Source organism: Cupressus sempervirens, chromosome 1 (genome assembly GCF_028749045.1).
Source record: "Cupressus sempervirens isolate cs-2001-9-10 chromosome 1, ASM2874904v1, whole genome shotgun sequence".
Classification (NCBI taxonomy): Eukaryota; Viridiplantae; Streptophyta; class Pinopsida; order Cupressales; family Cupressaceae; genus Cupressus; species Cupressus sempervirens.
The window spans coordinates 542384897-542529075 of NC_143118.1; the positions used below are offsets into that span (position 1 = coordinate 542384897).

At 34.4% G+C, this 144179-nt stretch overlaps 1 protein-coding gene across 2 annotated transcripts; it reads left to right on the top strand.

Annotated features, from left to right (window-relative positions):
* Positions 1-37563: 37563 nt before the first annotated feature.
* Positions 37564-90177, top strand: LOC149578606 (UDP-Glycosyltransferase superfamily protein). Of its 2 annotated transcripts, XM_089830138.1 has the most exons (4): positions 37564-39095; positions 52765-52873; positions 71287-71422; positions 89696-90177. In XM_089830138.1, exons 1-4 carry the CDS (start codon positions 38221-38223, stop codon positions 89815-89817), a joined length of 1242 nt encoding a protein of 413 aa, XP_089686264.1. In that variant the 5' UTR covers positions 37564-38220; the 3' UTR covers positions 89818-90177. The 2 variants fall into 2 exon arrangements, with proteins under 2 accessions (XP_089686264.1, XP_089686267.1); XM_089830141.1 differs by lacking the exons at positions 71287-71422; positions 89696-90177 and adding an exon at positions 63115-63193 and having other exon boundaries at positions 37618-39095.
* Positions 90178-144179: the final 54002 nt, after the last annotated feature.

Sequence of the window (144179 nt, forward strand, 5' to 3'; positions counted from 1 at the left end):
TTAGTAAGTTTGTCATATGAGCTTAGAATAATCTCATTTTCTACATGAATGTTCATTTTAGAGTTATAAGCCTACAATAGAAATCTCATTGCTCCACCTTAAGTATCAGAGAAGTTATTGTGGATTTTTGATGGAAAAATTTGCAAAAAAATCTTTAGGCTCACCGTTGGAGGACTTAGAGTGCCCAAATGAGATCCAAAAACTTGATGGAAGGGCACTTTCACCATTCTAAGCATGTAGATCAGGGGTTGCATTTTTTTAAAGTGCTTATAATAGCCAATCGAAGCAACGATTCAAGAGTTATGGCCTTTCAAAGTTGGGCTACCTGAAATTTCTAAAATAATTGTCAAAGATGTATTTGGCCGACTCTATATGTATTTTTAGGGTCTATTGGCCCTAGGTATTAAGTTTTAATGTCTAGAACCTTCCCAAGTGACATAAAATTTCTTCTTTAAGAAAGGCTCAAACATTGTCTAGGACAACTCTGGGTGGTAGTTCACAACTTAGTCTTGAAAATTATTGTAATGAAGGCACCCATGTGGGTTAGCATATTGTACTTGTGATTCTATAATTCTGCATTTGTGACACAAATAAGAACTCTACATTTTGTTCTCACATTTGTTGTTGTTTCTTTGTTTTTGTTATGGTTTATGGTATTAAGGGGAGCACCCTTCATCAAGTGGTATCAGAGCTAGAGTTCTTTAGTGTGTGGATAGATCATCGACTATGAGGCAATTCACACCAAGATCATGGTTTGGGCTAAGTGTGTAGATAGATCACTAATTGTGAGGTAGTTTACACTAGGGTCTCAATGAAAGCACAAAAAAATGCCTCCACGAAGAGAATGTGGCAGAAGAGTTGTAGGTGTTAAACCTGAGGGTTTTAGAGCCCTCCAAAGACAAATGCAAGCATTGGAAGAACAAATGCACAAAGGAATAAATCTTTTTGTAAGAGATGAAAGCAAGGATGAGGATGAAGAAGAAGAAAATGCCAAACCAGAGGCAGTTCTAAACCCAAAGGAAGAGAGGCTTTTTAAGGCCATCTCCAAAATTGGAAAAAGATCTAAGTTTGAGGTTCCCATATTTTTGAGAAATCTTAACCCAAAGGAGCTGATCAATTGGATCAATGAACTAGAGGAGTACTTTGATTATGAGGATATTGAGGATCCTAATAGGGTCAAGTTTCTGAAGGTGAAACTGAAGGGACATGTAAAGATCTAGTGGCAGGAGGTTCAATTAGAGTGAAATAGAAAGGGAAAGAAAAAAATTACCACATGGGATCATGTGATAGCTAAACTAAAGTAAAAATTCATTCTTGTGGATTATGAGCTTGATCTATTGAAGAAACTTCAAGGGTTGAATCAAGCAAAAAAATTAGTTCAAGAGTATACTGAAGAGTTCTATTGAGTTCTCATTAGAACCAGCCATGTAGAAGATGATAACGAGAAACTGGACCATTATCTTAATGGGTTAAGGCCAAGTATCCAAGATGAGCTAAGTCTAGTTTGAATGAACAATATTGAGGAGGCATGCTAGTTTTCCCTAAGAGTTGAGAAGAAATTGAGCAAGAAGTTTGACAACAAGAATAGTGGAAGAGGTCTCGGTAGAAGATCTGGCAGACGATCTTATGGAAGTCATAATGATGATCAAAAGAATAAGGATGAGGCTAGAAGTAGTAGTCAAAACTAGAGGAGAAATAATTTGAATCATTTCCATGATCATAACAATAGAGATCAAAGAGGAAGAGGAAGAGGACAAGGATGTGGAAGAGGAGGCTTTTGTGGGAAATGTTTTCACTGCGGAGAAGAAGGGCATAGAGAATTTGAATGTACCAAGTGACAAGGAAGGAAAGATGGAAGAATAGAAGGTGAAGCCATAGTTTCACATGTTGATGAAGATGCCAGATCATCACATTCTAAAGATGCTAAAAGAGGAGAAGTTCTAGTTAACAAGAGTCATGTTGAGTGGTGAGAATGAACTTGATCAAAGAAAGAGTTTGTTTCACACAAGGTAAATATGTGAAGATAAGTGTTGTGATGTAATCATTGATGGTGGAAGTACTGACAATCTGGTGTCAAAAATGATAGTTACAAAGTTGAAGCTAAAGAGACAGAAACACCTGCATCCATACCATATTTCTTGGGTGCAACATGAACACAAGATCATGGTCAATGAGTAGTGCTCAGTGAAGTTCAAGATTGGAAGTTGTCGGGATGAGGTACTTTTTGATATCATACCTATGGACATATGTCATATGTTGTTGGGTAGGCCACGACAATTTGACAGGCATGTTGTACACAATGGGTGAGAAAATACCTACACTCTGACCAAGGATGGAGTGAAGCATAAGTTGAAGTCATTGAAGGAGAAAGAAGAAAATGTATGTAGTGCTACCATAATATGTTTTGTTGATGGAAAAGAGTTTCTCAAAGGTATGAAGTGTGAGCATATGTGTTTCACTATAATTCCAAAAGATAGTAAAGAAGTAGTAGAGGAGGTACCTACAGAAGTTGCAAATATGTTGAGAGAGTTTTTTTATATTGTATCAAATAATTTATCTAATGGATTGCCCCCAATGAGGAAGATCAGTCACCAAATGGATTTGGTTCTAGGAGCCAGTTTGCAAAACAAGGTGGTGCATAGAATGACACCAATAGAAAGTAAAGAGTTGAATAAACAAGTTCATGAGTTGTTACAGAAGGAGTTGATTAGACAGAGTCTAAGTCCATGTGTTGTCCCAAACATATTAGCACCAAATAAGAATGGAGAATGGAGGATGTGCACAAATTCTCATGCTATCAACAAGATCACAATCAAGTATAGATTTCCATTGCTAAGGATGGATGATATTATGGACTGTTTGGGTGGGACTAAGTATTTCACAAAGATAGATTTTAAGAGTGGATACCATCATATTCGTATTAGAGAAGGTGATGAGTGGAAAACTACATTCAAGACAAAAGGACTGTATGAGTGGTTAGTCATGCCTTTTGGGCTAACCAATGCACTGAGCACTTTCATGAGGCTCATGAATGAGGTACTAAAGGAGTTTTTGGGTAAGTTTTTCATTGTTTACCTAGATGATATTTTTCTCTTTATTAAGACATTGGAGGAGAATTTGATTCATATTCGCAAGGTGTTTGATAAGTTGAGGGAAGACAAGTTACTGATAAACCTGAAGAAGTGCAGTTTTGTAAAGAAGGACTTGGTGTACCTAGGATTTGTAGTCTTAGTAGAAGGTCTGAAGATGGACCCAGAGAAAGTGAAGGTTATCCTTGAATGGCCTACTCCACGGAGTGTGATAGAGGTAAGATCTTTTCATGGACTGGCTAGTTTTTACAAAAAGTTCATAGAAGGTTTTAGCAGTATTTGTGGACCCTTGATTGAAATAATGAGAGGGGATAGGAAATAATTTAAGTGGATTGTAGGAGTAGATAAGAGTTTTATTCTGTTAAAACAAAAAGTTACTTAGTAGCCTATTTTAGCACTTCCTAATTTTAACAAGGTGTTTCAAGTAGACTGTGATGCTAGTGGTGCTGTAATAGGAGTTATTTTGAGCCAAGAAGGTAGACCTATTACTTATTTTAGTGAGAAGTTGAATGATGCCAAAAGAAAATATTTTGTTTATGATTAGGAATTTTATGCTATAGTTCAAGCATTGAAGAAGTGGAGACACTATCTTCTTCTTAAGGAATTTGTTTTGTATACTAATCATCGAGCTTTGCAATATTTGAATAGTTAAGAAAAATTGAACCAAAGGCATTTGTAGTGGGTTGAGTTTTTGTAGAGTTATACATTTGTTTTGAAACACAGGAATGGGAAGTCTAACAAAGTTGCATATGCTCTTAGTAAAAGACAAATTTTGTTGATCAATAGATATATAGACATAGGTTGTTGGGTTCAAGGAACTCAATACTTTGTATCTAGATGATCCTAATTTTGGTGAAGTATGAAATCTGTTATACTTGATAGGATGAAGTGGTTGGATTTCATGATCCAAGATAGTATGTTGTTCAAAGGGAGCCAGTTGTGCATTCCTAGAAGTTCAATAAGGGAGAATCTCATCAAGAAGAAGCATAGTGGAGGATTGGCTAGATATTTTGATAGAGATAAAATCATAGCTTTGGTTGCTGAGAATTATTACTGGCCACAATTGCAGCAAGATGTGAAGAAGTTTGTGTAGAGTTGCAAAGTATGTTAGATGGCAAAAGGAGTAAAGCAAAATATAAGGTTGTATTAGCCATTACCTGTATCAAAGAAGTCATGGGAGGATGTCAGCATGGATTTTGTTCTTGGATTACCGAGGACACGGCGTGGGCATGATTTTATTTTTGTGGTGGTTGACATGTTTTCAAAGATGGCACATTTTATTCCTTGCAAAAAGACTAGTGATGTTGCTCATGTAGCAGAGTTATTTTTCAGAGAAGTAGTGAGACTACATGGTTTGCCAAAGAGTATAGTTTCTGATTAAGATACCAAATTTGTTGGGTATTTATGGCATACATTGTGGAAGAAGTTGAAGACATATTTGAAGTTCAATTCATCACATCATCCATAGACTGATGGACAGATAGAAGTTGTGAATCATAGTTTGGGAAATTTAAAGAGATGTTTGGTTGGAGACAAGCCAAAAGGATGGGATATGATTTTACCACAAGAAAAATTTTCATATAATAATTATGTCAACAAGAGTACTAGTAAATCACCATTCCAAATTGTATATGGGAGTAGTCCCAGAAATGCTTCTAAATTGAGGCAGTTGGATAAAGGAGAGATAAGTAGTGATAAAGCAAAAGAATTTGTTGAACATTTGAAGAACATACATGAGGAGGTGAGGAGCACATTATAAAGATGAATACATAGTACAAGGCTAAGGAAGATGTAAAAAGGAGGTATAAGGTATTTCAAATTGGAGATGAAGTCATGGTTCATTTGAGAAAGGAGCATTTTCTAGTGGATACATATAATAAGCTAAAGATGAAGAAGTTTGGACCATGCAAAATAGTGAAAAGACATGATTCTAGAAATGCTTATAAAGTGGAGTTGCCTATTGAATTGAATATTTCACCAGTATTTAATATTTTAGATTTGACAGAGTATTATGAAGGAGGTGATAGAGATGAAGTTGTAGAAGTGCAATGGAGTATTCCAGTAGCTAGTTTGACTACAAAAGAGATTGAGGAGATACTGGACAGTCATGTTGGAAAAAATACAAGGAATAGAACTTATGAGGAATACCTAGTCAAATGGAAAGGGAGGCTAGTAGAGGATTCAACATGGCTAGCAAGGGAGGAGGTTAATCGTCTTAATTTTCCTCTAAACACTTGAGACGTGATGGAGTCACTTCTCAAATTACTCCGGGTGTTTGATGCAAGAGCGTCCTGGGTGTAAGAGCAATCTTGCATCACCCAAAAATATTTTTATTTTTAGTCTTTTTCTATTTTAATAAGGACTAGTAGATAGGGTGGTTACTATTTATGGGAACTTGCTATTTTTAGTAAGTTTTTCATATGAGCTTGGAATGTTCTCATTTTCTACATGAAGGTTCATTTTAGAGTTATAAGCCTACCATAAAAGTCTTATTGCTCCACCTTAAGTATCAAAGAAGTTATTGCAGATTTTCAGTGGAAAATTTTGAAGAAAAATCTTTAGGCTCACTATTGGAGACCTTAGAGTGCCTGGATGAGGTCCAAAAACTCGATGGAAGGGCACTTGCCCCATTCTAAGCTTCTAGATGAGGAGCTGGCATTTCCAGAAAGTGGTTATAATAGCCAATTAGAGCAATGGTTCAAGAGTTATGATCTTTCAAAGTTGGGCTACCCGAAATTTCTAAAATAATTGTCAAAGATGTATTTGGCTGAGTCTATATGTATTGTTAGGGTCTACCAATCCTAGGTATTAAGTTTCAATGTCTAGAACCTTCCTGAGCGACATAAAATTGCCTATTTAAGAAAGGCCTAAACATTGTCTAGGACAGCTCTGGGTGGTAGTTCGTAGCTTAGTCTTGCAGATTACTATATTGAAGGCATACATGTGGGTTAGCATATTGTACTTGTGAATTTTGTAATTCTGCATTTGCGGCACAAATAAGAAATCTATATTTTATTCTTGCATTTGTTGTTGTTTCTTTTTTTTTTTGTTATGGTTTATGGTATTAAGGGGAGCACCCTTCATAAAAAAAAAAAAAAGAGAAACATTCAAGATAAAACTTGATTCATCAAAATAAGTGCTAGATAGATTGTGCATATTTACTTGAATGAGGTATCTAGGATTAAGATCTATTATGGAGATAGATACTTAATGTTGTTTGTAGATGACTACTCAAGGTTGATTTGGGTTACCTTCCTAAAGGAGAAATTTGAGACCTTTTAGAAGTTCAAGGTCTTCAATGAAATGGTTGAGACATTAATAAAACAAAATCTCAAATTAGATAGAGGTAGTGAATTCACATCTAGTGAGTTCTATGCATATTGAAAAGAATGTGGAATAAAGAGATAAAATTCAACTCCAAGGACTTCATGATAGAATGACATTGTAGAAAGAAGGAATAGATTGATCCTAGCAACAAATAGGACCATGTTGATTGAATGAAATATGTCATAGATATATTGGAGAGAGGCAGTATTAATATCAATATATATACATTGAATGAAGTATAGATAACACTAGTACATTTGGGTTGCATTTTCGACCTAAATTTTTGATGGGAGACTAATTTGGCTTGTCAAATTCATTTAAAGAAAATATATAATCCCAATAACGGTCAAAATTTTGATGACAGTTAAGTTTATCATCAAATTTTTGATGGAAGTTAAGTTTATCGTCAAAATTTTGACATTTTCGAGGATATAAAAAAAGAAAAGAAAAGTGAAACTTCATTTATTCATGCGGCAAAGTGCAGGCTGGAGGCTTTAGAGGCATGATAAAGATCCAAATAGTGTCATTCAAGGTAAGGGTTCATGGATTAACTTTCATTCTCATCCTCTTCTATTTGGAACCCTTCCTTCAAACTTTCCTTTGACGCTAACAAGATGGGGATATGATGAATAACCCTTTTTACATAATTTGTTGCTTGCAATGATTCAAAGCAAGAATAAGAACACTATAAAAACATAGAGTTGCTTACAAATGTTAACTGCAACTAGTAAACACAAGTTCAAAGCCCAATGGAAGAAGAATCCAAGCATTACATAGAAAAAGTGGCTAAAATTTCCACCAAATACATTACCATAATCATTGTTTTGGCACTTACTTTTAGTCCAACAGGAGGAAATGGCACTTGCCCAGCTAAAAATGGCCCAACGGAAAATTCCTCTACTTTATTGTCCTTTTTAGAACAATTGCACCAATCTACATTGCAAACATTAGGCTCCTCTAGTTTTGACCCAAAGCTCTATGTCAATTTGCCTCTCCACTATAATTTGTACGTCGCTACATAGGATTTCTTAGCCTTGTCTTAGCCCATACTGAAAAAAAACCCTCTTTGATTTTCTCGGCAAGTATTTTGGATAGGCAAGAGATGATGTGGGTGTTCATTCTCTGCCAAATTTTGTCACAAACCCAGATAGATTTTTAACAGGCGTTAAAAAATAGGAGGTAAGAAAATGGGCTTTGCCGGTGCATTCTATTTGGAATGTACTGAGCAAGAAAGTTAGTAAAAGTGTGGGCAAAGAACTTGATGTCCATACCCTTCTAACATTACTGGAGGCTCTCATTATCCTCGGCTCACACTTTGGAGAAGTTTATTACTAGGACACTTACTAGGAAGTTTATTTCATCTTTTCTTATGTAATTCCCTTATATTTTCAAGGTCGATTCCTAAGTAAGGGTTTAACAAAGAAAAATCCCTTTATTAACCTTCTTCCCCTTTTTTTGTGTATAAAAATAGGTTACAAATCCATTAGATCAAGATTGGAAATATTACACATAGTTAGAAAGACCCAAAATATTTTAGCCAAAGTTGTTAGGTAAAACATTTTTTTATTTGTACAATACACTTTGAACTCAAATTTTGTAGAGAGTTAGGTTATAGCCTCTAGATCTCAAGTATGTAGTTATAAATTATTCTAAGATTCTAGTAATGAGGAATTCAAATCCAAAAATCCACTTCTCCTATTTCATTTCTAGATGCATTAAAATTATTTTCCATTCCCATTTGCATTAGTTTGGATTAGATTAAATAGGTTCTTATTTATTATCTCACATATCAATATCATTTATCTCCTTAATTCTAATAAATGAAGGAATTAAAACCCTTTAAGCATAGATATTGCATTAGCATCTAACCAAGTGGTGTTAATAAAGTTTTTTCTCAGGTGGTTTTGTATTCTAATGTACCATACAAATTGGGGGAAAATATCTCTTTTACATGATCCTCATTTTATATTATAAAGAGTCTAATTACTCAATTTCTCTTTATTGTTGAAAACTTGATAGTAAATTCCTACACTTGATAATGATACATCCTTATTATTAAAGAGGAGATATAGATTTTTTTTATTCAATCCATCATTTTGAGATTCAAAATTATCTAGGCCAATGATAAGATTTACCACAAATACACCAACATAGGGCCCCAAACTAAATTTGGCCCACATCCTCATGGAAAGAATGTCATTGGAATTTTGTACAGAGAATGAGTTTAAATTTGGGTAGGGTCTATCAATTATAATGATAATTCAAACCTTGAAATCTTTAAAATGGGGTCTAATAGGTCCCAACAAAGCATTTGGTTATGGTTGCTAACTTTCTAGGATGATACCAATATAAATGAAAAAGTAAATTTTAGGTACCAAGATAAAGCATGATTTATTTTAAGAAGAGCCTATTTTTGTGCCACATCTTGCAAATCCAAAATTTGTAACAAAAAAAATTAGATCTAAAAATTAGATAACATCTAGGTAAAGATTACTAGGATTGGTTACCAAATTATATTTTTCTCAATAATCCAACACATGATTATAATACCTATTGATGGATGACATCTTTGATATTTCTTTGTGATCTTCTTCTACTTTAATTGTATGGTTGACATCTTGATTGGTCTAGTTCTATTATTTTCTTCTTTTTTATTTGTTTTGACAATTCAACTCGACTTTTATTATCTTTTTTTTGTATTGGTGTGTATTACGAAATTGTTTCACTTAATTGATATATATGACTATATATCAAGTGAATGTTCTTCTTTTATAGAAATTATGTTTATTTTTTATGTGAATGTGATACTTAATTATCAGTTGTGTCAAATAGGTCTTATACACACAAAAAATATTATAGATATAATCAAATGATTACATCTTATAAAATTATAAGTTATAGATTTTAAACATTTAAATGTGGTGATTGAGACACAACCATGATGAATGATCATATTTTTATACATAATTTTAAAAAATTGGCTCCAAAATCACTAAATAGACTAGTTCATTTTGGGTTCTCCAATTATAAAATGTATAAAAAAATTAATATTTTTGTAAACCTACAATAGCAATGATAAGATCTAACCACAAAATATATAAATTATTGCAAATCTCACTCCCTAATCAAGAAAAAAAATGGAAATGAATGCAAAACAATAAAAATAATATCAATTCAAAATTGAGGATCACCTTGTGGTGTACTAGTGTTGTGGATACACTCTTAATGGTGCAACCAAGGTTCAAATCCTCACTTGGCCCAAAAATAATATTAATGTTGGCTAGGCCCACCTAGGTTTTCATGCTTGTGGAGATAAGGATAGTATTAATGTTGATGGATTGGTGCACATGAAAGGAGATGGAGATGTCCCTACTGGACTTATGTGCTCATAGATCTTGGGCGTTAGATTTAGTGATGAGCTCCCCTAGATTTGTGTCCTAACTAGTTCATAGCTTCTATGAAAAGAGGAATATTACCAATAAAAAATAAATCAATTCAAAACCAAATACAATATGTCAAAATAAAATTATCTCCATGTCTCCTACTCCTTTTCCTACAATGTTGGCTCTCATATTTTTTCTCATATTATGATAGCATACAAAATTAAAATTATGGTTGTTGAATTATGAGAATTATACCTCATTATATAGAATTCTCGACTATAAGCTGTGTATCTAGAAATGAGCTCTAATTTCCTTAATAAAGAGTTTTTCCCCCAAATCAAGGCTTTGATCATGCAATCATGCGAAGACCCTTTGTCTTTAATTACTATATTTTAATTTTCATGCACACACTTTATGCAATTTAATTAAAATAAACTTTATTAAATTAAAGTTTTCTCTCCCTTATTAAATAATGCAACGTTTTTAATATAATATTTATTAATTTAACTAATAATATTATTTAAAGTTTATAAAAAATAAAACTCTTAAATAAATTATTATTAAATTAAATAAATATAAATATAAAATTGGCTCCTCCAAACTTGTGTATCTAGAAATGAGCTCTAATTTCCTTAATAAAGAGTTTTTCCCCCAAATCAAGGCTTTGATCATGCAATCATGCGAAGACCCTTTGTCTTTAATTACTATATTTTAATTTTCATGCACACACTTTATGCAATTTAATTAAAATAAAATTTATTAAATTAAAGTTTTCTCTCCCTTATTAAATAATGCAACGTTTTTAATATAACATTTATTAATTTAACTAATAATATTATTTAAAGTTTATAAAAAATAAAACTCCTAAATAAACTATTATTAAATTAAATAAATATAAATACACATAAATTATAACTTTAATCAAATCTTTTAAATTTAATTCTTTCATACACATTTAAAGAACTTTTTAATTAAAATATTCTTTTATATTTTATTTTCCTCCACTTATTAATTAGTGTAAGCACTATTTAAAGCCTAGTTTATTATTTAAATTAATAAGAATAATTAAAGTTCATTATTTAAATGCAAATCTAATTTAATAATTATTAATTAAATAATTATAATAAAATAATATTAAATCTTTAAGCTTTTAATATTTTTAATTCTATTTTTATCCAGTTTATTAAATTAGATTTTTTAAATAAATATTTTAAACCGAAGTACATATTTAATTAATTTTTGATTAATTAAATAACATCATATTCTAATATTTCTTTAACCAATTTTCTAAATTTAGACCTCTAATTTAGACTTTTTAATAAAAGCATAAATTTAATTAATTTTTATTTAATCAAATATTCACATATTTTAATATTTTATTTTTAATCAAATAATATTTATTACTCAACTAATAATATTATTTAGAGTTTATTATTAAAACAAAACTCTTAAATCATTATTATTAAATTAAATAAATATAAATATGCTAAAATTAGAACTTTAATTTAATCTTTTAAATATAATTAAATATTGAATTTTTTATATACAATTTTCATGCAACAACTTTAAGCAATTTAAATTTAAATATCTTTATTAAATTAATTTGCTTTCTCTTTTAATTAATTTATTATATTATAATTTCATGCATAAGCTTTATGCAATTTAATTAAAATAAACTTTATTAATAATTACTTACTCTCTCTTATTAATTTATTATATTTTAATTTCATGCATAAGCTTCATACAATTTAATTAAAATAAACTTTATTAAATAATTGCTTACTCTCTCTTATTAATTTATTATATTTTAATTTCATGCATAAGCTTTATGCAACTTAATTAAAATAAACTTTATTAAATAATTGTTTACTCTCTTATTAATATATTATATTTTAATTTCATGCATGCACTTTATGCAATTTAATTAAAATAACTTTATTAATGTTTTCTCTCTCTAGTTAATTACAAGATGTTTTAATAATATATTTATTAATTCAACTAATAATATTATTTAGAGTTTATTATTCAAAATAAAACTCTTAAATAATTATTATTAATTTAAATAAACATAATTATGCCTAAATTAGAACTAAAATTTTATCTTTAAGTTGAATTCTTTTATTAAATTAATTCACGAGATTGTTTTTAATAATATATTTATTAACTTAATTAATAACATTATTTAGAGTTTATTATTAAAATAAAACTCCTAAATAATTATCATTAAATAAATATAACTATGCCACAATTAGAACTATAACTTTATCTTTGAATTTCTTGCGTACACTTTATGCAATTTAATAAAAATAAACTTTATAAATTTTGTATTTTCTCTTTCAAGTTAATTACGAGATGTTTAATGATTTATTTATTAATTCAACTAATAATATTATTAAAATAAAACTCCTAAATAAATATTATTAAATTAAATAAATATAAATACGTCAAAAATAGAACTTAAATATAATCTTTTAAATCTAATTGTTTTATTTAATCAATTCACGAGACATTTTAATAATATATTTATTAATACAACTAGTAATATTATTTAGAGTTTATTATTAAAATAAAACTCCTAAATAATTATTATTAAATTAAATAAATATAAATACATCAAAAATAAAAGTTTAATATAATCTTTTAAATCTAATTATTTTATTTAATTAATTTCTCAATTAATTAAATATAATTAAATATCAAATTTATTTATAAAATTTTCATTAAATTATCTTTTAATTTAATTTAATTATAACAGAAAATCACCACATACTCACAAAATAAAAAATGACAACTCAACTAAAGGCAAAGAACATAATCAAACTCGAGGGTCAAAATCATGAATTCACGTAACTTGATGAATTTGGATGGGTAAACTAACTCAGATACTTGTCCTATATTTCTAGGACAAATGGGTTTAAAGGTTAGCATTTGGACTTAAGAATTTATCTCCCCTCTCTTACCATTGAGATAATGTGATAGGGTATGCTCATCCTAGCAATTCAGGGAAGTCGATACCTAATACCTACAATCTGCATAAAATCTACTCATGTACAAACACATATATGCTAAACTAAATAGGCAATGGTAGGAAGTGGTGCATCATGTAGATCCCGACTAGCAGGTGACTATGACTCCCTTCCTTAACCACATCAAAAACGTCATACATAAAGAAAATATACATGCACACCATACACATGCAGTATGGGGTAAGTATCCATAAGAAAAACACATATGATAATCCATCTAACTAATCATCATCAATAATTAAAATTACTATAATAATCATCATAAAATCAACTAAATATGAAACAATATTTGAAAATCTAAAAGATAGTGCTACTAATCAACAAGCATAAACTGGCCTAAAAGAGTTCGGCAATACTAATAAAATGCAAACTAGGGGCAGGGACTACAAATTGAGAGTATAATTAAACAAGGGCTCTATTGATCTTGATTTCCTACCGTATGCAAGGGAAGTAAAGAAGTATTAAAAGAGCATATGCAATAATATTAATTTTTAAGGGAACAAAATTTATTAAAAATAATTATCCAAATAGTATATACATAGAAGCAATAATTACAAAATAGAATAAATCTACATAGCAAATTAACATTTGGATATTACCTAAGCATTGTGTAGATCTGAGTATTTTTTATTGTTGGTTGGAGAAAGTGGGGAATGTCATCTGCATATATAAAATAATTTAAATATATTAGTCTTGTCAATGAAACAAAGATATAAGAAATAAATCAAAATACTTTAATTCATAACATTGCTTGTAGTGTGGTATAGATCTGGGTGTTTTCTGTTGTTGGTTTGAAAATATGGAGAAACTCTGAATATGTAAAATAATTTAAATAAATTAGTCTTCTCAAAAAAATAAAGATATATAAAAAAAAAAACCAGAATACTATAATTCAATCCAAGGAAATAAAATAACTAGAAACCGAAAGAATAAATCGTCCATGCTCATTAATAGTGATGAAATTATGAAATTCCTTTTTAATGTATGGATAAATGAAAGAAAGATTTAATGACATGACACACAAGAATCCATGGGATGATTTTATATGCAAATCTATGCACATAATATTAAGCATTGCAAAAACCTCACAATATAAGTAATTACAGTGTTTGGTAGATGGATATAAGATATGGATTTTGCATAAATAGATATTGTCCTTTTTGGCTTTTGTTGAGATTCATCACACTTTTTATTAGAACCTTAGAAATAATTGTTTTTGTTGGTGGATAATTTTTTATTATGGTAATTTTTCTGTGTGTCTCATCATATGATGTATGAAGACTATATGTAATTGAGGCACCTTTCCTAGAAAAGTGACAACATATATAGCATTGGAAATCATTTTTCATAGTGTAAATGTGAAGTTGTTAGGTCAACGTGAAGCTTTTTTATGTAGAATAAAAATAATGGTGGTTGGTGTTTGAGAAAATTAATAGTAGGAATGCAAAATTTAGATTATTAGTCTAATTTTTTTTTTTTTAAATTACTTCTCTACCATAAGATATCATCCAATATCCAATAAAACAAAATATTAGTGCTCTACAAGAAGGGTTCTCTCGATACTCAAAGAAAACATTAAAAAGAAAGGAACACCCAAATAAACAAGTTTTTACTCATAGCAAGGGTTCATCTAATTCTCAAACAAGAAATAAGACAAGTGAGATTTTGAAATAAGAAATTAATGCTCCCCATATATTTTGTACAAAATAATATTTAATACCAATTCAAAAGTACAATTTTTCTTTAGTTTATAATATGATCTTTCCAAATTTCTTAGATTTAATTATATAACTTTTTTTTATCAAAATATTTTTCCTCTTTCTAGCTATTAAATCCAAAAGAACCTTCCCTCAAACCTTAAATTTTATTTCGGTCTAAAATAATTTTATATTAGTTGATTGTCCTTGAAGCAATCATTTAGATAAAATTAGAAGAAAACCAAAAAAAATGTAGAATACATGATGTAAGGGCAGAGCCCTTGTACACTTTTAAATAATTAAAAAAATTGTCTTACAATAAAAAATTACTTACAATCTAAAAATTAGAATTAGATTATGAACAATCAATCTGAAGGAAATCATTGAGATAATGGTTTCTAGACTGCACCAATATATAAGTTACATTTATAAACATAATTTATGTATTACTAAATTTTTTTAAAATTGGATTGCTATTTTCCACAATATTCAAATAAATCACTTGAAGAAATTAAAACTTAGCCAAACTCTTCTAAATAGAAACTATCAATCATAATAAAATAAATAAATAAAACTACACAACTTTTAACCTAAAATAGTCTATTCTAACATATACCACCAATTTTTGAATCGAAACAAAAAATACCTGATATGAGGTAGCTATTTTTGGAGAAGTGCATGATTATAATTAATTGTCATAACTTTAAATTCATCAATGATTGTAATCTTTTCATAATTTCAAATTCATAATCATTTTGAGATTAAAATTATCCACTATAAACTAAAATTATATAAATCCTAATAAAAGAAGACTAAAATATTTAAAAATACAGATTTAGTCCAAAAGTTTAGATTAACTCTATTATCTTTGATATGTTTCATATGTCAGCTCAGAGATATTGAATTTGTATAATCCTTGTTGAATTTGTGTGTTGTTGCTAGATTTAACTTGGTAATTAAATTTATATATGAATATTTAGAATTGCATCCTATAATCCATATCAAAAATATGAGATGAAAGATGAAGGGAAAAAATAATGAATTGTATAATTTCAAAATATCATATTGACCCATTTTCTCTTTAGTTCTCATCTCGTATATCGACTATAGACTATAAAATATGCAAACAGATTCTCTCAAAATCAAATTTAAAAGTAGTACACAAATTTATCAAATGCTTTCGTGATGGTTTGCTTTGAAACAACAAGTGTGTAGGCAAATCCCATAAATTTTGAGCCTTGGAATAGTGTGTTGATCTCTAATAACACGTAATAAAAAGCAGTGTTTGATTAATAAATTATATTTACAGAATTTGAGGTAGAAATTTATGTCGAGCATGGAAACATAGACAATGTTTAATAAATTAGGTTAGTTTAGAATTTTCAAAGTTGCTACAATAATGAAATCTCCTTCATGGGCTAGTAAGTGTTGTCTTAAAAGCTATAAATAATTTTACTGAATGCCCATTGTTTAAAAAGCTCATTAATTTTGTACAACACCAAAAAAAATTAAATATAGAATTGACATTTGTGTGGATTAAGCTCAAGGCCATAATTAGAGGGGGCATTCCATCCAATAGTCGCATTTATAATAAACTGTATGTAAAGATAATTTCAAACCTCATAACAGAAGAGAAGAACAATCTCAAAAATAAATATATTTAGATAATCTCCTTTCAAATGTGTATAATCTAGAACAACATATCATTTTCTGTAATCTCTTGACAATGATTATGCTCTAGCTTTAAACATATTTTTTCCTAGTTTCTTCGTAAATCACTTATAACATACAATTTGAAATAAAAAATTTCTCAATTTTATTGATTGATTCATCAATTCTTAATATGCAAACCAATTGATTGTTTCATGTTATCATTTTATTCTCTCTGACTCTTCAGGAACAATGAAAGAGAATAAAATAAATTGCAAAGGATTTTAACATCTCTGAAATTTTTGGTTACAAAGATAAACAAAAGTTATTTTGATCACTACGCATAGAAAACTCAATTGATTTTTGCATAAATCCATTTTATTAGCCTTGAACAATTAAGCTTTAAAACAACTTAAATTTTCCCAAAAATAAAAATGACTCATGAATTATCATCATTGCATGCAATTCAAAATGTCCATATAGATTTTTAATACTCGTCTTGTCTACCCTTTCAGCTCTGGTCATCCCTTCTATAGCTATTATCCCATAGATGAGCTTCATATATCCCTGGTCATCTATGTATTTCATGATTGCATTTTAAAAATTAGATTGATCTCTTTGTTTATTTTGTATTTAAGGTGTACTTTACAACACCATCTAAAGGCCAAGGATTAAGTATGTCATAAATAACTTATAACAGAGGAATATAAACAAAATCCCAAAAATAAAAATTATCAAGAAGTTTATTGAATCTAATGGGAAGCGATCATCTATTATATTAGACAATAATAACAAAAGTATTCAGATAGATTTAGTTACCTGGTAACTCCACAACTAGAGAGAGGTTCTTTGGCCAAAAATATCATGGGATTTCTCTATTGTGGATTGATCCACAAGTACAACTACTTGCTCCAGACTTCTTTTCTTGCTCTCATTAGAAATTTCTTTCTGAGAACTATTAGTTATAAGAGGAACTATAGGAGACATGGATTGTGTAATTGCAGGCACAACCAAAGTAAAACTGGCTTTCCTTACAATGACTTCTGCATCAATAGGGGTATTACTAGTGCAAAAACCAATGCTATTATTGTACAACATGGGTTAAAATTTATACATTTTTATTCATAAATTTAAATTTTGGCACAAAATTATATTTTGAAGAAAATTAAATGATAGAGAAGATAACGAAAAGAATACTTTTTAAGATTGTACTATTTAACAACCCTTCACCTTCTGCAAATTAATCTTTAGAAATTCTGTATAAATAATAGACAAAAACCTACATAGTGAGGTTGTTGATTGCAATCAAATTTTGGGAAAAGATTAACCCATAAAAAAGAACAATACACTGATAATTTATTCATAAGGAAAATCTTCAATGTCGATAATGGAACCCTAAAACCAATTTCTTTGTAGATACAATTAAGACAAATTCTTGGCATTTATGATGTCGGTGCCAATTGTGCCTTCAAAATTATAAGATTCTGATGAAATTACAAGTGGGTTGGTGTAACCAACTAATATTATTCAACATCATGGGCTCTTTAAGTATTATCCTTAGATTTAAAGGATGGGCATCAACAGTAAAATACATAATGTTCATCAAATGATCCACAAAGACTAAATAATCACCAAAAACTAATTGTCTTGCTTCTTTGATGATTTCATAGGATGACACATTTAGTACCATTCAAAATGCCACAAGAAACTCTTGGCAACTAACATTTATTTAAAGAATTCCACATCTCCAAGTAACCTTATCTTTTGTGTAATTTATTTACAAAGAAAATAGAAAGAGCCAATAGAAAAATAACAATTAAAATTTTAGAATTTCATTTTAATATAAAATATTACTTAACCATTGTATAAGTAAGATTATTTTTAGTTTGTTGATTTCTTGAAACAACACTAATGCATAAAGCCAAATTGGAAACTATAGTCTCATGCTTGAATGGCAGGGACTAATAATTGATTAAGAGAAGATCAAAATGATTGATTAGGAGACTCAATTGATTAATTAGTCGGACAAAATTGAATACAAGAATCATTAATTACTAATAGTTAAAAGAGATGAAGTTGTTGATCTCTAAGCCTAATTGCCTATTAGTACCCAACACTTAGTCATTCTCTAGGAAACGTTGGTTAGTCATTACTGTGGCCAAGCCATTCAGAGAAGGCCAAATTACAAAGGACTTATTTATATTTTAGTACATGCTTAGCAAGTCAAAGGTTGTTTAGCACCCAAGTAGAGACCGAGTCAGCATACATGCCAAGTAAACCAATGATGACTAAGCGATGTAAAGTTTACTTATGCCAAGTGAGTTAGTACATGACGAGCCTATAGAAGTCGAGTGCTAGTATGATTGTTAGTTATGGGCGAGCATCAGAACATTAAATTGCCAAGTAAACTAGTTTTGGTATATGTGTTTCTAATGGCACAAAGACTTATGAAAATCATTTTAGGTGACTTCTACGTGACATTCAAAGATTGTAGAGACAATTAAGGAACATATTACACATTTTGTCAAAAGGTATTAATCCCAAGAAAAACATATTAACCAATCAAAAAATCAGAAGGGTAAAACAGAAAAAGGATGGAATATGAATCATTAATTAAGATCTAGAACTTTCTAGGATTATCTATTTAATAAGGGATCTAACTCTAATATCATGATGGGTTATGGAATGATTTGAATGGAAGCAATATGAAAGTGTGATGGATCAAATAAGCTTAGAATAGAGAAAGGAAAGCTAAGTCAGATAAGAAGATAAGATAGAGCAACCTAGTAGTGAAGGACATAACATAACATATCAGATAAGGAGATCATTTTGAGACATTGAAGAGAGGATATCGATAAACAATTTTTAGAGCAGACTGAAGGATCAAGTACAAAGACATTCTAACATGTGAATCCGAGGAAATCCCTTAATAGAGTAGTTTTAACAGACCTTATTTAAATCTCCTAACAAATTCCTTACTTCATTTTAAGTGTAAAGTTCTTTAATCAAGGTGAGACCTAATAGTCTTGTAAAGATTTTAACCGAGCAAACCCCTAACAGGGTAGATCAACAGAAATGATCAAATTGTATCCCTAATAGGAAAACTTTTTTGTTGTAGCAATAAAGATTTGTGGGTTGCATCCCCACCCCAGTTTTGCCTTCAACTTGGTGTGTTTATGGGTTACCAAAATCTTTGTGTTATGTATTTATGTTTTCATGGATGTCATGCTTAGATAGATTTCATTTCAACATTATAGTTTATGATTATATGGTATGAGATCTAAGATATGAGATGGATTAGGAGTGAATATAGTTAATCTGATATATTGTTTAGACAATGAAATTTTTTGTAGGTTTTGATTCACCCCCTCCTCTCCAGTATCTTGTTTCCCAATAAGACTTCCAATAATTGGTATCAAAGCTTAGTTCTCTTGAAAGAAGTCTAACAACTTGAGAGTACAAATCTTGGAAATGGAGGAATACAAATTGGAAAAGATCATTAAGAATCAAATGATTGAAATCCAAATCTTACTAAAGCAACTTGAAGAAGAAAAAGAAGAGTTAAGAAAATCCTTAAAGAAACAGAAAGATGTAGCCATTGAGTAGAATGACACGCTATATAAGGAAGTTGATGTCAAATAATTGCTTAACAGTGGAAATACTAGTGATAGTGATGCAACAATACTAGATCTATTGGAGAACAACAACATTCTAAGTAAAGAAGTCAGAGAACTCAAAATAGAATAAGAAATTCAATCAGTAAGACTATGTGAAGTGACTAAACAAAAGAAGAAAGTTGAAGAAGACAAAATCATGGCTAAAGAAGACAAAAGAAAAATAGCTACTAGATTTGAAGAAAGGTCATTTGATGTGAAAAATATTACAAACAATCAATTGGATATGATGAATCAATTGTTACTTACAAATCAAGAGTTGAATAGAAAGGACATGGAGATCACAAATCTAAGATCATAGAGTGACCAACTAAGAAATGAGTTGACATTTGAGAAAGAACTTATGGAAGGAATGAACAAACCAAGTGAAGCTATCAAATACTTTGAAGAACTGATGAGATCACCAAGGTCATCCAATGTTACTTCTAGTCTAGGACATAGGGTCTCCTAGTGTATTAAGTTACAAATATAACTATAGGATATCACAAGATAAGGTATTGGAGAGGAAAGATGAGATTAATAATTCACCATCTACAATGCCAATATTTGTCATTGAAATGAAAGAGAAAGAGGCAGATACACCAACTATATCACTGTCTAATCTACAAAGCTCACGTATACCAACACTTTTGGTAATTGACAAGGAAGGAAGTGAAGAGAATAAGGGTAATAAAGCCAATCATGTACCCACCTCACCAAATAATATTGAAAATAAAAAATAGGATGATCAAGTAGAAGAGGATAATATGTCTTATGAGACTAAGGAACAAGCAACAATTTAGACACTAGTCACTTTGGCAGTCATTTCAACTCCTCCCAGTAGCTAGACTCTTCAAACACATAGTACTCATGTCACACCATTGTAGATATCAATGTTGAGTGCAAGCACACCAAAGAGTGTTGAAACTACATCACTGGAGGATGCGAGTTTAGATGAGATGATTGTTCTACCACAATTTAATCCAACAACAATCACATTGGAAGAGATGGAGATACTACAAGAGGCCATACAAAGGAAATCAAAGCAAGAGAAGCCTATAAGAGAGCACAAGCAAAAACAATTTTTGCATGAAATAAAAGATATTTTCATTGATGCTTTTGATATTTCAAACTCATTCTCCAATAAGCCTATCTTAGAGAAACTTGTACATATAGTTGATAAGATTAAAGATGAAGATATAGAGACCAATGTAAAGTTATTGGAATGGTTTGAGAAGAAATTTTACACTAAAGTCATGGATAAAATATCCAGTGTTGTAGAACTAAGACAAGTTGATTTATAAACTAAAATGGACAGTGTGAAGAAAGTTTTGGAGAATATTTACTCTTTGTATAGTAGACTATGCAATCTTGATATCTTTACCCAAGAGACTCAACAAGCAATTCATAGGTTGCAAGGAGATCTTAAGTCTACTGGATCTTCATTGGTGACATCTCCTAACACTAGCCAATTACATTTTCAAAGATTAATGTTGACATAAGAAAGGCTTGCTGAGTTGCAAGCAAAAGATGCAAATATAAGATCGACTCTTATCAGCATACAATCCATGTTGACTCTGCACATGGAAGTTTTATAGAAGGAACTAACCTTTGCAAAGACATTGATGAAGAAAGATTTTCATCTTTCTACACAAGAATGTCTAGTGGATATGTTAGTAAATCTATTAATACAAATTCAATCACTTAATGTAGCTAGAGAGAATTGGGATTCCACATTGGGAATCATAATGGAAGTACACAAGCCATTCCTAGATAAATTTACAGTAAGTGTACAACCCTCATAGACATAAGTGTCAAAAAAGGGGGATTTTGAAGATTTTGTAAATTTGGAGATATTGCCAAGGTAGATATCTACTCAGAGGGAGTAACATAACAAGGTAACAACAATTTTTTGCAAATTTTGAAGGTTTTGAAATTTTTTATAGAGACCTAGAAAAATGTATACATTGTCTAACTTATGCATGAAGAAAGAATATGTAGTGTCTGCTCCTAGTTCACATTTTTGTTATCATTGTCGAACTCTTTTAGGGCTAGTTTTATGTTGATGATTATTAGTAACATTATTTTGAGATTATCTGATGTTGTTACAGATTCAGTTGATATGTGATGAGATTACTTAGACTCTACATTTCATGGATGCATGATGATTGTTACATTACTTTTAGTTATTGATGATGATTAGTTAGATGGTTTATTATCACATGTGTTTTATTATGGATACTTACCCCATACTTGCATGTGTATGGTGTGTGTGTTTGTTCTTATGTATGGCATCTCTGACGTGGTTAAGGAAGGGAGTCGTAGTCACCTGCTAGTCGGGATCTACACGATGCACCACTTCCTACCATTGCTTGTCTAGCTTAGCATATATATATTGTATGTACATGCACGGTTTTTATGCAGGTTGCAAGTACCAGGTATCGACTTCTCTGAATTGCCAGGATGAGCGTACCCAATCGAACTATCTCAATGGTAAGAGAGGGGAGATCAATTCTTAAGTCCAAATCCTAAACCCTTAAACCATTTGTCCTAGAAAGGTAGGACAAGTATCCAAGATATTTTACCTTCCAAATGTGTCGGATGACATAATTTATGATTTTTAACCTTTTAGACTGATTTTGTATGGATTGTTCTATGATGGGTTTTCATATTTTGTCTTGGAGGTCTATGGTGAATTTTCTATTAATTAAGTCTTAAATTAAAAGATTTAATTAATAATTTAAGTATTTGGGGAAAATTAATATAATGTCATAATCTTTAGATATTTTGATTTTAATTAATTAAATGGGAATTAATTGAGAAAAAGAATTAAATAAAATAAATTAAAATTATTAATAATAATAAATAATAGTAAAATAATAAATAAATGATAATAATAGAAATAATTAAAGAATTAAAATAAAAGTTATAAGCTTGCCTAGGAGTAAATGCATGCACCTCTTGATTGCACATATGTCAACAACATAGGAGTTAGTGTACAAATTAAGCACATGGTGTCTACAACCTTGTGACTCATCTAGAAGGTTGGAAAAGACTCATGCTTAGTTGTCAACACCTTATGGTTGTTTCTAGAGACATTCTAGGTGCTTCCTAAGAATTCTTTATATTCAAGCACTCCTAGAAGCTTAGTGAGCATGTTTGGAGGACCCGAAACCGTTCGAGAAGGAAGGAGCTTGCTCTGTGGAATTCTGAGGAGAAGTGAATTAGCATCAGTGTCCAGGTAGACACTTGTGATTCTGCCTATGTTATTTCTGCTTCTTGCACTTCTTGTCTTCTTCGTGTCTTCTGAATGCTTTCTGAAGATTTTCGTATCTTGGTTGCATGCATTTTGTCATGGGTAGTTAAATTCTATATAAGAAAATCTTCATATGCGTAGATCTGATGGAATTATGGGACTACGATTTTTAGATGTGTATGGACAAACCTATTTTAAAGAAATTAATGGGTGAATTTAGAGAACAATTATTTTAAGATATACAAATCTGCGTACATATATATATATATATATATTATAAAAATATTCTAGTAGTATTAATCTACATGTATATATATATACATATACATATATATATACATATGTATATACATGTATATATATATATACATGTGTATATACATGTATATACATGTATATAGATGTATACATGTATATATACGCATGTATATACATGTATATATACACATGTATATACATGTATACATCTATATACATGTATATACATGTATATACATGTATACATGTATATACATGTATATATATATATACATATGTATATGTATATATATATATATGTATATATGTATATACATGTATATACATACATATGTATATACATGTATATACATATATATATATGTATATACATATATATATGTATATATATATATGTATATATATATATATGTATATACATGTATATACATACATATGTATATACATGTATATACATGTATATATATATGTATATATATATGTATATATATCTATGTATGTATATATATGTATATATATCTATGTATGTATATATATGTATATATATCTATGTATGTATATATATGTATATATATCTATGTATGTATATATATGTATATATATATATATATATATAATTAAATGCTATGTATTAAAATCGCAATGGAAGAAACTTTATAAAAATTCGAATTGCTTTGTTTGGAAAAAACATTTTTTTTTTAAAACGTTTATAAAAAAAATTATATATAGGAGGGGTGGGATGTACCCCCCCGTACCCCATGGTCACGTTTTGCAGGCTACGACACCGTACCAACAGTCGTCGCAGGCCCTGCGATGGCAGGCAGGGTCGCATGGTCCGCTGCCTAAAGGCGGAAGGGTTTTTTTTAAAACAAATGCCGATGTCATCATTCAATTTGTTTTTTATATATATAAATTTTTATGTTATGTTATATAAGATATGAAATCGACTTTTGTTTAATTCGATTTTCATAATTAACTTTATTAAATTTTATTAAATTTTAAATATTAATTATTATAAATTTTATTAAATTTATTAAAAGTTTTAATAACATTATTAAGATTGATAATATTATTGTTTAAGTTGTGTGACATTATTATTTAAGGTTTTATTATTATTATAGTTACTATTCAATGAAAATATATTGTTAAATATATTAAGGTTAATGCATTATAAAAGTCATTGTTATATTATAACATTGCTATGATTTGAATTATTATGTTATTATTAATACGTTATGTATTATTAAATAAATTATTGATATACCTTAATGGTGTTAAGAGTTAGTTAAATATTAACTAATGAAGTTTATGGAAGATTTCTCTATATCGATTAATAATAATTTTCATGGGTTATTATTTATTAATGTTTGTTGGGTCTAACAAATTATTAATAAATAATAGTATAAATGGTTTAAATAGTTATCAATTAATCTTATTAAAGTTAATCTAGTAGAGATTAATTAATGATTGAAGTTTTGTAAAAGATATTAATCAATTTGAATTGGTTAATAATTGGAGGGGAATAATTAATTAATTTATCAATCAACGTACATAGGAGGAATTTATTTGAGATATTAATATTTGGTACTGGAGATTTATTATAACTTGTTATTATTAAATTATTAATTTGAACATTGATGGAATGAAACATAGTTGACTCTTAATGTGCGAAATTATCATCAGCTGATAATCATGTAGTTATTGACATAGCTACTAGTTAATTTAATCATAGAATTAATTAAATTTAATTGATAATGGAGTTTTAATTGTTTAATCATTAATAACGAATTCAGGGAATTTGTGGGTCACTTAATTGAAAGGTGATAAGTCTTAATCTTAAAATTTAAATATTGGGAGATGCTTTTGGGGAGATTGATTGATGACATTAGTTTTGAGGAAGAATGCAAATGTTATAGACAAGTAATTATCTTTGAATTATTTTAGGAAATTGTTTTAAAATAATGAAAGGATAATTTTATGTTTTAAAGAGATAAATGGATTGACTTGGAGATTAAACGTAGAATCTTAAATACATTTGAAAATGAAATCTGGGACCTCCAAACTTAATTCAATTATGTAATTTTAGTAAACCAAAACATGTGCTTGCATTGTGTTTTCTCTATGCTTCTTGTTTTGGGTTTGGGATTGACTAGATTGTTGACCAGTCTTAGGTTGTTACCAAAGGCTCGGGGGTTATGATTGTGATGTCATGATGATGTCTTTTGATCTCGATAAACCCAACCATGGTAATGTGATGGTATGTTCTATGAGATGTTTGTATTTACTGATTGTTATTGCTCATCAGTCTTCTTCAGTGAAGCTGAGTTATATGTATCTGAGACACTTGACTTAACCATTTTTGAGTCATCAATTAGTTATCCTTGAATTACTTTCCAGTCGCCACGATGGGACTGACATTTTGATTTATTTCTTGATGATGTCATGTTGTGACATGTTTTGTCTCAACCATTTTAGAGTCTTTGATCAGTATTACTTTGAGATACTTTTTGGTTGCTTGTTAAGAACCAATGATTATTGTGATTATCAGGGATACCTTCAGTTTCCAATAGAGAACTGTTGTGGTCATGATTATCTATGGATGCTTTTCTTTTGCTCATGGAGATTTGATGCTCTTTTGTGGATTATCTTTGGTATTTTTCCAGTCGCTTGTATAGGACTATGGTGATTTTGTGATTTATGATTCCATGAGCTTAGGGTAGGTTATCTACTTGTAGTGTCGAGAAGTGGCTTGCAATGGGGGTCATGGCCCTAAAAGGCTGCCAAGGTAACTCATTGTAAGTTGTTTTAATAAGTGAAAACACTCACACCTAATACTGACTTAAATGAATATTAAAGATAATTGTTTGTTCTTGCTCGTGCCTTGAGTGCTAGTACAAACTAGGATGGGAGTAGAGAGAATGCTTGGTTGCAACCTTGCATTCCATAGTATGCCTCGTCAGTATGAGAGGATACTAGTGGCCGCATAAGGATCACTAGGGGGCCGGAGTTTATTGGGAGACTATCAAGGTAACTCTAGCATCATTCGTGCGATGACACTTTCCCACTTGCATAGTAGGTTTCCTACATGTCTTTGTGTGCCTCTGGGATTAGATGTCGATTTGTGATTGGAACCTTTGAGTTAGTATACTTTTAGGATTCCTGGACTTAGAGAGTATTTGTGCTATGTGGTTTGATAACCTGTTTGGGACTTAAGATTATCTCCTCAGCGCGGTGGGAGTGGTCCATTTAGGTACCACGCAGTCAGGTGGTAGTGCTTTTTCACTCTTATAATTTGAGATCCGTTTAAGACACCATGGCTTATGCTTTCCTTGTTGGCATCTATCTTCATTCTATTCATGGATTATGATGGTGGACATGTATCCTTACATTAATGATTTGCATATGTTAGATGATGTTATCTTATGCTTTACTTTGCATGTTAGATTTCTTTTTTGCATATGATGTAGTATGGTTTAGGAGTGACATTCCTACTATGTTAATACTGATGATCTCTTCGATAATTTGGGATGTTACGCACGGAGGGATGGCTAGGGGCCACGATGGTCTAATGATGCTATTTACGATTGGGAGGAACCGTGCACCTAATTAGTTATGTTGTGATTTATGGTTATCTGTTACGATGAATGTTTATATCGTTTATGATGATGATGTATCATGTATGGTATTTGGTTTCATTTACTTGCTACATTTGCACTATGGATTAGAATAGGATGATGTACTTTATTTCACATATGTATATTCTTTTAAGCCTTTCATACCTTGTAGCATGTACAGTGGATGATTGAGCAATCGAAAATGTAATTTAAGAACGTTGGACTTTTTATTATTATTTCATGTGGATGTAGTATTAGATGGATTCATTAATAGTTAATTTAGATGTGATTCAACGTTAAGGGATCCTTAAAGAATGTAACTAGTTATGTATGTATGTTCATGTCTACTTTTAGTTGGATATTGTTATTGTTTTTGCTACTATGTTATGGATGGTTTTACTTTCATGATTTAAAAATAAAAATAAAAATGCTACCAAACTTAGTGAAACTTTAGGTTAATTCTTTGGATCCCTTGGCGGGGCGTTACATAATATATATGCCATGACAAAATGTTTTTGCCACTCATGTCAAAGGGGGAGATTGTTTTTGAAATAAAAAGCGAGCAAAAACAAGGGGGTCGACCCTTACAACCAAAATGTTGGTGACTAGCACATTACCAACAAAGACCCACAAAGAACAATACTGGAGTAAAAACATACAAAAGTCCCACATAACTAGAATAAAACTATGCATGTAACTTAACCAGAATACTACTATGAACCAAACCAACTAAACTATAATAGAAGTCTATTATGTTTGCTATACTACTAAAGATCATCATAAAAATTGTTGGCACAACCAGGCCAACCCGAGTTTGAGCAACAGCTGGATACCAACAAAACCATTAATAGCAAATTAACATAAAAAAACTTGGATCTGAGGATCCCTTAAAACTAAGAAACATAATTCTTATTTTTTTCCTTTCCCTTCGCAACCAACAGAACCTAAGCTCAATCATCCACAAAGAATTTAAAGAGGAGCTTATGATCCTCGATATCCATTCCAACTTCCTCTTTCTCCTATGCCAGCAATTGGAGGGTGGTGGCAGTGGCGTGGGTGACCTTTAAGACAAATTTAGAGAAGGTGAAGAACCCTTGTTCTAAAGTTTTAACCCTCTTGTCCAATTTTGCATACACCTCCAATTTCTCCTTAGTCTCCTCCTTATTTTTCATTCCCACCTTTTTAGCTTCCTCTTTAGCTTTTTCAACCTAGTTATCATCCTGCAAAACCCTTAGGTTATTAAAAACCTTAGATTTATCCTTGACCGGGGAGGAAATAGTAATGAGGGAGATGTCCACTTTGTTATTATCTTCACAGAAGGCAATGGGTTGTACGATGAAGTTGGCCGAAACATGGGTAGTCTTTGTGGTAACAACATTACCAGTCAAAACCTGGGTATTATCAGTAGACAAGTAGGCATTGTCAACAAAATTGTCAGCCGAGTTAATATTTTTTTCAACCTCCTCCTTCCCTTTTTCTCTCTTGGAATCAGATTTATCCTCCTCCTCCCTCTCCTCTTCATTATTATCTGAGCTCTCCTCTTCTACTTCCTCCACCTTGATTCTGTTAGATTTTTGCTTGTACCTTGCCTGGGATTGGGCAATTCTTCCAAATCTTCTCCTAGCCTTTCCCCCCTCTTCCTCCTCTAAGTCCTCCTCTTCCACCTCCATAGGTTTTTCCATTTAAATCTTTTTACTGCCCTTTTGTTCCGTAGTCGTATTAGGTTTCTTCTTTTTCTTATTTTCATGGCTAGGGAAGGTCAAGGGGAGATTGTTAATCTCATTACATGGTTTTGACATTGTAGTGACAAAACACTTAGTCATCATCTAGCATAATTAGTTGGTCATCACTATGACCAACCAACTACTTAGGTCGAGTGCATAGTGTGTGCCAAGTGAATACAGTGAGCTAAGTGATTAGTGCAAGCCAAGTGATCAAAGCATGTCGAGCATAAGTCTCTAGACAATACATGTCGAGTGATATGATACTTAGTGTCAGGCACTAGTAGGTCTCAAGCAGTCAGTATATGCCGAGTCACTCAAATACCAAGAATTTTTTTTCGAATAGTTAGTGCATGTCAAGTGATTCAAGAGTAGAGTAAACAACACAAGAGAACAATTAAGGCCAAGCATCAGAAGCCTATTGATGCTCAGTAACTAATCAATGACATAAATGTTTGTAATTACTATAGGAGTAGACCAAACATATTATGCTATAGGAACTAACATGGTTAAATATGCTACATGAACAAACAAGGATGAAACAACACTTTAGAATTGTGGGACATGAAGACATAACAAAGATGATGCTACAGGAAGTGTAGAAACTATGAAGGAAGTTGATATCATGTTTTAAGTGGGTTTCAAATTTTGATGTTTGTAATAAAGTCCCATGATGTGGTGGCATAAATGGAATAGCGATTTGATAAACTATCCAATTATAGCCACTTAGGAAAAAATTAGTTTTCACTTTAAGTTGAGTCAGTTTTATTTTAGTGTGTTTGAGTGTGTTTTAAATAATTAAGCCAACTAGGAAATCGATGGCTACATGAAACTTCAAACAATTAGAAAAATTGGTAGTAAATTCTAATGCCTGACCGATCCCTTCATGATTTGAAAATGGTTTTCATTTTCTTATTTTTACCAACATTTCATCTTCCCAAAAGAAGAGATGGGAAAGTATTGAAAAGTTAGATTTATGTAACTGAACATGATTAGATACAACAAAGAAGAATAGAAAGAGTTTTGAGTTCTTTTGATTTTGTGAGTCTATGATTTGAATGTATATTTTTTCCTTATTTTCTTTCCTAAATTGAAACATTGAATTTTGAGAGTACGTCAATGACATATTCATAGGTTAATGAAGTACTTGTTTGGTTTCAAATCCAAATTAAAGCTTTTTGGTTTAGAATTTGTCAAAGGAAAACTATTTTTTTGAGTCATTGAATGTAAATATTTGTTGTTTTGAGGGTCGCAACAATAGATGGGAGTCTTTTAGACTCTACAATCTATTTTAAGGGACCACAGTGAGCTTTATACATATGTTTTTATTTCCTTTCATTTTATTGTTTCATTTATTTTTGTCTGTGCCCGCGCAAAAGGAAGCTCTTGAATTTGGTGAATATCTTCATGTATTCACCAATATGTTGAAATCACATAACTAATATGTGATGGTGGTAAAGATTGGGTCGAAGCACAATGTTGTAGATTTTATTGTTAACAGAGAATGTGATGATTGACGGTCAGTTTGTGACCGTGTTCGAAAACCATGCATGTAGAAAGGTGGTGTAGACCCAAAAATGGATTAATGTTGCTAGGTAATCAGTTGTATTTGGTTGATATTGAGTTTTACTTTCAAAGGTGACCAAGTTGTCTATATTTTTCAATTTCAATGAAGAAGTTGGTCAGTTTAGGTTAGAAGTAATGTTGCTACATGGAATTGAAGGGGTTCCTATCACATACCTAAACCTTAGTTGATATTAAGGGAGTAAAGTAGAGATCAATCTAAGTTGAGCAGTATTATTGATCCTGAAGGTGCACGAACCCCTTGATACGAACTTAGTTGAGTGATTTATTTCCTCCTAAGTTTTCCAAGGTGAGGCTCTACATTAGTAATGTCACAAACTTCTATGTAACCCATTTTTAGCCAACATAATCTTGAATTTTTGATATGAAGAGATAAGGATCAAATCATGTCATGCATCCCTATGTAATACATGCACCAAATTAAAAAAGGGAAGCATTAGGCGACAATAGAAATCAACTAGAGTCATTGATTATTACCTAAGACTGTCTCCAGATGCCTACTTAAAGAGGTAAACCCTAAGGGGGAGTAGGTGTGTGAATCAAGAGATTAAGGAGAGTATCGTGTGCAAAAGAGGCATGGAGAAGATGAATAATTGAATGAGTAGCAGAGCAAAATCAGTTAAGGAGAACAGATCAGTTGTGAAGTCAAGCAGTGAAAGGTCAGAGAAGATATATTAGATCATGAGGATCAAGATATAGACTGTAAAGAGGAGATCTAACATCTAGCAGAAAGGTGCTAACTGAAGGATCATGTACTAAATCATTTTAATAGGTAATACAATGTAAATCTCTTTAAAAAGTATTCCTAACAGACTTTTGTAAATATCCTAACAGAGTGCTTACTTAATTATAAGTTTAAATCCTTTAGTCAAGGTGAGACCTAGCAGTCTTTGTAAGTCTTTAATAGGGAAGACCTCTCATAGGGTAGATCATAGATTATGATCAGAACTTTGTAGCCATAATTGGCCACACTTTATTGCTGCAGTAGTGAAGAGTTGTGGGTGTAATCCCCACCCCATTTTTACCTTCTCCTTGGAGGGTTTCTAGATAATCAAATATTTTGTGTTATGTGTTGATTTACTTTATGCTATGGATGTGATGCATGCTTACATATTTTAGTTTACATGTTAAGTTATGAGATGGATGATGGTGAAATGTTCTAGTAATAGAAGTTTTAAGTGTTGATTTGCCCCACCTCTTAGAACTTACTTTCCCATTTCTATTTCCAAAAGGAGTATATTAGCATTGATCAAGACACAATTCAGAGCTTATGTGTTGAATTCATGACTATGTTTGTTATCAACGTCAACATACTTGTTATCTTGTGAAGCCTGATAGAGTTACAAAGGAAGAAGTGTTTGGTGTGGTTCCTAGATTAAAGATAAGATTATGCACACTTGAGGATATGTTCTATAGTATGTCTAAATGCTATAGCTAAGATTACGTACGAAAATACAAAGACTAGACAAAGTTAAGAGGATTTTAGTGAAGACATCTTTTACACAACATTTTTGGAAAGCAAGTCTCGTTGTTTTGATTATATATCCTCATAGGGATGGAATTGGCTTAAGTAGACTGAGACAAATGTTGAAGATATGTTAGAGATGCCTTGATTTAGAGGGCCTAATCAAAAGATCATCAAGTGAAAATTTATGAAGATTGCTAGCCGAGAATTTGCCTATAACCTTGGATATAGTGTTAAATTGTAATGTAGCATGTATTGAAATATCTTAAGATGGTCCTATATTATTATTGTAAATTGGGAAAGCCTAAAGGATGACTCAAAACATATTCTTTAGGACTTGGTATAAAGGAAAGATTATTTTCTTGAGCAAAAGTGTGGTGGTTTTCTTATTTGTTGGTTATACAAACTTGTAATTAAGATCTAGTGCAGATAGTTATTGTATGAGTGAACCTGAATGCAAATATCTTTTGATCAAAGTAGAGATTGGTGTAGTTGGTGCATGATGACCATAGAAGGAATTGATTTGACAAGATAAGTTGTTGGTTGGACAATTGTTATTTCATACTTATATTATTCAAGAAGAATAATATTGAGGCTATTTGGACAATGGGTTCAATTGTCCTCCTTTCAACTCTTGATAGGGTTGGCACAACTCCTAATAGGGATTCAAAGTCTCCTAATAGGGATTCATATGTATCAGTTGTATTTCATTGACTCCTAATAGGGTCTATCCTTTCACAAGGAACTTTTATATTAGTACATCATCTTGTGGGCATCATTCCCACTGGGATTTTCCCTCTAATCAAGGGTTTCACTAGTTAACATATTTGATGCTATTGTGTATGGTTATATTTCTATGGTTGTTGCATCTACTATTTACATGTTTTAGAATTAATAAAGATATTGAGTTTTTTTTAAATGCATAACTGATTCAGGGCTGCCCCTCCCCCCCAACCTCCCTTTCTCTCAGTTATCTTGGTGGACTTTACTTTCTAACAATATATGTACATATGCATACATACATACATACATACATACATATACACATATGTATATATACATATGTATGTATACATACATATGTATATATACATATGTATGCATACATACATATGTATATATACATACACATACATACATATGTATATATACATGTATAAATATGTATATGTATACACACATATGTGTCTGTATACACACACACACACAAATAATTATATATTTATTTGATTTGCAGTTGACCAAGTTTAACTTACCATTGTTCATTTTATACACATCGAGTGACAAATATAATAATTATCATTCTTACTATACTGTCGTGAGATCATTAATAGCTACCATGCATGAGTTATAATATCCACTGATTTAATTATGAAATTGTGTTTATGTATCAAGGGGTCACACCCACGTAGGGTTATAAGCCTATGTGGCTCAAGCCATGTAGATTCGTACCCCTATGTGGGGTGTGGCTTTTTAAATTATATTTATTTGTAATAAGATCAATGCATGAAACATATCAATAAGATGATAATATTAATACTTGCCTATATATAATAACCAATGAACTTAGTCTGGAAATTGGAAGAAGAAATAAAATAAAATAAAAAATTCTTCTAATTCATATTCCTTAACAAAAGGAACCTACTTAATGTATTGATAATTCAATGTGTTGAAAATATGAGTCTTATTCTAGAAAGGTAAGCTAAGGACTTAATTAATCGCTATCTCCACTTTTCATTTGAGGGAATAATCAATAAGATCCAACTTTAGTCCTAAAGGATTGCTCAAAGTTGTATGCTTTTTTTCCCTCTTTTTGTTTGATATGTTTTTATTACAAAGATGCAAGAACTTAGATTAAACATTATAAAATCGATAAGATTAAACATAAATAGATAAATGTATAATTAGAAATTAAATTGTAAGCTCATATGTGGAAAAAAGAGTATTGAGAGGAGCTTGTGTTTGAAATCTAGGCCTGCAATAGTTGGAATATGAAGCTAGAGCCTTAAGTCTGATAGGTTCCCTACAAGTTGAGGCTTCAAATTTAGAGGCTCTTTAGTTGCCATCTCCAAAATTTAGCCGAAAATCATTGAACAATAAAAAAATGTAAGGATCATCTCCATCAAGTGTCTAGTCAACTTTTTGTTGTGAACCTCTCCTTCAATCATCAATAGAAAGATACTTGGATGAAATAAACTTCCCTATCTAAGAATTAATCTTTCAAGTTTTGACTTGAGTCAACTTAACACCATGCCCAATTGACATAACTCTTATCGCGAATATATGACTAAGATAAGGGATACCTTCTTATTTATACACAAGAGAAAAAATGAACTTCATGCTACATACTATTCACATGGATCATATAAATAGTTTCTCATACATGGGTATTATTCTTGTTTTACATTTCCAAAATATATAGTCTCTTGTTCAAAAGCCCCCAAACATATCCTCATACCATCTTGAGATTGGGTAAATGATTGACTTTTGTCCAATTTTTTTAAGGAATTTAGGTTTACATCCTACCTTGGAAGATGTCAAACACATCTCATATTTGTTTCTAGATATGTCTATGTGGGCTTCTTGTTAAATCATGTTGATAACATGAACATTATAAGCAACCATTACGATCAAATAAATTTATATACCCTCTCCTCTTGCACTCTTCATCCCTTATTCGTGGTCCCATGCTACTTACTCATTATCTTGGGGTTGGGATAGGGGGCTTGAGTGCCATTATTTGCTTGGTCTTGAATTAGAATTGTACAAATGATCATGACCTCACTAGAGAGTCAGATTTGTGTCTCGAGAAAACATTAACTTAGGTTTAAGATAAATGTTTATCGTACACAAACATAAGTAATTTGAATATTTGACTAATATATTAGAGATAAATGGTCAAAATGAATAGATAAAAGTTTCATTGATACACTTTAAAAATTGAAAAATATTTATCATAACAAATAAAAATAATATTTGATGAACTAATAAATAGATTTTTAATTTAAAAATGTTTAAATAATTAAGCTGAGAGGCTTTCTATAGTGAAATCATTCTTCAATGTAAACTTTTGTCACTTTTGAAAAAAAATGACGGTTATTTCAAAGTGGTACAAACCATTGCACCAAAACCCTAAGGTGCTAGTGAAGGCCGCCCACCAGGATTATAACATCCCACCACTCTTTGCAGTCTAGACTCTAGGCTGGATGTGCACCCATACAATAGGCCCTCCTTTGGCCGTATGAGCCCCGAACGAACACTGCAATGCCAACGTTGCCACCCGCTCTAAGACTTGAACCTGGGTGAAGGCTCTGATACCACATGGTACGAACCATTGCACCAAAATCCTGAGGTGCTAGTGAAGGCCTCCCACCAGGATCATAACACAAAGTTTTAAAATGACTTTAACTTAAGAAATGTTTGTAACTTAAGAAAGGTTTATAACTTTTTGAAAAAAAGTTAGATATACTTGTAATGTTTTATTACAACATAATTATTAAAATGGAGCACGATATTTACCAACAATTACTCAATTTATTCACCTCCATCCCCACATATTTAGGAGGAAACATCTTCACACTCCTCATATCCCACAACAAATTAAGTGAAAAATAGTAATAACAAAAGACTTTAGTGCATAATTGTTATATGGTTTTTAATGAAGTTGTCATGAATAGACAACTCTAAGGTAATGAAATGTTTGTAACTGAATCAATTTGGACGTATAAAAGTGTGTGGATTGATTGAAAATAAGAGATATATTTTTCAACTTTTTCCATTGTTCTTCCATTATAGTTTTAATAGAGGTTTGAATTTCATTTATGCTCTGAGCATTTTTTTCTCTAGAAATACTCTATAGTTTTAATGGAGGTTTAATTTTCTTGTCTCTTATTGTTGTGTAGATTTTGTTCTCAACTGAAACATTAGCACCACCTATCTCCAACTTGAATTTACAATCACACACTTATGAGCACACTGTATGAAATTGGTAAGATATTTGTTGGAGATCTAATACCTGCTTGTAGTTGTAGAGTTCATATGTTTTGGCATTTTCTATTTTTGAATTTTTTTCATGTGTATTTTTCATTTATCCTTAGCACTGAAAATCCAAATCACTCCTTAGTTTGAATGGGGTATTTGTAGCCAATATGTCTATGTTTTGTTGGTTGTGCATTGGCAATGAAAGATCAAGCTGTATAATATTTTTCTTTTTTGCCTTGTGCATGTAATTAAGTTGGGTTTGATTCAATAGATAGAAATCCCCAATACCCTTATCTTATGTATATCGCCACTTATGCTTAAAAGCCAAGCCAACCAACATAATGGCCTCTCAAGATCCAATTGTACTAACACCAACTGCTTCCTATCCATCTCCCAATGGAGCATTAAACAAATTTGCTCTTATATTCACACTATTATGCATCCCATTTTTTTTTTGAATATAGGTTTGAGTTGAAGTTTTCAAAACTTTTGCAATACATAAGAGCTTCCTATTCTTTTCCATGGTCAAATCCACGGTTGCACGTACATCTTCCTCCTTGCTTAAGTCATAATGTACATATGTCACCTACATAGAGAGGGAATCACCAATTTGATATCGATGTCCTCTGTAATGTCTGCAATTATGACTTGGGCTCCATGATTGGCAAACAACCTAATGATAGCTTCATCCATTCCTCCTGATCCTCCTTTGATTATTGTGATCTTTCCCTACAACCTTCATCTAACACAACGATTTTAGTCTTCCCCTTTGAAGAAAAAAAGAGAAACAAAATTTTAAGAGAGTTCCAAAGATTTCTATCTGCTTATGATGTAAATACCTACTTAATTTTACAAATTAAGTGTTAAGATAGTTCCAAAGAACTCAAATTTTAGTGCATTCATTGCAATATGGGAGTACTTTTGTTTTGTTTGGTTGGGTGAGATTTATTTGATTTTCATTTGTAATACGTGAATACTTTTGTGCTATTTGAGTGGGTGAGATTTATTTGATTTTTAACAGCAATATGCAAATACTTCAATGTTGTTAATGAATCACTTTTTTTTAATAAGAAATGAGTTAATTTATACTTTTTATTACTGTCAAATTACAATTTCAAGATGTTAATTACTATTTATAAACATTAATAAATTTGATTAAAAATTATATGAATGATAAAAATATCATAATTTGTTATTTTTTTAATTTATTATTTGTTTTAAAAATTTCTATTCAATATTTCTATATAATTACTTTTCTAAAAATAATTTCAGAAATTGGTGTAAGTATTATATGCACTCTATAACAGTTAACAATAATGAACAAAGGGTTAAGTGTAATGTATAAAAGTAGAAAAATTTGACTTTATTAGATTTAATTGTTGAGTTGTAGGTTCTACTATGTTTATTTATTTCTATGTATTTGTTTCTAACTTAAAATATTTTCAAATGTTTCAAATAAAATATTTGGATACGTCCAATTTAGCACCTCCAAATTTTGAACAATGAACCTTCATATCTAAAAAAATGCCTCTCTTAATACACAATTTAATGAATTATTTATATTTATGAATTTTAGAAATCTTCAAATTGAATACTGTCACTTAATTTAAAAAAATAAAATTACATTTTTAGATATGCTAGTCTACACTCAAATTTATACATGTTTATTATTTGAAATTATATTTTAAATATATAAGTTATTACTTAAATTTACGCATAGTTATAGATATTCAACCACTAAACCATCAACTACTTCAAAAATATATGTTCTTAAAAAATATCTGTTCTAACACAATTCTTCTTTTAAAAACGTTAACGTCTTCGTACTTTAAAAAGTTTAATTTATAAAAGCTTTTAGTAAATCATCACTGTTTCTGGTATTTACAGTACGTGATCATAGAAGGAAAACATTTTATTTTTTCCTTTTAAATCTGTCCTGCCCGGATTCGTCGTCAGCGGGAAACAAATATATTTTAAGAGATTCGACTGATTAGTGTACAGCAACATAAACATAGAAACATCATCGCTGCTAGCGTGGTTGATGCGGCCAGTTTTCTCCTCTGCCCACTCGAGACACCCAGAAACCGTCGAAATCGAATCGAAAGCCACCCACCTTTCAAAGTTAAAAAATGGTCCTCGCTCCCACATCAAGTTTCAGAAGGGTGGGCGAGTGAAGAATGCTCGAATTTGATGACCGTATTCAAGTTTCTTAGTTACAAAATAGAATCTAAATCTGAAGATTTATATGAAGGGCAGATACATCTGATATGTACCATATTTGTTTAAAGTAAAATGTCCTGGGCAACTTTAAATTTATAGCAATTTCCCGGAATTTGCTTTTACAGGCAAGGTTGACCGTCACATTTATGCGAGGAGCTGTAGGCCCACACAGCCGTGGGACAGCACTTTTAAACAATATTCCACAGACGCTACCTAAAGTCCTACTGATCATCTTTTTAGTAGGAGTTGTTGAGAATAAGAGAGATTCTTGGAAAAGGAGAATGGCAAGCTGAAATATGGTGAGTTTATTAGTGAATCCATTGTGTTGCAATAAGCAGAGGGGCGCAGTGAGAGTGAGAGCAGTAGCAGAAGCAGCAAAATCAGTGAAAAATGAGGCAAAGGGAAAAACGGGTATCAGAGTGGTATTTGGGGCAGGGGGAACCGGGGGTCACGTTTATCCTGCCATTGCCATTGCTGATGAGATGAAGGCCATCCAACCAAACGTGGAAATAGAGTTTGTAGGCACTTCCAATAGGCTGGAGTGGAAGGCAGTCCCTGCTGCCGGCTACCCAATTCGGCCCATCCCTGCAGTTGCTCTGAAGCGCCCCATCTTCCACCTAAGTAACATTTTATTGCCTTTCAAGTTCTTGAATTGCTTGTGGGAATGCTGGAAGCTATTGGGGCAGCTGAGACCTGAGCTTGTGGTGGGAACCGGGGGCTATGTGGCGGCTCCAATATGCCTCATGGCTGCCCTCAGAGGCATCCGCATTGCAATCCAAGAGCAGAATGTGAGCCCTGGAATAGCCAATAAGCTCTTGGGGGTCTTCGCCTCGGTTATATTTGTGGCCTTTCCTTCCTCCGTGGATTTATTTCCAAAGAGAAAGTGTGTTATCAGTGGTAATCCTATTAGGCCTTCCCTCAGAAAGTATGTGTCCAGATCAGTTGCAAGGTCTCATTTCTTTCCCGCAAGCACGGGCAATAGCCAAGCTGAGGTGCTGCTCATTTTGGGGGGCTCTCTTGGGGCATATGCAATCAACATCGCAGTGTTGGAAATGTATTGTCAAATGCTTTCTCAGCATCCAAACAGGTATATCATTTGGCAAACTGGCAGTGACAATTTTGATGAGATGGACAGTCTTGTCAAGGACCATCCTCGTTTAGTATTGACTGCGTGAGTAACTAAACTTCTTGATAGAATTCAGAATTATGTATGTTATGCAATTAGAGCTTCTGTGGTATAACATTAATTAGATATTTTATAATACTAATGCTAATTAGTCTGATGACTGTTTTCCAAGTTTATTATATGTATGTGTACTGTATGGTTTTCTTTTCTGAGTCTAAAACCACCAGAACTACTGTCACATTTTTTTTGTTTATTGTATGGCTTTCATTTCTGAATCTGAACACACCAGAGTTACCCCACAATTTTAATCTTCCGGCAAGGGAAAGTTTTTATTTATTTAAAGAAAATTTAAAAAAAAAAAAAAAACTCAAGTCACTGAACTTATATTATTAATAGCCTTCCCTGAAAGAAATTAAAAAATTCAGTGAAGGAATGAAGTATCAAACCTAACTATGTAAGAACACCCACCCACAGAGATTTAGTGGCAACATAGCCAACCTAATACGACCTTTTCCATAAGCCCGCATTACATAAGCCAACTCAGAATAGAATTTCTGACTTAAGAACAAAAATGATTACATTGACAAAAAGAAAGGTACATGATACAAACCCATAAAACAGCTTAATCCCGAAGAGATTCCATCCAATTGTAGGTCCAACTTTGAGAGGTACCTTGGGAATGGAAGAGTTGATAGAATCATCAAGCATTTCAGGAGGCATAACCAAATTAAGAGTTCTTATCTGCAGGAGGAATGAACTGAATAGGCTCAATAGAAAATTGCGCCTCTCTATCATATTCAGGGTGCCCGAAAAAATGCATTGAGACCCAAGAAGCAATCAACAGCAGCCGAAATGATAGAAGAATCATTTTGCTCCAAGAACACCTCAAATCCTTCTACTGTGTCCTCATATGGGATGCTAACTCCAACCCTAATAGCATAGGGTATATATATATATATATATAGACACACACATGTTAATTTCTCATAACCAGCTACCGATTAATTGCACTATAAATTCACAGAAAGAAACTCAATCTGATTTATAACAATTAATACTTTGGGTTAATTAACAGAAGCAAATAGCGGAAGCAAAATAACAGAAGCCAAACACACAATAACAATAACATAGATATATACACAATAACAATAACACAAATATACCCAGGAAACCCCAGTTTGGGGAAAAATCTGCAACTGTTGGATCTTCTGTTCAACCTAACAACCAACTTTCTCTTATAGAAATACAATGTAGTCTGCTACAACATAGAGCCCAGCTACTTTACTTAGCAAGCAAGGAAATAAACTTTCCTTGCTTTCTTTGGCTTTAAAATCACATCAAATTGCTCTTGCTTTATGCAACCTCACAAACTCATAATTATTCTATAAAAGAATAAAATCTAAAGTTGTTGCTAAACATCCAACTCGAGTTGCTTTAAAGCAATTCCACCTTCCAAGCTATACAAAGAAAACAAAAATCAACACTCCCTCTTAGTGAAAAAGGTGTTTTGCACAACACCCAACCTATCCCTGAAAAATACAAACTTTAACTTCACCAAAGCCTTTGTCAGGATGTTTGCTATCTGTTCTTCTGTACTAATGTACCGAAGCTTCACTATTGCCTTCTCAATTGTCATGAAACATTGGACTTGTCATCTCAATGTGCTTAGACTTGTCATGAAACACTGAATTCTCAGAGAGTTTGATGCAACTCTGATTATCACAGTAAATGACTGCAGGATATAGTTCCTGATCAAGGAGGCCAACTAGAAGTTTATGAAACCAGATAGCCTCACATGTAGCCATGCTGGCAGCCATATACTCAGCCTCTGCAGAACTTTGTGCAACTACCTACCGTTTCCTGCTGCACCAAGAGAAGACTCCTGTTCCCAAGCTGAAACTACACCCTGACGTGCTCTTCTTGTCAATTGTACTGCCTGCCCAATCTGCATCAGTAAACCCCTCAAGCTTTACTCCATCCCTCTGAACATATTTCAGCCCGTAATCAACCGCGCCTTGGAGATATCTCAAAACATGCTTTGCAGCTATCCAGTGCACACGTTTAGGTTCCACCATAAATTGACTGAGAGAGTTCACTGCCAAACTAATGTCTGGCCTAGTGTTGACCAGATACATAAGAGAGCCTATCAACAATCTGTATAAAGTAGGATTCACTGCTTCTGATCTAGAAGTATCAATCTTCCTCCAATTGGTCACAAGTGGTGTTGACATGGGTTTACGATTCTCTATCCTGAATCGCTTCAAGATATCAATTAAGTATTTCCCCCATCCAAGGAAAATCTCTCCCTCTTTCTACCACAACTCTAAGCCCAGAAAGTAGTGCATCAACCCCAAATCCTTCATCTCCAACTCTCTTGCAAGATCTCGCTTGCAATGTGATATGAGCTCCTCTGCTCCTATGAGAAATAAGTCATCAACGTACAATAATAGTATGAGAAGTTCACCCTTCACCTAAACATAGTACAGGTTTGAATCTGCCTCACTCTTAATGAAGCCCACACCGTGCATGTAACTGTCAATACGTGAATACCATGCCCTAGGAGCCTGCTTGAGTCCATATAGTGCTCTTTTTAACTGCAAACATGAGAATCCATCCCATGTGCTTCAAATCCTTTAGGCTGCTCAATGTAAAGTTCTTCCTCACTTACTCCATTGAGAAATGCTGTTTTAACATCCATCGGGCGAATCTTCCACCCCATCTGTGCAGCCACAAAAATTATAGCTCTTATGGAAGAGTACCTGGCTATTGAAGCAAATGTCTCGTCATAGTCAATTCCTTCCTTTTGAGAAAACCCGTTAGCCACGAAACAAGCTTTGAACTTTTCCACACTACCATCTGCAACATGCTTAGTCTTATATAGCCATCTTGAGCCCACCGCAAACTTATCTTTTGGTCGTGGTACTACCTACCACATGCTATTCTTCATGATGGAAAAATACTCTTCCACCATAGCATCCTTCCAAACTTGGTGCTTGGATGCCCCTTGAAAGATGGAAGGCTCTACTTCAATTAATTCACTCATAATAGCTACATAATCAGAATAACGTTTGGGAGCCTTTCTTTGTCTGATTGAACCTTGTGGATTACCAACATATTCCTGAGCCTCTCTCAAAGTTTGTTCAACTGCCCTATTTTTCCTCTTCTCTGTAATAGGGATACGCGGCTGAGGATTCCTTTGTTCCTCCTAATCATTCTGTTTGGTTTGCTTGTCTTGCTCTCCAACTTGAGTGACTAAAGTTTGAGGAATTTGTGCTACCTCAATTGTGGATGCTTGCTCCTCATTCATCAAGCTGCTAGACTTTTGAAGAGCCCACTCCTCCTCAAATCTTACATCTTTGCGAGGAACTCTTTTCCTTAGGGAAGGAATCTAAACCCGATAAGCCTTATAAGTTTCACTGTACCCAACAAGGATACCCTTTTTAGTAGTTGGTTCTAACTTTGTTCTTTTCTCCATAGGAATGTGACAGTACAAGGCATTGAAAAATGCGAATGTGGCCCAAAGCTGGTTTCATACCACTAAACGCCTCTTTTGGAGTCAATTTTCGCAACACTTTTTGAGCACTCCTATTTTGCAAATACACAATTGTATTGCAAGCTTTTGCCCATAGGAACCAGGGCAAGTCCTGATCATGAAGCATGGCCTTGGCTGCTCCAACTATTGCCTTGTTCTTCTACTCAACAAGCCCATTTTGTTGAGGATTGTACGGAATTGTCAACTCTTTCTTGATACCTGCCTGAGTAGAAAAATCTTTGAAGGCATTCAACGTATACTCACCTCCATTATCAGACCTTAATATCTTGATCTTTCTCCCTCTCTGGTTTTCCACGAGAGCCTTAAACTCTTTGAATTTACCAAAGATCTCATCCTTGTTCTTCATGAAATATATCCATGTCTTCCTGGAGAAATCATCAATTAAAGTAACATAATACTCATACCCATTTAAGGATCCTGTTGACATAGGCCCACACACATTTGAGTGTACGAGATCCAAAATCCCTCCAGATCATCCGAAATTGGTCTTGGCATATTTCCCAAGAGCACAACCCTTACACACCCCATGCTTATTTGACTTCATCTCAAGCAGTCCCGTCACTATTTCCTTGAGCATATTAAGTGCTCCATGGTGAAGATGAGCCATCCTCCTACGCCACAATTCTCCTTGCCCTTTACAACTGCTTACCAATGCTTGTGCAGGCTCAAATTGTAACTGAAACAAGCTGCCGTGCCTAACTCCAATCACTTTTGCAACTTTGGAATCTGTGGGACGAATATAAACTTTTCCCCTTTCAAAGGTTACAATGTAACCCTTGTCTTTTGAAGTAGAAATTGAAATTAAATTATTTGGCATGCCAGGAACATACAACACATCCTTGCCAAACTCCCTTTGGAACTTGACAATACCAACACCAATTGCATAGTACTTGGCATTGTCACCGAGCTCAATAAAGAAATCCAACATCTTTTCCTCCAGTTTGGTGAAACAATCTCTAACTCCCGTCACGTGGCAAGAAGCCCCACTGTCAACATACCAATCCCTGTTGGCAACTGAGCTTGAGAGATAAGCGATGGGTGAAAACTCATTCTCACATCGTGATGCAAACTCCTCCACCTCGACTATAGTAGCAACTTGCTTCTTTTGATTGTCCTTATTTTTCTTAGTCCTATTTGGACATTGACTGGCGTAGTGTCCCATTTGATGGCAGCAAAAACATTTTCTCTTGCTTAGATCTTTCTTCTACCCACTCTTAGACGAAGAACCTCCAATTTGCCCTTTATTAGACTTTTTCTTACCCTTGTTGGCAAGAGCAAAGTTTTTTTCATCTTGAGCCTTCTTTGTTTGCTCTCCTCAATGAGCACCTTCATAGATTTCTTCTTGAACACAATCATCCCAAAGTCTTTCCCAATCAAGTAGCCAATCTTTGCCGACCACGCACTTCACAAATACTTCCTAGTGCTTTGAAAAACAATTTAAGGCTTTACGCACCAACTCATCTTCAACAATCGTCTCTCCAATAACAACCAACTCATCTTTGACTTGTGTCAGCTTGGACAAATAAGAGGTCACACTCTCGCCTTTGGACATCTTGGTATTATGCAATTTGTCCTTGAGCATCATCTTACGACTTTGGTAGTCGTTTTGATAGTCTTGTGAGCGTATCCCACATCTCCTTGGTAGCGTCTTTCCCTGATAGATGAGGAATTAAATTTTCTCTTACTCCATCAAGAATGATTCTTTGAGCTTTGGCCTCTTTGACTCATGCGGATCCAAAGCAATAGGATCATTCATAGGTGGTATCACTGCTGCAGTAGCATAGATCCACAATCCGTTCTCCTTGAGAACATATGTAATTTAAACTTTCCATTGGTTGCCATAGCCACAATAAAACCTGGAGACAGAAATCTGATATATCTTTTTCCTGCTGAAATCTGCGTCACAAATCTTGGCTTTGTATTTAGAGTTTAAAGCTCTGATGCCATGTTAATTTCTCATAACCCAGCTATAGATTAATTGCACAATAAATTCACAGAAAGAAACTCAATCTGATTTCTAACAATTAATACTTTGGGTTAATTAACAGAAACAAATAGCGGAAGCAAAATAATAGAAGCCAAATACATAATAACAATAACACAGATCTACCCAGGAAACCCCAGTTTGGGGAAAAACTTGCATTTGTTGGATCTTCTATTCAGCCTAACAGCCAACTTTCTCTTGTAGAAATAGAATGGAGTTTGCTACAACAACTTTACATATATAGAACCCATCTGCTTTACTTAGGAAGCAAGGAAAGAAACTTTCCTTGTTTTCTTTGGCTTTAAAATCACATAAAACCACTCTTGCTTTATGCAACTTCACAAACTCATAATTATTCTATAAAAGAATAAAAACTAAAGCTGTTGCTAAACTTCCAACTTGAGTTGCTTTAGAGCAACTCCACCTTCCAAGCTATACAAAGAAAACAAAAATCAACAACACACACACTTAGAGTCGAGGATGCTTCGAGAGGGAAATAGGCAATCCAGGTTATTACCCAATAAGAGGACAATTACTTTTTTGGTCAGATGGCATTTACAATTTCTGGTAGCGGGGCGGACTCAATAATTGAACATGTTCCAATAGTTGTGATAGCATTTGTTGATTTAATATTCAATATTTTTGAGATAGCCAGGGTTAATATCAAACTAATTGATGTTAATGGTCAAGAATGAAGGGTCCTTTCCATTCTTTAAGCAAAGATTGGCACTTGAAAGAATTTTAGGTATAGGTTGGGACCTAGGATGGAGAGGAGGGATGTGAGATCTATATTTCTTGTCCCCCAAAGCAGTTGAGTGCATTACTTGTGTGAAATTGAGTTATTGTAGAGGACTGTGCTCCCGTTGGTGCTTGAGAATGTGTGGAAGAAAACTGGTGGCATTTGAAGAAGGGATGCCTTCACAATTTGCAATATCTATAGGCTGCTGCAAGTCGGCTTCATTTCCCAAATCATTTTCATGGCTGCAGGCCATTGAAAGTCAGCCATCTTCCTCTATGTTTTTTCTGTGATAACTTTATATATTATAATTGCCATTGACCATGTGTATAGTGAAAAATATTGCATCATCCTTGCCATGGAAGACATATTTGAATTTGCAATAAATAGCCATTGCTTGAACATTAATAATTGCCATGGTGAGTTCCTTGAGCTGGAGAGAAAGAACCACTTTTCTCATTGATTTTGCTTGAAATCAAGCCTGAAAAGTGGTGGCAGCTTAGGGCTTGAACATGGTCCTTTGTCACATTGCTCTGCAGGTGTTCAAAGTCAATGGATCCTTCAGCATTGGTAGCTCAACTCAATGCAGGGACAATTATCTGCATGCTTTTGAATGATTTTATGAATTTGTTGTCTTCAAATTTTCAGACAGGAAGATATTGCTGACAGCAGTAAAAAGTTCTTTCATGTTTTCCACAATGCTGTTTAGCCTTTCCGTGCATTGCTTGGGCTGCCCATTCTTTCATGTTTCTATATAATTCTATGCACTAGTCTAAGCAAACCACTGTCAGTGTATGGTTTACGAATCTCTTTCTCATCAATTATCCTGTTCAGATTTTTCAAGACTAAAAATCTTCAGAACTGAAGCCAAGGTAGGAGAATTAATTGTAGTGCTCCCAGGAGCTTGAGTATGGGTTGGGTTTTTCAAATAGGCCAATGCAGGGCTGTTGGAGATGAACCTTTTGAAAGGAAGAGGGTTCCAATGTGAGCATTGAGGAGGTTGAGAATGAGCTGTTGGTGAGAGAACATGAGTGGGAGAAACAAAATAAGCATGCATAATGATCTTGAGTTGGCCAGGTATAATAGTATACCTGTTTAGATTAGGGGCCAAGGAGGAGGGGATTTTAAGATGGCCAGGGTTAATATCAAACTAATTGATATTAATGGCCAAAAATGAAGGGTCCTTCGATCTTTAAGCAAAGATTGGCGCTTGTAAGAATTTTAGGTATGGGTTGGGACCTAGGTTAGAGAGGAGGGATGTGGGATCTATATTTCTTGTCCTCCAAAGAAGTTGACCTGAGCGAAATTGAGTTCTTGTAGAGCCATAGCGCTTGAGAATGTGAGGAAGAAAACTAGTGGCATTGGAGGAGGGGATGCCTTCACCATTTGCAATATATATAGGCTGCTGCAAGTCAGCTTCATTTTCCAAATCATTTACATGGCTGCAGGCCATTGGGACTCAGCAATCTTCCTCTATTTTCTTCTTCTGGCCCTTCCATATACTTGTGCAATGATATATTTACTCTTTAGCTCAATCCTTGGCCTGTGCTTACTCAAATAAGATAAGTTCCGTGTTAAGTCTGTAACTCTGATCACCATACTGATCTGACTGTGCAGATCACACAGACCTTATCATTCACAAAATGCCTTATGAAGGCCTAAGATTTATATTGCTCCTTCTAGGCATGATCGGCATCCCTTCTTGAAATGATGGTGTTAACCTTAACTAATCTTAGTTAAGTCTACCTACATATTCAATACCTTGTTTGGGTGCCGATTATGAGAAAGCATTATAGGCCAACCTAGATAGGGTCATGTCCCTTCAAGGGACATGCCCTTTGGGTATGGTATTTATGTAGGGTGTGGTTGTAGTTAAAGGACACACAAAGAACATCAAGTCTGCTCCTTTAAGCAAGTCTGCTCTATTCGAACACTTCCAGAAATAAAAAATTTCAGAATAATAACTTCATTATTGACATCTCTTATACAAGTCTGAATAAAGATAATCTTCAGCAAGCATTGGAGAAGGTATTATTTCAGTTTTATCACACAGAATTTGCAGAAACTTTACATTGCGCCCTTGGTTTTTTCTTGCTAAGCTCATCAAAATGTGAAAACTAAGAAGCATTTGAGTGGATTTCCCATGATTAGGCGGATGAGATCATGGATTCTTCTACAAATTTCAGCAAGAGATCTCTGACAGTCGATGGCTGATTACAAATGACTCTATGGAGTGGGAGTCAAGCAATATATATATATATATTTATTGAAGGCTGTGGGTTTATGGTCAGTGGCTTGGCATTGATCACTTCTCCTTTGGTGTGTGTTGGTTCCCAAAACTGCAGATTGGAATCCTACGAGCCCTGCCTGCTCGATGCTGGGATATCCAACTGGTTAAGGCCAACTTGACAGAACTGAACAACACGGTCCGAGTTCCCTGCACTTCCGGCTCTGCAAGACCGAGGTGGGTGTACCTAATCCTGGACGAAACACTTAAAGTCCAAGATGCTTAAAGCAGATCGATTAGAACACAAAGATAATAAAAGTTTTCCAAATGGAAAACTTTAAACTTGCAATTTATGAATTGAGAACAAAAATAAATGATTGAAGTAATGTTTAAAATAAAGAATAAATATAGATTAAAGCAACAGATGAATATATTATTTCTTCAACGGAAAGAAATGAAACATTTTCCAGCATATGGATTATGAATCAAGAATAAAAGACCAGTGCCTAATTAAATGGGCAATAGAGTCAATATTATTAGTTGAAAAGTACAACTTTATAAAGTCTAATATATTCAAACTATAAACAAATTTAATCATCAGACGTGACGGATCAATGATTTAAATGCAATTTTAAATTAGTCTAATATGCACTTTAATCCTTACGGAAACAAATTAGACATAAATACGAAAACAATAAAATATTTCACAATATTTACATTTATCAAATTTAAAATGCAATAATGATCCAGTCCACTTATCCGAATATTAAAATATTTATAGAAAATAATAAAAAACACTTATAAAGGACACAACTTAATAAAAATTTAAAACTCTAATGCAAATAAATTAAATAAATACTTCTTACTGATCCGGAAATAAAATCATACTGGAGACATTCCCTATAGGTGATCCATCCAATATAATTCAACTCCAGAATTGCACAATAATTTATTCCATAATTCACCATCCACGGACTTAGTTCAAAAGGTCATTTTCTTTTCAAATGAAAATTATAATATAACATAAAATATAGCATAGTTAAAAAATTGAAAATATGAATATGAATATTGTCTTGTCTCTTTTACATCTTATATTTATAGAAGACCAAGAGGCATCGGTTGCCTTATTGAATCGTTCACACCTTTTCATAACATATAACCGATCATGTATTAAGTATTAAATACTTAATATAATCCTGACCTAATATGATCGATAGTTTGGTGTATTATATCTTAAGATGCTTGAAGTTCCAACTCTTTCGCTCCATATCTACAAGCGCCTTTAAATCCTTATGCTTGTATAAAAACTGGGGGTTTGAGTATGGCCTTTAGTTCGAAAGGAAACAAAAGACATCACTGTGAGACATTCAAACTCCTGATCTGGAGAAAGGCGTTTATCTTCTGCACTCAGTGTATTTGCTCCTCATCCGCTAGATCTCATCCTTTTCTATTCTTCTCCTCGAAGATATTTGATCAAAACTCTCCACTGTCGAGCATACTCCTTCCAGACAGGCATCCGAGATTTGTTCTTCTTGCATCCGCTGGTCTTTGCTTTTTATAGATTGAGCATCACCCGTGTGAATATCCTCGCTGCATATAATGAAGTATTTAATAAAGTTTTCATCCTCCTGCAAAACACATGAAGCCCAGTTAGATATACGTTATCAAACAACCTCTAATGGGATGGGCGCTAAAATTTCCATAGTCGTGGATGAAAGGCACGACTCTGTATAATAAGCGATGCTAACTGTAATATCTCTATTGGTTGGGCGTTTTCAAAATCCCAAGCTATAGTATCAAGTATCAGCGATAGTAATCACATCTCCTCTCCTTTCAAATCCATCCAGGTATGTAAGAAGCTGATTGACTGTGGCATCACGTTCTTATCCGTTAACAATACCATGAGTTTTTCCAACAGCATCTAATTCATCAATAAAGACAACAGAAGCCGCATTTTCCTATTACCACTGAGCTATGCTGCGGTTTTACTGTAAAAGCATTGTTTCTTTACATTCTTTGAAACCTCTAAACTGGTGCAGGTACTGTCTTGAGATTCACTGGATAACCAAGTGCAGAATGCTTCTTGCCTATTTTAGCATGTGATTTGTTCAAGCTTTCAGCAATTTGAGGAAGAAATTCTGCAACCCATCTCCTTTCTCCTCTTAACTTTTGCCCACAGAAGGTTTTACTATGTTCTGGCAATCAGTTATGAACATACAAGCTTGAGAGTTCCCAACCAAGGAAGTAGGCATATCTCTATCCCTTGATTTCGTAGCAGAATCAGAAACTTCGCCTCTAGATACTGTATTTACTTGGTTGGTTACCTTACAAAGTGGCATAGTTGTGGGTCTCAGACTAGAGTCTTCAACCAACACTTGTTTTGAATCATTCATGGGTGGAAATATTGTGAAACCTTTATGGCCTTCAGCATTGAGTATATTCTTTGGGAATGGTAAATGTTGTTCTCTTCCTATTAAGTTCATGTTCACTTCAGCACATAATGGCACGAAGACCTCATTAGTAACCTCTACTTCTTCCATAAGTGCAACATCTTCAGAATTTTACCAAGTATCCAATTCTGAGCCATCCTTTACACCTTCAAGCATTGAAATAACAACAACTGTCTCCTCTGCATCTGCAACATGAACTGACATTTTACTATTCAATAGTGTATCACCACAGAACTTATGATTCTGATCTTTCCTCGGTGAAAGTTGACGGAAAGTGGAGCTCAAATTTTCAAGCACACCACTCTTTTTGAGTTTTCAATATCACAAATGGAGACCGAAAATTTGGGGTCCATCAGTGTGAGTGCTAATAGAGCCACCTACCATTGAATATATGTAGAGGTATTCACTATAGGCATGCATCTTCATCTACTCCATAAATTTCCCTGTGTTATCATGGTCGTCCTCACTTCTCTATTCTTATGATAATAGATAAACGTCTATTATTAGTTAATGGTAATCTATTTGTAATTTATTGTAAATATTGGAATGTTTCTAATGTTTAGTTAGCTGTAGTTATCTGTTAGCTTCTTTATCTCTCTTTTAACTAGAATAGAATTTCTATTCTTTATGATCTTTTCCTAAGGAAACATTGTTTTATTCTTTTGTATAAATAGACCTCTCGGTCTTTGTTAATAACAAGCAGATATTTTTCAATTACTTTGTAATATGGTATCAGAGCCTAGTTGAATTTTTTTTGAAAATAATAATTTCTTGTCGAAACTATTTGAATAGTATTTTCGAAAATATTTTCTTCTATATATTTTTCTGCTTCAAATCGCATCTGGCTAGGGTTTCAACAACGATCGCAACTGGTTTTTGTAAAAATCTTGGGCAAATTTGCGATCGTGATCTCTGTATCTGCAAATTGCGACTGCAACACAAAGTTCTGTTCTCCAAATCGCGATTTCCAACTCTGAAAAATCATTTTTTTTTCTTGCCTGCAATTTCGTCCCATACACTGGCTTCAGGCTCTATTTCTCCTGAGAAATCATGTCATCGATTAAACCCAACATCAACATGCGATTTTAACGGAATGCATTCGATCATTTCTTGATCAATATTATTCAAGATATTGTTACTCGATCATCAAGAGAAAATTTAATCTGGAATTACAGATTTCTGCAAACTTAGTTTGATATGAATAGTTTTGATAATTGCCTATGTGAATTCAAGACAAAGAGTTCTTGTATCTGACAATAGCTATAATATATCAACATAGTTAAATATCTCATTGAATGCTCAGCATTTCACTACGCCATTGAGAACTGGTGTCAACAATGCAAACCTCTATGCATCCAGGTGCCCTGCCAAAAATAGTAACTCTGTAAATATGATTACTATAAATAATAATTCCTTGAGTATCTGATCAACCCAATGGTACAAGGGATTGAAACTGCAATCATAGCCCATTCAGGTGCCCAGCTATAATAAGCAATCCTGACTTTCCTGAAATAGTCACCTTAAATAGTAAGTGTACCAAACTCAACCAAATGAAGCAATCCTAAACACTTTTTCACCTTGAATGGGGAAAAAAAGCCTCCTGTTCTGTCACCTGGGACCCTCTAACCATCAGCCTTACCCTACGAGGGCCAATAATAGGCTAATTAATCCAAACATAAACCATGGAGAGCTAAAATGGGGACACTACAGACAAGAGGATTACATCAGCTTAAAGAGATGGTAAAGAGAATTCCATCCTAAGAAGTTGTGAACAGAGCATCTGTCTGGGTTAGTGCTCTAAGTGATGACGATTTGACATACTTGTAGGAACTAGCTACCCTGGCTTTGACACGAAGAGCTACATCTTGACTGAATAAGCTCCCAAATGAACGTCATTCTGCAGTAAACTTCCCTTTCACCGTGTCCTCGAGAAGAAACCAATGGCAGCTAGCCTAGTTGTATATTGTCCTTGATCATCCAATTGTCCACAAACATGTCTTTGTCAAGAAAAAGAGGCAACACAGGAAATTGAATTCATGAATTTATACACCTTCAAAGAGACTTGGCAGCAGTATACCTTTCAAAACTTAAAAGCATGTCTGATTGTTCCCTCTCTACCATAATAGCTGCATAGAGAATTTTCTATACCGGCCTTGCGAAGTCTTAAAACTGAGGAATGTTGGTGAAGCACTGGTCATGTTAACACCTTAAGTTTAAATTATGTTCTTGACTTCCAAATAGATTGACTGGTATCCCACATTGCTTGTTCATCTATGAACTAATACTGGAAGTGTGCCAAACATGGTCATGTAAGTCCTTGGTCTAATTGCTGAAAAAGGTCTCATAGGCATGATCTTTTTGATATTTTATGGTGCTTAATTGCTTACTATACATGCCAACTAAATTAAATATTGGGACTCTTAATGTATAGTTTTTTCAATTTGTGAGGTTCACTGTTGTAAATACTAAAAGGCATTGCTTAAGGGCCATTTTATTTACATTTCCTTGAATTTGTGGTTTCTCACAAGTAAATACTATCATGGTTTATTGCATTATCTTTTGTTTATCAATAAACCAGTCACACCAGCTTTTTTATCTTAATAAACAATGAGCATTAGACAGCTTCAGATTGAAAAGTTACTGTTTACTTTTGTTTTGGTTTTTGAGTAAGATACACTTTATTTGTAACACAATATAGATTTATGTGCAAATTTGCTTGTTATTATGTATTGGGTTGTCACTGAGATCCTGCTCATAAACTCAGGTACCTGAATAAAATGGATTTCGCTTATGCTGCAGCAGACCTTGTTGTTGCACGAGCTGGTGCAATGACCTGTAGTGAGCTTCTAGCCACAGGGAAACCTTGTATATTGGTAATATGATTCATCAGCTCTAAGCAGCTTTTTCATTAGGTCTTTGTGCTGGTTCATAGAGGAGCTGTACCTGTGCTGATTTATTCATTGTTGCAATAATTTACTAAGATAAGTTGGAACAATTTACTACGTTTAATTGAGTTTTGCTTGTTATCTTTTCTTGCAAATATTATTGAAAAATCAGCAACTCACAAATTGAATTGTTCCTTAAGCGAAATTATCAGATTGTACATTGAACCCTATTTAACAGTCACTTGTCCTGCAAACTCATTTTTTGGAACAGATGTGTAATAAGCCAAAAGTAGTAACAATAAATTCTACAGCTTATTGTACTTAATACTAATTTTTTTAAACATACAAAGGAAAACAATTTGCTGGAATGAAATATAAACTACAACAAGAACGTTGTCGTCTAATTTATTGAACAGAATAGAACAAAGAGGAAATTATTCTACATACCCACACTTTATAGCTTGAAATTTAACTAGAATTACATCATCGTCATATATATATACATACACATTTTTATATACATACATACATATACATACATAAATGCATGCACACACACACACACACACACATATATATATATGAAGTTTGGCTGACTCATATACATACATACATATGTACATATATACATACATCCATAAATACTATTACATCCCAAATTTTGACCTAATTTTAAATTTATTTATACCCATTAGACTAAGCAGATTTTCTTTCATAATCATGTGAAAAAGGTAGTTAAATATTGTTAAGTATTTAACCTGATAATATACAGGTCTGAAAGTGCAGACCGCACTAGACCTTCTTACCCTAATATATCATTAGGCTGGCATTAGATTATATATTTTCCTTAGGAGTCGGCGACTTCTCAAGAAGTAACATTATAATCCTAACTAATCTAACACATTGTTAGTTAGATGTTATTGTGTTTATATTTCAGATCGCCAACTTATAGGAAAATTAGTTTATGCTAGTTTAGGAAGGGATATGTTGACGGACATACCCTTTAGGAGGGATATATAGGGAGGTTATCGGTGCAGTTAGAGGACACACAGTAAAGTCTGCTCCTCTAAGTATCAATATCCTGTAATTAATATCAGAAATACTCCCATTCAATCAAGGTTGATTGTTCCTTATTGTATCGGCATTACAGAAGTTCAGTGTTCTTCACATATTACACAATTAAGGCTATATCCTCAAGCAATATCATCATACTGATATATTGCAGAAGTAGATAATTTCGGATCAGATATATAAGTGTCAACTTCCTCAATATTCAAATTATTAGAAGACCATTCTTATCTATCAAGGACTGAAGTAAAAGTCTGACTCAAAGGATACAAAATTTGCAAAATCTTTACAAATATATCCGTTGTATTCATTATGTTAATTTTTTAATGAAGATGGTCATTATCCATTATTTGTCATGTGATGTTTAACAGTTGCTTGATTTTGGAATTATGGTTAATAATTAAATTCTTTATCTATATTAAATGTTATTATGAAATTATTATGGAACTTGTTATTATCGTGGAAATATTGCATGGGTGATTGCAGGAGAAGATGAAAGGGGGAAGCATTGCTAAATGGGATCAACGGAATGGGATACTAGCTTAGTCCAATTATCAGGTTGATAGGTATGACTGTAAATTGTCTTGGTAAGGACCTAGTGACTTGAACTTCAGGTTACAATTGATGGACCTACATGGGCTATTAAATAAACATTTTAAAACATAAATTAATTTAATTAAAAATAATACGTACTTCAAAAAGGTTTTTGATTGATCTTTTCACCACATCATTATAATGTACACTTATGTACGTACACATAGATATAAGAATAAAGTGACACTATAATATCATTTTTATAATAATATGATGCCACCTCATAAGTATATCTACATGCAAGTAGATAGATATAAACTGTAATTGTTCTTGATTTATAACTTTCAAATCTTTTTCCATATTTATTCATTTTTCTTGCTAGAAACCAAATGAACACTTGGGCATATTTATTTAGCGTCCAAGAGCCAAGTCTCTTCTTTTTATGTTACGGCTTCTTGGAAGCCAAAGAGACATATAACCTCCTTATATTATGAAGTCGAGACAGGTGGAAGACATGATTTTCATCACCTGACTTCCTTGTTCATCACCCCGATTTCTTTCATAATACTCGACCACAGTTTTCATAACACTCAATATCTCTGCAGTATACCACTTAGTAACCATTGCATTGTTTCCCTTCCACGATTTCCCTATTATGTTGATGTTTTGCTGAAATCGTGAACAATAATCATGCTAGGAATTAGCGTTCAAGATCTCTTCTGTAAAGAGTGAGGTGGATTGTTAGTGTGCAACAAGACTCCATTCTTTTTCCAGATTATACTAGGTTATGTGATTATCCAAAATCCAAGCATTGCAATATGTTATCTTTATCAATTGTTACAGCATTCTGATTTATATAGCAGTAAGCTACAATCTATATCATGATGCAAATCATCTTGCTTAATATCATAGGTTAGACCTTCTCTAAGTTAGAGTTGTTTATGGCAAATAAAAGCCAAGTAACCATGTTATGAAATCATAATTTATTTATGCCATTGAAAGTCAGAATCAAATGATATTTTTCTACAAGTCTTTAAGAACACATTCTTCAAATCACAGACTGTGATAAGCTAAAAACATATAATATTCATGAATCAGTTGAGGATCAACGGACAGAGCTGATTGCTCTGAGATTCAAGCACCTAGGACTCATCGACTGTATAGCCATGGAAAAGGTGAAGAGGTGAGATGGAATCTGCAATGACATAGAAATAAAAGTCAAACATGATACAATAAATCTAAATTAATTTCATTTAATAGCTCATGCTCGTCTATATTATTGTTCCCCTGTTGTTGAGTCAAGCAGTGGTGAAGGTCATTGAACCCATCATAAAACCTTGGTCAAGGTCGTTTTAAGGCATGTTTGCCATCTATGACAACTTGATGTTAGTAGAGCCAGTTATTTAGACATGTCTGTCGATAACTGTGCGGACATTTTAAACACCAGAATGCTCAGGTGGCTGGACTAAAAGTGTCCCAAGCCTGATCCCGGGGTAGGGAGGGCCTTTTTATTCAATAGATTGTCTGCGGTAAAATATGGTCCTTGGTTGGGAGGTTAAGCCTAAGTCAATGCTTCTCCTCTTATCAAAAGCCGAGGCTTGCACAACCAACTAAAGATTCACTGGATACTTCTTGTATGTTCTTCTTTCTTTTTCATGTCAAGCATTTACTTTACTTATATGTATGGAAAGATAGTAAATCGTTATTTCAGTTATTACAGTTGATTCTTGTTACAGTTATTTCAGTTAATCATTATTTTAGTTATTACAGTTGATCATTGTTACAATTAATTCATTTAATTGTTATTATAGTTATTACAGTTGATTGTTGTTTTAGTTGATCATTTATATAGTTATTTCAGTTGAGCTTTGTTATTTCAGTTATTCGTTGGTAGTTAAAAGTAGTTAATGTCTCATGAAAAGGAATTTAATATATTTGTTCAATAATTTGTTGAGGAAAACTCTTTCTAGTTCGCCTTAATTTTGTTATGAAAATCCGTTTGTTACATATGGTATCATAGCACTGGGTTCGACATTGAACCTAGGGCACACTACTTCTAGTAAACCTGAAAATTCTTATAATAATTGTACAGGATGCAAGTATGTAAAACACCTCGCAAAAAGCGACGACATCCCACCTTCTTGTACTTAATTAAGAACATGCCAAACTTCGACTACACTTGTTGATCCATGCCTCAAGACAATGAAACTCTGAAACAAGCTTTGCAATGAATGAAGAAGGAAAGAGTCAGGTGGACTCTTGCTAGTAAAGCAACATATAGAAACAAACTAATTCAAAATTGGAACGCTTGTTAGGGCAACTCTCTTACACACTTCTATAGATCTTTGATGGGGCGGGATATGTACAAATCTGAATCTAAACTGAATGCTGAGAAGCAAAATTTAGATTCCATAATGTAAACATCCTCAGAAGAGGAAATTTTTGTAAATAAAGGCTGCTATAAATGCAACAACAAAAGTATTAAAAGTTGATTAAATAAATTGGTTTATTCATGTGTTATATCCACTTGCAAAACTCTTTTAATTTGTTATAGGCATATTAATTTTTTTGTTTTTATGTATACAACAAATTGACACAATTTTTTTGTAATTTCTAGGTTAAACCAGTAAACAAACAAAATGCAGCAATGAGAATGTTGCAGGTCATGACATTGTCCATGAAAATAACACACAATCGTCCACTGATTTATTACTTCAGATTTTGCAAGAAATGCAATTGAAGTTGGATAAAATGGAAAAAAGAATGAATGAGATGGCAGCCAAGATGGGGCAGAACCAAGAGGAAATGCAATCCTCGCCTCCTCCCAGAACGGAGACAAAACTCTCTGAACACAAGAAGAAAACCTCACAAGCTTCACCCACTCAAACTGAAAAACAAAAGAAACAAGAGATAGTGAGTGATCTGTCCGCAGATATTAAGAAGATCAAACCACCCAAATTTGCTGGTTTTGAATTCGGAGAGGATGCAGAGGCCTGGTTAACCGAAATGGAACAATACTTTGAAATTAGGAACTTTTCAGAAACCTCAAAAACAGTTTGGGGAATATACCACTTTACTGGAGAAGCTGCTACATGGTGGAGAAACACCAAGGTTGAGCTAAACATTAAAACCACTGAGATTACCTGGGAAAAATTGTAATTATTTTTAGGAACCGTTGGTTACCTCAAACCTTTTATGACCAAAAGTTGCTAGATTTCCAAAACCTGAAGCAAGGAGATACGATTGTACACAAGTATTGAGAGAAATTTACCCTATTATTGAAATATGTACCACCATATCAACAAGATAGGAATCTGAAAGTGAGGAAATTCATCATGGGTTTGAATAATAGAATAGGAGGAGCAGTTGATGTTCTCACACCTTGAACCATGGAAGAAGCTTTAGAGAAGGCTGCCTGACAGGAATATAAAATCAAGAGAGATGACTCCATACGGGATAAAAAAAGAAAAACAATTTGGAATACAAAAAGTACAGATATTGGATCTCAGAAAAAGTAGTTTAAGGTTTATAAATTTAGCAAACTAGAATCGAAAGGGAATGGAATCAAGGATTTTAAAATTAATTTCAATACAAGTAATAATAATAAGAGCAATGAAAAGAAGGGACCACCTTTAGGGTGTTTCAATTGTGGAGGAGATCATTATGCTAATAAATGCCCCATCAAGACCAACACTAATCAGCTGCACTGACCACTCCTTCCACAACAGCAACATGTTTATTTGCAAAAGATCCACGCAGCCCTTGACAATAGACAAGTAGAACAACAGATAGGCCCGATCGAAACTTTGGGTAAGATCTACAGGAACCTTGTTTCTATTTTAATTGATACTGGAGCTTCTGAATGTTTTATATTGCCTAAACTATTAAGTAGATTTCCAAAGAGATCTAGTTTTATGGCAAAACCATAGACAGTCGAGTATGCAAACCAATCAAGGGCTAAGGTAGAGCAGTGTTTGTTTGAGGCTCGGGTTGATTTTCCAACTTTCTCCACTGAATTGAATTTATATGTAGCACCTCTTGGGTCTTACGATATTATTATAAGTATTAATTGGCTTAGTGAGCATAAAGCCAAGGTTGATTGTCTTGCTAAAACTGTAGATTGTTTGGATGACCAAGAAAAATCTGCAAGCAATATAGGGATTAAACATGAAATTAAATCAAAACAAATATCTGCCATGCAACTTAAGAAATGTGGAAGAAAAGGCTACGAGATTTTTGCAATAAGAGTTGAAGACATGAGAGATCCTATAAACACCACATATGGAGATGACTACATTCTTGAAGATGGGAAATCAGAGAAAAATTAAAAGAATCCTTCGAAGAAAAGTATCCCTACCTAAAGAATTATCAGGATGTGTTTCTCGAAGAACTCCTCGGTTTACCTCCATCTTGAGTCTTTGATTTTACTATAGATTTGTTACCAGGAGTAGAACTCATCTCTCAAGCACCTTATCAAATGACCACCATAGAATTAATAGAGTTTGTTGTCTGTAAATATTGTGTAGCCGACAGGATGTATGTCGTCGGTAAATATTGTGTAGCCAACGGATTGATGCCGTTAGTAAGTGTTATGTAACCGACGGGCCCCTTCGGGAAGGTTCTTGTTATGTAGCCGACGGACCCCTTCGGGAAGGTTCTTCGAAAAGTATATATACACCCTCCGAGATCATTGTAATCATAATCATAAGCATAATGTAATGTCTTTGGCATATGCGAATAATAGAAGGAGTACTGCTATTACATGTTTCTGTTCATTGTCTGTATGCATTAATTTATTTACCCCATATGGTAAACATTTGGGACCGTTGCTGGGGAAGGGAAGTGTGACCAGTTGATGAGACTTGGAGTTGTTGCAGGCATAGAGTGTTTGTGTACCAGAGGTAGAGAGAGCATAGAGCAAGCCCTTCGAGAGGGGTGATACATTTTGAGACACTTGGAGTAGGTGTTGGATGTGAAGCTGTCTTGGTGGATGCATAGAGAGCTCGGGAGGAGCTGATCATCCAGTTGAAGGCAGTACAACGACACTTGCTCAGGGTACCCAGGAGTTGGAAGCAGAGAAAGCAACACGGGTGGCTCTCAAGGTTAGCTTGATTAAGGAGACAATATTGTGTTAGTAGAGGCTACAGATGCAACGTGGGTTGGAGACCAGTTTGGTGCAGGCACGGGACGAATGTGAAAGTGATGTGACAGAAACAGATCTATCTTGTTGTAGTTAGTTAATGTATTTTGTTTGTTAATTTGTTTCGGATATTTTGTAATTGTCGTTCGGAGACGACTTCTTTTGGGAGGGATGATGTCGTCCGTAAATATTGTGTAGTTGACAGGATGTATATCATCGGTAAATATTGTGTAGCCGACGGGTTGATGCCGTTGGTAAGTGTTATGTAGCCGACGGGCCCCTTCGGGAAGATTCTTGTTATGTAGCCGATAGACCCCTTCGGCAAGTTCTTCGGAAAGTATATATACACCCTCCAAGATCATTATAATCATCATCATAAGCATAATGTAATGTCTTTGGCATATGTGAATAATAAGAGGAGTACTGTTGTTACATGTTTCTATTCATTGTCTATATGCACTAATCTATTTACCCCATACGGTAAACAGAGTTGCAAATACAATTATAGGATGTGTTAAACAAGAAACTGATTTGGCCCAATGTTTCACCATGAGGAGCCCCAGTATTGTTTGTTAGGAAGGATGAAACTATGAGATTATTCATAGATTACAAAATGCTCAATAAGGTTACTATCAAGAACTGGTACCCACTCCCTAGGATTGACGATCTTTTTGATTAAATGAAAGGCGCTACAGTATTTTCAAAGATTGATTTGAGGTCAAGATATCACCAACTTCCTAGTAAGGACAAAATTGCATTCAGAACTAGGTATGGGCATTATGAATTTACAGTGTTACCTTTCGGGTTAACCAATGCTTCAATAGCTTTTATGAACTTAATGAATAACATATTATAAGATTGTCTAGATAAGTTTGTACTAGTCTTTATAGATGATATCCTAATTTATTCAAAGAACGAGAAAGAACATCAAGAACATCTAAAAAAAGTCTTACAAAAGCTGAGAGAACATAAATTATATGGAAAATTGTCTAACTGCGCTTTTTATCAACAGAAATTTAGTATTTAGGACACATTATATCAGCTCAGGGATAGCTGTAGATTCATCAAAAATCAAGGCAATTAAGAAATGGCCTATACCTAATAATGTGACGGAAGTCAGAAGTTTCATGGGATTGGTAGGGTTCTATAGGAAGTTTATCATAAATTTCTCCAAGATAGCTTACCTAATTACATCACTTTAGAGAAAGGGAAGGAAGTTTGTATGGATTGAAAAATGTCAATCAGCTTTTGAATGTTTGAAGGAAAAGTTAACTACAACACCCATACTAAGGGTACTTGACCCACAAAAGAAATTCGTCATTATAACTGATGCATCAGGAGAAGTAGTAAGAGGTGTGCTAATGCAGGATGAGCAGGTAATTGCATACAAGTCTAGGAAATTGAAGAATTATGAGCATAATTATGCCCCTCATGATCTTGAATTAGCAGCTATTGTACACGCCCTCTAAATGTGGAGACATTATTTGATTGGAAAACATTTTGATCTTCAATCCGACCACCACGGCCTAAAATACATTTTTACTCAACCTAATCTTAATGCTAGACAAAGGAGATGGCTGAAATTTCTAACAGACTATGAATTTGACATAAATTACATCAAGGGCAAGGAAAACAAAGTGGCAGATGCCTTAAGTAGGAGGAGACACATTTCCGCAATGGCTACTATAAATTTCCGATTTAAGGATCAGAGTTTACAACTAGAGCATGATGGATTTATGCAGAGATCAACCTAGTTCTCATCAGAGACCCACAAGATCCCAAGTATTCAGAATTTAGGATAGAAGAGGATGGATTGTTAAGATATCATGATAGGATTTATATACCCAACAAAACTGAGCTTCGGAGAATGATTTTGGAAGAATCTCATTCAGCTCCATATTCAAGACACCTTGGAGTAATTAAAATGTTGTTAGATATAAAACCCCTATATTTTTGGAAAGGAACGAAAAGGGAATTAACAGAATTTGTGACAGGATGTCTAGAATGCCAAAGAATAAAAACAAAACATTGTTACTTGGCTGGTCTTTTGCACCCAAATGAGGTACTAGAATGGAAATGGCAGATAATTTCTATGGATTTTGTACAAGGATAACTTATGACATGCAATAGACACAACACCATTCTGGTAGTAGTAGATAGGTTGACAAAAGTTGGTCACTCTATACCAGGAAATCTAACTGATGGAGCACCAGAAATTGCTCATAAATTCATAAAGGAGATTTTTAGATTACATGGAGTTCTAGAGAAAATTATCTCAGATAGGGATGCTAGGATAACTTCCAGATTTTGCCAAACATTATTTTCAGCATTAGGAACTAAACTAAACATCAGTTTAGCTTATCATCCTGAGACTGATGGTCAAATAGAAAGAGTAAACCCAGTATTAGAAGATCTTTTAAGAGTTTACTGTATGGATCGATGCTTATAACAATTCCTATCAATCCACCATTAAAATGATCCCCTTTGAGGCTCTATATGGCCGCAAATGTAGAACTCCTGTGAGCTGGAATCGATTGGAGGATAGATTATTGTTGGACTTGAAATGCTTAAGGAAATGAAAGAGCAGATAATCTAAATTCATCAGAGATTGAAAGAAGCCAATGACAGACAGAAAAGTTATGCAGATGCAAAAAGAACACCTAAAGAATTTTCAGTGGGAGAAAAGGTGCTATTAAGAGTAAAACCTCAGAAGAGTACTATCAAGTTTGTTAAGAATGCCAAGTTAGTACCAAGGTATGTGAGACCCTTTGAAATATTGGAAATTATGAACCCAATAGCCTATAGAATTGCCCTCTCACCAGCTCTTGCAAGGATGCATGATGTCTTCCATGTGTCATACCTTAAGAAATACATCACTCATCATGATCATATAATTGATTGGAACCTATTACGGGTGCAAGAACTAGGGGTGGTGGAAATAGAACCACTTAGAATACTTGATGTGCATAAGCTATGCTTACGAAATCGAGAGGTGACTCAATGCAAAGTCCAATGGGATCAATATGCAGAAGATAATGCTACTTGGGAAGATTATAGTGAAATTTTTCAAAAAATACCCTCATCCTTTCTCCAAGGTTAGAGCCTAAACTTTTACTTTCTTCAAATGATCTAAATAGATATTGTTTAAGTTTTGTTGTGATATTTATTGGGGATGATGAAAAACTTAAGAGGGAGGGTATGTTACATCCCAAATTTTGACCTAATTTTAAATTAATTTAGAGCCGTTAGATTAAACAAATTTTCTTTCATAATCATGTGAAGAAGGTAGTTAAATATATCCGTTGTATTCATTATGTTCATTGTTTAATGAAGATGGTCGTTATCCATTATTTGTCATGTGATGTTTAGCAGTTGCTTGATTTTGAAATTATGGTTAATAATTAAATTCTTTATCTATATTAAATGTTATTATGAAATTATTATGGAACTTGTTATTATCGTAGAATTATTGCACGGGTGATTGTAGGAGAAGATGAAGGGGGGAAGCATTGCTAAATGGGATCACTGGAATGAGATGCTAGCTTAGTCCAATTATCGGGTTTACAGGTATAACTTTAAATTGCCTTGGTAAAGACTTAGCGACTTGAACTTCAGGATACAATTGATGGACCTGCATGAGCTATTAAATAAACATTTTAAAACATAAATTAATTTAATTAAAAATAATAAGTACCTCAAAAGGTTTTTGATTGATCTTTCCACCACATCATTATAATGTATACCTATGTACGTACACATAGATATAAGAATAAAGTGACACCATAATATTATTTTTATAATAATATGATGCCACCTCATAAGTATATCTACGTGCAAGTAGATAGATATAAACTATAATTATTCTCGATTTATAACCTTCAATTTTTTTTTCATATTTATTCATTTTTCTTGCTAGAAACTAAATGAACACTTGGCATATTTATTTGGCGTCCAAGAGCCAAGTCTCTTCTTTTTATGTTATGGCTTCTTGGAAGCCAAAGAGACATGTAACCTCCTTATATTATGAAGTCGAGAGAGGCGGAAGACATGATTTTCATCACCTGACTTCCTTGTTCATCACCCCAACTTCTTTCATAATACCCGACCACAGTTTTCATAACACCCAATATCTCTGCAGTATACCACTTAGTAACCATTGCATTGCTTTCAAATTTTTGGATTTGATTGTGTATAGTTTTTTTACATCAATGTTTCGGATCATACTACATGATCCATCATTAGGATGCTAGAGAGAAAAGAACATGTGGATTGTGGAAATCAAATCCAGAAATTTGAAAGCATTAGTATGTATTGTAGAAATCTAATAGATCTAACCATTGCATTGTTTCCCTTCCACGATTTCCTTGTTATGCTGATGTTCTGCTGAAATCGTGAACAATAATCATATTGGGAATTAGCATTCAAGATCTCTTTTTTAAAGAGCGAGGCAGATTGTTAGCGTGCCGCAAGACTCCATTCTTTTTCTAGATTATATCAGGTTATGTGGTTATCCAAAATCCAAGCATTGCAAATATGTTTTGTTTATCAGTTGTTACATCATTCGGATTTATATAGCAATAAACTACAGTTTATATCATGATGCAAATCATCTTGCTTAATATCATAGGTTAGACCTCTAAGTTAGAGTTGTTTATGGCAAATAAAAGCCAAGTAATCATGTTATAAAATCATAATTTATTTATGCCATTGAAAGTCAGAATCAAATGATATTTTTTTGCAAGTCTTTAAGAACACATTCTTCAAATCACAGATTGTGATAAGCTGGAAACATAAAATATTCATGAATCAGTTGAGGATCAATGGACAAAGCCGATTGCTTTGAGATTCAAGCACCTAGGACTCACTGGTTATATAGCCACGGAAAAGGTGAAGAGGTGAGATAGAATCTGCAATGACATGGAAATAAAAGTTAGACATGATACAATAAATCTAAATTAATTTCATTTAATAGCTCATGCTCGTCCATATTATTGTTCCCCTGTTGTCAAGTCGAGTGGTGGTGATTGGGTCATTGAACCCATCAGAAAACCTTGGCCAAAGTCATTTTAAGGCATGTTTGCCATCCGTGATCACTTGATGTCAATAGAGCCAGTTATTCAGATATGTCCGTCCATAACTGTGCGGACATTCTAAACACTGGAATGCTTAGGTGGCTGGACTAAAAGTATTCCAAGCCTGATCCCGGGGTAGGGAAGGCCTTTCTATTCAATAGATTCTATGGGGATAAATATGGTCCAAGGTTGGGAGGTTAAGCCTAAGTCAATGCTTCTCCTCTTACCAAAAGCCGAGGCTTGCACAACCAACTAAAGATTCACTAGATATTTCTTGTATGTTCTTTCTTTTTCATGTTAAGCATTTACTTATATGTATGGAGAGATAGTAAATTGTTATTTCAGTTATTACAATTGATTATTGTTACATTTATTTCAGTTAATTGTTATTTTAGTTATTACAGTTGATCATTGTGACAGTTAATTCAGTTAATCGTTATTATAGTTATTACAGTTGATCATTGATATAGTTATTTCAGTTAATCATTGGTAGTTAAAAGCAGTTAATGTCCCATGAAAAGTAATTCAGTATATTTGTTCAATAATTTGTTGAGGAAAACTCTTTCTAGTTCACCTTTATTTTGTTATGAAAATCCGTTTGTTACACATACATACATACATATATACATACATATATATGAAGTTTGGCTGACTCATATACTTAGTACTTAAGATCAACGAAACACCCATGGCTTAGTGTCGACGTAGTACAAGTCAGTCTTGCTCTTGGAAAGAAAAATTATTACTGTTCATCCGGATTGGTATCAATTGATAGGACGTAGTTATCTACTAATTGATAATAGTGAACAGTTCTCTGAACCTTTTGTTACATTTCTTTTAAATGAGATAAAAATATGGAAACAAGACGGTAGAAACTGACAGAAGAATCAAGATCAGTCTATTTTGTCTATACTTTCACATAATCATAATATCATAAAGGTACAACCGAAAACCCAGTTTTATAACCCTATCCGGTCACCCAGCTGTAAGTTAATGACATTGCAACTATATGAGAAGTGTAAATGTTACCAATGTGCCCCTGGTTATTCATTTTCAGTCCTCTAATGTCATTATACCAGGTTGTGAAAATCTGTAACCCCACCTCGTGCTTAACCTCAGGTAGTTTAAAAATTAATGCAGGTATCGACTACCTCAAGGAAAAGATTTCAGCTAGTCTAAAATACGCATCGCAAAGATAAAAGGAAAGCTAAAGAAAAGATTTTGCCTGGACTTATTTGTCTTTGACAAGGAGAAAACAAAACAAAAGATTATTCTTGCCTTAGTTCACAAACTGGAAAAATAGTCAGATTTATTCTTCCTATCCGTAATGGTTACTACAGAAATTTATAATAACTTATACCGCAGGAATTTGAGCAGTGCGTTTTTCTTGATAGCCAAAAGACTTTAAACAAATGGAAAACAATTGTTTCTTTAGCGCCCCTTCTACGGCTAGAATCCTTAAAAGATTATGGAGTTCACAGAATGAAAAGAAAATCTGCATGCCTGCAATGATTAAATTATGAGTTTTTGGAGAAGCTGAAATGCTACGCAGGATAATAGTTTTGCCCAGGAAGCCAAAGAACTCTCCAACTCTAATTTCCTTATAAATCCTCCACACTACCGGCTTCACTTTAGAGTCTCTGCGTGAAAGGTCACTGTGCAACTTCAGCAATGGCAGGGACTACTTCAAAAGGGAATCCAAACATAATCTTGGTTAAGAAGTTTTAAACGAATTTCTACTGCTATCTTCCTCAGTCCCCCTCGTCGCAGCAGTAGCCAAGAATGCTTCAAGAAGAGTTTTTTCTTTCTTTTAAAAAGAATCCCCCATCTCCTCTTAACTCGCCACCTGAAGACGTATACTTCCATCTTGCCATCTAGAGAAGTGATGTGGCGCTATCCATCAGCCATCAACCCGTTATGCAAGAGAGAAGGTTTATTTGAAAAGCACACAAATATACTTGGGGGGGGGTAGTGAATCAATATATTAACAAATTTGCCAATTCAAACTTCTATCCAAACAATTAACTTCGAATGTTGAAATGAACAATTATGCACATGAACAGAATAAGACAAGGTTTATGTGGAAACCCAATATGGGAGAAAACAACGGCAAATAAATGCTTTCTTATATAAACTGTTCTTTTACAATTTGGTTTGTAGGCTCCAACCTACTGGAGGCTACGACCTTGATGTTTATGACCACTGACTCACTGGAAGCTCCAACTCCCACACTTGGTAGGCTCCGACCCACTGGAAGCTCCAACTCCCACATTTCGTAGGCTTCGACCCACTGAAAGCACCAACCCCCACTAACACAAAGTTCTTGTCCACCGTGACAATGTTGCAACTCAACTGATGATGGACAATTTTACTTCACACTTCTCTTTAAGATATTTATAACTGATTTGAATCTACAGTGTACACTTGTATTCTGAAATATTCACCTTTATATCCTCTTCTATTCTCCTTACTTCAATATTCTGCTCTTTATCCTCTCATTTCTAAGATTCTGAAATAATGTTATTTTATTCTTCACTTACATCTGATATCTTCTTATCAGCACACACACTTCTGATTTCATTTATTTTATTCCACATATATATTCTTCAAATATATCACTTATTCTTCTATTCCTTTCACTTCCTTTATATTCTGATAGATATATATATATCAGATTGAAAATCTGATTATACATATATTCGTTTGTCTTGCACTCACACTTCTCAATCTACCAACTTACATCTTTCAAATGATGTCTCCCTTTATTTATATCTTCTTGTCTTATTTAAAGAGTCATGTCTTTTGAATTGGAGAGATATGTATCTCCTTTAAATCATAATTTATTAATTTTCTTTGATCGCATGATTTACTCAGCCATAACCATAATCAAAACTGCATAAGGTAAATAAATTGATTTAAATGAGTCTTATTGGCTGTGGGCTTTATAACCAATTCGCTGTAGAGAATCTAGTCACGACCATTTGTCATATTTACTACGGGCCCAATTTATTCAACTTCCTTTTCATAATCTGCATGTCTTCAATAACAGACGCTAATTCTAATTCCAGATATATCTTAGAAATTCAGTACTCTTGTGGAATTATCGCCTTTACTGACTCTTGCTTGATGGCTTCAATCCTTAAAGGCTCCGATTATAATTGTGTGCTTTTGTGTGTGGACATATCATTTGTCTTGTCATTTCTTTGTTTTATCGGGAGATGACAAATATATTACCACTGCTATGTGTCTTGTATTTTGCATAATTACCAACGGCTCCTCTAAGTAGATTTCGTCATTTTGTGTGTTGGTTTACTTATACTAGCTATTTGACCTTTTAATGTATCAATTCATTCCTGGCACATCATATCGTTGCCTTTCCATGTGTAAGGATTCAACAGAGTTGCATGTATTTAGTTTATGGTATGGTCGACCTTCACACCCACATCACTGTTGTAGCATGTATATCTTTTGCTGATGACGATACCAATATTTTGATCATTGTCACCACTGCGTATATTCTTAGAAGAACTTAGGAATATTTGGACCCATGTTATTTCCAGCGCTTCATTGCAAACATACTCGACTCCATTGTGGCTTCAAATCACGGTATGTCGCCTTCAATGCCTTGACCATAATATCTGAATTGCCCTCTTAACCTGTTCATATTTTGCACCCCATACTGTGTGACTGCAATTTATAATGTTTGGAAAGCATATGGTATCTTAGTTATTTCTATTTCTGATTGCTTCTAATATTCATCGCTGTTATTATTTTTCTTTATGCATGTGATTGTCTGGATAACACGCACACAGGAAATATATTATAAACTCCATGGTTAGTTTATCGCAGATACACATCCTTCATAGATAGTTGTTTGATCTCAAATAACGCATCTTTATTGTATAATAGAAACTTATTTCTTCTCCAAACTGTTTGTAACATATATGGTGATGTGCAAATATTATCAGCCTTCTGTTCCAAAATTATATTCCATTCTATTTGAACTTTAATGCAATCGACAAACTCCAAGCATGTTTCCATACTTCTAGTTTTTGTCTGTGTCTGAGCTTCTACACTTCTGGACTATAACTTTATCACTGTAGCTCAAAGGCCAATCGCAGATTGTACTTTTGTCCATAGTAGTTGTGCTCGTATCAAGCTATCACTGTCTTCTGTATATTGCTTCTGTGTGTGGATTTATTGCAGAGATACTGTTATATATACTTGTTTGTTCATTGTAGAGATGCCATTGATAAAGGTGTGTCAAGCCTTATTATTGAGTGAATATACCATGGTTAGTATTGATTTCCCAACCTTGGTGTGTTCTGAAACTCAACAATGAATGGGTGATTACATAGCTACAGGAATTACATAGAAGATTTTCTTCATTCAATACCTTTGTGTATTAATTTCATGGTCTTAATCAATAAACTCTTTCTGATATGTTTTCCAATTTATCAATTTCCCTGATTGATTTGACGACATCTTTGGTCAATCCTTTATAATCAAAATTATACACTTAACTCTCTTGAAGCTACCATGTGTTGTATGAGATTCATATCTGCATTGTTACCAATGTGTTGACCACTAGAGATTCTAGGCTCGATCATTTGTGTACTTTCGATTATTTCAATTAATTTCGTCATACTGTATTATATAGTTATTGATCACCCTCATAGTGTTGGATTCTAAACAGATCAATTGTCATCTTCCATTTCCTTTGACATCAATGAGAATATTCCAACAACAATCTCAAACTTTGACATCAATGACAATATTTCCATATTTATCAAATGTCAAATGTTCTACTAGATTGATATTTGAGTCAATTCAATAGTCTAAAAAAATGATATCTCTCAGTTCAACTATTGTCAATCAAGAATAATTCAAATTGAGATATGCTAAGCACACACAAAGAGATATATTAGCACTTTAATAATTAAATGCAAGCAAGTCTCACACCGGTATTGAAGTTGCAGAAACAGAAGATCAAATCACTAATAATTTCAAAGGTTAAGATTCAACCCCAATTCAAAAATGGGTATATGAATATAAACAAATGTTTATATATGTTCATAACATCCCAACCTATGTTGTGTACCCTCACACAAGTGACAAATCCAGTTAAGAATTCGGTTTACATTTAATCACTAGGATATGATTTTATAGTGACATGGTTAATTCACTTTGGTAATACATAAACATCTGCTTGAACATATACCGTAGAACATGACCCGTCCTAAGGTGGGCTTGATCAAGAATGGAGAATGTTAACGGAGATTGAAGCAAGAATTGAATGAGGACATGAATAAACTGAGTTTGGAACAAGTGAGTTCTTCACTATTCTAGAGTTTGAGAGGCGCTGAAAGACCTCTTCTAGGCAATGCTGTGTCTACCAGGTTGCACTAACCCTTGACTAGTCAACCTTACCAGTATCTAAAAATCTTCTTTTCCTTTGGACCATTGTACCCCATCCCTCTTTCCTGATGATACCTTCCCCCCTTGCTCTGGGAACTCGTGTCAGTCCTGCAAACACTTGTCAAACGGTAGAAGTCATCTGTTATCATGTTATAGAAAATTTATCAATGTGCTCAATGCAAAAAGCAATAATTTAAGCCTATCAGACTAACCATTACAACACCTTGAAAATCAATTCTAGTTCATCATATACATCATTACTACAACAAGGTTACACAACTCTTAATTTAATCTATGCGGAATCCATTTAGAGCATAATTTGAAAAACTATTGTTTAACTTAAATGAAACAAGAAATAGCTTAGGGCACAATCTGCTAAACCATTGTTTAGTCCAATTAAAATCATTCAGGGCACATTAGTGAAACCACTTTCCAATATAAAACCAAAATCACTTACGGCATAAAAACCATTGTTTAAGCAAATTGCAAACCACTTAGGGCATAGTTACAAAATCATTGTTTACTGTAAAACAGAACCATCTATGGCGCAGAGCAATATACATAGTAGCTCAAAGGGGGTGTGACAAGATGCACAAGATCAGTGACTCCCTTGTACCCTCTTTGGGTGCTTTTCTGTAACTTTGAACTATATTCTCCTATAACTGCCTTTCTCTTCCAGGTTTTTGAACTTTACACTTGTTTTATTTAACTTGCTGTTTATCTTGTGGATTTTGAGTGTCTGTTTTAATTTTCTGGAAGGTACTTTTCCAAGATTCAAACTACTCACTCAACTACCTTCTTGCCCTGTGTATAGAACTTCATTTTGTCTTATATAAGGGCTCATTATAACATTTTTCTCTAGGCTTTTGTTTTTAATTTTGAACTTAAGTTGTGTGCCCAAATATAGATCATATTGAGGTTGTGACAGTATCTATCATCTCAAGTAGCAGTGCCATCCAAAAAGAATGCCCCACATCTCTTATCAAGAGCTTCTGACATTTAGCTCAAATGTGATTGCTGTTATCGGATATTTGTGAGCAACTCACTTTTCTATGCTAGAGTTTAAACAAAAAGGAACAGTTCAATGTGTTTTACTTGTTATGTGATAGTAATAGGTAATATCTCCAGTGGTTCTCTAATCCAGCATTCTTTATTCTTGTTGATCTTAGATACCTTCAACATATGTTGCAGAAGACCATCAAACGAAAAATGCTACTTTTATGTCTGAGGTAGCAGGTGCTAAATTATTGTATGAAGATGAGCTCGATTCTACCACACTTGCAAATGCTATAAACGACATTCTAGGTGGGTAACCTTTTGGGCTTGTGTATATCTGTGCTTGAACTTGGAATTCTTAGTTTACAGAATACTCATTATCATGATGAATGAAGCTTTTTTGGTATGATATCTACTTGCTTTTATGATGACATTCAGTTTCCTTCAATAATGCCACCACTGTTGCTCTTTTTAAGAAATTTAGAATGGTTAGGTCAGATGCACATAATTTCACTTTTAAATTCAAGCTCTTTAAAAATTCATATAATGCTTTGCAGATATTTCATTAACAGGCGCACACATGTTATCTTTCGAAATCATATTTATAATTCCTATCCTAGTATGAAGAAATTTTAAGCATATGATTTGTATCAATGGTTCTGTATTCTTGATCAACTTCAAAGTCACATAATGTAAAGAAGACTTTTTCTAACTTGCATATGTAAGACATGCACAGGTTATGATCTCTATGCATCAGCATGCCTACACGCGGCATCGAGTCTTAAGCATTACCATGTGTGAAAGTGGTAGCTTAAGATGTAGTGAAATGCGATTCTTCTTTGCAAGAAGTTCTGGATTGTTATTAGTTAAAACCCAAATTTGTGTACTTGTTGCGTTGATGGAATCAACTATATTTAATTATTTAGAATAAAAGATGGAATTCTTTTGAGAAAAGGTTTTCATTGAATACTCTGCAATGCTTGTTTCATTCAGCATGTATTTGTCCTGCCTATTTTGGTATTTAATTTGCGGAAAGTCCAGGTACTGCCTTTAATTTAGTAATTGAGAGTTTCTTCATTAACTGTATAAAATGGATTCCATGGTCACCATTTCTATGCATGCCCACAGTGGCATTAGGTCTTATGCATTGCCATGTATGAAAGTCAACTCAAAATGCATAGAATTATGACTTTTATAAGATGAATGTCTAAAATATATATTGGTCAAACCTCAAAAATTTGAAGTTATCACTGGAATAGTTCAGTCAACAGTATTTGGATTTTTAGACAACCAAATTAAAATGGAAGTACTCTTTGAGAAAATACTAAGTTTCTCTATGAATACTCTTTAATGCTTTCTTCCCAAGCATGTACTTATAGTTTTTAGTATGGGATGGCCAAAATTCTAGGCCTTGCTTATATCTAAGTACTAGGGACATACTTCAGTGTTTTCCTCACGTTGATAAAACTACTATATACAACTCTTTCAGTAGAAATGATCAAAATAAATTGGATCTGCAAGTATGAAATGTGGGGAAGGGGGGAGGGTGGTGGATTTCAAAATAAATTTCTAGTTATATCATTTCTGAATGTTTCTTCTGTTGCGTGTCATATTTATGTATGTATGCAGGATATTAAAGTGCAACCTTTTCTTGTTGTCAAAATAATGTAACCAAGTCATACCTGGCTGCCCACATTGATACTTTGCTTGCAGCAGACAACAGACCTTAGGGAACATCAACAAGTTTACCTTGTAGTCAGATAATGTTACGGTGGAAGTTCACACTTGCAGTAAAGTTTTAGCCTTTAAGGATGTTATTCCTGCATAAAAATAGTGTGCAAATAACATATTTATTAAGCTACAAATTTATCCAAGAACAAATTAAATTATACCATGACACCATGATAAAATGATTACAGCTCAGAGGATATTTGTGTTGGGTCCAAAATGGTAATTGGTGGCAATCAAAGTTGAATATTCTTGCATATTTAGATTACCCTAAAAAAGGTTTGCAATCAAAATAATGATACCTCACTTCAAGTCCATATGAAACATTTATGGATTCTACGAGTTGGAGGACAAAATTTGATTGCCGCTTGCTGTAAGGGTGGTTTCATAATCACCCTTGCTGGGAAGCAATGGTTTTGTCACACTTCCAAAGACAGTCTGTGCTGTTTAGATTCACAAACTTTTTTGCTTTCTGGTATCTGTCTAAAGCCTACTTCCTAATTTCTCCACTTAGAACCCATTTATTGATGACTGTTGTATGGCAGCTTTGGCTTAACCATTGCATAGTTTATGAACCAAGTTGGTATCATAGCAATTTCTTTCTCGTGGAAGCTTGTGAGTGATTTTGCAGATACATGTGCACAAAAGGAGCAAGTGGAGAAGATTTGTTACCATTGCAAAGATACATCGAGTTTTGTAAAAGAAAAATGAGAAGCATGGCAAGACATGCGAAAACCCTTGATGAGGAAGCAAGGTTCCCCAATCTAGAAGCTGACTTTGTAAGTATATCTCAATCAACAAAAACAATAAGAGGAATCATGTGGGTCTCAAGGAAAGTTACGCTACTTGGAGGATGCCAAGAGCTAAGGGAGTATTTTATCCCCATAATGAAGAACAGCAAAGCCACAGTGAATCCATTCCACCAAAGAAACCTATATTATGTTGACAATTGAGTTGTATGTCCCAAGTCTCTAAGGTTGGATAGTCTCCCAAGTTCTAGAGGTGTTAAACTTGGGGAACAATACCAAAAAATCTATATTCAGATTGGGCAATTAAGAGCCTATTACCAAAGTGAATTGGTCGTCATTTATAACTTGAATTTGGTTGATAGTACTTTTGTCCTCTCTGTAGGTAGGAGATCTCAGAGGTCAAACAAAAGATTCACAGGGAGGGATGATGGCTCTCTGTTTGAAGGAGTTTCAAAGATTAATGCTGATGGTTCTTCTAGGGGGAATCCTCATCATGCTGGAAACGGTGGCTTTTTGGAGAGGTAGCGATGGTGGTGTTGTATTCCTCTTCTGCATTTATGAAAGGAAGCACTCTAATGATCCTATGGTGGCTTTAGCTATTCTTCATGCAGTGGAGAAAAGATGCTCGTTGGAAGAAGATCATTGGCGACTTCAACTCACAAATTGTAGTGAACATGTTAAATGAGCGAAAGCTGGATGGAGTGAACTGGCACTTAGCCTTAGTGGCTAAATAGATCCTTGTAATTAACCCCTGTTGGCTCACTTCAAAATTATGCTGAAGAATTTGTTTTGTTGTAATTTGCAACTCCTTTGTTTTGGAGATGTATGGTTATTGAATTTTTTCAGAATAATAGAAATGCTAGCACCAATATCGTAAATGAAATTGATTGGAATTATTATTTCAGTGATCACATTGGTAATAATCTAATTGCATCATTTACAGGCATGGGACATAGACAAGACAATTAAATCAGAAATTTATTTGCACCTTGACATTAGATTAATTGCAGCAGTAGCAAGAATTCCAATGCCCAATCCAAATTTGACAGCCTCCAATGTGAAATGCAGCTCCAAATGTCTTCGTCAACAACAGCAATTACAGTATGGAATACATCTACAAATTCAGATTTCCAAACTCAGAATTTAGTCCACTATACCTCAGCAGTTGTAATCATCAATCAATTCTCTTCTCAGATACAGTCAGTACAGTATGAGAAGACACCAAAATTTTAGTCCAAATCCATTATACTTCAGCAATGGATGAAAATTTCACACACTCTGAAACCCTTAGAGGAGACGATAAAAGACAAATAGACAATTGGATGATCAATTCTCATAATGGGAGCCATATTTATAATCTCCATTGTGCAACTTAGCTTCAACTACACACCTTTGACTTAAAAGCCTTTTTGCTTTGTAGCTAGGCACATAATATAATTTATAAATTTCCTTTTGGCTTCCAAAAATGACATTTTCGACTATATCAATATATTTTGATACGCAAGACCATTGTTTCTTGTGCCCAAAATTTAAAACTTTTCAACCTGGTTCCATCAAGCTATGACACCAAGGTACATACAACACCAACAAAATAGCAACCTCAACATATTTAGTTGAATAATAATAATAATTCACCCATCTTGCGAAAATGACTGAAGAAGCATCATAATCAAAATTTTATGACACGGGGGTGATCGTGATGAAGAAAAACAATGAATGAACCTGATAGGGTGACTTACTAAAAATAGACACTCCCTCCAAGATTCTTGGAGCCCAAACTAAAAACCCAAAAAAAAATTTGAGAGCATCACTTAACTCCTCTAACTCAACTGAGCTCATCAGGGCCAACTGTTGATTTACTATAATAGTAAGTCCCTCAAAATGGAGTCAAAACTGACCATAAACCATTGGAAAGCCTAATAACTCTACAACTGAGACCCTCAAATCCCACTGTCACCTCATGAGGGTCATGATGATGAACTGACCAAGCCAATTGAAGGAACCTGCTAAAAATGGGGACATTACAATTCTGAATTTGTGCTTTAGCCTTAGTGGCTAAATAGATTCTAAATTTGTGCCCCTCTCTGGATTATTTTTTCTTGTATCATATTTCTCATGAGTGGAATAAAATTGAAATCTATGTGGCTAAATGGCCTTATGATAACTTTGAGAGATAGAATGTGGAAGATTGGAGGCTCATCCTTAGAATATGTGCAAATCTTGGAAAGTTGATCGAGGACAGAATTCTGTGATGTCATTTCTTGGGGTTTATATTTGGGATGTTTTTGTTTGGTTGTTGTGTTGCTTTGTTGGGCCTTTGGCATTTTTCTTTGTACATCTTTCTATGCTTTGAATAAATATTAAATTTTTAATCCCTTTTTCAAAAAAAGAGCCAAATACCAAAGTAGATAAAGTCTCATCCGCTTTTGGTTTTGAAGGACAATGGGGATTTTCCTCCAGGTGCTAAATTATTGCACTTATAAGGATTGACAATGATGTTGCTACCAACCATATCCACAACATAGTGTACCCCTATTTTGGTTGTCACAATGTACTTATGTGTTGGTTTGAAAATGCAAGGTTATGCACTTTTATATAGTACAAAACACTTGCCAAATGAAGTATTTTAAAATATAGATATAATGACGCCTATTGCTATTATGCACTTAGACATGAAACATGAAAAGACAACACAATGTGAATGAATATAATGTTTAATTTGTTTAAATTGTGCTGAAGTGATAGGACAGAGAACAAATTATTAACTGGTGCTAGTAACTAGTTGGGCACATAGTGTGGAGTTTATGCAAAATATGCAACAATTGAAACCAAATTAGGAACCTTATGCAACTAGGCATTTGTCCTAGAAGACAATGGTGTAGCAGCTTTGAAATCAATGGCACAAGTAAACTTCCTCCAAAATAGACGCTTGACATACTGATTCATTGGAGTGAATGCAGTAGCTGGAATATTGATTGCAATAGTGGCGAGTAGATGGAGTGGGTGTCAATCCATTTGGTGCTCAACATTTACAATATTTCTGCATCTATCACATACTTCTGCCTTATAAACATTTGTTAACAATAATTATGTTATGACATCCTTTCATTTCAGCATGTCAAATGTAATTACCACCCCGAACTGGTAATTGCAAATTCTGATTTTTGTGTATTTTTTCAAACTTCTGATTGTATTTGCTTTTCTTTAGTTTTTTCTGATTTTTTCTGTTTTTCTGTTTTCTGTTTTTGGGTATTTCTGATTTTTACAAATCAAAATGAAGTACAAACCAAAAATGAAAGTACAGATCAAAGAAAATACATTAATACCAATGTTTTGAAAATTCTACTTTCAACAAATGATCGATCACATACCCAAATAATTAGTTACAAGTCTGATGCGACTTTGAGACAGTCCCAAATTGCATAAATAACTCTGATTTTTTTTACAGAAAACACTCTCTAAATTTCTGATCTGCAACAGCAGACCCTAAACCTTTCTGATCTGTCCCTGGTAATGCCTCTTACACTGCTAGAGGAAATTATTAAGGAATCCCTGATGCTGGACCTCAAAGCACATCCTTCTGTTCAGTAGTCTCTTGGCTGGGGTGGTCCAGTGTTGCTAGTTTGTGTGTCATTTTGTTTGGCTCGGAAGGATGTTGCTTACTGCTGCTTGGTCTGTTTTACTTGTGGTCTAATTGGCAAGGCCTTTTTTTAATTTAGCCCTGCATTGTGTTCTCTTTGTTTTTGGGTGTTGTTGCTATTATCAACTCTCATATTTTTTTATGTTTCCTGGGCCTAAAGTATATTTTATCTAGCAAAAAAAAAACTATATATCTTGTGATGAACCAAAAATCAATTGGCTTAGAGTTCATCGCATTGACATGTCCCTTAATAGACTTATAAACAGAACCATAATTACTATCAAGGAATTGAGTCATCATTCATCATATTACAAGGTTCATAAATAGAGAGCGTGTGATGTTGGTGATTGGGCCTTACTTGCATGTGTATGTGTGAGCATGCATGTGGTATTTTGAATCTCTGGGGTGTGGATGTGCATGTGCATGTGTGGTTTTCAGAATCTTATGGATGTGTATGTGCACATGCATCTCTATACATTTGTTTCTGAAGAGTTTTCCAAATCTGTGCCAGATTTTATGAAATGCTTAACTTTGGTAAACCAATTTTATTGTGCACTAGACATGTAATAATATAATATATATGCATTAAAGCAATGTCAAAACTAAAACCATTTCATTTGAAGAGAACTGCCTCTTTTTTGTGCTTCAATGTTGTTCAAAGTTCCACAGAGTTTAGGGATGGGGGACCAAGGGCCTAAGTCTAGGGATGACAATGGAGGTTGGTTGGTGGTGGCGGGTAAGGGAGGTTGTGCATTGAGGGTGAGGGTGGCATAGATACATATAAATACTTATAAAAGGGTATGTATGTTGTCTTTTGCATCAAGGATTTTGAAGGTCCATTGCGGGTGATGATTGAATCCTTGGACAGATTTTCAAAGCAGAGCACTGTAGCCTACACGAACCAATTGGTGACGGTTTCCTTCACAGTGCCAGAATTTTGAAGGGTGTTCAAGTTGCCAGCAAAGGGGGTCAAGGTTGATTTGAAACCCTAGAGAATGGCCCAGGGGAATAAAGATTTTTATATTAGGCTGATTTGTAGAGAGGGAGTCCCTTCGAAAGTCATCCCACAATAGGGGAATCAATAAGACGTTCGTCCAGGAAGGGCTTTGGAGGTATCTCATGGATGTTGTGAAGAGTTGGTTGACAGGTTCTAGTTGTGCCTCCGATATCTCCTTTTCACAACTTTCTTTGATGAACCACCTACTAGGCGATAGGATGTATGATTGGGCTACTGTATTGGCGGAGCGGATGTATGAGTTTACAACTCTCTAGCACAAGACTTTCTACATGCCACATTACACCATAGGCTTGCTGTTGGATGCCATGGTGGAACAAATACCACATGACCTTCTGTCAAAGGAGATCCAGATAGGACAGTTGGCACCAGGTGAGCCTCCTATTATGAGATGACGACACTTGACATGCCTGGTGGGAAGAAGGCAGGAGTAGGACATAAATGAGCTTGATAGGAGCTGGGTCCAAGCTTGGAACATGGGGACGTTGATAGTGGTCGACATGATACTTTTGACAAAGAGAGCATTACAGATAGCAGTCAGGATGACGATGAGGACGAGATGGAGGTAGTGTTTGAGCCCCAGTCATTATTTGCACGACCGATGTCTTCCACGACACACTTGACACCTGTTGCCAACGCTGTGCTCGTATCAACCTTTGGCCAAGTTAGAGCCCCTATGGTTATGACTCTTTTAGTCGTAACTTAGCCTGTAGTGACCATAGAGAGATCCCAAGAGGTGGTACTTGTCATGGAGGATGCACTAGTAGCTTTAGGAGAAATTACAGAGACACACTAATCGCCATCCAGAGTGGTGACTAAAGTGGTGGAGGTGATGAAGACTCAAGAGATAGGCAATAGCATGCTGCAGATGCCCCAAGTCAGACTTGATGTAGTGGGATCAGATGTTGTGGTAACAGGTGATGCAACATTATTGGTGGACCCAGTGGGTATAGCCGAGCAGATCAGAGAGCCTTACGCATTGAGAAAGGCACACTCCCCCAACGATGGGGTGTGCTAGTGATTACTTGTTGAAACGGTTTTAGATTGCGCCATTGACTCGAGGTGTTACTATCTACTCTCCAATGCATGAAGACCTTTTCGATAAGACGTTGGATAGGGCAGTAACCGGTGTCCCAACCCTTGAGTTAGAGGGCACTAGAGGTGGTGAGCAGATGACTTTTGCAGTGGTAGTTCATGTCGCTAAGGAGGGATGCCTTCCAAGTGAGGCACTGGCGGAGGTTGGGGTACAAATGATAGAGGAAGAGGAAGAGTCGACATAGGATACATTGGATGAAGATCTTGAGACATATATTGACACTCTTAATCTTGTGGTGGATAGAGGCAGGCGCAATGTGAAGGGTGTGTTTGCGGTGCGACATGAGGAGGCCAAGGAGAGAGTTGGGATGGTTGCAGTTGATCTCAGGAGGAGATGGCTACCTTGCTAGCCACTCAACAAGCGGCTTGGGCTTAGGAGCATGCAACACTTATGGCACAACTAGATGTAGCCACAGAGGGTAAGAGTTTGGTGGAGACGCAGTTGGCAGTTGTTATGCAAGAAAAGTGTCTGGTAGAGGCACAATGGCGGTATTTACCTAAGAGAAGTGTCTAGCCGAGACACTGTTGGCAGCAGTTACACAGGAGAAGTGTGCAATAGGGACCTAGTTAGTTGAAGCCAAGGAAGCATGTGGCAAAAAGAAGACTGAACTACATGATGTTGCCCTCATGTTAAAGGAGGTGGTTGAAGAAAACTCCGAGATCCAGGCAGATTTGGATATTTGGACCCAACAAGTGTACCATCTTCGAAAGATGTTGCCATCCTCCGCATCCCAATCAGATATAGGGATGCTTTCTATGCCTTCTTCTTAGTTCATGTTTTGTAATTGTATCATTCCCATTTTGTGTTTCCGTCTTAGACATTGTTGATGTTATCATTTGGATATGACTTTCTTTTGGGGGCGAATGATGTCGGGAAACTTGGTAGTTAGGCAGTTTGGCATAACTGAGGCAGTTATACGGGTGGGGTGCGACGGTTTGCCTCATACCCCTTCGGAGACTATATATATGTGCTTTCTTCACAAGCAAATGCATGTTATACATTGCAAATGTAATCTTGTGTTCGATGATTATGAATATATGAGTTTCTTCTGAGTTCTCTACATTTCCTATATTGAATACCTTGTTCCATATCTATGAACTAGTTCCTGTTACCCACAAGGGTAAACAATGTATATATTGTAAATGAAACTTTGCCACACTATGTAAAGTTTTACACTAATAAACATTGAAAATATGACAATTATATCATTGAATTAGAACATTAACAGTAGTGGGCAAAGTTTTGGAACTTTTGGAGGGAACCAAAAATAAGTATAAGAATTTGAAATGTGTTGTCCTCAATTTTGACATCACAAAATTGAGGCAACCCTCCAGAATTTTCTCATGGATTCGTAGAAGCGTCCTCTTTGGTTTGACGCATTGATAAGGCATCATGAAAACAATTCATTATCCTCGAATTGTTCTTTGTGTGGGTTTGTCTATGTGTTCTTTTGAAGATTTTTTGTTGAGATTATCCCCAATTGTTTGTAGGGAAGAGTTTTCTTTTTCCCACTGCAAACACTCAATTTTAGGTTAACTTTCTCGTCTTTTTTTTTTTTTTTTTTTGTGTTGTAAATAGTTTTTGCTTTTGTTTTTGCCTTAGGTGAATATCCCTTGGAATTCCGCTCGATTCGAGCTAACTTAGGTCCAAAGTGGAGTTGTCTAGCTCAAGTTATAAGGAAAAAAATGGGGTTTTTCAAGTCAACTGCATATTTTTATTAAAAACCTCATAAAAGTGGGCTTTTTATTGACAATTGCATGATATAAAATTATATTTGATATTTAAAGTGGATTTGGTGGTCGAGTTTAAAATTTCAACTTATTCTGAGTTGATTTGACCATAGTTTTTTATGGTTTACGAAAATAGCTTATTTTAAGGTTATTTTTCATGTTACTTTATTAAAACTATAGTTAAATATTAAATATAATTACATGAGACAACTTAAGTGTATACGTGGGATTTTTATTTCATAATGCATATATCCATATGCAAAATACTCCATGAAAATCCACTTTCAATAAATTCTAAGTCCCAACATCATTAGAAGTGTGCTTTTTTAAATGCGATTGCATATGTAATTGTGTTTAAAGTTTATTTTTAATAATTAAATGCACGTGTTTTTAAATCACCATTTAAAGTGGGTTTTTGAAACTCAGTTACATGTAAATGTAAAATCAAGATGAGTTCTTTATTCATTTTAAGCCAAAGTGGTGATTATGGATCCAAATACATATGTTTTAATTTAAAAATATGCTTTCCTTTAATTCTAAGTCATAAGTTTCGGTTTTTGAGCCAACTGCATATGTTTTATAAAGCATGTAACTGCTATTGAATTGTGTGTTTGGGCTTGTAAATTCCACTTGGAGCAAAACTAGAGATTTTATATCATGTTGCATATATTTCTAATATGCATATGCTTCCTAAAGATGCGTTTCATTAGCAATTGAAATGGTCAACTAAGAGTGGCGATTTTTGGTGGAATGCATGTATTTTATAACATGCGTTTGCTCCCAAAAGTTGTGTTTTCCTCTATCTAGGGCAAAGTGGCGATTTTTTGAGGAAGAACACATTGTTTTCTATGTGCATTTCATGCAAGAAATCCTGTTTTTCACTTTCAATGTGGATTTGGAGGGTCATTGTGTGTCATTTTCATATGCAAACACTATTTAAATGTGTGTCTAAGCATTGGCAACCCTTGGGCACATGTTTTCACTTAAAAAAGTCACGTTTTGAACTCAAATATAAGGTATTTTTAGGCATTCTTCAGAAGTGGCGATTTTTGGAGTGATTGCATGTCATATATTACATGCTTTTGGTTAAAAACAGCCCATCTAGGCCACATACTCTACCAAAAACGTTGCATTTCTTGGTGGATCTTGGTTTCCAATCATTCCAAAGAGCTTACTAGGGTATGTATTTTATTTCCAGCTTGTTCTTCATCATTTCCAAGGTTAAAATGATGCCTTAGATGCTGTTTTTGAATGCATTTGCACATAGCTTTGATTTGGTCAAAGTTCGTTCCATTTTTTGGGCATTGTATCTCTCCAACTATCTCCACATGTCCAAATTTGGATCTTGAGTATCCTTAATGTTTGAAATTCAAAATCTACACAAGTCTTGTGATATTGGACAAACCTAAATCCTAAATCTTTTGGATTTATTTCATATTTGCTCAAAATTTGGATAAAGACTTGTTTTCTCATTTTTGGTGGAGCTGAGGTAAAATTCCTTTATTATTTTCCTTAAGGCATTGATGTATATATTTGTTTACTTGTGAATGCAAATCTTTGTCATTTCCATTTTCAGATTTGTATGTTTTGGTGCATACGAAGTCGCTCTTTCTATCTTCCGTTCTTCTCAAAGTTGCATATGCAAGGTCTCATCTTACTTGCATATGCAGTTGGGTGTAAAATCCCGTTCTTCAAAGAAAGATAAGTTTGTTCTTCCATCACATGCGGATGCAAGTTAAAACCCGACCATTACGCATTCTGTGTACCTCCATATGGCTGCCCTATGGTTAAAGTCTTTCCCACATGCTTACTAGATAGAGTTTCACAATTTTCACTTGTTAAAACATGAGACAGTCAATATGTTATTTATTTTTCCCCTTGCTCACTTAATTCCAAGCTTGCTGTTCGCATATGCAATCCACTCCAAAAATTCGATTTTTGGTTACTTTAGCCATTCTTGAGCCATTTTTGAGCTTGACCCATTTTTCCATTCGCTGTACACAGTCATTTCATCCAATCTCCCTATCCATACCTGCCTAAAATCCTTGTTTTCACAGCAACAACTTGCTATGGACTCCTCATATGATGATGTTCTTACACTATGGAACCTTCATAAAACAGTTGCGTAGGCACACCATTCAACAATGTCAAGAGAAGTTACACCAACAAAAGGGAAAGAGACTATTGCTGGATTGAATGACATTCTCAAGTCACTCAATCATCAACTCGAGGTGCTGGACAAAATCTTGGTGTTTAGAACTGATGGAACTCTAAATTTTTGCAAAATTTAGGGTCTCCATTTGAGCAGTAATGTTGGAGATTTGATGAAGCCTTGTCATTGATTCATGTTAAGATGCTAAAGCACACTGAGGAATTTGTCAAAGAGTATATGATTGTGTAAGTGATGGATCATATTAGAGCCAATCAACTTCATTGTCTCATCTTACTCAACTGAGCCTTGAGATTCAAAGAGGAATATAGGCTGCATGTTAACAAGGATGCCAGGAATTCACATCTCACTTTTTAATCATTAAAAAGACTGTATTTCAAGCACAACATTAAATATCTCCTGCATTGATATGAATCAAATTCTGAAAGTGCACGGCTCATAGTCATAATTCGAAAGACAATATTGTGAATGTTTCATGTGTTACAACTTGATAGTCTAGACAAAGGGATATGCAGTTAGATGCAACCATGAAATCATATTGAGAAGATGGTTTTCACAAGAGTTAAGTACAGATATCAACTGGAATAATGTACAAATCTGATAAGCAAAACATGAACAGCAAGTATGAGACATTTTCATCAAGAGTGGTAGTATGTGAACTAGATGGATACTAGCAAGAATGTTCAAGCTTTCACACAGATATCTAATAGATAGTTGAGAATGGAGAAGCCCATGAAGAATGAATGGTATTCTCATTTTTCGAGTCACCTCTGCACACATAATTCTTGTTGTCTGAAAAGAAATATATTAGAAGAGAGCAATTAATGATATTAAAATAAGAAATTTTAACATCTAGAAAGATTTTCTTGTCAAGAACTTCGTCTGAGTTTTCAGTATATAGTCTACAGAACCTTTCATGAGTCGTTATAATATCACACAACACTACCTTTGAGAATATTTTAAAGAAATGATAGTGTGCTTATGAAGGCATTGGGCCCGTAAACAAGTATATTGAGATGTGGTACAAAGAGTCTTGTGCATATACCAGCTAACGTTTTACATTGAAAAATCCATGCACCAGCAACAAAGATTATGTATTGAGGTGTCGGGGGTAGTTCGGGCAGTCTCCAACAACAATATATGTAGGAATGGCAGGTCCAAACAAAAACACAAATGGTGTCAAGACCTTGTGCCTAGAAATTTGCAGGTTAAAAGGATAGCACCAGGAGCAAAGGTTTTATCCAAGTTTGCAGAGGGCATGAATGCTTGGATATTTCCATCCACGATAACAGAGATTTCATTACCTTTCTTTCACAAGGTTTCCTTAAAACGAGAGAATTATAATGTTTATTATCAATCATTCTAACACTTGACGATGGTTTATGTTTAACACATGTCTGTAATATGTCAGAGAGTGGCTCGAGCATTATTTAGACAAATGCACCCTTGGTTCTCAAGCGGAAGATGACTCGAGGAGAAGAATAAGAAAAGAAGAGATCTAGCGGAAGAGAAGAGCAAATACGCTGAGTTTACAAGATATTTTCAATGCCTTTATTAGAATTAGGAAGTGGAATATCTCACAAAGATGTCTTCTGTTACCTTTCGAATTGAAGGCTATACCCAAAACCATGGTTTTTGATAAATCTGTAAGGACTTGAAGGTGCTTGTAAATGTGGAGCAGAAGAGTTAAAGCTTCAAGCCCAGTGTTGTCGATATCTTAAAATATAATACACCAAACTATCGATCATATTAAATCAAGATTACATTAAGTATTTAATATTGGTTGGTTATTGGATATGAAGAGGTACGATGGTTAATAATGCCCTTCCATTCTTTATAAATAGGAGATGAAATTTGGACAATTTCATATTCGTATATACTTTCTAAAAATTTGCATACTATATGCGCTATGATATGTTATATTCTTTTATTGGTGAAGAAATTAATTTTTGAACTAAGCTCGTGAATTCGGATTATTGAATAAATTCTTGTGCGATTTTGGAGACAAACTGTATTGGATGGATCATCCGTAAGGAGTGTCTCCAGTGTAATTTTATTTCTCACATGATCAGAAGGAATATTATTTGCATGAAGCTTTAGAGTTAAAATATTATATAGTTCTGTCCTTTATAATTACTATTAAAATTTTATAAATAATTTATATGATAGATAAGTGGAGAAGATCAATTATAGCATTTTTAAATTGAACATCATAGATATTGAGAAATATTTTATTGTTTCCGAATCTATGTTTGGTTTGTCTCCAAACCATAAGAGTTAAAATACATTTCAGACTATTTTAAAATTGCGTCCATATATTTGATCTATCACATCTTGATTACTAAATTGTTTATAATTAATGTGCATATAATTTTAATAAAGTTGTATGTTTTAAACTTATAATATTGACTCTTTTGCCCTTCGGCATTGGTCTTTATATTTTCCATAATTTGTAATCCATATGCTGACAATTGTTTCATCTCTTTCCTTTGAAGAATTAATATATTCATTTGTTGCATTAATCTATACTTATTCTTATTTTGAAAACATTCATATATTCACTTATTATTCTCAATTCACAATTTGCAAGTTTGAAGTTTTCTATAATCTTTGCCGTTTGGGAAACTTTCAATATATTCACATTCTAATCAATCTGCTATAAGCATCCTAGGCTTAAGTGTTTTGTTCAGGATTAGGTACACCCGCCTTGGTTTTGCAAAGCTAGAAGTGCAGGGAATTCGAACTACACTGTTCGGTTCTGTCAAGTTGGCCATTACCAGTTGGATATCCTGACATCGAGTTGGCAAGACTCGTAGGATTCCAATCTGTGGTTTTGGGAACCAATAGGAACAACATGATGGAGATGGATTTGGATGTCTTGTGTAAGTACGGAGTCATTAGGTCTATTGAGATGTACCATGATTACGCACATGTGATGACCAACAAAGAGAAAGTTCTACAAGGACTTGTAAATGATGCAAAGGCAACAGTAGCCAGGATAACTAACCAAGAAAGCATGATCAACGAGGCATTTAGAGGGCTATCATGCGAAATCATCATTGAAGATAACGAACTCAAGAATCAAGAAGATGTTCTCACAGAGTTCACAGAGGCCATCTGCTTATAGCTTGAAGTGGATGACGTCAACATTAGTGTGTTGGATACGTTTGCAAGCTGGAAGTAGTTATTGAAGAATCTGCAAAATCAAATTGAGATTTGTAACAAAGAGATATCTGGAGCAGCAAGCATACTTAGGAAGGTTACAATGATCTTGCAACACACCAGTGAACTAGATGCTGCAGTTTTATGCAAGTGCCTGCGGAAGTTTGGAGAGTTGGTTGATACCATGTGTATACTTCAAATCATATTTTCATATGCTTTAAGTAGAATAGCAGTAGGAAAGCTACATGTAAAGAGCATCTATGTTGTAAGTACAGGATAACATGCACCTGTACAACCAGCTCATGTAGTTAAGTTGTAATCGCATTAGGCATGCAACTTTGAATAAAGTCAAAGTAGTTAGTTAGAGATAAGTCAAGGTGGTTGAGGTTGTTCTACTTTTTCCTCCACCTTTCCCTCCTATTTTTCTATATAAAAGAGAGAGCTCATTGTAAATAATCATCTGTTGGCAAGGCAAGAAAACTTGGCCAGGTTATATGTGCACTCTAAGACTTTGTGCTTGGATGTAAATCTAAATTGCTATCAATAAAAGAGGCAACTTGTTTTCAACTTTGTGTTGATTCAAGGTGTTATGTGAAGATATTTTCTAGATATTGATTGTGAGTTTTGGAGCTTTGATCAAAAGGGAGTTGAATTTAATCATGCAGACTTTGAGCTGCCTATTACATTCAAAGCCAGTTTGATTTTTTGAAGACCTTGTGCTATAGGAGGACAAATTGTAATTGATAGTAGTGACTCTAATCACTTAGATTTGAAGACTTTGTGCTTCAATTATAAGTGTTTTTATTAAATTTGAGAGTATCTAGTAAGAGATTTTGTGCCTTATTGTTTATTTTGCTTGAGTTTTCATTCGAGACAAGTGCAGGAGACTTTGGGTTCCTATTTTTGTTTCACAAAATATAAAAAGTAAACTGCTGCCCTTGGTGTTGTTCTTACATCAATTTCAAGGTGACTGGTATTATCATAGCAATAAGGCACTTTTTGTTAAGTTGGAAAGTTTGAGTTGTATGCAAATCACTTCTGAAAAAAAAGAAATTGATAGAGAACCATCCTTTTTTGTAATTTCAGTTAAGTTCTTATTGAAGCCACCTACGGTAAGAAGGGAGCCTCCCCTATTGTTGAGAAGAGAGAAATCTCATGAAATGTTGCCTAAAGTCACAGTTTTGTAAGTCGTAGTTAGTGATGTACAAATTGTTTATCGAACAAAATGACACATTACTATATGCTAAGTGAAGTTTAATGTAATAAACATAAAAACATGGCAATGATTATAATTAGTGATTCACAGTAAGAATGACTGTGGAGGTTTAAGGTCAAGGGGCAGTGCCCTTTCCAGGGGGTTTGAGTGGCAGCACTCCAAGCATGTTCCCTGTGGCAATACAAGGTGAGGTCAAGGGGCAGAACCCCTTCTAGCAAGCCCAGGTAAGGCTTCTAAAACATCACAAACCTTCATTATGAATGTCATCTTCACAAATTTGTCGCCATTTTTTTTAGGTTTGAGTTTCTAATCGGGGGGCACAAGAGGCTCCTTGGTATACTCAAGAGGGTCAGAAGACTTTTGGGAATCTCCAGCACATCCTAGGGATGTATCGCCATCTCCAACATCTCGGCAACAGAGGTGGTGCGGTGGGGGACATTTCCCTCGTCCCTATGTCTTGGAAAGGTTACTGTCTCTGAAACACAATGACTGGTTTTTGCTTTTCTGTAATGCTGTCAGTAGTGATTTCTTATAAGGATGCACTAAAAACTACTCACCTTGTAAGGACAATTAGACTATCACTGTTTGTGTGCGTGCAGCTCTATTATCATATTTCAGCATTGCATTGCTATAATGAGTATGTAACTTAATGATTATCCAATGTAAGATTGTGCTCAAGGACTCTACTTTACAATGATTGTATTAACACTAGTTGCAATGATTACTTTGATATTACTTATTAAAATTGCAGCACTTAGAATTTCTCTATGCATGACTGCAACAATGATACTGAAATCCTGAAACGGCTCCGTCCTGGAAACATGGGGAATATGTCAGGGGGACATGTTCCCGTGGTTCAGTGGTAGCTACTGTAGGTGGTTGATGTTCCATTTCTGTAATACTGTCAGTAATGATTTCTTACAACGATGTGTTTAAAACTACTCACTTTATGAGGACAATTAGGTTAGCACTGTTTGTGTGCCTACGACCCTGTTATCAAATTTCCACACCGGATTGCTGTAATCGTTATGTAACTTAATGACCCTCCTCTGTAAGAGTGTTATTAACAGCAGTTGCAACGATGATTTTGACATTGCTTTGCAAAGTTGCAGCATTTTGAGTTTCTATATATGTCTGCAACAATGATATTGAAACATGGAAACATGGAGTTTTGTTTTGGGGTGGGGGTGGGGAGGTGTCCCTCTGGTTCAGTGGTGCTGTTGCAGGTGAGTGGTTTTTGCTTTGTTTAAATACTTTCAGTAATAGTTGCTATGAGGATGCACGTACAACTACCCATTTTGAGGACAATTCGGTTAGCACTTTTGTCTATCTGCAGCCCTGTTTTTCGTATTTCTGCACTGCATTGCTGTAATCACTCTGCTACATAATTGTTATCCTATGTAAGATTGTGGTCCTTTGAATTTTACAATGATTGAATTAACACTAAAGTGCAATGGTGACTTTGACATTACTTAGTAAAATTGCAGCACTTAGAATTTCTCTATGCATGACCACAATAATGACACTGAAACCTGGAAGCTTTTTCTTTGCTCTAGAATTCTTACGAGAATGCACTTAAAACTACACACTTAATGAGGACAATTAGGCTATCACTGTGTTGTGTGCCTGCAGCCATGTTATTGTATTTATGTACTGCATTTCTGTAATCACTGAGTAACTTAATGATTATCCAATGTGAGATTGGGCTCACTGACTTTGTACATTTTACTGATTGAATTAACACTAGCCCAATGATGACTTTGACATTACTTGTAAAATTGCGGCACTTAAGAATTTCTCTATGCATGACTTCAGCAATAATACTGAAACAAAATTGTACACAATGCTACAAACATCGCAGATCAGCACTTGAAAATTAATAGTTTAATAGTAAGTTGGAGTAAATTTTAAAGAACAGAGGGTTAAGCAAGCAAAGGCTTGTGTCTCCCAATGCATGAAAATCATATTGGCATATAAGAAACTTCAATATTTTTAATTCACATTGATTGTATGCTTTGGCTATTTGCAAAATACATACATGTTATCATTTACGTACACCCTTTTTTAAAACTGCAGGAGATGAAAATCTAATGATAAGTATGTGTGAAAAGGCCTTGAAAACAGCTCTACCTGGTGCAGCTACTAAGATTGCAGAACACCTCCTTTCACTTGTGGGAAGTGGCATTGAAAGAAGCTAGATTTTGTTTCTTGAGAATATGTTTCATCAGTTCAAAACAATTCTGATGAGGTGTTTGAAGTGTCAAATGATACATAAAGATGTGAAGGATGGTAAGGTGTAGCTGTCATCATTTGTTACTTTTATTTTTTTTGGATAGTGAAATAAATTTTGCGGTCTCCATGGCCCCAAAACCCGTGCAGCATATTTTATAAGAAAGACATCTAAAAGGTCCATACAGTATAAAGTTTTATTTAAACAGTTGGTATGTGCACGCACATACAAATCTGCACTCCAACGTAGAGAATATTAACACCCTCTTAATGTCATTTTCCACTTCTACATGAGATTATTAAATTTAATAAAAGAAAAGGTTATATCATTGCTAGTGTTGTGTAAGCTGTTGAATATGTTCTGTAAAAATGTAGGAAACTGCAATATCAGAATTCTAACAATTTTAAAGGGGTAAAAGATAATTATCCATAATACAAATGGCTGTTACAGTTTAGAATGATTTACCAGTCAATTGACACATTGTGTTACATTATTAAACTCCTCCTTGTGTTGATAGATTGAAGCTCCATTATGTACTGATAAATGGGCCTGGAAACATGACTGGTCAGCGGAAAAGATCATTGCATTGTGGTGTATTTAAATGAGAAATGTTTGAAGCACTTTTCCATTAGTTGAGTTTGTTAATTTAGTGATCAAACTTATTCAGATCACTAAATTAACAAACAATTAATTGAAGGACTTTTCTGTTAGTCAAGTATGGAGTGAGGGTAATGTTTAAACCTTTAAACAGTCGAGGAGGAGTTTGTTAAATAAGTGGTTGAACTTCTTTTGAACACAACTAAAATGTTAAGCAACGTAGAAATCACTAGTAAATAACGTAGAAATCACTAGTAAATATTGTTAGTCAGGCTTAACACTTTGAAATGTTGATCATTAATGTCTTGAATTCCCCCTAGTTCCTAGAATTGTATAACTTGGACTACACACCAAATGCTCCTATTGTACTACTTACCAACACAGAATTGCTATCAGCTTTGTCTTCCCATCAGCATTAGATATAGTTTAAAGCTAATATTTTATTAGATAGTGATTTCTATTAATTTAGTTTTTATATTATAACAAGAATGAAACTTGAAATATCACTATATGCTTACAAATCACACCTACTTGTTTTGTTATATAAACCTTCGAATTGCTTTCATCATATTTGTTTCATGTAATTGGGCTAATTGATATACTTAATATTTTTTTCTGTTATATTAATTTTGACGATCTATAAGAAATGATAAACATTATTAGCATGTAGAACCTTTTGTTTACTTTTTAGCAACACAAAACATGTGTACTTTACGGCAGATAAAGTGTTAAAAGACGAGATGTATATGTACCGTAAGCTTAACACGCTCTTCTCAATTTAATTTACAATCATTTTGAATATAGTTCCCATCTTTTGTCATTGATACACACTCGTCTATTTTGTTACCTTTGCATTTTATTTCATGAAATTCCAACGTCCGAAACAATTACATCATTTTCATTTGAGTTTTCATGACTAAATATTTATATGTTATAAAAAACTAGTTAAATAGGCTTAGTGGATATCATTAATATATCTATATTCCTTTTCTTTTAAGAAATGAGTTATTATTATATTTACTTTATAAATACTTTGTTTTTACATAGAATTTTGTTAATTAGTCAAAATTCGTGAGAGTGTGTGTTTGCAAATGACACCTCATAAAATTTTGTGGATTAGATAAAATTCATGAGAGGGTGTGTAATGTAGAGCTCTCTTTGATTAGGCAACTTTGATGTGGTGTGGCCTTGTATCTTCTAGTATACTCCAGAATGGGCTTGAGAGAGGGCTCTACACCTTTGAATAAACTTGCAAACAAAATATGAACTAGGCAGTCCAAAGAGTACAACTATGTCTCTTAGCAAAATACTACCAAATACTTGGAATTTGCTTGGAATGGGAACCTATGTGTTAGAAGGGGAATGGAAAGGTTCCTGAACATCTAATAATCTCAAAATGATGGATTAAGACAGCATATCCTATGCCCAAGAGCCCAAACAACAATTTTGGCTTTTAGGCCTAATAGCCCCTTTTAGCCCTACCAATGAGGGATTATGGACTTGGTTTGAAACTTCTCCAAAGGACCTGACAAACAAAGTGGATATCTAGACACCATTTTGGAAGTTGCTTTAGATCCCAAGGTTTCAAACTCCCAAATAGTCAGATGATCACCAAACCCAAAATGCGAGAAATAGTCCTAATAGGCCTAATTAGTTAGATTTGTGAAGGAAGTACACACCAAGCTATTGTCCAGGCTTAACCACCACTTGAGATACTTGGAGGGATCTATAAGAGATCACAATCCACCATCAAACATGTTTTATCCATCCCCAGTGTGACTTTGACACTTCAATGTTTGCTATCCTGAACCAAACACATAGAGATGTTTGGCCTAGGGTTGGGTTGCAAAAATAGGAAACTCAATCCCCATCTCCCATCCTTCTGGAATCCTATAGTACACCAACCTGACTTGCATTTTCTTGAGTGGCATGAAATTCCCATAGTGGAAAAGCGAGTCGGGGCATTTTTGCCAAAAACTACTAATGAAACAAGGGTTTTGGTGCACTGAAGAAAGATGTTTGAATATCTTTTGACTTAGACCACTTCAACTCTTCAAACCAATTGCAAGGTTGTCCTAGTACATCCTAGAAGCTGGTCCAGTCATTCATTTGCACCTGCCAATTTGTACCAGTTTGTACACACACGTGTTGCAGGACAATTACAAGGAAAAATGGGAGTTTTTATTGATTTTCAAATGTAAATTACATTCTATGTCTTCCACCCGCTTGAAAGGGCTAGATGAAGACCTTTCCCAAATAATCCAACTGATTTTCAAAGGTTGTGATCGTTGGGAGATATTTATGCAAAAGTTGTCAAGCAACTTTTGTTGTAGAGTGTAACTTTTTGCAATTTTTGCAACATGCACACAATAACCATACTAGGACCTTCCTCTAGTGTCCTAGGGATCTAAAACATGTTTAGAAGCCTAAGAACACACCTACCCTATCTTAGGACTAGGATGTGCCCAATGACCATAGTAAAAAACCCATGGTTTATAGAACACCAATGGTGACTAGGCCTTACAAGTAGGCTTATTTGAAAAGGAAAACTACTTATAATAGTTACATAGGACGCTTAGGCATGAATGTACTTGAGCAAAACTCATGGAGAGCTTGTTGTTGTGGATGCCCTGGAGAGTGGAGGAATAGGTGCTCTTGCACCATACTCGTTTTAAAAACTCAAGTCCCACTTGAGAGTAGTTGCTGAACAGAAGTGCCATGTTTGGCAATGCATTCTTCACTCATCCATGTAGCATCTATATTAGGAAGACCCTTCCATTTGACCAAGTAGTCTATGTAGGTCTTCTTCCTTGTTTGTTTGACCACCTTGGAATCCAGAATCTTCTCCAATTGTAATGGTTGGCTAGGTGACAAGTCTTTGATCCATTATGCCTGTACATCATCAGTATCCTGCATTAAATCATTAGTTCCTACATCACCCTTGAAATGGGTGAGATAAAAAACATTGAAAATAGGAGACATTGAAATGGCTGAGGGCAATGAAATTTCATATGCATTTTCCCCAAATTTATGCAATATCTGACAAGGTCCAATCTTTCTCATCTGCAGTTTGGTGTGTCCACTGGGTAGCCTTGCTTTGTTCAGATATGCCCACACTTGATCTCCTTCTTTGAAAGCAACATGCCTTTTCTTCTTGTCTGTTTGTTCCTTATACCTTGGAGTGTTATGGTTTAAAGTGTCCTTGACTTGGTCATGAATCTGCTTGATCCATGTGGATAGTTCATCACCTTGTGGACTGACTTTAAAGTCATTAGGTAAATCTCTTAACTCCACGACTCCTCTAGGATGAAGTCCATAGTTTACTTGGAATGGTGTCTTCCTTGTTGACCTGTTTACTGAGTCATTGAAGACAAATTCTGCTTGAGGGAGGATAGCATCCCAAGTTTGTCCATGCTGTTTGGTTAGACACCTTAGAAGGTTGCCCAAAGACCTGTTTACTACTTCAGTCTGCCCATCTGTTTGTGAATGGTAGGCATAATTTAAAGAGAGGTTTGTGCCCTACTTTTTCCATAGGTTTCTCCAAAAATGACCTTGGAATTTCACATCTCTGTCTAAGATAATGTATGTTGGTAATCCATGAACCCTAACCACTTCCTCAAAGAATAGGTTAGCAATATGTGAAGCATCATTAGAACTCCTACAAGGAACAAAATGAGTCATTTTGCTGAATCTGTCAACTATGACAAAATTGCTATCAAAATCTTGTTTAGTTCTTGGGAGGCCTAAGACGAAATCCATACTCACACTATCCCATGACTTTTTTGAAATTGGTAAGGGCTGGTAAAGACCTTGATTTGTTCTGACTCCTTTGGCTCTTTGGCAAATAGTGCATGTCTTAACAAACTTTCTAATATCAGTGGGTAGATTAGGCCAATGGTAGTTTCTTCTTAGGAGTTCTAGTGTCTTATCAATCCCAAAGTGACCTCCTAATGTGCCACAATGCTTTTCTCTGATTAGATTTTCCCTCATGGAACATCTTGGAATGCAAAGCTGACCTCCTTTGAACAAAAGGCCATATTGCAACAAATATTCAAAATATGTAGTATTATAGGCATCAGATAAGGTAGAGAAAACCTTATGGATGTCACCAATATCTGGATCATCTTTGTATAGTTGTTTGAGGGCATCAATTCCCATGCATTGTACCTCCACTTCTTCAACCAAAGTGACTCTCTTGCTGAGAGCATTTGCTAACTTGTTTGTAGTGCCTTTCTTGTGTTTTATAGAGAATGTGAAGGCTTGGAGTTGTCCAACTCACTTCATATGCTTGCAACTTAACTTGTCTTGGCTGTTGAGGAAGCTTAGTGCATGATTGTCTGTATAGACAATGAATTCCTTAGGAAGCAAGTAGTGCCTCCATTTCTTGAGAGCCTGAACCATAGCATATAGTTCTAGGTCATAAGTACTGTACTTCTTCTTGGCATCATTAATTTTTTCAGAGAAGAAGGCCACTAGTCTTCCCTCTTGATTGAGGATTGCACCTATGGCAAGGTTGCTAGCATCAGCCTTCATAGTGAACAACTTGTTGAAGGTAGGTAGTGCCAAGATGGGGTATTGTGCTACTCTTCCCTTCAAATATTCAAAAGTTGCATTTGCTTGTGTAGTCCACTAAAATTTTGTTTTCTTACCACCTTTGATGGTATCAAGTAAAGGTGCACAAATGTGACTGCAATTCTTGACAAATTTTCTATAAAATGTTGCCAATTCATGGAAGCTCCTAACTTTCCCTGAGGTCTTATGTGTTGGCCAATTGAGGATAGCCTCTACCTTTTCAGGATCCATTTTCAAACTGCCCTTTGAGATGGCAAAACCCAAGAATGTCAACTCTATCTCCATAAATGCACTTTTTAAAGATTTATGGCTAGTTTCTTCTCATGTAGCCTTCAAGGGACATTTTCCAAATGTTTCATATGTTCCTCCTTGGTGTTGCTGAAGATCAATGTGTCATCTAAGTAGACCACTACAAACTTGCCTATGAAGTTATGAAGCACTTCATTCATCAGCCTCATGAAGGTGCTAGGGGCATTGCTAAGACCAAATGGAATTACAAGCCATTCACACAATCCTTCAGTGGTTTTAAATATTGTTTTCCACTCATCTCCTAATCTTATCCTTATCTGATAATAGCCTGATTTGAGGACTATCTTTGAAAAGTAGCATGCTCCTCCAAGTTGGTCTAATAAATCTTCAATTCTAGGCATAGGGAACCTATATCTAATTGTTATTTTGTTTATTGCCCTAGATTTAGTGCATAGTCTTCATTTGCCATCCTTTTTAGGGGCCAAAACACTAGGGATTGCACAAGGGCTGAGACTCTTTTGTATGAGTCCTTTTGCCAACAAATCATTGATTTGTCTAGAAACCTTTGCATTCTGATCAGGAGTGAGTTTGTAAAAAACTTTGTTGGGGGGAGAAGCACCTGGTATGAATCTATCTGGTGAGAGATGTCCCTTAATGGAATGAGTTCATTTGGCGTGTCCCTTGCAAGTATTCCCTTACACTTCTGCAACATACTATCTACTTCCTTGGGTACATCTTTGAAGATTGCTTTCATCTTAGGTTTGAGGACTAGGGCATACCCTATCTCAAAAGCTTGGATAGTGTTTATCATTTCTTGTTCTCCTGCCATGAAGACTAATTGCTCCTTAGGTTTCTCCTGGTGAGGGTCAGGGAGAGGGAGTAGGTTATACTTATGGCCACCTTGATTGATTTGATATTTTTTAGTGACACTATCATGCTCGGCTTTTAGGTCATACTGCCATGGACGTCCTAGCAAAAGGTGACAAACATCCATGTCTACAACATCACAAAGGACTCTATCCTTGTAGTCTTTGATTGAAACATCTACCCAAGCCTATTCATTTATAAGGGTTTGTTGTCCTATTGTCAACCAAGATACATGGGAGGGATTTGGGTGGGGTGTTTTCTCCGACTTTAGTTTATCTACCATTTCTTTAGATACAAGATTCTCAGTAGAACCAGAATCAATTAACACTTTGCATACCTTACCATGGCTTTTGCAGTTGGTTCTGAAGAGAGTCCTTTGAGAAGGCTCCACTGATGCAAGTGCTCGGATCAAGGTCATTTTCATGATGAGAGTAGCCCCTTCTTCACCAGTAGTCTCTTACACTTTCATCATCATCTTCTTGCACAAGATTTGTTCTTCTCTCTCCTTGGCTATTCTGCTTCTTAGGGCACTTGTTAGTATACTGACCTATCTGGTTGCAATTGTAGCATTTGATCTACCTATTGTTTCTTCCACCATTTCTACCTTTTCCATTACCTCTCTTTCCTCTGTATCCACCTCTTGAACTACCTTCTCTTTGGGTGTTCTCCTTATTGGAATCTCCTTGTGGCCTATTGTTTTGTGTTCCTCTTCCTCCATGGTTTCCTCTTCCTTTATCATTCTTCCCTTTATTTCTATCACTTTGTTCATTCCTTCTTTTGAACTTTTCTTCAACCTTCAGTGCCAATTGGTAGCACTGGTTTACTGTGGTAGGACTTGTCAGACTAAGTTCATCTTGAATGACAATCCTTAGTCCTTGCATATATCTAGCAAGTTCCACACTTTCAGGTTCAAAAAGTTTAGATTTCAATCACCAACTTCTAAAATTCTTCAGTGTAGGTAGAGATATCCATCTCTTTTTGTTTAAAACTCATCTTCCTTTTATGAAGTTGGACTTCATAGTCCTCAGGGGCATAAGTCTCTCTAAGTAGGGTCACCATCTTCTTCCATGTGGTGATTGGATTCTTTTTGTTCTTCACCCTATCTTCTTGAGTGAAGTTCCACCATGTGAGTGTAGAGCCTTTGAGCCTAGGCTTGGCAATCTTCACTTTTTGGTTCTCAGGGATGTCTTCACAATCAAAGAAACTGGTTAGGGCATCTACCCAATCCATTGCAGCATTTGGGTCCATCTTTCCATTGTATGTAGGCAAATCAAGCTTAGCATCTGTGGTTCTCCTCTTCATAGATTTTAGAGTCTTTACAAGAAACCTCTAATCAACAGGCCATTCTTCTTCCTGCTCAAGGGGTTCTTCATCACTCCCTTGCCTAACTTCTTAAGATTTTTCACCACTTCTATTACGAAGGTATTCCTTAAGCTTTTCCATTTGTTGCCCCATCAACTACATTTCCTTGTTCCTTTGTTCATCTTGCCTCAACTTTTTCTCTCTAAGGTATTTCACTATCTTTGCATTTGTCATCCTTGTAGACAACCCTCCTTCATCTTCTCCTTCCATGGTGTTAATATGTCTTTACCCTAAGGGATCGTAGGTTGTTCTAATAGCACTTGATGCAGAGCTCTCCTTGATTAGGCAACTTTGATGTGGTGTGACCTTTTTTCTTCTAGTATACCCAAGAATGGGCTTGAGAGAGGGCTCTACACCTTTGAATAGACTTAAAAACAAAACATGAACTAGGCACTCCAAAGAGTACAACTAGATCTCTTAGCAAAATACTACCAAATACTTGGAATTTTCTTGGAATGGGAATCTATATGTTTAGAAGGAGAATGAAAAGGTTCCTAAACATCTAATAATCTCAAAATGATGGATTAAGACAACCTATCCTATGTCCAAGAGCCCAAACAACAATTCTGGCTTTTAGGCATAGTAGCCCCTTTTAGCCCTACCAATGAGGAATTAGGGACTTGGTTTGAAACTTCTCCAAAGGACCCAACAAACAAAGTGGATATCTAGACACCGTTTTGGAAGTTGCTTCAGATCCCAAGGTTTCAGACTCCTAAATAGTCAGATGATCACCAAACCCAAAATGTAACAAATAGTCCTAAATGGTTAGGTTTGTGAAGGAAGTACACACCAAGATATTGTCCAGGCTTAAACTGCCACTTGAGATACTTGGAGGGATCTATAAGAGATCATAATTCACCATCATACATGTTTGATCCATCCCTAAAGTGCCTTTGACACTTCAATGCCTGCTATCTTGAACCAAACACATAGAGATGTTTGGCCTAGGACTGAGTTGCAAAAATAGGAAACTTAATCCACATCTCACATCCTTCTAGAATCCTATAGTACACTAGCATAACTTGCATTTTCCTAAGTGGCATGAAATTCCTATGGTGGAAAAGCAAGTTAGGGTAGTTTTACCAAAAATTGCAAATGTAACAAGGGTTTTGGTGCACTTGAGACAAATGTTTGAATATCTTTTGACTCAGACCACTTCAACTCTTCAAACCAATTGCAATGTCTTCCAGGTACATCCTAGATGCTGGTCTAGTCATTCATTTGCACCTGCCAGTCCATACTAGTCCATACACACGTGTTGCAGGATAGTTGCAAGGAAAAATGGGAATTTTTATTGATTTTCAAATGCAAATTACATTCTATGTCTTCCACCCTCCTAAAAGGTCTAGATGAAGACCTTTCCCAACTAATCTAACTGATTTTCAAAGGTTGTGACCGTTGGGAGGTAATTATATAAAAGTTGTTAAGCAACTTTTGTTGTAAAGTTCAACTTTTTGCAATTTTTGCAAAATGCACACTATAACCATATTAGGAGCTTCCTCTATTGTCCTAGGGACCTAAAACACTTTTATAAGCCTATGAACACACCTAACCTATCCTATAGTAAAAAACCCATGGTTTATAGATCACCAATAGTGACTAGGCGTTACAAGTAGGATTATTTGAAAAGGAAAATTACTTCTAATAGTTACATAGAACTCTTAGGAATGAATTCCCTTGAGCAAAAATCATGGAGAGCTTGTTGTAGTGGATGCCTTGAAGAGTGGAGGAATAGGTGTCCTTGCACCAGTGTGTTTGCAAATGACACATCATAATGATGGGATATGGTAGCCAAACTTCCTTGTGCCAAATAAGGAAAAATGTTTCTTGGGAAGTGGATTTAGTTGAGATAGTTTAAGTGGTTGAGGATCATTCAACTAATGTTCTTTTGAAGGGAGTTCCTTTAAATTTTTGGGAGAGTTTTAGCCGTTACAAGATTCAATTTTTTTATGAGATTGTAACAAGATACAAAGATTACAATTGATTATATTGCTTGTACTCTTGCGATATTTGCTTGTGCAAATAAATAAATGACATGTTATGACTTCTATTGATTATTTAAGTGATTACAACTTGTTTTGGTTGTTAATCTTGACCGTTTGATAAGATTCTCAAGGCGTGATTCATTTGGTATCAGAGAGGATTATTGTTGTGAGGGTGTCAAAAGAAGTTCGAAAAGGAATTTGTTGTGGGAAGTCAAAGATAGGATGTTTATAACTGCAAAGGATGAGTGAGACATGAGAAAGAGAATTCGATTGAAGAGGAGCACCACAAGTTAGTGTGGGAGATGTTAAGAGACATCACAACAAATATTAGATGCAACAAATACAACACAACTAAGAGGGTACATGTTGAGCATGCTAGTGAGGATGATGAATACGTGTTAGATGGAGAAAATGAAGTAGCTAAAGGTGAAGTGGATCATGCAAAAGAGATAATCTCGAAGACAATGACCATAATTAGTAGAAAACAAGATTTGATTCTCCCAACCATAACAATAACTTTTAACTGAAAAGAACTTGTGGATTAGATCTTTAAAAAAGAGAAAAATATTTGAGTTTGAATCAATTGAAAATCCCATGGAAGTAAATTTTCCTTGCACTTATTGAAAAGGACATGCATCCCTATGATGGGATCATCTATAGGTAGAGCAACAAAGAATAAGAAAATGATCAAATCATGGGACTTAATGGTGATCAAAATGAAGATTAATTTCCTACAAATAGATTATCGCTTGGATATATTTAGGAACTTACATAATCCAAAGCAAAGAAACTCTATAAGGACCAGGAAAATGAATTTTGATATTAGAGATACACCCATTGATGATGATATATAGGAGGTTGAAGGTATGTAAACAAACTATTTTTATCAATTTATGATGTAATTATTCTAATTAGAATACATATTATGAACTAAGCTTATTGACATGTCCTGAAGGTAGAAGAGAACTTAGTAGGAAAATAATATAATAACTTGAGGATGAGGAAGGAACTTAGGTGGAAGAGGACAATGAATAGTCAAAGATGATATTTAATGTGTCAAGAACCTAACATCTCTTAAATGAGTTCTTATACGTAGGAGTTTGGAGGAAGATAAAGTTATTCTAGAAGTAAGGGAGATTATACACATGTTGTATATGTTTTGGAAGTGGAAGAGGAAGGGGATGTACTGGTATGCATTTTCAAAGTGGAGAAAATAGGCATGGGGCATTTGATTGTCGTCGCACATAATAGAGTAGTGGAAAAGGGAAGAGGCCAAAATTTATGTGGGTAGTGGAAGTTTTTAACCAATTGATATAATGATGTGCAAGGATGTAAAATAAACTATGCATAAATTCTTGTAGATATAGACATATCTAAAGGTGTTCTAATGAAGATTAAACTTTGTACTCCAAAGGGTTCTTGGATTCAATCATTAGATTATGAAGGTTTTCCTTTTAGTTGTAGACAATGGTTTCAAAAAAGTCATGTAGTAGCTAAATGTAACTTCAAAAGTGCCAATCTTAAGAAGCCCTCTTCATGGTGGAAGGGATCCTCTATGCAACACTATATGATGGTTGAAACCTCATCTTAAAGGGATGTGATTCCTATTGCAACTACATAGGGATCTTCTGGTTTGGAATTAGGTGCAAACCATTTTGGATGGATGAGTCTCCTTTTGTTGTTTCTGATTTGGGTGTGATAGAGGTTGCATACTTTGTTGGGTTTGAACAAATGATCGTGGTGGTAGAAGAAAATGCTAGTAAAAATGTAGTGTGTGTTGGTCCTTTTCAGTGTAGGAGTGCTAGTTTGTGGATGCTGGCGTCATGCTGTAACAACTAAAAAGTCTATGGACTGAATACCCTTGATATGCATATTCTTTCTTATATTGAATGGAAGTAAAAACTAGCCACCCATTCACATGAAAAGGAATTAACCGAATATAACTAAATAATTGCTACATACTAATTGCAATCTCAAGAAAAGATCTTAACCATCATTTGAAGAATTAACTATCTTTTTGATGAACTAAAAGAATTAACTATCTTTTTTATGAACTAGCAAGAACAATCAGGGAAGATTACTAACTATACTACACATGATATGTAAAATACTTAAAACTAATTGCTAATTCTAAATACCATTTCATATGGATAGGAATACAAATCACATAAAATATAATGTTGAAACTAAGATAAGGAAGAAATTGAAAGATATAAAGAATTACTAACACACTTTAGATCACACCACATCAGAGAAATATAATCTAGTCTACGTTGTGCAAGTATAGACATTGGGGTAGAGGAATAGTATTGACAAAGGATTAATTTCCCAACCATGGACCTAATGTAATCTCAACTCATCCTCATTTGAGAATGATCCTACCCTACATGGGATAAGGCATGTGTACAAAATATCTTCCTGCCAGCTGAGCAACCTGGTGTTAGAGTTGTCAACTACACAACCAGTTAGACTGCGGGTATCTTCCTACAGTCTATCCATTTGACCATGAGTTATCCTGACCTCTGATGATCATAGCAACATCATTTACCACCATCCTACCATGGCTAGGGATTTAACAATATTCCATTATTTAGGGACATTGTTACATGTATTATTATATAAATGCATTTATATCTTTTAGAAGGGAGCTCATAGTGGACTCTTAGTATTGTTTAGTTTGCCCTAGTTTACTTCTCCTTGGAAAAGTGGTTTAGAGGAATACTTGACAAACTCAATGGAATGTTAGTGCTTGTGCCCTATTCTCTCTTTGTCAATTCTTTCCCCCCCTTCATTGGGATCATGGAAAAATTACACGTCTAATACATTCTATTGCAGTTAATATAATCATAACAATAATCATCTTAACTAATTATTTCCAATTTACATGAAATCATAATCAATAACTAATTTAACTAACAATTTCCAATTCACATGAAACCTCAACAACCATATAGAACTTTTTTAAAATTAAAGAAAAATATTGGATGTAACATACCCCCTGATGTTTCATCATTTCCGATTAACAATGACAAACATGTACATAGAAATAACAATCATAACAATTGCATACGAGTTGAAAGATCTCAAAGTATCAACATAGAACACAACATAATCGTATCATTCTAAAGTTCACAATTTTGGAAAAAGATGGGGAAATTTTTGGAAGATTTCATCATAATCTTCCCAAGTATCATTCTCCTCAACATGTTGGTCCTATTGGACCTTGCATGGGGTTCTATCCCAATTTTGTAAGCACAACTTACACACCTCAAACACTCTAAGTGGTTCTATTACTACCACCCCTGGATCTTGTACTTGCAAGAAATTCCAGTCAACAATATGCTCAACATTGGCTATATATATCTTAAGATAAGACATATGAAACATGTTATGCATCCAGGAAAGGGCTGAAGGTAAAATAATCTTGTAGACTGCAGGGTTTATGATTTCGAATACTTCAAATGGTCCCACATATCTTGGGGCCAACTTGGAATTTTTACCAAATTTGATAACACTTTTTTGTGGCTTTACTTTTACGTGAACCATTTGCCCCACCTCAAATTCTCTAGATATTTTAGCATCTACATACCTCTTCTAGCGATCATTTGGCACTTTCAATCTTTGATGGATATGAACTACATGCTCTTCTATTTTTATGAGCATTTCAATACCAACAATTATTCGATCCTCAATCCCGTTCCAACTTACACGAGTCCTACATTTTTGGCTGTACAAGGCTTTAAAGGGTGACATCTTAATAGAAGACCAATATGAGTTATTGTGATGAAACTCTATTAGGGGAGCTAAGTTTCCCACTGGTATTGCTGATCCATTCATTATACCCTTAAAATATTTTCTAACACTTGATTTACCCTTTCTATCTATCTGTCAGTATCTAGATGATAGGTTGAACTGATATTCAATTTTGTTCCCAAGGTAGAAAACAAAGTTTTCCAAAATGTAGATGTCATTCTAGCATCCCTACTTGAGACAATCTTCTCTAGAACTCCATGCAGTCTAAAAATTTCTCTTAAGAATTTATGGGCAATTTTGGATACTCAGTCTATTAAATTTTTTGGAATAAAATTATCTACCTTTGTAAGTCGGCTTACCACCACAAGAATAGTATTATGAGTATTTCTAGTCATGAATAACCTTGTATGAAATCCATGTTATTATTTTCCATTTCCATTATAGAACTTCATTTGGATGTAGCAACCCTGCTGGATAACGATGTTCAGATTTGACCCTCTAACATTCAAGACAATTCGCAACAAATTCGACTTCTTTCTTCTTAATAACCTTCCAAAAGTATAGTACTTTTATATTAGCTAACATTTTTCTCACCTCGAGATGTCCTGAATAAGGAACGATGTGGATTTCCCTCAAATTTTTTTTATGGATTTCAAAATCCTTAGGTATATGCACCCCCCCTTATACCTTAAGAGTCCATCTGCTTCTAATTGGTAACCTTCCTATATAACATCACATGAATCATTTTTGGAGGGCTAGACATACTTGTTTATAGAAATCATCACTCAATAATTTTTGAAGCGCACGTTCCTCAAGTCCAGTGCTTATTGTTATTATGGAAAATATGTGTTTTCGTCTACTCAAAATATTATCTCCTTGGTGCTCCTTTCCCTTGATATAGTTGATTTCAAAATCATAGTCAAATAGGATTTCCAACCATCTCTTTTAACAAGCATTAAGATTAGGTTGCATGAATGTATACTTCAATCCATAATGATTTGACCTTAGTTCAAACGAGTTCCCTATTAAATAGTGTCTCCACATTTGTAAAGCATGAATAATGGTTGCCAATTATAAATCGTGTGGTGCATAATTCTTCTCATAGTTCTATAATTTTCTAGACTCACATGAAATAACTTGAAATTCTTGCATCAATACACCCCCCAATCCTTCTCCTGATGTATTAGTGATAACCACAAAGTCACCTTTAGGATATGGCACTCTATGTACTGGTACAATAGTTAACTTTTCCTTTAAATGCTCAAAAGATGGTGTAGTTACTTGCTCAATATAGTTTGTGTGCCTTATTGCGAATTGGACAAGAAAAATAAAATAAAGGGGGAAAGTCTCCACAAAAGAAAAAGGGATGGCATTGAATAGTCTAGCAAGTGTGTGTGACATTCTAGTCAACCCATCAAAAGATGAACCAAATGGCCTAGCAAGTGTGTGTGGCATACTAGTCAATCCATAGAGGGATTCAACTTCAAGGGAACTCCATGTCCTTAAAAGAATAATAGAAAAGTGATGTAGGCATAATGATGTGTGTGTCCTTAAGGAATGAGAACAAGACCAGGCTTACTAGACTATTAATAGTCAAAAAATGGGTCAAAAGAAGGATCAAGCCTCCCAAACTGTCAATAGTTTAGAGAGAGATCCAGAAAGAAAGAGTCCAAGCCCCTAGGAACAAATCTTAGGAACTAGAAAAAAAGTGAGAGAGGTGATAAAACATGACATATATTTCAGTATACATTAGAAATCATACCAAGCACGAAAGGACAAAGTACTCCAAGTTATACACATAATCTATATCTGTATTCCACGAAAAAAGGATGAGTGGAGGGTACACCCCCACATTAAAGCGATTAAAAATACCTTAACAAGAGCAATGGCTTTAATAGAAGTGTACATGCATGCACTGAATAACACTTCCACTATGACATGCCCCCATAAGAGAAACATATCAAGGGAAATGAGCACATAACAAAAGGAGAGAGAACAAAAGGGGTCTACTAAATTTGGGGTCAGTAAGATCATGTGATAATATTTAATATTATATGGAGTATGAAAATATCATCATTCCCCAAAGGAGGTAGAACTATGACAAAATATAGGAAAAGGCACATAAGAGACATGAAGGAGAGTCTTTTTGGGCCAATAACATGGAGACCAAAAAGAATCAGTGCTACCATATCATAAGTGACCAAGAAGACTACACAAGATCACTAGTATGAACAATAGCACAAACACGAAACAACACATAAAAACACATAGAAGAAAGGAGATACAAATAGAAGAATGTGACTGATAGGGAAGTTACTTTATCCTCTTGAGCTCAATGAAGTAAGAAGGATCGTCTAAAGCAATCAAAAGAAAAGACATAACACAAAAACACAATACAAGAACACAATGACTACTATGATACATAGAGTCCACATCAAGTGTTCTGCATGCCTCCCCTCTCATCTTGGTTTAGAATGCTAGGGGAAGGATGTCAATGCACTTGAGGAACAATATCCATTATAGTAGGAATCATAGAAAGTTCTAAGCAAGGATTTTGGGAGTCTCTATGCTCATTACTAGGAGTGATTATAAGTTGTGTAGAAAGCATGTTAAGAAAATCACTATCCATATCAATTAATTCTTCATCACTACTATCTAAAGTATATTAAATATCTAGATTAAAAGATTCTAAAATATGAACAAAATCATCATGTTTATCCAAATTCATAATGTATCTTGTTTAGCTTCCTCCAAAGACTCATGCATGGTTTGATCAAAGGAAAACAAGGGTTGGGAGGAAGATGAAGGTTGAGAAGCAAGAGAACGAGCTCTATCCCTAGCTTTATCTTGACGGTTCTTGCAACACTGATGAGCATGTTGATTATGAATAGTCTTATGAGACACATTAGAAGGATTAGGATCAACTACCATAGGTTCTGAAGAAAGAACATCAACAGTTTCATTAGATGTAGATGGAAGAACAAGTTCATAAGTAGAAGGAGTAGTACACAAGATAGGTGCAGGGGAACAACTCTTAGAAAGACTTAGCTACATGATCTTAGTAGATTTATGTCTTTGATAGCATCCATAAATATAATCAGGACAAGTGTGTGGTTTTTCAGGATGAGGTAGCTAATAAAAATCAATCCCAACACAATCTCTAGGACATGATAGTTTATAAAGAGAATGATTAATAGTAATAATGTTTCCATCATGAGGAAATTTAAGACATTTATGAATATGAGAATCTACGACTTGCATGGAAGAAAGCCATGGAATACCAAGCTTAACTTGAAATTGATTAGAAGTAGGAATAACAAAAAAGTTAGTAAAAACATATTTCCTTGATAGACTAATTGTCAAAGTGATATAACCTTGAGGATGATCAAGAAAACCATTACAAGTTTGAATCCATACAAGAGTAGAATCATAAGTATCTCTATGCAATTCTTTGTTAAAAAAGGTGTTCTTTGGTGATAACATTCACAACAAAGGAAGGATCAACCAAAGTACCACAAGAAGTAATATGAGAAACTCTAGCAGTGATGTAAAGAGGATCATTAGGTTCCATAAACATATCATACTAACTAAAAGTAATAATACGTGTATTATCATCAAAATCAATATTCTCGTCAAAATCAATATGGTGATCAAAAGAAGAAGGATGATTAATAACATTCACTGAGTGAGAAGGAAAAGGATTAGTGTAAATCTACAAATTCTAATTAGGTGGTGCAACATATTTATCCATGTTATTAACTTGAGCATCAAAAAATACAGCCTTAGAATCAATAAGGTCCTGAATAACATTCTTCAAACCATAACAATTTTGAGTATCATGACCTGATTGACAATGATATTGATAGAAAGCATTTGAATCAAAAGACTTAGGCAATGAGTTACTATGGTCTATAGGACGAATAGGAGATAGTTTTAAGAACACAAGCATGAATCAACTTAGTCATCACCTTGGAAAAAGGCTTAGATAAAGGAGTATACTGATGATTAGGATGAAATACAGAGGAATTAGTAGCCGTACCTTGGGATGTAGTAGCCACTTGATCATCAACTATATTGTAGACTTGATTTTAATGAAATTTTTAGATTTAGAGAATTTGTTTGAATTTTTGAAAGCATCACTCTTATCACTAGAAACATGAGGCATCAAAGTAGAGCTCTTGAGTTGACTCACTTGTAACTGGTAATGGTGAAGCACTGCACATAGATGATAAAAGAAGGTATACTTAGTAAGGAGAATCTTATCCCTAATGTATTTTTGCAAATTTGAAATAAAGATACATTGAATATCATGATCAGGCACAAGATAAGAAATGCAAGCATGCAAATATCTAAATCTACCAATAAATTTAGTAACTTTCTCTTTAAGATTCTGCTTACAATGCATTAAATCAATTAAAGAAATTTGAGGACCAATATTATTTTAAAATTGTTGAATGAAAACATTAGCAAGAGTTTGTAAAGAATCAATAGAATAAGGAGGTGGAGAGAAATACTATTGCAATTCTCTATCCCTAAAAGTACATGGGAACAACTTAGCCATAAGCTTATAGTTGTGAGAAAAATCACTACATATAGTCTGGAAAGTTTTGACATGAATTGTGAGATTTCCCTTACCATTATAAGTCTCAAGATGAGGTACCTCAACATGTTGCAGAATAACAACACAAAGGATATCTAAGAAAGGAGATTAGAAACAAAACATGTAGGAATACTATGTTTAGATTGAGTTAATTGAGCAAGTTGTTTTTGTAAAGCAGTGACGGTTTGAACCAATGTACTAACGGTAGACTCAAAAGAAACACTAGTAGGCATAGGTATGCTAGATGGATTAGAAAAGTTATAAAAGTGGAAGGAACATGTAAAGATGTCAGAAGAGGGTGAGATGGAATGGGTAAAGAGTTCAAATAAGTAAAAGAGACCAAATTAAATGAAGGTAATGAAGAAAGAATGGAAGTAGGAAGAAGACTCACGGGAAGTCAAAGCCTAGGAAGACAAACACTTAAAGGAGTGTACACTTAGATAGAAGTAGTCATAAGAGGTGGAGCATGTGTAGGTATGCTAGAAAGAGTGGTAGAAATCAAGATGGAAGGTTCCACGATTATGGGAGGAGGAGGATATCCTATCTCTTGAGCACATTCCATCAAAGACATAGCATGAGTAATAATAATGTGAGATATATGATGAAAGATAGAAAGATAATTTTCATCATTATTAACAAGCTTCTTAAGAGCTTCAACAATGACAACACTATTAGGATTATGATTTTCTTGAGAAAGAAAAGTTTCTGATTTATCAAATTCACTAGAAAGCTTATCAACTGGCGAAGGAGGTACTCTTAAAGTATCATTTTCATCATTAGATGAGTGAGAAGAGTTATGCTCCATTATAGGATTAAGAACATGAGTAAAGATGTGAGTGTCATCATGAGTCCTAAGTATTGGAAACAATTCTTCAATTGTATGTTGTCATTGATGTTACACAAATGTCAGTGTTAATTGAGCAATGAAGAGTTTGTAGTATTAACCTTGCATATTTTAATATTGATAGAGCAGTCAGGTAAAGAAGAACTTTTAATTTTAACCGAGTAGTTAGTTAATGAAGGATATCCTACTTGCAGTATTAACCGAGTGGCCAAGCATCAAAGGACTCATAGTGTTAATTGAGCGTTTAATCTCATTATTGATCGAGTGACAACACAATGCAAGTGTCTTATAATTAATTGGTTGAGGCTGACTATTTGTATGTTTAGTGATTATTTGGAAGGGTATTCAAGCTGAATTATCCTAGATTATGATATATAAGAAAGATCAAGTTGTGAGGATAAAATGAACAAGTGGAATATGAAATAAGATGGATATGTAAGCAAAGAGGCAAACCAAGAATGTGTGGAAGATAAGCTGCAAAGAACATCTAATCAGTAAGGATCCAGAGGTTAAGTTAGAACATATATGTTAATATGCAAAGATAGTTTCTTCATAAATCAAGTCAAATTGATGTTACCTTCTAACCATTATAGAAGTAAAGAAATCTCTTAGCGGAGTTGACTTAACAATCATTTTGTAAATCCTCTAACAAGGTGACATTTTAGGATTAAAGTGTTTGAAGACCTCTAACCAGGCCACTCCTAACAAGGTGATCTAAATTCTATAACAAGGTCATACTTAACAATATTTTTGTAACCTTTAACAAGGTTGGATCCTAATAGGGCTCACTTCAAAACAATGAAAAATATTCTAACTAGTTGCATGGTGGTTTTCCCAAATTGGGTTTTGACGTTAAATCTTGGTTTCATCTGTGTTCATGTCATTTTCTTATGCTTTATGTTTTTGTAATTAAGTTATTAAAGGCTAAAATAGATTAATAATAATAAGATTTCTTTGTTAATTGAGTTGGACAATATTGTATGATTAGTGGAAATTTTGGTTGTACATCTAGGGACAGGGAACTATTTTTTTGGTAAATGATTCACACATCTCCTCTCAGTTATTCTCTTCATTTTCAACAATTGGTATTACAGTATTTGGTGCTTTTAGGAAATTTTTCAAAGACCTAAGCTAAATATTAGGATGTCATATAGAAGGGAGAATCCCAAGCTTAATAGAGACAACTTTTCAGCCTGGTAGGAATTGGTGAAGCTACACCTATCAAGTATTAGTGATATTGGTCTATTCTACTTAGAAAATAAATATGTGCCACCACCTAAGCCTTATGATTATGGAAAATATGAAGGAATCAAAGGATCAGAATATAATGATGATTGATATAGCTTCTTCTCTCAACTATTCTGAATTTGATGAGGTTAAAGATTATCCTACTGCATTTGAAATGTGGGAAAAAATTGCAGAGAGTCTATGGAGGTAATAAAAATGTGCAAAGAATCAAGGTAGAAATATTGAGAGGAAAATTTTATTGAATGAAAATGAAAGAAGGTGAGAAAATTGTCCAATACTGTGAAAAAATCAAAGAAATTGTGAGTGCAATCAAAGTTGTAGGAGGAGACATAAATGATGAGATAGTGGTCAGTACGGTACTAAAAAATCTTCTTCCTATTTATACAATTAGAGTTTCAAAAATTCAAGAGATAAGATGCAATCCTAAAAACAAAATAACCTTGGATGCACTTGTGGGAAGATTAACTACTTTTGAGTTGGATAACTTTGATAACTATGTTATTAATCCTAGCAACTTTGAATATGCATTTAAAGCCAAACTAACTCTTCGTAGAAAAGAAGGGAACTCAAAAGGCAAACTGGTTGATAGTGATGAATCAGATGAAGACCTTGAAGTCATTGAAGCCCTATTTGCTAAAAGAGTATCAAAAGGGAAAGGAAAATTCAGAGGCAAAATTCCAATGATTTTTTTCTCATGTGAAGAGGTTGGTCATATTGTTGCAAGATGTCCAAACAAAGAAGATAAAGATGAGAAAAGAAATAATACATTCAAAGGCAAGAAATAATTCAAGAGCTACAAGGACTACAAAGACAAAGGTAAGAAATCTTGTTACATTGCTAAAGGTTCTGATAGTGATGTCAATGAAGAAGAAGTAGTTTACATTGTAATTAAGGATGAATCTGATAATGAGGAGAATATTAAGATGTCACTTATCTATAATGTTAGCAAAAATGATACATGGATCATAGATAGAACTAAGTTTAAATATTTAGAACACTATGATGGTGGAGGTGTTAGATTTGGAAACAATGAACCATGTTCTGTAAAAGGAAAAGGAAAAAGAGTATTAACCAAAGGTATCAAATGTGAAAATTCCTACTAGGTTGAAGGATTAAGACATAATCTACTAAGTGTAGCAAAACTAAACAATATAGGATACAAGGTAGAATTCATGAATGACAAAGCTAAACTATTGGATCCTTACAGACCTGAAAAAAATTTCCAAAAAAAATCAAATATGATCTTGAAAAAATACAAAAAAAATCCCTTCATTATCCTCCAAAAGATCCCTTCATTCCTTCATGTCCACTACATGATCTCATTATCCTTATGGATCCATCACAAGATCCCAACATCCCTCCAAATCATCCACAAGATCCTATCCTACTAGATGATCCTATCACTACACCCATTCTATTGAGGGATCCCATTGTTCTACCTGACCATCCTCATGGTTTACACATTTATGCATGATTTTCATGAAACCCCCTCCAATTCAAATGGGTTCCCCTAGTTCTATCAAATCTAGTCCAATTCATTGTCCTATCAAGTCTTCCATATCATATACACATAAAAATGGACTCGCATCTAGTAGCAAGTATCCCATTGGTCAAAAGATTTATTGAGTCAAAGGGTCTAACATTGAAGAACAAAGTATGTCACAACCATTTCATATCAAAGAGAATTCTAAAGGTCATGACCTCAGTCCTAAAGCTCTCTCTCAAGGTGTTGGTATCCCTTCCAAATCTAGATCCAAATGTATACCTCCTCCTTCACCCCTTCCATCCACTAGTTCACGATCCACTTGTTGTTTTCCACATGCAAGTCAGCAAAGGCACACATCTTGGAAAACCTTCCACCCATCAAAAAGTCCTCGAGATAATTCTTATCCATCCCTTACTTCCATTCTATCCCCAAGTAATTTTAATTCCAAGTACAAGGTCTATAAGTCAAGAATTCCACATGAAATAAAGGATCAACATGTCTAGTCTAATTGACATGTGAAAACAAAGAAAATTATGATCCAAAAAGAACAAGAAATAATAAAAAGGCTACAAAGGCCTATCAATAAAAAACAAAAGTCAAAATCAATATGGGTTCCTAAGTCTCTTTTGCAAACAATGCAATCAAAGGGCCCACAAAATAATGAAAATTCAAAATACATGTGGATTCTTAAGAAGTTTCTTAAAGCACAAAGCCCTCCCAAAATCCATATCTTTTCCTATGCCAAATCCAAAATCTATTTTTCCTCCACCATTCCATCAACCTTTAAGGTGTGTGCCAGTGTTTTTCTTGCATCCTTTTCCATCCACTAAACATGAAGCCTTCTATCATTCCCTCCATCCTTCATATTTTACTATCCTTTCATCAAGCCCATCTACTCTCTTATCTGAATCCCTTTCATCCCCATTTTCATTACCCTACCAACATCTTTGAGCCTACTATAATTGTCATGGTTCATTAATGCATACCTTTCTAGAGAATTATCTAAATAATAAGATACTTGAGTCCTTCATACATGTCATGTCATGCATCCATTATCTTCTGAAAAATGTCAAAAAGTCAAAAAAGTCAAAAAAATGAAAAATGAAAGAAAAGAAAAAGAATAAAGAGAAATCATTTTGTCCAATAGTCAAATAGGTGATTTGGACAAGTACCATGATGAAAACCTAGAAAATAAGCATCATGTGTAGTCTATGAACATCTTGCATTCCACACTTGTGGGTAGGTTTTACTCATGTTATCCTCTATCATTTCTTGCATTATCATATTTATTGTATCCCTTATCCTATTAGAATTCAAATGTCCTTTTTTCCTAACTTTGATCTTGATAGCCATATAAATCCCCCTATAAGCACCTCATGTCCTATTCACCTTCCACTATCCCAATCCCTTTGGTTCATATTTTCCTATCCTATCATAACCTCTAGTCCATATCCCCTTGTCCATTAATGATCATGCTTTTCCTATCCATATCCTATCAATTGCCTATCACAATCCTTATCTTGGTCTTGATGAAAATAAGGACACAAAAATGCAAAAAATATTTTCAAAAAATCCTCTTGACATGTCCTTCGCCATGCATTATCATCCATTGCCTATAATTTCAATAGCCTACAATTTTTATGTTCATTCCTTAAGCTTGCATAAAGATGTCTTCATATTATATGGATAGTCCTTTATCCTTTATCCATCATCCATCTACATCTCCACTTATCCATCCACAACACCCTTGCCTTGCTAGATACTGGGTGCAAATTCTTGCTTTGTACATACCCCTAAAAAAAAACATAAAATGTCCTAAAAATATTCCTAAAAATCATAAAATGTCTTGAAGAAAACACTCAAATCAAATATGAACCTGAAAAAAACCTAAAAATTGTAAAATGTCCTAAAAAAATTGCAACAAAAAAAAAATCAAATATCTTTGAAAATCCAAAAAAATTAAAAAATCACTAAAAAAAATTGTGTAAATCTTGTACATAATTTCTGTAAATAATCACTCCTTTTGCTAAACACTTGCACATGAAAAATCAAACATAACCATTGCACTTCAACAAAATCATGCTTTGACAGAACATATACTGAACTGCTTGAACCAATCCTCAACAATCAACCTATCCAACATCAGTGAAACAAACTTTGAAATCCCAAACAATACTTAATAAAGCATGTAATAATCAATCAGAATTGTTGTTGGCTCACATTGTTTAGTGAGTGTTTTATTTTTGCTTTGTTTTCTTATGATCATGTTCCTATGCTACTCGATGATATAAACTAATTTATGAGAGTGGTTAGGATAGTTCATGATCATATTTCTCTTTTCTTTTTGAATGTCGTTTGATAGATTATGGCATGATTCTATGCCTCATGATGGATAAGGTCATTCTCTATCTACATTGTGTTTGTTTACACAAAAGGTTTGCATTTCACTCTAGCTTTCTATGTCATGATGCATTGCATTCCATTTTCCATTTAAAAATAAAGTTGTTATGACATAAAGTGCACCTATGAAAGAAAGCTTCATCACTCTTCTTAGTCTCATTCCCTTCTACTAATATTTCTTTCATCAATCTTTCCCATTGTCTTCTCTTTTTGAAAAATGGTTCATGCCTACTCTTTCATCATATTCATATCCTAACTTGTCCTATTTTCTCATTTCACTAACTTTGATATTTTGGCCAACTTGATCATCATTCAATCAAAATGCAGACCATCTTAGAAGCAATTCAAAACCATTTCAATGCCATCTTATCATCATCGACCCTTTAGGCATTGTTATGTCCTTTAGTGCCTTATCAACATTCATTAATACATGCCATGTGTCCTTGGCATGTCATCATTTCATTATCAGTCATTTAGGCATTGTTACATCCTTCAATGCCTTTGCAACATTCATCATTCCATGTCATGTGTCCTTGTCATGTCATCAATCCTATCAATCAATCTCAATTAACCTAGAACATTTACAATGTTTGTTAAATGTCATATTTCATCAATCCTTGTCATGTGTCCTTGACAAGTAATCAATTTCTATCATTTATTTCATCAATTTGATCATGTCCTTGATCCTTTCCAATATCATTTCATTTGATCCAAATTTTGTATTATAATCCTTCAATAGGGTTGTCTTACATTTATTTTATCATCTTGGCCAATCAATTTATTAATTTTCCTTATAGGAATAAATAACCCATGCTTTATTCCCATGTCTTAATCATTTAATCCATCTAATCTTATTAATTCCTCCTCTTTTATTAATTATTCCCATTAATTAATATTTATTAATTAATTATTTTATTTCCATGAATTTTGGAAATTTTCTATTTCGTAAATTCTAATTTTCATTTTTGCAGTGATAAATGAGTTTTTAATTTCAAAAATCCTAACTCTTACACATACCCATTAATTGTGCTTTCACTTCCTATTTTCTAGCTTCCACTCTTACACCTTCCACTTTCCAACTCTTACACTTTCTTTTCCCTTTCTTACACGTTCCCTTTTATTTTCCACTTCATCTATTAAATGTTTTTGCATGTTTCTATGCACATCTCTTACAATTTGGCATAATGTGCCATTTTATGACACATTTTCCATTTTAAATCTCTTAATCATGGCAATTTTCCAATTTGTGCAATTGAACTATGACAAATTTCCAATTGCACATTTTTCTTCCATTTTTACATTTTGGCTTTCAAATCCTATAAATTGAGCCTCTTTGCACTTGTTTTGCTAACCACATTCTTCCAACCACACTCTTCTAACCACATTTTTCTGATCACATTCTTTCAGCTACATTCTCCTAGTATTCTCATTACATCATTCTTCTATCACATCGTCTTGTCATTTTTCTATCAACTTTTCTTTCAATATCATAGGCACATCTTGTCAATTGGAGCTACATCGACTTCAAATTTATGGAGAAGAAAGGAGAGCAGATTAGTGGTTCTCTCATTTATGCAAATTCACTCTTTTTCTAGTCCTACAACCATGTTATGTAAAAGGAAAAGGAATAATAGCATTAACTGAAGGTATCAAATGTGAAAATGCCTATTGGGTTGAAGGATTAAGATATAATCTACTCAGTGTAGTACAACTATACAATATAGGATACAAGGTAGAATTCATGAATGCTAAAGTTAAACTATTGGATGGAAAAGGAAATTCGGTTGGAAGTGGAAATCAGACAAAAGGTAACTTGTTTTTCCTAGATCTCATTGAAAGTACATTTTTGTTAGCTCAAATAGAAGAAAGTTGGCTATGACATAAAAGGATGTGTTATGCTAATTTTGATAACCTAGTTACCATAAGTAAGAACAAAAGAGTAAGACACATATGTTATCTGAAGAAACCTAAGATGGGCATGTGCAATCAATGTCAAATTGGAAAGATGAGTAAAAGAAGTTTCAGAAGTAAGTCCTACAATTCTGAAGAAGTTTTGGAACTAGTTCATACAGATCTTTGTGGAACAAAAAGTATAGAAAGCTACTATGGAGACAACTATTTCATTTTATTTGTTAATGATTATTCTAGAATGATGACTGTAATGTTTTTGAAAGATAAGTCTGATGCTTTTCAAAAGTTCAAATGATATTTGGCTAGAGTTGAGAAAGAAATAGGGAAGAATCTGAAATACTTGAGATCAAATAGAGGAAGTGAATTCATCTCAAACAAACTCAATGAGTTCTAAAATGAAAGAGGAATCAAAAGACACGTATTAGCACCTCGAACACCAGAGAAAAATGGAATAGACGAAAGAAGAGATAGATCCATCACAAAGTGTGCAAGAACACTAATGATTGAGAAGAATGTAGCACCAAAGTATTGGAGAGAAGCAATCAACACAATAGTTCATACACTTAACCGAGTTCAACTGAAGAAAGGTACAAAGAAAACTCCTTATGAATTATGGTATGGGTACAAGCTTAATGTTTGTTATCTCAAAGTATTTGGAAGAAAATTGTATATCTTGAAAGATGTAAGGACAAAAAAACTTGATGAAGTTATATTCCTAGGTTACTTCAACAAAAGTAAGGCATACAAAATGTTTGAATATTCCTACTCACAAAGTCATTGAAAGTGCACATGTGTAGATTGATGAGTTTGTCGAAAGAAGTGAAGAGAAGACTAGCAAGGAGCCTGAAGAATACAAATTTTTTGTTTACTATGAGGATCAACCTTATAATTTACCACAAATAGTTGAAGAAAATCAACAGTAAAGTGAACCTAATAGATCATTGGTAGTACAACCTGAGTCAAAGACAAAGGCACTTGAGTCACAGATAGTTCAACTCGAGTTGTAGCCACAAGAAGTGCAACTTGAGTCATAGGCAGTACAACTTGAGTCATAGTTAGAGGAACCCGAGTTACAACCAGATCAGCTCATGAAGCCTGAGAAAAAGGCAAGAGATTATGGAGAACCAAGTGAACCAAGTTTAGGGTCAAGAAAAAGAAAGATCCAATAATTGCAAAATATGTCAGAAGACATCATGCACTTGAAAAAATAATTGGAGGAGAGACATAAGGCATACTGACAAGGAAACAATTAAAAGGTATATGTTTACTTAGTGAATTTGAGCCTAGATTTGTAAAAGATGCATTAGAAAATGAAGGTTGGATGGAGGCAATGAATGAACAAATTGAGAAAATGGAAAAGAATAAAACCTAGTCTCTTGTACCTAGGCCTAAGGATAAGAATGTGATTGGTACAAAATGGATATTCTAAAATAAGTTGAATGAGAAAGGAGAAGTAACAAGGAACAAAGAATAAGGAACAAGGCAAGACTAGTATGCAAAAATTATTCTCAGCAAGAGGGTATTGAATATGGAGAAACATTTTCTCCTATTACAAGAATTGAAGGAGTCAAAATACTTCTAGCATATGTTGCACAAAAGGAATTCAAAGTATATCCGATGGATGTTAAATCAACTTTCTTGAATGAAGTCTTGGAAGAAGTCTACATTAAACAACCTAAAGGTTTCATTGATCCAAGTAAAAGAGACATGGTATGTAAACTTCACAAAGCTTTATATGGACTAAAGAAAGCTCTTAGAGCATGGTATGAAAGGCTTCATGGATATCTGGTAAGAATTGGTTTTGAAAAAAAAATGGATAATAGTAACTTGTATATAAAGGAAGGACCATAGGACAAAATATTGCTTGCAATTTTTTTTTGTAGATGATATCATATTTGGAGGACAAGAGATGTTATGCAAGTCATTTGCTGAAGAAATGAGAAAGAATTTGAAATGTCTATGTTTGGAGAGATAAAATTATTTGTTGGTATTCAAGTTCATCAAATGAAGGATGACATATATATTACTCAGTCAAAATACACCAAGGAAACATTGAAAGCATTTGGAATGGAAGATTCCAAACTAGTTGGAACACTTATGTCTACTGGACATAAAATTTTGAAGTTTGATTATTCAAAAGAAGTAAATTAGACTACTTATAGATCAACGATTGAGAAACTTCAGTATGTGGTAACACCAGACCTGATACTGCATTGGTAGTTGGCATATTTGCAAGGTTTTCTACAAATCAAAAAGAAAATCACATGATGAAAGTAAAAATAATTCTGAGATACCTAAAAGGAACTAAAGAATATGTTTTATGGTATAAGAAAGGATGAAATATTGAGTTAAGAGCCTTTACTAATGCAGATTGGGTAGGAAGCATTGATGATAGAAAAACACTAGTGGATGAGCATTCTTTCTTGGAAGAGGTTAGTATCTTGGACAAGTGAGAAGCGTAATTATATTTCTCAATCAACAACAAAGGCAAAGCATGTTACTACAGTAGTCAATTGTTCTAACATAATATAGATCAAACAATTACTATCAAGAGTGAAGGAGGAAATCAAGGAACCAATGGTTATATATTGTGATAACACAAGTGCAATCAATATATCCAAAAAAATTGTGATGCAAACAAAGACAAAACACATTGCAATCAAGTATCATTTCTTAAGGGAATTTGTTTAAGACAAAGAGGTGAGATTGGAACATGTGAACACCAATGAGAAGATAGCATATTTATTTACTAAGGCTTTACCTAAGGATGAATATATGTATCTAAGAGGTAAACTAGGGGTTATTCCCCCATCTAATGCTCACTAAAGAAAAAGATAGTGAGGCATCAATCAAGCTCCATTAAAGATCTAACAAGTTGATGTAGATTGTCACACTTTAGGTGTGAAATGTAGAGCATATTGCGTATGAATCAATACAAAAGGTACATAGTAACTTAAAATTTTGCATCATTTGGAATTTGATGTCAAAGAGGAAGAGTAAAGTGTCAACAAGGTAGAGTGAGGGAAAACTTAGTGTCAAAGAGAAAGAGGGACAGTTTTGTGTCTTAGAAAGAAGATATTTAGATAATAGAATCTAAAACAAAGAGGGAGAAAATGATAGTATTTCACAACAGAGTGTTGACATATGTAAGAGGGAGAATTTATGTGGAAGAAATTGAGACAAATCCAAGAAAAATCTTAGAGAAAGTTGGTATGGATGAGAATTAGAATGAAACTAATGATATTATCTAATTTCTAATACTCTTATTATTTTATATTGACATGTTGTGTTGCCATCAATGCCAAAGAGGGATTTTGCTGTAAACAGTTCTTCAATTGTATGTTGTCATTGATGTTACAAAAATGTTAGTATTAATTAAGAAATGAATAGCTTTCAATATTAACCTTGCATATTTTAGTATTGGCTGAGTAGTCAGGTAAAGAAGAACTTTCAGTGTTAACTGAGTAGTTAGTTAATGAAGGATATCCTACTTGCAGATTAACTAAGTGGTCGAGCATCAAAGAACTCATAGTGTTAACAGAGCGTTCAATCTCAGTATTGACCGAGTGAAAAAAGAATGCAAGTGTATAATAATTAATTGATTGAGGCCAACTATTTGAATGTTTGGTGATTATTTGGAAGGGTATTCATGTTGGAATTAAAGGTAGAGTAACTGAGGGGGGGGGGGGGGGGGGGGGGGGTGGTGAATCAGTTACAAAAATTAATCCATAGATCCCTTAGATGTCTTAAGGATCTAGTTATTGCTAATACTTAGTAAACATAACAAAAATGTTGTAACCGATAAATTAAACTGTTACTTATCTTCAAGAAAACATGCATGCAATTGAAAAAAAAATGAACACAAGAGACACTAGATTTAATGTGGAAACCCAATATGGAAAAAAACCACCAAGTAACTAGTCACCACTTTTTCACTCTTCTGAAGTGAGCCCTGTTAGGAGCCAACCCTGTTAAAGGTTACAATACACACTATTAGGTGTGACCCTAGTAGAGGATTTAATCACCCTATGAGTGGCCTTGCTAGAGGTCTTTAGAAAAATTCAACTGAACTGTCACCTTGTTAGAGGATTTACAAAATGGTTGTTAAACCAACTCTGTTAAGAGATTTGAAATCACTACTACAATGGTTAGAAAGCAACAATGAATTGACCTGAACAAGATGCAACTAAATTTGCTGGCTACAGGTCTCTGTTCAGCATCATTAGATCCTCCTTGATCAAATATGGCTCTGCTACTCCTCAATGATCCATGCTCATCCTTCAAATTCACTTTCACAATAATTAGTCTTCATATCACATTAATTCCACACACTTCCACACACTTAGAATTCACATCTTTCCCTCTTACTTATACCATTCATATTGTCAAGTTGGCCCATTTACATGTTACATTTATCAATAAACCATACATTAGTCGGCTACAGATATTACTCTAAACAAATAAATGTTATTTCAAAAAATAATTAAATCCTTTACTGGCCGACCCTGCTCGGTAAATACTGCTTCTAGAAATTTCCTAAGTTAACCTTCTTGACTCAGTTAACATTGTAATATCTATAAAATCCTTTGGCTGCCGAGTTTACTCGATAAGAACTAAATTCTTTCATGAGAGCTCGGTAAGAACTGCTTCTGCCACATTCCCTTTGATGACTGAGTGAGCTCGGTAAGAACTGTTTCTGCCATATTTCCTTTGATGACCAAGTGAGCTCGATAGATTCTATCCTTTTGCATCATTGACCATCTGAGCTCGGTAAACATTGTCTTTTGCCTTGCTGACCTTCTGAGCTCGGTAGACACTGTCCTTTGCCTTGCTGACCTTCTAAGCTTGGTACACACTGTCCTTTGCCTTGTTGACCTTCTAAACTTGGTAGACACTATCTGATGACTGATATGACATTTGTGTGACATCAAAGACAGCACACAATTAAGAAATTATATCCAACAATCTCCCTCTTTGGCATTGATGTCAACACAACATGTCATAGTAAAATGAAATTTGAAAACAAGTCTTTTACTGATAGAATACTTCACTTTCTTTTTCAAATACAGCAAACTCCCTCTTTCATAATAATCTCTCCCTCTTGCACAAACTCTTATTATTTTGCAAATTTCAGAAAGATATGACAGTATATTCTCCATATTTGACAACATATGCCAAAGACAACTCAAAATAGCTGAATAGCATTATACCTGATGTACTGATTCATATGCAATGTCTTCAATTGTTTGCTACATCAATTGATAGTTTTTCAATTTTGTTTCTGTTGATGCATCACTAGAACTATATTTTAGTGAGCTTCAGATAGGGGAATGACCCCTAACTTATCTCTTAGATACAAGAATGCATCCTTAGGTAAAGGCTTTGTGAATATATCAGCAATTCGTTCCTTTGTATGGACATATTCCAATCTTATTTCCTTTTCTTGTACCAATTCTATAACAAAGTGATACTTTATGGCAATATGCTTGGTTTTTGAATGCATCACTAGATTCTTGGAGATGTTAATTGCACTTGTGTTATCACAAAACATAACAACAGGTTCTTTGATTTCTTGCTTCATACCTTCCAATAATTGTTTAAACCACACAATGTTTGAGCAATTTACTGCTACTGCAACATATTCAGCCTCTGCTGTGGATTGAGATGTACAATTCTGCTTTTTGCTTGTCCAAGAAACCAACCTTTTTCCAAGAAAGAAAGCTCCTCCACTTGTGCTCTTTTTGTCATCAATATTTCCTACCCAATTTGCATCAATGAACACCTTTAAATCTAATTTTCCTCAAAGTTTATACCATAATCCATATTCTTTAGTTCCTTTTAAGTATCTCATAATCCTTTTGATTGCCATCATGTGATTTTCTTTTGGTTTTGCTGAGAATCTTGCTACAATTCCTACTACAAGAGCAATGTCTGGTCTTGTGTGCACTACATATTGCAACTTTCCAATCATGGATCTATACAATGTCTGATCCACTTCCTTTGATTCATCATCCTTGGTCAATTTAATCCAGTACACATAGGAGTCCCAACTAGTTTTCAGTCTTCCATACCAAACTTTTTCAGTATCTTCTTGATGTATTTAGATTGAGTGATGTAGATGCCATTCTTACTATGTTGAATTTGAAGACCAATAAAGAATTTGATTTTGCCAAACATTGACATTTCAAATTCCTTGTTCATTCGTTCTAAAAATTCTTTGCAAAGATCATCATTTCCTATGAACAAAGTATCATTTACAAATATTTCTGCCAAAACAATCTTATTATCTAGTCCTTCCTTTATGTACAAACTACTGTTGTCATTAGTTCTTTGAAAACCATTCTGAATAAGATAGTTATGCAATCTTTCATACCATGCTCTAGGGGCTTGTTTCAGACCATATAATGTTTTATTCAATTTGTAGACCATGTCCTTCTTGTCTGGATCAACAAAACTTTCAGGCTGTTCAATGTAAACCTCTTCATCCAATATGTCATTGAGAAATGCTAACTTGACATCCATCTAATAAACTTTGAATCCTTTGAATGCAACATATGCAAGTAAGGTTCTGACACCTTCCAATCTTGCAACAGGAGCAAAAGCTTCTCCATAGTCTACACCTTCTTCTTGAGAGTATCCTTTGCATACCGATCTAGCTTTGTTCCTTGATACCTTACCATCTTTGTTTAGTTTGTTTCTAAATACCCATTTTGTTCCAATCACATTTTTGTCTTTGGGTCTAGGTACAAGAGTCCATGTTTTGTTTTTCTCTATCTATTCTATCTCTTCATTCATAGCTTCAATCCAACTTTCATTGTCTAGTGCATCTTTGATGTTTCTAGGTTCAAAATCAGCAAGTAAACAAGTGCCTTTCAACTTACTTCTTGTCATTGTTCCTTTTGATTTATCTCCAATGATTTGATCTGGTGCATGATGCCTTCTGACATACTTGGCTAACACGGGCTCCTTGCCTTTTGAATGACTTGCACTATTATCCTTCTGTGTTTCAACTTCTGGTTGCTCGGGTTCGGTAGATGCTAACTTAGTAGCTTATGTTTGTAACTCAAGTTCTTGTAGCTCAGTAGGTACTAACTCGGTTTGAACTTCTTGTGACTCAGTTAAGGAAGACTCTGGAGTTGAGAATTCCTAATTAATAGGTATACTTGGCATTGTATTAGGTTCAATGTAAAAAAATCTTCTGTAGTCTTTAGGTTCCTTTTTGCTTTCTTCTTCTGTTCTTTCTGCAAACTCATCAACTTTCACATGTGCACTTTCTATGACTTTGTGAGTAGATAAGTTCAAACATCTATATGCTTTGCTTTTGCAAGAGTATACCAAAAATATTCCTTCATCACTTTTTACATCAAATTTACATTTTCTAGATTCTTTCAAAATGTAACATTTGCATCCAAATACTTTTAGATAACTTACATTGGGTTTGTGGCCATACCACAACTCATAGGGTGTTTTGAATGAGTCATTTTTCAGCTGTACTCAGTTCAAGGTATGAACTGCAGTGCTGATAGCTTCCTTCTAGTATTTGATAGCAATGTCTTTCTCAATCATTAAAGTTCTTGCACAATCCATGATAGATCTGTTCCTTCTTTCTACTATTCCATTTTGTTCTGGAGTTCCAAGTGCTAAAACCTGTCTTTTGATTCCCCTTTCAATACAAAAGTTATTGAACTCATGTGAAATAAATTTATCACCTCTGTCAGATCTTAAGCAGTTCAGTCTTTTGCCTATTTCCTTTTCTACTCTGCCAAATACCATTTGAACTTTTCAAATGCTTTTGATTTCTCTCTAAGGTACATGACAGTCATCATTCTTGAATAATCATCAAAAAACATAATAAATAATTTTTCACCAATATAACTTTCAATGCCAATAGGTCCACACAAATCAGTATGCACAATTTTTAGAACTTCTTCAATCTAATAGTTTTTTCTTTTAAAACTAGTCTTTCCCATTTTACCAATTTGACAATTCTTGTATAGAGCAACGTCAGGTTTCTTTATGTTAGGAATACCTCTTACTTTCTTGAATTTACTGATCTTTATCAAGTTTTCAAAGTTTACATGACATGACCTCTTATGCCATAACCAACTTTCTTCAATTTGAGCAATGAAACATGAACATTCACCAAGTTCAAGATAAAATAAGTTACCTTTTGTTTGATTACCTGATCCAATCAGCTTTCCTTTTCCGTTCAACAATATTTCTTTTCCATGCATAAATTCTACTTTGAATCCATTATTGAGAAGTTGTGCCACACTCAAAAAATTATGCTTTAGTCCTTCTACCCAATATGCATTATCACATACAAGTTCCTTAGTTAGTGAGATTCTTCCTTTTCCTTTTATACAACAAGTTTCATTGTTACCAAATCTTACATTGCCACCATCATAGTCTTCAAAGTATTCAAACTTAGTTTTATCACCAATCATGGGATGAGAACAACCATTGTCTATGATCCATGTATCATTTTTTCTCATATGAGAAATAAGTGTCATTTCCTCATCATTATCAGACTCATCTTTCACAATAATGTAGAAAATTTCATCTTCTTCTTCATCATTAGAATCATTAGAATCTTTAGCCATAAAACATGTTTTCTTACCTTTATCCTTGAATGACTTGAAGTCTTTCTTGCCATTTTACTTGTGACCTTTCTTCTCATCTTTGATCTGCTTATTTGGGCACCTAGCTGCAACATGTCCAATTTCTTCACAAGAAAAGCAGATTAGAGGAACCTTACCTTTGTATTTCCCTTTGCCTCTTAAAAATTTTCTTGCTAGTAGAGCTTCAACCACTTCAAGATCACTGTCTAAACTTTGTTCTGATTCTTCATTATTGTCTGATTATGGATCCTTCATCTTTTTCCCTTTTTCTTTGAGTGAAACCTTGGCTTCAAATGCTGATTCAACGTTCTTGGCAGCTAGCACATAATTGTCATAGTTGTCCAGCTCAAATGTAGTCAATCTTCCAACTATGGCCTCTAAATTTATTTTATGATTTTCCTCACATCTTATTTCTTGAATTGCAGAGACTCCGATTGCATAAATGGGAAGTAGAGTTCTAAGAACTTTACTTATAACTATCTCCTCATTGATGTCTCCTTCAGATGCTTTGATTGCACTAACACATGCTTTAACTCTTTCAACGTACTTTGCAATGTTTTCATCCTCTCTCATCCTCATTTCATCAAATTGTCCTCTCAAACTTTCTACTTTGGCTCTTCTTACATTATCATCTCCTCCATAGATCTCTTTCAGCTTGTTCCACATTTCAAAGGCAATTTTGCAATCCTTGATGTCATCAAATTCTTCATAACTTAGAGTAGATGCTATATCTATCATCATGTTGTTGTGAGTCTTTTTTTTAGAAATATCATTGATAGATAATGTATCAGAAGGTTCTTCATATTTTTCATCAAGGTACTTCAACCCTATATCACCAATAGAAGCCAGATGAAGCCTCATCAATCCTTGCCATGCTAAGAAGTTGTCCCTGTTAAGTCTTGGAATTTCTCTTTTGTAAGACATTTTAATCTTTAGCTTAGATCCTTGAAATCTTTTCCTATAAGCACCAAAATCTTTGATACCAATTGTTGGAATTAAAGGTAGAGTAACTGAAAGGGGTGTGTGGGGGGGGGGGGTGTGAATTAGTTACTTACAAAAATTAATCCACAGATCCCTTAGATGTCTTAAAGATCTAGTTATTGCTGATACTCAATAAACATAACAAAAATGCTCTAACTTGGTAAATTAAACTATTACTTATCTTCAAGCAATCATGCATGCAATTGAAAACAAAATGAACAGAAGAGACACTAGATTTAACGTGGAAACCCAATATGGGAAAAACCACCATGTAAATAGTCACCAATTTTTCACTCTTCTGAAGTGAGCCCTGTTAGGAGCCAACTTTGTTAAATATTACAATACACACTATTAGGTGTGACCCTATTAGAGGATTTAATCAACCTGTTAGGAGTGGCCTTGCTAGAGGTCTTTAGAAAAATTCAACTGAACTGTCACCTTGTTAGAGGATTTTCAAAATGGCTGTTAAACCAACTCTGTTAAGAGATTTGAAATCACTGCTACAATGGTTAGAAAGCAACAATAAATTGACTTGAATAAGATGCAACTAAATTTGCTGTCTATAGGTCTCTGTTCAACATCACTAGATCCTCCTTGATCAAATATGGCTCTGCTGCTCCTCAATGATCTATATATGATCATCCTTCAAATTTTCTTCCACAATAATTGTCTTCATATCACATTAATTCCACACACTTCCACACACTTAGAATTCACAACTTCACCTCTCACTTATACCATTCAGATTGTCAAGTCAGCCCATTTACATGTTACATTTACCAATAAACCATACATCAGTCGGCTACAGATATTACTCTAAACAAATAAATGTTATTTCAAAAAATAATGAAATCCTTTATTGGCTGACCCTGCTTGATGAATACTGCTTCCAAAAATTTTCTAAGTTAACCTTCTTGACTCGGTTAACATTGCAATATCTGTAAAATCCTTTGGCTGCCGAGTTTACTCGGTAAGAACTGAATTCCTTCATGAGAGATCAGTAAGAACTACTTCTGCCACATTCCCTTTGCTGATCGAGTGAGCTCGGTAAGAATTATTTCTGCCACATTTCCTTTGATGACCGAGTGAGCTCAGTAGATTTTTTCCTTTTGCCTCACTGACCATTTGAGCTTGGTAAACAATGTCTTTTGCCTTGCTGACCTTCTGAGCTCAGTAGACACTGTCCTTTGCCTTGCTGACCTTCTAAGCTCGGTAGACATTGTCCTTTGCCTTGCTGACCTTCTAAGCTCAGTAGATACTATCTGATGACTAATATGGCATTTGTGTGACATCAAAGACAACACACAATTAAGCAATTGTATCCAACAATTCAAGCTAACTTCTCCTAGTTTATGATATATAAGACATATCAAGTTGTGAGGATAAAATAAACAAGTGGAATATGAAATAAGATGTATATGTAAGAGAAAAGGTAGAGTAGGAAAGTGTGGAAGATAAGGTACAAAGAACATTTGATCAGTAAGGATCCAAAGGTTAAGCCAGAACAAAGATTTGAATATGAAAAGATAGTTGCTTCATAAATCATGTCAAATTGTTGTTACCTTCTAACTATTGTAGTAGTAAAGAAATCTCTTATTAGAGTTGACTTAACAATCATTTTGTAAATCCTCTAACAAGGTGACATTTCAAGATTGAAGTGTTTGAAGACCTTTGACCAGGCCACTCCTAATAGGGTGATCTAAATCCTCTAACAAGACCATACTTAACAATATGTTTTTAAACTTTTAACATGGTTGGCTCTTAACAAGGCTCACTTTAGAAGAGTGAAAAATATTGTAACTAGTTGCATGGTGGTTTTCCCAAATTGGGTTTTCATGTTAAATCTTGGTGTCATCTATGTTCATTTTATTTTCTTACGCTTTATGTTTATGCAACTATGTTACTAAAGGCTAAAATAAATTAATTATCATAAGATTTCCTTACTAATCGAGTGGTAGTAATATTCTAGAATTAACCAAGTTGGACAATATTGTATGATTAGTGGAAAGTTTAATTTGACATCTAGGGATAGGTAATTATTTTGTGGTAACTGATTCACCCCTTCCCTCTTAGTTACTCTCTTCATTTCCAACACTAAGAAGAAAAGAGGAATCATGATCAAAGGAGCCCATGAGTCTATGGCTTTGCCTAAAATAATGCTATAGGTTTGACTTCATATAATTAATCTCATAAAAAGGAGATCACAAAAGGAAACCCCACTAAGATCTAACCATCTAAATATATAACCATACATATAACCATATATATAACCATACATATTGTGATAACACAAGTGCAATATATATATATATATATATATATATATATATATATATATATATATATATATATATATATATATATATATATAAGGAGACTCAGAAGTGTAAATGAAGTGGAATCTTTATTGGATCATGAGCTTCTCATACATGTGTGAGAAAACACTTAGGAACTAAAATGTATTTAGAAAGGTGTTTAAGATAAATAAGTGAGATTAAGTAGTAGATAGGCTTAGAAGGATGCGAGTGATGGGTGTAGACTAGGTTTTTAAGATGAGATTAAGATTAAATTAAATAAGATTTAACTTAATCATAGGATTAAAGAATTTAATAAAGTGGGGGGAATTAAATAAATTAGAATTCATTTAAAAGGGGATTTATGGAGCACTATGCATTAAATCAATTTAATATATTAGAGGGGATGCATTTAAATTAAATTTAAATACATTCAAGAAATGAACCTATTTAATTAAATAAATTTAATTAAATAAGTAGAAGAATATGACAAACATAATTAATTAATAAATAATTAATTATAATGTCAAAAGAAATATTAAATGAATTAATATAGCATTTGGGATGATTTTAAGCATCTACATTTTGCCCCTCTTTGATGTGATGTCAGAATGACATTATATCAAAGAAAATAAAATATAGGTTGCCCTAGAGAGGATAGGAGTCCTAGGAGTTGTGTCATAGTGACAATAGGGGAGGAGGGTGCCCCCTTGGGGAAATGGGGTGAAAAAGGAATATATTTTGCCCCATTTTCTTGAAAATAGACATGGGAAGGAAAAAGGCTTAAAAGAAGGATTTTCATGACTTGTTGGTAAGAGTTGAATGACGTGGGGTGTATTGGATAATGATTAATCTAAATGCATCTTACCTACATGAATGCATGAGATTCAGTTGTGTTCATATGGGAGAGCATACCCTAGTTTGATATTTCAAGAGGAGTTATGCATCAAATGCTATAGAAGCATTAATGACAAGTTCATTTGCATGGACTAGACTCTCAACAAAATAGAGACTTTAGGAACATAGATGTAGGCTTCATAGTCATGATGAAAAATATGACATATATGCATTGGAGAGGTCTGGGCACACGCAAATTCTTGTTAGGGATCTTGGTGGAAAGTGTGCTAACTTGTTGCCCCCAATGAGCAATGCATAACCATAGCTCAAAAACTAACAAAGATGTGCTAGAGAATAATGAAAATAGATCAAATCGCAAAATGACATGTGTAATTAGGTTAAACCATTCAGATGATACTAAGATATTGAATATTGAGGCACACTTGGGAAGGCTATCATTGACACACGAAGATAAAATCAACAAAAAAAACCTTATGATCAAGTAGTCATGCAGTCCACAGTTCTTGCCATGAACTTGATTCTGATAGTGAAATTTGATAAGCTTGTGTAGGAAGGATGCATCTTGTAAGGCAAAAATTGTTTGTTTGATTGAATTGTATTGAAATGTTTATGATTGTTCACTAGAAATTATGTGAATGGAACAAGGTTCTCAAATCATTTAGTCTTAGTGTGAATTTGCATAAGTTTTGTTTGCAATCACTATTTTGATAAGCTCAATTTTTTGGGGTGAAGCTCAGTGTCATGAGATAAATAGAAGAATTTGGATAAGATATGATAAGATGATAGATGAATTGAATTGGAATAGAAGGGGAAAGCAAGAGAGCAAGTGATAAATGTTCTCTAGAGGAAGGTTTGTTTAATGGAAGACTAGAAATTTGATCAAGGTATATGTAAATAGATGGAAAAATGAAGCAATTGACTATGGAAAATGATGTGTATGAAATAATTAGAAGAAGGGAATATGATTAGATTAGAGGAGAAATGAATTGATTGAATTGATGAAAATGACTAGATTGGGACTAGTGACAAGGGAGATCCAAGGAATGGTAAATGGATGAAAAGAGTGGGGATATTGGAATGGTGGAATAATATGGGGGACCAAAGGATCCGGTATAGGAAAATGGGGAGCCAAGGACCATGTTTCAAAGGAGTGACCAAAAATGCCCCATACCAAGGATAGGAAAATGGAATGCAATGTGGTGGGAAAAGATGTGTGAAAATGGAAAGATGGTGAGAAGGCTATTGTATGGAGGAAGGGAAGGAATGTTTATTTATAAAGCATGTATGAAAATTTATGTCATTGTGCCTCTAGTATTGATCATAAGCATAGGAATGAAAGTGGAATGAATAAGGGATATGGGAGGGAGGGTATGAAATAGGGATAATGATATGGAGAGTATGGATGAAATGTGGGACATGAAATGGATGGGATAACCAAGACCAAGGACATATGAAAGGAGGATGGAACTATGTAGGTGTATGGATGGAGGATAGTGGAAAGGAAAATTCCAAGGACTATGGGATGCAAGATATTGGTAGGATGTCAAGATGAAACATGTGAATGAATGGTGGGAGTATGTAGGATAATGCATGGATAATGAGAAAGGGATATGGAAAGTGAGCATGAATGGATGAAAGGAATACGATAGTCAAGATGAAAGATGGAATAGGATGATGGATGATAGATGGAAATATGGAAGATATATAAGGTAGTGTGGGATAGATGGATCTTGGCCCCATTGTAGAGTGCAAGTGGAAGAAGAAAAGTGAATGGATCAATAAGTGGAATTAGATGCCATTGGATACAAAGGGAGGACTCAAGCATCTAGATACCTCAGTGGTATCCCTTGATATTTATTTCTCTTTCTTTTATTATTTTCAAGGAATTTTTACTAGTTTCTCATAGATGTTGGTAGGATAGTAAAAATAAGGATGAAATGGGTTGGGGATAAAGGTCAAGGACTTATGAAAAAGTTTGGATTAAGGGGGTGGAACGGTTGGGAGGAAGATATGGTTGATGGATGCTAGGTTGGAAGACTTGTGAATGAGTGAATGAATGAGGTGGAAAGATCATCATTGACATACACCTTGAAGGGTGATGGAAAGGAGGAAATGTTGGAGGATATGTAGGAGAAAGTTTGAATTTTGAGATATAGGGACCCAAAATGGATGAAAGAGATGATGGATTTAGGATTGTGGATTTGGATACATAAGGACCCAAAATGGAGCTGAAAAATGGAAGCTTGGATGATTTATGAATGAGGGAAGCCTTTGGATTAACGAAATTGGATGCTATTTTGAAGTTTTCTTTGAGATTCATTGCTTAATTAAGTAGCTTTGGAATCCAAATAAATTTTGCATTTTTTATTTTGAGCCTTTGTGACCTTTTGATTTGTTCTTTCTTTTGGATCATATTTTTCTTTTCTTGAACATGTTGTTTAGAGGGGATATGTTGATCCTTGAATTCTGTCAAATTTTTTGCTTCATTTAATTTATCTCTGGCATCCAATGTGCTTCCATTGGCCATGGTATGGGTGTATGGAGAGCTTATGGATGGTGAACATTGGAAGGAATTCAAGGATGTGTTCCTTTGTTGATCTTTAATAGGTATATGAGGGGATGAAGTGGAAGAATTGGATATGGTGGATGGATATATGTAAGGACCCAAAATGGATGGAAGGGATGAAGGGTTTGGCTTTGGAACATAAGGACCCAAAATGGATGGAAATGAGAAAGGAAGTGGATTATGGATATAAGGTCCCAAAATGGACTTGGAATATGGATGATAGGAACATTTGGGTTTGCATGGAGGAATTTTGGATTTGGAAGGAGTGGAAGGTGTAGCAACATCTTGAGACATTATTTCTTCAATGGGATATTTATCATTTTCAATACAAGATGTGAGTCCATGTATATGGGGTTGATGAGTGGATTAGAAAAGTGTGATAGGATCACGAGGGTTATTATGAAAGATAATAGGATCTTGAGATGGAGTGGGATCATGAAAGGAAAAATAAGGGGTACTTTGATCTTGACTTAAAAGAGGATCATGTAACGGAATGGAAGGAATAATTGGATCATATAATAGAATAGAATCATATAATGGAGTGGATGGAATAGAATTATGAGATGGAACATTTTGATCTTGACATGGAGGAGTATTAGTGGATGGAGTGGAAGGAGAATCTTCATGAAGTGGAGGATCTATGGATGTTAACTCTTGAGACAGAATGGAATCAATAATGTGCATGGTACATGAAATGTCTTGATCTTAATTAGGAAGGGGATCATGAGATGGACTAAGAGGGATAAATGGATCTTGAGGGATAAGGGAATAATGGGATGGAGAAATGCTTAGATCTAGAGGAGAAGAGGAATCTATAATGACATGCTTTGGAGGAAGGTCTTGAGATGGAATTGGGTGTATGACTTTGGGTAATTGGATCACTTTATTTTTAGTTTTCTATTTAGACAACATTTCTAGTGAGACAAACCTATTACAAGGTGGGGATGATGTTGATTTTGGAAGATTAGGATTGTGTAAAGGTGGAGGTATGGCTAGGAAATTAGGATGATGGTTTTGGACATTAAGCTCAAAGTATGAGGAATTACATGGAGGATTTGGGTTGGATGGAATATGAGGATTATCATCTTCAAAACATGGGGGAAGAGGATACATGTCTTGGAAGGTAGATTTTTGCTTTTAATTTTCTAGGCTCAAGGTATAATTATTAAGTTCCTCAATTTCTTTGGTAATAAATTTTCTGTTTGAGGAATTATGTGGGCTATGACTGAAATGATGTGTGGTTGAAGGATAATGATGTGGATTTCCCTTGTAAAAGGTAGAAGAATAAGGAATGTGAGATGGATTAGGATTGGACATGAAATTTTGAGGATTGATTTGATATGGGGTTTGTGCTAGAGGTGTGACTTCATATTGCCTTTGAAGGTCCCCAACCATTTGGTTGAGCCAATTCTTATCCATTAAGATTAGATGAGGAGCGGTGAGAGATTTGATGATAAATGAAATATGAACTTGAGACTGGAAGAAATTTTGGAAATTTTTAAAATTTGATTTGGATTGGATTTGACTTGATTTTATTTGATATTGGATGAAGGTTTGAGATAACCTTGATAAGATTTGGGTCATTCAAGATAATCGGGATTAAAGTCCAAGGATTATGATGGTGCTCCTAAGTCCAAAGTAGAAGATTTTATGAAAATTGAATTAGAAGAATATTTGAATAGATGAACAAAGATTGATTGATTTTGGATGAATATGAAAATGGATTAAATTAGGAATTGATTAGAAAGGAATGAATTTGACAAGGGATTGGATTAAGAATCATGAGGATGAATCATTGGATGAGGGAATTGGATCTTGATGTGGATTATGAATCATGACTAGGATGAAGATTAGGAATTTGATTGAATGATTAAGAAGATGAGGACATGATTAGGATGGTTGAGATTTTGAAAAGTTTGATGAAATGGATGAATATAAGAAGTGATGAAGAAAACAAAAGAGATTCTTTTGTAATTTTGTAATTTTGAAATGTTTTTAGATTTTGAACTTTTATGATGTTTTTGGAATTTTTAAGAAACATAATATGCAAAGCATACAATGAAATATATACAAGAAAAGTTTAGATGGTGTGTATCCCCTTCAAATGGGGAGGTTTTTGAACACTTAGCACATCAAACATACCAACAATTCTATAAGGTTTCGACTAGGATATACAAGCTTAGCTAGGGGTGTCTTAGATATACACAAGGTACACAAGGCCCAAATCTGTAGATGAAAGAAAATAATGCCACACAATTGGTAGGAGATGGTAACCCAAATCTCCATCTTCAATTCTCAAAGGTATAATTTTCTTTGGGGCTTAGCCAAGAGTGACAAGATTTTACTTCCAAGAGAGGTGTCTTTATTCTCACCTCTTGATATTTATACTCTGCTAGAATGTTAGAGTTGAGGTCGTCCCAAGGGGTGATGAAATCCCCAAGCAGGCCTCCTATAAAAATGTAAAATAAGGCCACTTATTTTTTGTGCACTCAAGATCACCCAAGGTGTGAGAGGAGTGAATACGTAAGTGGTCTTGGTTTTAAAAGACACTTGTTCTTTTCCAATGAATCTTTAACTTTTCTATTTACTTCTGAAGACACTCATGTTTATAGCATACAATGTTCTTTCCAACTTGACAATGTTTTCAATGTTATAAAATTGAGGATTTGTCAACAAACATAAATTGATCAATGCCAACTTAAGAAAATCAATATAGATAAAGAAAGTTCCTTTATTGCATTCAAGATTGAGTGAGTGTTCATTTTAAGCACTGAATCAAAAGGTTCATTGCAATGTTCTTTGATGCTTAAACATTCAAGATTTGATGAGATTCATTTCAAACCCAAATTGAAATGTGTATTATAGCATTGTTCTTTGACCTTTATGCATTCAAGAGTGTATTTGACTTCTAAGCATTCATTGCAAAAACTGTTTGTGAATTTCCTTAAGGCATTCAAGATTAAATTTGGATTGTTTTAGCTTCAAGACATTCGAGAGTGTATTGGATTTATTAAATTAATTACAACATAAATTCCAAGACAAATGATTAAGCATTCAAGTTCATTCCCAAGAGAAATAAAACATTAAGGAAAACCTACAAGAAAATATGGTTAGGTGTTTCTAAAATGCTCCCATCTGCAATGATGCAATAAACAAGTTGATTAGTTTCAACAAAATCTCAAAAAATGAAAGCTAACAATGGAAAAATTTATTTTAACTTTTTTTGTTATTTTTTCTATACGTAAATAAGCTTAGAATGATTCCAATCCCCCAAAATCACTAAAGGTCAAATTTTGATATACTCTTTAAAAAAAAATCAAATCGCAGACGATAGAATGCAAGCAAAGACAAAAAACAACAAAGACAACAAAACACATAGATGATAGAATAAAAAGAAAGTATGATATACCTATTACTTACATTCATAGATTGCAGATGATAGTAGCAAAGCGGAGATGCCAAACCACATAGACAACAAAATAGAAGGTCGCTGGTAAATCACAGATGCCAAAATAGAAGTTCGTAGGTAAATCAAAGATGTCAAAATAGAAGGTCACCAAAAAATGCAGATGGTAGTCTATAAAAGAGATGCCAGTTTAGATGCAAAGACGCTAGTTTAGTGTCAGAGATGCTAGTTTAGAGGCAGAAATACCAGTTGAGAGGCAGAGATGCCAATTTACATGGAAGAGACAACACTTTACATGGAAAAGACACTAAAAAATGAAGATGAAATTTTTTCTAAGAAAACGACACTACATGTGAACAAAAATCAAAATCTATAATTTTTTTCAGAAAAATGACAATTTTTAGCTTACAATTTGAATGTTTAGAGGGACGTGGGTCCACTGGGTGTGCCAAAATGTATGCGTGAAAACCTAACCTGTCAGGAACACGCGTAAACGAGAAAATATTAGTATCATGTGCATATCAAAGATTAAAAAAAATTGAAAACAACTAATGTTAGACTTGAGTTTTATAACCTAAACAATCAAAAAGCAAGAGTTCCCACACAACCTCAAAGCAGTTCAACAAGGGTGTCCAAAAGAGTCCTTTTTGGTGTGCTTAAGTATGAGAGATGTGGATGGGATCTCCCAAACACATCTATGAATCTCAATGTTTGATAAATGATATGCAATGATAATGAGATTATACTAAGATGAATGGAGAATACTTCAAGCAATGGCTATGGACGCAACCATGTTTGAAAGAACTCAAAAGATATGAACGTGGATGTAAGAAATAAACTAAGTTAACAATGCAAATGCAAATGAACTAGCAACTACCAAAGGTTAGTAAAAATGCATAAAATCTCTAAAAGTTCTAGAACTATACTAGCATGATAACAATGCAAATGAAAGATGTAAAATACTTGGGACAAGAGCTCTATTTATAGGTTTGAGAGAGGCCTTCGGGGAGGTGGCATCTATATGGCATCCACATAGGTGCCACAAGGGAGACACATGGGCTAAAGAAAAGCCATGCAAAATTCAAAAAGATCTTTTATGGTTGAGAGGCTCAAGGTGTGCTCACACATGTGTGAGCAACCTTGGGGAAAGTAGTGGGGGACAAAGATGCAAGAGGTGTAAATGAATTGGAAGATTTATTGGATCATGAGGTTCTCACACATGTGTGAGCAAACACTTAGGAGCTAAAAGGTGTTTATAAAGGTGTTTAAGATAAATAAATGAGATTAAGTAGTGGATAGGCTTAAAAGGATGATAGTGATGGGTATATACTAAGTTTTTAGGATGAGATTAGGATTAAATTAAATAAGATTTAACTTAATTGTAGGATTAAAGAATTTAATAAAGTGGAGGGAATTAAATAAATTAGAATTTATTTAAAAAGGGATTTATGAAGCACTATACGTAAATCAATTTAATACATTAGAGGGGATGCATTTAAATTAAATTTAAATACATTCGGGAAATGAACCTATTCAATTAAATAAATTTAATTAAATAAGTAGAAGAATATAATGTCAAAGGAGATATTAAATGAATTAATATAGCGTTTGGGATGATTTTAAGCATCTACACCAACATACATAGAGATCACATAACATAATCTTAGGATGGCATAATTATGTGTATTTTCACATAACCAAAAAAGTCTTCTTATGTACCCTTTTCATTTACTATGTCTAGTAAGACTAAATAACAAAATGTATGACACTTATCAAATATTTTTATCATAAAATGTAAAGTGAGGGTAAACATCTAGAATGTCTTCCTTACATTTCCAAGTTCTTTACTTGTCAAGACAATTCCATTCCTTAGCTCAATTATCCATTATTTTCCTTATACTCTGAATCTTTGATACCAGTCTATCTTCATCTTTTCATCCAAAAAGAACTCCAACTAATATACTAATATTAGCAAAAATATATATCATGTACAAACTCCATTGTATCATATTACAAAATTGTGGTCATATATTTTCTTCTAGTGAAGCTCATAAGAAAAAGTGTTGCTTCGGTGACAATTATTCCCTATGATACTTAGACAATTTCTTCATCAACTTTATCTAAAATATATCCCCACATCATGTGACCTTAACTGAAAATAGTGTTTCCATAAATGACAACATCCATATATCTATATTATCCAACTTACCAATAATCTCCCCCTTTGGCATTAATTACAACACTGAGTAAAAAAATGGCTAAGTGTCAAAATTCAAAATATCAAAAATTGATCAAAACTATATACATACAAGAAAGGTTCATCTATCCATTATGTTATACCTTACTTATTCATGCCTTACTTGCCTATATATATAGTTGACTATAAATCCCTCTTTTTTCTTAACTCCCCCTTTATATAAATTTTTCAATGACTATAACTCCCCCTTTGGCATTAATGGAAAATGTGAGTGTTATATTTACAAGTCAAAATTGCGGTGCTTCTGATCTTAAAATGAACATACCTTATGATGTCTGAAAAAAATCTTCTCAAAGTCACAAACTCTATATCCCAAGTCTTCTTCATTATCTCTACAACTTGAATGATTTCACATATAGCATAGGCTTCTATCTCTACTCTATTTATATCAAGTGGCATACTTGCCTCATAAATCTTCTTTGAAAACTCCAATAACTTGAGTTATTTTTGTATCATCTCTAGTTTGGGGGTCAATAAGGTTCACAATAATGAAAATCCCCACAACATTCTCTCTCCCTCCCTCTCTCTAGAGTACACTGATAGCATCAAATGTCTTTCTTACTAACTTGTCTATCTCTATAATACTTATTCCATTCTTCTCGAATTCAATAGCTAGCTTCTCTAGCTTCTCTTTATCTTCCTTAATGCATTTGGTTACATCCTCAACATAATTTACTGACCTTGTGCAAGTGACATAAAATTTCTCACCTTGTTGTATGCATCCATTGATATCTTTGATATATTGATCTATAACTGCTATATAATTGACATTGTTTATGCAAAGTTTGTGGAATTGTTCTACTTAAAATTCCCTTTCTACTCTTAACTTTGGCTAATTCTACCAATATATTGTAATTATCATCAAAGTATTCAATTACCTTACTTAGGTCATCTAAAAATTTATTGCCTTCAAGTGTCTTGGTCATTGGGAATGTATCCTGCAATCTATCTAGTGCTTGCTTTAAGATCCTTACATACCTTTGTGACTTTTTCTCAAATTGTTCCTTGGTTTTTGTAAATGAAAATAGAGATGCACTTATAAGTGAATGCACTGTGTCTTTTAAATAGTCCACATCGCAACTGAGCCACAAATGTGGGATATTGAATAAGGTTCCCAACATTTTTAAAAAGTTTTTGTCAAGGCTTAATCTCTCAACAATGGCAAAGAACCTCTCAACAGTTTCCAGACTTCATCCACATGGCAATAGCTGCACGAAGTCACGCGATGACGGAAGACAACGTGAAATGACACAATTTAATTCAACCATGTAGCAATCTATGCCATAACTTGCAAGGACATGCAAACTTCCAATCATAGCCACCCACATAGGCAGACACTTGGCAGCCAAGTTAGCAATCCAACCTAGTCAGCTCCAACTTCCACGTCACCCACTTCATCAGCAATCATACACCATACTTGGCAACCCTACGATACGTCACCCAATTTGTATGTGACACGTGGTAGGCTGTACTTTTCTATATAGTGTTGACATCATGCTAACATCTTCAGAGGGATTGGAGTCACTGATGTCATCATGTTCACCAACCTAAATTTGACAGTTGTCTGATCATCATTCTAGGGAAAATTTGAACTGCTACAATGGTCGTATGCCCATCAAATTTAACCTCATCTTTTGTAGATGCAACCCCTCTCTATATTGATTTTTGATTTTGCAGTCTGACTTTGGGAGGCCATATCTCAGTCATCCGAACTCCAAATCAGGTGTGATTTTTTTTTGAAATTGTGTAGAATTTCCTAAACATTTAGTGGTGCGGTTTTTTTCTAGTTTTGGTGCATGGATTTGTCATAAATTGCACCTTTTGGTAACTGAACCTGTCCAATCCTACATTTTGCAACTTCAAATGCTCTGTGCAGGCTTATTTAGACATGAAAACAAGTTCTATTTTTTTGAAAGTGCATTATTTTTCATCTACTTTCCAAATCTACAATCAGATTGTAGGGTTGTGTGGACAAAAGTGTCACTATTAGAAATAGGGCCTTTATTTACTTTGTATTGCTTCAGAATTGTAGCACATTGTAAAGTTCTAGATTTGTAATCTATCAAGAGGTTGTAACAAGCAAAATCAGAAGTCCACAAAGGCTAAAATTGGCAAGTGGCCATTGTAACTGCACTACTTATAAAGTGCCAAAAGCATCTATTTTGGGAGGGGGTTCTTGATTTAGTTAAAATGAGGGGTGTTCTTGGTGTTGTGTTCCTTCTAATCTGTAATTTTCTTTCATTTTCTACATTGCGGGAAATGTTAAGTTTCCAAAATTAACTCCACATAACTATACTACATGGTCCATCAAAATGTGGTATCACTTAATGCATAATGGAGTTTCTCAATATGTAGACGGTACCCTTCCTAAATCAACATGTGATAAGGTATCAACAAGTGATATTTTAGCTTGGGTGGCAATGGATAGAACAACCCTAGGTGATATATGTTTCGGGGTTGATGAAAAGATCATGTATCAAATTAAGAAGTCTTCTACATCCAAGGAAGCTTGGGATACCCTTGAAAACCTATATGGTAAAGTGTCTGAAGAAGATATTCTCAAAATTGAAGATGAGCTTGTCTCCTTAGATCCTAAGTAATTTGATTCTATACAGGATTTCATCATCAAGGTGAATGAACTAAGGACAAAGCTTACTGATTGTGGGAGTCCTATCAAAGATGATAGATTGATCTATCTCATACATAATAAGCTGCCATCTAAGTACTCCACATTTGTTTCCTCTTATAACAACTCAAAGACTACAGTAGGGTCTACCTACAAGAAAGTCTCTTTTGATAAATATGCTAATCTATTGGATACAAAAGAAAAGAAGTTGAAATCAATGGGGATTCTCAATTCACCTAAGTCAAAAGCATTGGTGGCCAATAATGAGGGTTCTCAACATTCAGCTGGATAGTCTTCAAATAAAGGAAAGAGTAAGAATAAGAAGTGGAAGGCCAAATTAGAGGATGCAAAAAAAAAACACCACAATCCAATCAATAGCCTCCTCCACCCACCCCTAGGGCAAGCAACTTGCTAGAATAGGGTTCATGGGGCTTGATATTAGGTGGGCCCTACTATTCTAAGGGCCCTGCGGGGCACTTCAATCTATAGCCTCCACCGTAGAATAGTAGGAGCCCACCCCACCTTTTTTGGGCCCTTAGAATAGTAGGGTAGGAACAGATAGTTGACTAAAGTTGCCAATCTATAGCCTCTATGTGCGGGCCCCCCTTATTAATCAGCCTGCTAGCCCATAGGGGGGAGGTAGATTCAAATTGTTGGGGGGATGGTCCTTGCTCCCCCAAAGAAATATTTTTTCAGTGTTGGCTTATCTGGTGGGAAACCCACTCTGGTGGGATATATAGAAAACTAATTGACTCTTTGATCATCCCCTTATCCGTAGCTCACAACATCATTTCTTATTCCCCTAGTAGTTATCCTAGAGAATAATTGGGCCCTCCTTTCTCTCGATTGCAACCATTTATTATTCCAAAGTGCCAGCTGACTATGAGGAACTATCATCAATCCCTCATTCTCAGTAAGCAATCCCAGCTTTCATAGTAGACATTTTCTTCCACTACTAATACTAATCACCTTGCATTCTACCTTTTACTCCATCCATCGTAGTGGGACAAACCCTTATTTCTTTTATAGTTAGCTAGATCGGGGCTGCTAAATCATGGCCTTTCCCTATCCAATAGGTTTCTTTCCCTTCCCCTTTCTCACCCTTCTCTAGTTTTCTAGCATTCATTCCAAATGTTTGACTATGTTGAACGAACTAATTAGGGCCACTAACTAACCCAAGTGTATCGAATTGACATTTCCAAGGTGGCTATGGATGGCTTACTAATCCCAATACCCATCGCCACTACTTATCTATAGGTAGTTCTAACCCCCTACTTGGTTGTATCCACTAGTTGTTAGTTCCAATGTTGTACCCCTTCCATTTATAGATCCGCCTTCTCCATTTCTCTACATCCAACTGAAAGCAAGCTAAGTCCTCTCGTGGCGTAGGCTTACCTGGTCCTCTATAGGGGTGGAGGGAGGACAAAAGGGGCACCTCAAAAGGTGTATGTTCTTTACAGAGGAAATCTTGCAACATAATGAGTGCTAGATGCATGACACCTAGAGTGATACCCTGAGTAACCCTTGATGATGAGCGATACTGGGGTAAAGAATGGGTGCTACTACTAGTATTCCCCATGAACACCCCCATTAGAAGAGTAGGGCAACGACATCTACCTCTTGATACTATGCCCCCCACCCCCCTCACCCCCCCCCCCCCCCCCCCTTTAGAATAGTAATCTACCTTACCTCTGCATGCATGCACTGGAAGGCCCTTACAAATAGTAGGGGCCATAGCAACCCTCTCCACCGGAAATAGAATTGAAGCTTCCAACTTATTTTGCCAAATTAAATTATGTCATTGGTTTGGGATGTGTTGTCATACTTTACTTGTCCTATCCACCCATTACTTTCAATTATGAGGCAATGGCTAAAGGGTAAATTATTTTGTTTGCCCCTTCCGCTATGCCTAACCATGTACCCTGCTATCAATGCAAATTATCTTGGCTCCTATGGGTGTTGTGCGACCATACTCTGATGGAGCATGAGAGAGGGAAGTGCATGGAATGCAAAATGTTGTGGTGGGTGAATAAATAGATTGAAATGGAACCCCATTTTACATCAACCAAGATCACACCACTATAATGGCTACTTCCCTCTATCACACTTTGTCAGAGTATGGTCGCACGACGCTCGTAGGAGCTAGGATATGTTCAACCATTCCTTTCAATTATGAGGCAACGACTAAAGGGTAAACTATTTTGTTTGCCCCTGCCGCTATGCCTAGCCATGTACCCTACCATTAGTGCAAATTATCCTAGCTCCTATGGGTGTCATACGACCGTACTCTGATAGAGCATGACAAAGGGAAGTGTGTGGAATGTGAGATGTTGAGGTGGATGAATAAATAGATTGTGATGGAACCCCAATTTATGTCAACCAAGATCACACCACTGTAATGGTTGCTTCCCTCTGTCACGCTTTGTTAGAGTACTATCACATGACACCCATAGGAGCCAAGATAATTTGTACTGACAACAAGGTACATGGCTAGGCATAGTGGTAGGGGCAAACAAAATAGTTTACACTTTAGCCATTGCCTCATAATTCAGTAGGGGCAAACAAAATACTTTAACCTTTAGTCATTGCCTCATAATTGAAAGTAATGGGTGGACAAGACAAGTAAAGTATGACAACATGTCCCCTTTATTCCTTTGGGTTTTATTTCATGGTGTGCAAATATTGTCTTGCAGCCATTGCAATGGTGCAATCTTGGTTGACATAAATTGGATCAATATCTATTTTTTTCTTAAGCATGCGAAACAACTTAAGGAAGGCTAAAAAATTGAGTGAATAGGACAAGAATAGAACACAATTTATTACTAAAGATTTCCATAGCAATTTATCTGTCAGTACAAATTATCCTAGCTCCTACGAGCGTCGTGTAGCCATACTCTAATGGAGCGTGACAGAGGGAAGTGTGTGGAATGTGAGATGTTGAGGTGGGTTAATAAATAGATTGCGATGGAACCCCAATTTATGTCAACCAAGATCGCACCACTGCAATGGATGCTGACCTCTATCACGCTCCATCAAAGTATGACTACACAACACCTGTAGAAGCTAGAATAATTTGCACTAATGGTAGGGTGCATGGCTAGGTATAGTAGAAGGGGTAAACAAAATAGTTTACCCTTTAGCCATTGCCTCATAATTGAAAGTAATGGGTGGATACATCCTAGCTCCTACGAGCATCATTTGGTCATACTTTGATAGAGCACAATAGAGGGAAGTAGCCATTGCAGTGGTGCAATCTTGGTTGACATAAATTGGGGTTCCATCATAATCTATTTATTCACCCACCTCAACATTTCACGCTCCATGCACTTCCCTCTATCATGCCCTATCAGAGGACAATCAAACGATGCTCGTAGGAGCCAAGATAATTTACACTAATGGTAGGGTACATGGCTAGGCATAGCGCTAGGGGAAAACAAAAGGGCTAAAGGGAAAACTATTTTATGCCATATTGATTTGTGCTAGGATTTATGCTCTATTATTATCTATGATATTTTATGCTCTATTGTTATCTGGCTGCTAACAAATATCATTGATCTATATTCTCTATTGTTTATAGAGCATGCTTGGTAACTTGAGCTAGCCATATGTTAGAGATGCTAACTACTTCTTTGTGTGTAAAATGACAGGGGGACATCAGATGCATTGACGATAGTAGGCAGGTGGTACATGGTTGGGCATAGCGGCAGGGGTAAACAAAATAGTTTACCCTTTAGCCATTGCCTCCTATCCACCCATTACTTTCAATTATGAGGCAATGACTAAAGGGTAAACTATTTTGTTTGCCCTTACTGCTATGCCTAGCCATGTACCCTGTAGTTAGTGTAAATTATCCTAGCTCCTATGGGTGTCGTGCAACCATACTCTAATGGAGCGTGACAAAGGGAAGTGCGTAGAAAACAAGATGTTGAGGTGGGTGAATAAATAGATTGTGATGGAACCCCAATTTATGTCAACCAATATCACACCACTGCAATGGCTGCTTCCCTCTGTCACGCTCTGTCAGAGTACAGTCGCACGACGCCCATAGGAGCCAGGAAAAATGTGAAGATTTGTGGATGATTGTTAAATGTTTTGAAAGTAAGGAGAAGCTTCCCACTTATTTTTCTATGGAGGTAGGTGGTACATGGCTAGGCATAGTAGCAGGGGTAAAAAAAAATAGTTTACCGTTTAGCCATTGCCTCCTATCCACCTATTACTTTCAATTATGAGGCAACAACTAAAGGGTAAGCTATTTTGTTTACCCTTGTCACTATACCTAGCCATGTACCCTGTTGTCAATGCAAATTATCCTAGCTCCTATGGGCATCGTGTGGTGGTATTCTGACAGAGCGTGACAAAGGGAAGCAACCATTGCAGTGGTGTGATCTTGGTTGACATAAATTGAGGTTCCATCACAATCTATTTATTCACCCACCTCAACATCTTTGATTCCATGCACTTCCCTCTATCACGCTTCGTCAGAGTATAGTCACATGATGCTCATAGGAACCAAGATAATTTGTACTGATGGCAAGGTACATGGCTAGGCATAGCGGTAGGAGAAAATAAAATAGTTTACCCTTTAGCCATTGCCTCATAATTGAAAGTAATGGGTGGACATGACAAGTAAAGTATGACAACATGTCCCCTTTATTCCTCTGGGTTTTATTTCATGGTGTGCAAATCTTGTCTTGCAGCCATTTCAGTGGTGTGATCTTGGTTGACATAAACTGGATCAATATCTAATTTTTTCTTAGGCATGCGAAACGGCTTAGGGAAAGTTAAAAAATTGAGCAAACAAGACGAGAATAGAACACAATTTATTACTAAGGAATTCCATAGCAATT

Excerpts from the sequence above, each read along its gene's own strand:
- LOC149578606 (XM_089830138.1), top strand. The coding sequence starts at position 38,221 with ATGGTGAGTTTATTAGTGAATCCATTGTGTTGCAATAAGCAGAGGGGC. Across the intron at positions 39,096-52,764 it reads CCTCGTTTAGTATTGACTGC|GTACCTGAATAAAATGGATT; the intron begins GTGAGTAACTAA and ends TCATAAACTCAG. Across the intron at positions 52,874-71,286 it reads CAGGGAAACCTTGTATATTG|ATACCTTCAACATATGTTGC; the intron begins GTAATATGATTC and ends TGTTGATCTTAG.